Source organism: Seriola dumerili, unplaced genomic scaffold (genome assembly GCF_002260705.1).
Source record: "Seriola dumerili isolate Sdu_G_001 unplaced genomic scaffold, Sdu_1.0 BDQW01000149.1, whole genome shotgun sequence".
Taxonomy (NCBI): Eukaryota; Metazoa; Chordata; class Actinopteri; order Carangiformes; family Carangidae; genus Seriola; species Seriola dumerili.
Genome location: NW_019174404.1, coordinates 16,434,399 through 16,554,649, shown reverse-complemented (window position 1 = coordinate 16,554,649; position 120,251 = coordinate 16,434,399). Strand labels below are relative to the sequence as shown.

General features: G+C 40.7%; 7 protein-coding genes across 12 annotated transcripts; 2 read left to right on the top strand and 5 right to left on the bottom strand.

The window, feature by feature from the left end:
* Positions 1–29,492: 29,492 nt before the first annotated feature.
* ldlrap1 (low density lipoprotein receptor adaptor protein 1) lies at positions 29,493–67,876 on the bottom strand. 2 transcript variants are annotated; one of them, XM_022750571.1, is made up of 9 exons: positions 67,637–67,876; positions 47,681–47,823; positions 46,557–46,669; positions 42,663–42,777; positions 41,200–41,272; positions 36,609–36,704; positions 33,959–34,053; positions 33,537–33,571; positions 29,493–30,938 (listed from the first exon to the last, which is right to left on the bottom strand). In XM_022750571.1, exons 1-9 carry the CDS (start codon positions 67,719–67,721, stop codon positions 30,794–30,796), a joined length of 900 nt encoding a protein of 299 aa, XP_022606292.1. In that variant the 5' UTR covers positions 67,722–67,876; the 3' UTR covers positions 29,493–30,793. The 2 variants fall into 2 exon arrangements, with proteins under 2 accessions (XP_022606292.1, XP_022606290.1); XM_022750569.1 differs by having other exon boundaries at positions 30,412–30,938; positions 33,920–34,053.
* A 4,166-nt stretch (positions 67,877–72,042) lies between these two features.
* On the bottom strand, positions 72,043–84,585 carry tmem57 (transmembrane protein 57). 2 transcript variants are annotated; one of them, XM_022750970.1, is made up of 11 exons: positions 84,316–84,585; positions 82,763–82,904; positions 80,413–80,539; positions 79,008–79,131; positions 78,501–78,679; positions 77,532–78,093; positions 75,879–76,037; positions 75,341–75,523; positions 75,085–75,205; positions 74,115–74,289; positions 72,043–74,003 (listed from the first exon to the last, which is right to left on the bottom strand). In XM_022750970.1, the coding sequence occupies exons 1-11, from the start codon at positions 84,393–84,395 to the stop codon at positions 73,801–73,803; spliced, it is 2,055 nt and encodes a 684-aa protein (XP_022606691.1). In that variant the 5' UTR covers positions 84,396–84,585; the 3' UTR covers positions 72,043–73,800. The 2 variants fall into 2 exon arrangements, with proteins under 2 accessions (XP_022606691.1, XP_022606692.1); XM_022750971.1 differs by having other exon boundaries at positions 77,532–78,090.
* A 1,020-nt stretch (positions 84,586–85,605) lies between these two features.
* Positions 85,606–88,741, top strand: LOC111225398 (ammonium transporter Rh type A-like). Its single transcript, XM_022750234.1, has 10 exons — positions 85,606–85,801; positions 86,035–86,215; positions 86,431–86,581; positions 86,712–86,850; positions 86,993–87,165; positions 87,327–87,464; positions 87,546–87,673; positions 87,756–87,835; positions 88,084–88,157; positions 88,310–88,741. Exons 1-10 carry the CDS (start codon positions 85,651–85,653, stop codon positions 88,334–88,336), a joined length of 1,242 nt encoding a protein of 413 aa, XP_022605955.1. The 5' UTR covers positions 85,606–85,650; the 3' UTR covers positions 88,337–88,741.
* Positions 88,526–92,438, bottom strand: tmem50a (transmembrane protein 50A). The gene is made up of 7 exons (XM_022750235.1): positions 92,331–92,438; positions 91,700–91,803; positions 91,341–91,453; positions 90,615–90,682; positions 90,249–90,341; positions 89,961–90,021; positions 88,526–89,307 (listed from the first exon to the last, which is right to left on the bottom strand). Exons 1-7 carry the CDS (start codon positions 92,425–92,427, stop codon positions 89,262–89,264), a joined length of 582 nt encoding a protein of 193 aa, XP_022605956.1. The 5' UTR covers positions 92,428–92,438; the 3' UTR covers positions 88,526–89,261.
* Positions 92,439–92,950: 512 nt separating this feature from the next.
* Positions 92,951–94,793, bottom strand: LOC111225397 (microsomal glutathione S-transferase 3-like). The gene is made up of 4 exons (XM_022750232.1): positions 94,554–94,793; positions 94,213–94,335; positions 93,847–93,919; positions 92,951–93,602 (listed from the first exon to the last, which is right to left on the bottom strand). Exons 1-4 carry the CDS (start codon positions 94,677–94,679, stop codon positions 93,502–93,504), a joined length of 423 nt encoding a protein of 140 aa, XP_022605953.1. The 5' UTR covers positions 94,680–94,793; the 3' UTR covers positions 92,951–93,501.
* Positions 94,794–95,920: 1,127 nt separating this feature from the next.
* Positions 95,921–99,346, top strand: rsrp1 (arginine and serine rich protein 1). 3 transcript variants are annotated; one of them, XR_002665267.1, is made up of 5 exons: positions 95,921–96,128; positions 96,637–97,204; positions 97,323–97,468; positions 97,572–98,849; positions 98,988–99,009. XR_002665267.1 is itself a non-coding variant. In XM_022750223.1 (5 exons), the coding sequence occupies exons 2-5, from the start codon at positions 96,658–96,660 to the stop codon at positions 99,144–99,146; spliced, it is 930 nt and encodes a 309-aa protein (XP_022605944.1). In that variant the 5' UTR covers positions 95,921–96,128; positions 96,637–96,657; the 3' UTR covers positions 99,147–99,346. The 3 variants fall into 3 exon arrangements, 2 of the variants coding, with proteins under 2 accessions (XP_022605944.1, XP_022605943.1); XM_022750223.1 differs by having other exon boundaries at positions 98,772–98,849; positions 98,988–99,346; XM_022750222.1 differs by having other exon boundaries at positions 97,323–97,501; positions 98,772–98,849; positions 98,988–99,346.
* Positions 99,347–101,923: 2,577 nt separating this feature from the next.
* syf2 (SYF2 pre-mRNA splicing factor) lies at positions 101,924–107,756 on the bottom strand. 2 transcript variants are annotated; one of them, XM_022750220.1, is made up of 7 exons: positions 107,703–107,756; positions 107,284–107,382; positions 106,916–107,041; positions 106,564–106,681; positions 104,365–104,455; positions 103,687–103,785; positions 101,924–102,400 (listed from the first exon to the last, which is right to left on the bottom strand). In XM_022750220.1, the coding sequence occupies exons 1-7, from the start codon at positions 107,718–107,720 to the stop codon at positions 102,235–102,237; spliced, it is 717 nt and encodes a 238-aa protein (XP_022605941.1). In that variant the 5' UTR covers positions 107,721–107,756; the 3' UTR covers positions 101,924–102,234. The 2 variants fall into 2 exon arrangements, with proteins under 2 accessions (XP_022605941.1, XP_022605940.1); XM_022750219.1 differs by lacking the exon at positions 107,703–107,756 and having other exon boundaries at positions 107,284–107,403.
* Positions 107,757–120,251: the final 12,495 nt, after the last annotated feature.

Below are 120,251 nucleotides of genomic sequence, written 5' to 3'. Positions count from 1 at the left end.
ATGGAAGATATCTGGGTATCTGATTAGAGTGCATATTCCATTACTGCTGGCGTTTGCTCAGTCAGCCATACATGGCCTGCTCCTACTGCTAAAGAAACAAATTGATCGTTTGGATTCAAGTTGTTTATTGGTGTGAGGACATCCAGCCACAACGGATGCTTCTGTTCAGAACAGGTTACGTGTACACCTGCAAACCGCAGATGAAAACTCTTTCCTTTAATCACACTCGACTAATGGTGATGACTGTAAGAACTCAACATTCCACTTGAGCCCTGTGATGACAAACCACTCTAACACACAGAGGACTTACTTTCAGTGTCAGAGGCCCAAGGTGTTTTCTCAAGCTACTGTGTACCATACAAAGCCTGAAAAATATGCTTGGTAGCTGTAATTGACTATTTTGTGATGAGACACCCGGGCAGTAAAGAGACACAATTTTTCAAAACAACTTACACAATGTGTATTTTGTATTAGACTAGAAACATGCCCGGAAACTGAAACTCAGTGTTGTAATGGTAGAGAGACGTTGGACTATTTCGTTATGGACTTATTGAAATATAGGAATGAGACTGACAAAGAAGCATGGTTTAGAAAAATGAACTGCTTTATTAGTGCTATCATGTTTATATTCATTGTATGAAGTGTACAGCAGTCATTGCTTAATGAGGGCTAGCATGGTTTAACTATTATGCACAAGGTTACACAACTTCTATTATGAAGAATATGGTGTATGCTTACTTGTGTATGCTTAAATAAAATATTACATATTTTCCACAAAAGCGTTTGATCTTGATTTGGAACAACAGTACAAGTGGTGACATTCAAAACAAAATATGAGATTGTTTAAACCAAAAAGTCAAAGTAATACTTTTTTTTTTTTTTCTTATAGAAACAGGTTTACAAAATCCAGGCAGACAGGATTTTTCCTTGGTGAATAATACATATGAACCACAGGCTTCACCAGGCTTCACCTGTCAGACTTTTCTCCATCAAAAAAAAAGCAATATTTTTGCAGTTTTACTGTGGAGACATTGACATTTGCCCAAGAAAGACAATCATCCTGCAAAATTCACCCAACATGGTTTCAGGAAAATGCATTTACTGTTGTGTCAGCAACTTGTGTAAGAAAACAACTGAACTGGTAACAGCTTAGATATTAGATAATGTTTATATTTGTCTATGCATCAATGTAGGAGCAGTTTGTTAGACTGTTTAGCTGAGCAGGTGAAATGAGGCTCAGGGATTTTGTAACTGACACGCATGACTTCCATCTCTAGGAGTCTTTTGTTTGCAGTCTGTTTAGACAATACCCTACACAGCTGCAGAGGAACTGTGTGGCATGTCAGATAAACACTCAATTCTCCCTACTACTGAAATGGATCATGACTCTGCTGGGGAAAAGCATAGTTGGAAGGTGTAGAGAGTTGCTGTGGCTGCTCGGCTGCACACGTGCCTTGCAGTCTGCACAGCGTGTGTCACAAGGCCTTCACTGACACCCACACACCGCTGCCTTCTGGATGGCTGACCAGGGACAGGCTGCCCCACTAGCTGTACAGACAGGATTACTTTAACAACCTGAATTATTCAATGGATGGGACCGATGCTGATAAATTTCATGTTCCATTTTTTGCTCCCTGGGGTCCCCTCTGTCAGCCTGTACCTGTGTGCAACACTCAGATGCTGTGTAGTAGAATAAAGCTGACAAAGATGCAGCATTATTCTCCAACACAACTGTAGTGTACCCTGAACAAGTTGGTCTTTATTACGAGTACTTCATCAGCAGCACTGTCTCGCCCCCACACAAATACAGCCCTGCTCTGACTCTGGGGACCGAGTTCTCAACTCAGCGCCTATAACACTTAGACTTTCCTTATAAGGTTACAGGTTTAATGAGACCACAGTGCAGAGAATCCTCCAATCAGCTAAGGGCACACTGGTCACTGCTGCTCCACAATTCAAGGGTTAACACAAATCATTAAGAGCATTTTTGAATTTAACCTCTAGTGGTAGTGTTAAGGTTATTGGCAATGTTTTGAAATATCCAATGAGATTTCTGCTGACACCTCAAAAAACAAGGTAAAGAGGAATTCTGTTTGTGGTGCTTATTTTTTGTACTTACATACACTTTTAAAACGGGCATAGTTTCAAACCTAGTAAAATGGCTAGTAATGTAATATGCTTCAAACACTTAAGTGCTTGTTCAGTAGAAAAATTTTCAGAAAGTCAAACACTTAAAAACATGCATAGATTTTCACACAAAAGGACATGCATTATTGAGAGAAAAAAACAAACAGACACAACACTCAAAATGTCAACCCAAAAATACACACCACATATTAAAATAAAGAAAAGCAGTGCCATTTTTTGTACCTATTTTTTGTAGTAACATTATAACTCATATATATATATATATATATATATATATATATATAAGTATTAGGACTCAGTCAATCAGTTTAATTCTTTCAAGGTTAAATGCAAGTCCAAATTTAAGGAAATGGACTCCTCTCAAAAATCTTTGGGACCTGTGCAAATCGTTTATGGGCTGTACAATTCTTTGCCTGCCATTCATCCAGAGAGATTGTCGGAGTGATATTGCCCCATCGTCTCTGATAATTCCTGAAAATAAGCACAGATCCACATGTTTTACATTGCTTGAAACAGATATGTCCTCAGACTGTTTTAAATCCACACTTCTTCATAACTATAAAGAACCAAATGAGAGTGATGTACCTTTTCGTAAGGTCCGATGGATGCTGCCACTGTCTCTCTCTGAGGTTGGCGCTCTGGTCCGCAACATGGGTCATCAGGTTTAACAGCTCAGACATGACATCTTGAGAAAACATAAAATGTGTTCTTTTGAAAAAACAGATTTAAAAGATAAACATTTGTATTTACTCTGATGGACAACAAAATGTAGTGAAGGATGGAGGTACAAGTGAAATACCCTTCCAAAATCACAATAATGTTAGAAAACAAACAAAATGTCATTCACATTTCAAAGTGATAGACTTTAGACGACATCATCCAGCCCTACACTCATATTCTCAAATTAGTGACGAATCAAAGTACAGCATACTGCAAGCAATGCCATTAAAGGCTTTCTCAGTGTGATTCTCTAAGGTTGCTGGTAAAGATCAGGTTCATACCTTGGGCTGTTCCTGGCTTCTCAGTCACGTGTCTGGTGACAGCATGAACATAACTCCTTTTTCCATGTTCCCAGTCCACCTTTGTGTCAAACATCGTCGGCCTGAAAAAAAGACAAAAAAAAAAGACAATATCTTAACTGAGGTCAACCATACAAGACATGTTTCATGCTTTAGACAGCAATATATGAGTACAGGAAAGAAAAATCATGATCGATTAATATGATATGATATCAACCCTATAGCCACTTTGACACAAAAAGGCAGACTGGTAAAAATATGACTATTATCAAGGATGGACACAGTTGCCGTTACAACCACTAAACCAATGCCAAAACTCCCACATTGTGTCTTGGCATTCTTCTGTACTTACACTTGCTATTTGGGGTGCATAAGTGTGTTCACATCGACAATTATGGCAACATGCAGTGCACTGCAAGTACCAGGATGTTGTACTCAAAACAGACAAAAATGTCATGTAGAACACTGGACACTTCTCACCCTCAACGGTCACCGTGTAAATTTTATTAAAACTTAAAGATAGGCATAATTGAGGGATATCGCTTTGAGTGACAGGTGGGTGAGAGTATGCTTGCCACACCAGCATGCACCAAAGTCTCGGTTCTACACACACTTCACCTCTTTGCTAATTTTTGGATTGACCAGGAGTTAGGTTAGGTACTGCCAAGTAGGCATCAGCAGCGCAGCCCAATCTGAGCTTCAAACCTGCTTTTTGGAAACCTATGGGTGGCGTCAGAGGCTACGTCCATCTCTAAATACAGTCTATAGACAACACCACCCTGCCGAAATTCACACACTTCCATTCAGCACATAGTGTGCTACATGCAAGTGTTCTAAGGGAAGGATCCAAATGGAGACAGTGCACCACATTGTGTTTGATGTGGTCGTATTGCTCCCCCTAGTGGTGAAGCAACTGTATTACCTTTGACTTCTGCGGACACATTCGATACTCTGGGAAACTCTCTCATACGGTTTTAGCCTGGTAGGTTTAGCCTTCTGATGTGGCAGAGCGAATGCCCCTGGTTTACTGGTGGTGTGCTGGTTGGGAACCATCACAACTGATTTCACCTTGAAAAAGCAGAGAGCATGGGTGTGAACATACAGTACACACACTATATACTTTTGAAAATGAGCTTGGTAAATAAACATAACTACATGCAGGTAGGACCACATCATCAGTACCTGATGAGGCAGTACAGCTGAGACAACTTACCTGTACTTGGAGAGGTAAGGTGGTTTCATAACTGGTGTCTAAAGTGGCTTCCTCCCCACTGTGTGTGGCGTGACACACATCGATAGGCTCCATCACAGCTGCGCGCACCTCCTCTGTCACCTGTCTACTTTTCTCACTATCAGCATTTAACTTCACTGCGACGCTGTGGCACAACGATGATTCAAATATCGGGGATCCGATATTCCACATATCGTCAACATCACCATCTAAGGAATCTGAGTTCACAGACTCCAGTGGTCCACTAACAATTGGAGACAAATCACTTTCTGGGAACAAATTGTGCTGTTCACACAGCATAGCTTGTTCAGATGAACGTTCAGGATGGTATTCATCCTGTGGCCCCTCAACCTCACCTATCCTGTGCAGGGAGCTAGAGGCAGCTGTGGACAGCTGACGGGGGCTCTTTCCTATTTTAGGGTCCTTAATATAGGACATGGAGAAATAACCCTTGTCTGCTTCCTCATCTTTTGCATTTAGATGCATCTCTTTCCTCATCCCCGCTCGTTCTTCGTCCACTTGCCCATCTCGTTTTTCCAACTCTCGTCCATGTGCCACAGTGGAAATTAAGACTGGGTTATTATGAATTAGGCTGCTACTCTTGCAGCTCTTTACATTTTTAGAAAATCCTCCAGCAGAATGAGTGCCAACAGGATTGAGACACAACATGTCGTCAACATCACAGTCAAAAGCAGGTGCCAGATTTAAGACCACCTCCTCCTGCTTAAAACTGTGTGGCTTGGTCCCCTTATAACCCTTTTGCTCTGTTGAGGTCCCACAACCCACATGTTCAGAGCATAGTTTAGAGTTCACAGTTTCTTTTATTTCACTCCTAAGAGCATCTGTCTTCTCTATTGATGCAGAGATGCCTGAGTCCGGTCTTCCAGGGGGGCTGTAGTCATCCACGAAACACCCAAGGTCTGGGGACAAAGCCTTTGGATTAAAGGACCTTTTGGCTGGAGACTCATAACCATCATCGGGACTGGAATGTTCTAATTTCCTTTTTTTCACACAGTTGTTCACTACTTCAATTTTAAAGTTTATAAATGGATTTGAAAACTTTCTTGGCTCATCCAGACTGGCTTTTTGGTCACCTGTGATCATCTTTGAATACACAGAAAGAGGTTTCAAGTGTTCACATTCAGACGGATTGAGCCTTATGAAAATGGTGCTCTTTGAGCGTGCCTTTTCATCCATGTCTGTTGAAAAACAAAAACACACGTATCAGATCAGTTAAATACCCCCAGTAAGATCTTAATTGAGCAAAAATAAAATAAATAAGTAATCTAACTGATAAGAGCTGAATTAAAGTAAAATAAATACTCTGTATGCATAAATATTTTTACTTTATCAACAGCAAATACTCAAGTATTTCAAGAAAAGTAAAAATATTTGTGCTCATTAGATCCTCCATATGATACAAAACGTTTCAACACTAATAAATGAACCCAAGTTTTAAAGATGACTTTTGCTGCAACTCCCTTTGGACTGAATGGGCCATGTCCACCAATTCTTTCTCTACATTGAGTCATGGTCCATACTCATGGATCCACCAAAGAAAAAACGTCTGTAGTGTGGCAACACTTAGGCCGATCTTATTGGGAGAAATAAGGTTAACGGGCATAGTACGAGTCATCTTGAAAACAGTCTCAAAAAAATACAAAATGTCACAGCAGACACCACTGTGGAGGTGCAGAACTACCTCACAGAACTCAGTACTGGACGGCTTGAGGACCCGTTAAAATATTACGAAAGCCATAAAGTGATTTATCCCTGCCTTTACAAGCTGGCAATGGGGTATTTCTGTACCCCACCTATTGGCTATGTTTGCACAAAATTGCACTGATTCCTTAGAGAAGTAAACCTAACACCGAGCAAGTCAGAGATGACCTCATCACTCACTTGCTGGTTTAAATTCAATTCAAAGATAAACAGCACAAGTCATTTTCCGAATACACAAAATGTCGGGATGATTTAAATGAAACTAAATGGGGCAACTAAAAGGCGCAGTCCTCAAAACTACAATGTCTTGGGTTTAAAAACGTAAGTAATTGGTAGCATAGCCTATAAATGTCCCATGTGCATACAAAACATTAGCTAGGTTATATCACAACACAGTTAGGCTTTTCCCCGCTAAATTTTAAACGTCTCATCATAATTTATTAGAAGGAAGCTAAAAGTTTAAGATTAACCGACATGTCAGCAGTTAACTTATGGTTAGTATTTAATTAGTTCCTTCGCCCAAACATTTAATAGCTTGGTGATAAAAAAAAATAAATTAAAAAAAAAAAAAAGACTTGGAGGAGTTGGCAATTTGTCAACTTATCTTATCAATACATTAGCTACTGTTTAAACGTAAACATTACCAACATTCAGCTAAACAACCTTAATGAACTATGAAGGTGATTTTCAGCGGCAGAAAAACTCGGCGGACACTCGCGTTAGCAATGCAGACTTTAGCTAATGTTAGCTAGCTAACTCCATTAACGCTACCGATAATTTAAATTTAAGTCGCCTGTAAGCTTTAACTTGAGCTAAGGTCATGTCAGCCATCAGATTTAATATCAAGGCTCTGCCAGAATGTAACGGCACTGAATTAAACTCACCTCCTTTGGCTAGTCACCACAGTAAAAAAGAAAAGTTACTTGCTGGTCCTCACACTAGCTCCGGTCTGTCAGCCACGCGCACAGGTGTATGACACAACACTGTGCACAGGGAGGTTACGTGGGGCGGGGCCGATGTTCCATTTCTACCTTCTATTGTTGTCAATATTTCATTTATAATATCAGCTGTAATATGAAATCTGACAAATCTGACGTGACCAAGAGAGAGGGGATCTTTGAAAGCTCACCGAAAAAAATGTCTCACTGTAGAAGTTTGACAATTAATTTTTCTCTATTCTGTTATAAAGACAAAACCTAAACCAATACGATAAAACAAAAATGTAAAATTCACAGGTTTGTGTATATTATTTGCACATGGGGTTTACTGTAGCAACCTGAATTAGTTCCTGCTATACAAAAACCTTTTCAAAAAACATTTTACCTCATATTTTACAATGTCACTATAAGTAATATGGAACGACTGAAAAAATAACCTTAAAAGATCAAAACATTTGAAATATGAATATGATTTTGATAAGGGATCATATACCCAGCTCATTAAGGCAAACAGTAACAACACAACAACAGCAACACTTGGAATATTAAGTGTTAAACTATGATTTTATTTGATATTACAGACAAGGAAGAAGTACTTTTGTGGACACAATTCTACTTTAATTTCAGTGGTCTGATCTGTAATAACCAATATGTGTCAGCACTGCCCACTACAGTTCTTTGACACAATTGCAATGAGTAATTGATTGACCACTGCTGAGCTTCACATACATCATACATTAATTCTCCTTACTTTAAGAAAGACCCAGCTCTATCACTTTATGATCACCAGTATAAACAAAAGCCAAACATCTCATTTGATGAATGGCAAGCCAAAAGCTGTACAGGTTCCTTTCTTGTGTTGTCTCATTTCTGGTTATGAAGGGCATGTCATTATGTGTGAAATGTGTTATTCTTACAGCTCTCTACATTTTCAAAAAATCCTCCAGTGCCAACAGGATTGAGGCACAAGACGTCGTCATGTCACAGTCCAAAGCAGGTGCCTTATTACCCCCTGGCTCTGTTGAGGACTCATGATCCACATGCTCAGAGTGTAGCTGAGAGTTCTGTTTCTTTTATTTCACCTCTAAGAGCATCTGTCTTATCTAACGATGCCGAGCTGGCGAAAGGGGACGCCAAGTCCAGTTGTCCAGGGGGGCTGCAGTCGTCCATGAAACACCTGAGGTCTATGCCTTTGGATTAAAAGGACTTTTTTGATGGAGACCTGTAACTATGATTGGGACTGGAATGATCTAATTTCCTTTTTTATCCACAGTGGCTCTCTATCTCAATTTTAAAATCTATAAATTTCAAAGGTTTGCTCAGGTGATCCAGACTGACATTTTGCTCACAAATCATTGTGAATAAAACAAAAATCACTTTTGAATATACTGAAAGTGGTTTCAAGTGTTTACATTTGACTGGATAGAGCCTAAAAAAATGTGCAGTGCAGTGTCTGATTTTTCATCAATTACCTCTTGGACAAACAAAAACACACACATCAGAGCTGTGAAATACCCACATTAAGATGTCCCCCACTTCTTTGATGATTCTTGTCAAAGCATAAACGTTTTTGATTGTCATGTACTGTGAGCGTCCTGCTCATGTCATCCTTCTCTGGTCACATAGAAACATGAGAGAGACACAAGACTGAACCACTGAGAGGACTCGGCAGCAAGGAGAAGATGGGAAACCTTACTGATGTCACCCGTTTGTCACAATTGTTTCCAACGATGTTTGCTAAGAAGAGGAAAACTAGGAAAGATGAGAAGTTGGTCAGAGGTTTTACGTGGGCATCCTAAAGTGTCTTTTTGTGGGGTGAAGTCAGCGTGGCGCTCTTTGGTCTGAAAGAGCAGAAGATTTTTTTATCCATGACAAAATGTATAAATGATGTAAAATGTATGAGACATGATAAAAAATTGTCTAAAGAAGAATATCAACTAAACATTGTATGCAGGCATATTATAAGTAGGCTTTGGCAAACTGCAGGCATAAACATAAGTTATGAACACAACACTGTGACATTTCTACTTGTTAATAAAATACTTGTGATATAAATGAAGCCACAATCATAACATGTTGCAAAAAAACCTTGCCTTATGAAGCACAGGGATCAGTCAAACTATAGAATAAAAGGTGGAGTTTTTCCCTCTTATCAAGTCTAACAATGGTTAATGGTGTATCGCATTAAAAGTGAATGTTTGTAACCACACGTCTTAGACAGCAGACGGCAGTGCAGTTTCATACACCAGGGTCAGTTCACGCAAATCCCAAAAGAAAATGTCCCACTTACACATTGTGATATGCATCCATGCAGAGCTTTTATTTGCTGAGGCCTTAAGGTATCAGCCGCTGGTACTGTTCCGGAATTCCAGCAGACAGCAAACTGAAAACACTACTTGCCGTTATCTCCGGCTTCATCTCCAGGCCACGTGCGCAGGTAGGTGCTTGAAGGAGGAAGAGCATTCAGACGTTAGATGAGGTGGGGGTCTGTGTCCAAGGTACGACTTGAAGACATAACCTTTTCACTATCGTAAGTGGCAATCAACACACATTATAAAAACTAACCCGTTCTTGTGTCTCGTGTCTCTGCTCTGAAACGACTGTGTAAACAACTGTGGTCACATGAGTCATCATCGCAGTCATGGCAACCGCCGTGTTGGGCGTCTACTCATTCACTTACGGTACATGTGCTGGAAGTGGCCAAAATGGACGCGTAATGACTGAGTGGTGGAAACAGTTTGCATACCTTGTGAAACTTTTATTTTTTGAAACATCGTAATGAAATTTTGAATACACTGCAAACTAACTAACTAAGGAACTGGCATGAAATTTAAAGTCGTTTCGATAATTTCTGATAGATTCCTCTTCAGATTGACCATAAACTTATATGACCATATAATGACTCACACTGTGCAATATAATTCAAACGCAAATTAAAGGAAAAATCAAACCCCAAAATCAAAATGCATGCTAGGACTTGGACAATTTCCTCAAATTCAAACTCCCATAAAAACCTTTCCATTATAGGTTTGCAGACCTATGGTCATACAATGTGCAAATTGATTCAACATTAATCCTGCTGACAAATAAACATGAAAACATAACCTTCTTGGCAAGGTAATAGGAAAACATTTTATTGATCCACACATGAACACAACACAGAGAAGTAGTAACCCTTATAATTAGTATATATACATGTGTTTGTCTGCACCCTGTAGTGCAGACAAACATGTGTATAAAAAATCCTGAAACCTTTCTTTCTGCTTCTCACCCCCACTCATAATGGCTTGTATGAACAATAGATATACTTTTGCTTCAAAGGCTGCCTTTCCGGGTTATGGTAAAGTTCAGTGCCCTCAAGTCCTCAATGTCTGACTCACATGACCTATAGTAACCCTACAAGTAAAACTGAAATGACTTGGTGGGTGAGGAAGTTGTTTGTGTCTGTCTGATAATGAAATATTAAAAACTCATCTGAAATTGACAAATCTTCTAAGTTCAGTTTTAAAACTGTAGATTTTATTGAGAGATATCTTTTGTGGTTTGATATAAATTGGAAAGCAGGAGGAGATTATAGAGAGTCTGCGAGTCCAGGCTTGTTATACACATAGAAATTCTGGCCTTAAAGTAAAATATGTGTTAAGATACATATCATGTACCTGTGATGGCAAGGGCTCCATTCTTAAATTTTCTCAATAGCTCTTTTTAGAACTATATTGCACAAGCGTTTCCTGTAAGTAAGACTCCTCTCCCACCCACGCAAGTGCAGACTGGACTTCCCAGATGTCAGAACCCTTTGTGCTGGTAAATCCCAGCAACTAAATTTGGCACAACAGATTCCCCATAGGCTGCAGTGGGTTGATAATTTTGATCCTACAAAACCGTTCAATTCAAAATACTCACACACAAGATTATCATACTTCCACAGGTTTATGTAACTCTGAAATGAGCAAAAGTCATTTCACCTTCAATGTGTTAGGACACCTCAGTAAGAGAGTAACATAAGGGGTGAAGATAGACACAAAGAGTATTTGCCAAGAAATTAAAAGCAGGTTGTGTTGGGGACGGTTCAGTTCTTTAATATGACAACTGAAAACTGTGGAAGGACACTCATTTATATTTCCTCACTGCTGTATTTGTGGCTACGAGCTTGTAATCATCAGTGTTGTCTGGGCAACAACTGTGCAATATGCAAACAGTTTCAGATTGATTAAAGGAGGATTTCATGCTGTGGGGCTGAAATGGTAAGTAAGGCATGAAAATATCAAAAAACAACATAGTATAGTAAGGCATAAAAATGTTAAAAAATGACATGGTATAGTGAGGCATGGAAATATCAAAAAATGAAATAGTGTAGTAAGGCATGAAAATGTTAAAAAACGACATGGTATAGTGAGGCATGGAAATATCAAAAAATGAAATAGTGTAGTAAGGCATGAAAATGTCACAAAACAACATAGTATAGTAAGGCATGGAAATGATAAAAGATGACATAGTATAGTAAGGCATGAAAATGTAAAAAAAAAAACAACAATGTATAGTAAGGCATGAAAATGTTTAAAAATGCCATGTTATAGTAAGGCAAAAAAATGTTAAAAAACAACATAGTATAGTAAGGCATGATCATGTCACAAAACAACAATGTATAGTAAGGCATGAAAATGTTTAAAAATGCCATGTTATAGTAAGGCAAAAAAATGTTAAAAAAACATCATAGTATAGTAAGGCATAAAAATGTCAAAAAATAAAATAGTATAGTTAGGCATGAAAATATAAAAAAAAAAACAACATAGTATAGTAAGGCATAAAAATGTTAAAAAATAACAGAATATAGTAAGGCATAAAAATGTTAAAAAACAACATAGTATAGTAAGGCATGAAAATGTCAAAAAAACATCATAGTATAGTAAGGCATAAAAATGTTAAAAAAAATAAAATAGTATAGTAAGGCATGAAAATGTCAAAAAAAACATCATAGTATAGTAAGGCATAAAAATGTTAAAAAAAATAAAATAGTATAGTAAGCCATGAAAATGTAAAAAAAAACAACATAGTATAGTAAGGCATAAAAATGTTAAAAAACAACATAGTATAGTAAGGCATGGAAATATCACAGTATAGTAAGGCATGAAAATGTCAAATAACAACATAGTATAGTATGGCATAAAAATGTCAAAAAATAAAATAGTATAGTAAGGCATGAAAATGTCAAAAAAACATCATAGTATAGTAAGGCATAAAAATGTTAAAAAATAAAATAGTATAGTATGGCATAAAAATGTTAAAAAAACAACATAGTATAGTAAGGCATGAAAATGTCAAAAAACAACATAGTATAGTGAGGCATAACATGTCTAAAAATGCCATAGTATAGTAAGGCATGATAATGTCACAAAACAACATAGTACAGTAAGGCATGAAAAACGACATAGTATAGTAAGGCATAAAAATGTTAAAAAAACGACATAGTATAGTATGGCTTGAAAATGTCATAAGAACATAATATAGTAAGGCATGAAAATATCACAGTATAGTAAGGCATTAAAATGTCAAAAAACAACATAGTATAGTAAGGTATGAAAATGTCAAAAAAAACAACATAGTATAGAAAGGCATAAAAATGTTAAAAAAACAAGATAGTATATTAAGGCATGAAAATGTCAAATAACAACATAGTATAGTATGGCATGAAAATGTCAAAAATAAACAACATAGTATAGTAAGGCATGAAAATGTCAAATAACAACATAGTATAGTAAAGCATGAAAATATCAAAGTATAGTAAGGCATGAAAATATCACAGTATAGTAAGGCATTGAAATGTCAAAAAAACAACATAGTATAGTAAGGCATGAAAATGTTAAAAAACGACATAGTATAGAAAAGCATAAAATGTTAAAAAAGCTACATAGTATAGTAAAGCATGAAAATGTCAAATAACAACATAGTATAGTAAGGCATTAAAATGTCAAAAAACAACATAGTATAGTAATGCATGAAAATGTCAAATAACAAAATATTATAGTAAGGCATGAAAATATCAAAGTATAGTAAGGCATGAAAATGTCAAAAAATGAAATAGTATAGTATGGCATAAAAATATAAAAAAAAGAACATAGTATAGTAAGGCATAAAAATGTTAAAAAAAACAAGATAGTATATTAAGGCATGAAAATGTCAAAAAACAACATAGTATAGTAAGGCATAAAAATGTTAAAAAACGACATAGTATAGTGAGGCATGAAAATGTCAAAAAACAACATAGTATAGTGAGGCATAACATGTCTAAAAATGCCATAGTATAGTAAGGCATGATAATGTCACAAAACAACATAGTACAGTAAGGCATGAAAAATGACATAGTATAGTAAGGCATAAAAATGTTAAAAAAACGACATAGTATAGTATGGCTTGAAAATGTCATAACTAGAAAAGCATAAAATGTTAAAAAAGCTACATAGTATAGTAAAGCATGAAAATGTCAAATAACAACATAGTATAGTAAGGCATTAAAATGTCAAAAAACAACATAGTATAGTAATGCATGAAAATGTCAAATAACAAAATATTATAGTAAGGCATGAAAATATCAAAGTATAGTAAGGCATGAAAATATCACAGTATAGTAAGGCATTAAAATGTACATAGTATAGTAAGGCATAAAAATGTCAAAAAAATGTCATAGTATAGTAAGGCATAAACATGTAAAAAAACGACAGAGTATAGTAAGGCATAAAAATGTCAAAAAAATGTCATAGTATAGTAAGGCATAAACATGTAAAAAAACGACAGAGTATAGTAAGGCATAAAAATGTCAAAAAAATGTCATAGTATAGTAAGGCATAAACATGTAAAAAAACGACAGAGTATAGTAAGGCATAAAAATGTCAAAAAAATGTCATAGTATAGTAAGGCATAAACATGTAAAAAAACGACAGAGTATAGTAAGGCATAAAAATGTCAAAAAAATGTCATAGTATAGTAAGGCATAAACATGTAAAAAAACGACAGAGTATAGTAAGGCATAAAAATGTCAAAAAAATGTCATAGTATAGTAAGGCATAAACATGTAAAAAAACGACAGAGTATAGTAAGGCATAAAAATGTCAAAAAAATGTCATAGTATAGTAAGGCATAAACATGTAAAAAAACGACAGAGTATAGTAAGGCATAAAAATGTCAAAAAAATGTCATAGTATAGTAAGGCATAAACATGTAAAAAAACGACAGAGTATAGTAAGGCATAAAAATGTCAAAAAAATGTCATAGTATAGTAAGGCATAAACATGTAAAAAAACGACAGAGTATAGTAAGGCATAAAAATGCCAAAAAACGTCATAGTATAGTATGGCATAAAAATATCAAAAAAGAACATAGTATAGTATGGCATAAAAATGTTAAAAAAACGACATAGTATAGTAAGGCATAAAAATGTTAAAAAACAACATAGTATAGTAAGGCATAAACATGTAAAAAAACGACAGAGTATAGTAAGGCATAAAAATGTTAAATAACAACATAGTATAGTGAGGCATAAAAATGTCAAAAAACAATATAGTATATTATGTCATGAAAAATGACATAGTATAGTAAGGCATAAAAATGTTAAAAAACGACATAGCATAGTGAGGTATAAAAATGTCAAAAAATAAAATAGTATAGTAAGGCATGAAAATATCACAGTATAGTAAGGCATGCAAATGTCAAATAACAACATAATTTAGTATGACATAAAAATGTTAAAAAACGACATAGCATAGTATGGCATGAAAATGTCAAAACAACATAGTATAGTGAGGCGTGAAAATGTCAAAACAACATAGTATAGTAAGGCATAAAAATGTTAAAAAACGACATAGCATAGTGCGGTATAAAAATGTCAAAAAATAAAATAGTATAGTAAGGCTTAAAAATGTCAAAAAACAACATAGTATAGTTAGGCATAAAAATATCAAAAAACAACATAGTATAGTAAGGCATGAAAATATCACAGTATAGTAAGGCATGCAAATGTCAAATAACAACATAGTATAGTATGGCATGATAATGTCACAAAACAACACAGTACAGTAAGGCATGAAAAATGACATAGTATAGTAAGGCATAAAAATGTTAAAAAACGACATAGGTTAGTATGGCATGAAAATGTCAAAACAACATAGTATAGTGAGGCATAAAAATGTTAAATAACAACATAGTATAGTAAGGCATGAAAATGTAAAAAAAACAACATAGTATAGTAAGGCATAAAAATGTCAAAAAAACAACATAGTATAGTAAGGCATAAAAATGTCAAAAAATAAAATAGTATAGTAAGGCATGAAAATGTTAAAAAAAAAAAATAGTACAGTATGGCATGAAAATGTCAAAACAACATAGTATAGTGAGGCATGAAAATATCACAGTATAGTAAGGCATGAATATGTCAAAAAATAAAATAGTATAGTATGGCATGAAAAATGACATAGTATAGTAAGGCATAAAAATGTCAAATAACAACATAGTATAGTAAGGCATGAAAATGTTAAAAAAAAACGACATAGTATAGTATGGCATGAAAATGTCAAAACAACATAGTATAGTATGGCATGAAAAATGACATAGTATGGTAAGGCATAAAAATGTTAAAAAACGACATAGTATAGTGAGGCATGAAAATATCACAGTGTAGTAAGGCATGAATATGTCAAAAAATAAAATAGTATAGTATGGCATGAAAAATGACATAGTATAGTAAGGCATAAAAATGTTAAAAAACGACATAGTATAGTGAGGCATGAAAATATCACAGTGTAGTAAGGCATAAAAATGTCAAAAAACGACATAGTATAGTAAGGCATGAAAATATCACCGTATAGTAAGGCATGAATATGTCAAAAAATAAAATAGTATAGTATGGCATGAAAAATGACATAGTATAGTAAGGCATAAAAATGTTAAAAAACGACATAGTATAGTGAGGCATGAAAATATCACAGTGTAGTAAGGCATGAAAATGTCAAAAAATAAAATAGTATAGTATGGCATGAAAAATGACATAGTATAGTAAGGCATAAAAATGTCAAATAACAACATAGTATAGTAAGGCATGAAAATGTCAAAAAACAATATAGTATAGTAAGGCATGAAAATGTCAAAAAACAACATAGTATAGTGAGGCATGAAAATATCACAGTATAGTAAGGCATGAAAATGTCAAATAACAACATAGTATAGTATGGCATGAAAAATGACATAGTATGGTAAGGCATAAAAATGTTAAAAAACGACATAGTATAGTGAGGCATGAAAATATCACAGTGTAGTAAGGCATGAAAATGTCAAAAAATAAAATAGTATAGTATGGCATGAAAAATGACATAGTATAGTAAGGCATAAAAATGTTAAAAAACGACATAGTATAGTGAGGCATGAAAATATCACAGTGTAGTAAGGCATGAAAATGTCAAAAAATAAAATAGTATAGTATGGCATGAAAAATGACATAGTATAGTAAGGCATAAAAATGTTAAAAAACGACATAGTATAGTGAGGCATGAAAATATCACAGTGTAGTAAGGCATGAAAATGTCAAAAAATAAAATAGTATAGTATGGCATGAAAAATGACATAGTATAGTAAGGCATAAAAATGTCAAATAACAACATAGTATAGTAAGGCATGAAAATGTCAAAAAACAATATAGTATAGTAAGGCATGAAAATGTCAAAAAACAACATAGTATAGTGAGGCATGAAAATATCACAGTATAGTAAGGCATGAATATGTCAAAAAATAAAATAGTATAGTATGGCATGAAAAATGACATAGTATAGTAAGGCATAAAAATGTTAAAAAACGACATAGTATAGTGAGGCATAAAAATATCACAGTCTAGTAAGGCATGAAAATGTCAAAAAATAAAATAGTATAGTATGGCATGAAAAATGACATAGTATAGTAAGGCATAAAAATGTTAAAAAACGACATAGTATAGTGAGGCATAAAAATATCACAGTCTAGTAAGGCATGAAAATGTCAAAAAATAAAATAGTATAGTATGGCATGAAAAATGACATAGTATAGTAAGGCATAAAAATGTTAAAAAACGACATAGTATAGTGAGGCATAAAAATATCACAGTCTAGTAAGGCATGAAAATGTCAAAAAATAAAATAGTATAGTATGGCATGAAAAATGACATAGTATAGTAAGGCATAAAAATGTTAAAAAACGACATAGTATAGTGAGGCATAAAAATATCACAGTCTAGTAAGGCATGAAAATGTCAAAAAATAAAATAGTATAGTATGGCATGAAAAATGACATAGTATAGTAAGGCATAAAAATGTTAAAAAACGACATAGTATAGTGAGGCATAAAAATATCACAGTCTAGTAAGGCATGAAAATGTCAAAAAATAAAATAGTATAGTATGGCATGAAAAATGACATAGTATAGTAAGGCATAAAAATGTTAAAAAACGACATAGTATAGTGAGGCATAAAAATATCACAGTCTAGTAAGGCATGAAAATGTCAAAAAATAAAATAGTATAGTATGGCATGAAAAATGACATAGTATGGTAAGGCATAAAAATGTCAAAAAATGACATTGTATATTATGGCATAAAAATGTCAGGACAGCAGCTCACCACCACACTTGCAATTTATCACTCATCATCTGTAGTATTCGGTCATTCATCCATTCTTCACCAGATTGTTCCGCTCTTTACAGTTGTAGTTACTCTCTCGGCCACCCTGATTAGTTAGTGTGACTACAGGATTATCTTGTGATTCAATGATCTTCCCGGTGTTTTGTTTCTATTTACTCTTTGTTCTCCTGTGCTCCAGAAGACTTTCTCATTTGTTGGTTGCAGCTCCTGCCATTCTCCACTGTCCTACCCCACACCAACAACTTGCCTTTAATCTCCAGTCGTCCCTCGTGCTTCTAGAGTGTCTTTACTCACCTGCCTCTGGTCTCCAGTGTCTGCCATACTCCTACCTTGTGTTCTCACTTGCATTGTTATTGCTGGTGTGTTCTGTGTTTTGTCTCTGCTCTGGGGTCCAACATCAGTTCTGACAAAACGTAACACCTTACCATACAATGATGTTTTATTACCCTACTATACTATGTTTTTTATGCCTTATTATACTATGACTTATGACTTTTTTATCTGACATATATGTCCCTATATATATAAATATATACCTATATTTACATACTGTATGTGTTACCCATAAGAGGATATAGAAGAGACCCATGAGAGATATGGATATGAAATACTCAGAGGAATGCAACTTTATTAAAACAACATTCTTATTAAACTTATATATGTTTGTATATGATTTTCTCAATAATTTCTCATCAAATGTAAACATACGTATCTTTTGTATTTATATATATAATATGAACATAAACCGACAGGCTTTGGGATGGATATATATTTATGAAACAAATGTGTATAAAACAAACAGACATACTAAAATACATGTTTCTATTAGCTAGACATACATGTCAATATATGATCTTGTTCCAATTTCTATCAGGTTTCATATGTAATTTTTACGTTTATAGGCTATTATAGGCTATACATATATGATTTAACTTCATATATACATATGTTTCATATATGGAAATTCAACACATGTACATATATTACATTTGCCTATGGACTTTCCTTAATGTAATTCCCTATTCCTTATTAACATCTTATTTGTTCATAAACCGTTTGGTTGACAGCATTAAAAAGTCAATCTCTTTGGTTTGGAGGAGTGGCAGAGTTGGTGTGTCCCTACCAATGTTTAGACCAAACCTACAGCCTTGTGTGAATGAAACATCACTACATTTGGATATCTAGCTATAACACAATCTTCACAGTGAGTAACATTAGATTGCTGCCTGCTTACTTCCTGTTGTTTTTTCATTGGTGGAGGTGATCACACCATTCGAATCACCTCATGTGCTATATATATACACAGACACCTTCTGATAATTACATCACTATAAACTTGTCACAAGACTTGCCTTATAAACTTGAGGTCAGACTCAGTACAGTGTTTCTTAATTTAGTATGTTTAGGTTAGACTGAACAACGGGGGGACAGTGACAAAGTACATTCACTTGAGTACTGTACTTAAGTATATTTTTCATTAACTGTACTTTCTATTTTTTGGAAATTTATGACTTTTGCTCTACTACATTTAACATACAAATATTGTACTTTTGACTCCATTAAATTTCTATTAAGTAATAGTTACTTTGAAGTAGAGCTTTTAGCGTGTAGAATGAATTTTATTTTTATTTTGAACATCAGTCATTAGTTTCTATAGCTCCACTGTGGAACAATACAACAATGCATTGGTCATGACATACTCCAGTACTTTAAATCAAGTACAAATTTGACTGAACAACTCATTATACCCTGCATCTATACTTTGACTCAAGTGAGTTGTGTCCTTTATCCACCTCTGCTAGACAAGGCTATGCTCTTGCTGCCAGGAACAAATGTATTGCAGATTATTTCCCAAAATTTCAATAACCTCTTTACACATCTCACCATCCTTTATTATTTATGTGTTCACTACTTTTACAAATGACTTAACACTTTAATATTATCTAGACACAGAGAGTAAGTAGTAGCAGGTTGTCGAGGATTTATTTTTAGCATTTAAAAAATTCCTCATCTTCACTTCCTGTTACCACTTTGCTCAGACCACAAGTGTGCTCCACCTCACACCTTCACTGGCTCAGACAAATCACCAGATAATAAAAACACACCCCTTTTGCTATAGAAACCTACATGTACATTTCACTACAATAACAACATAAACAATTCTCATTCTCAATTTTGATTTTTTTTTTCAAGAAAAGCAAGACAGTGTCACATGATTTGATTAATGATGTAAAATACAAATTTCATAAGGAAGACAGAGTTAACAGAAGGACTCATGATGAATAGATTGAGATTAAAAGACATAATGACTGCACATAAATATCTCACAGCATTATATAATCAAATACAACAACAGTACATCTTCACTATATTTCCCTCTACAAAAAAACTGCATTGGATACAGTAACATATATTATTGCATCCAAACCCTATAGTGTAATTATATATATATATATAGTTCATAATATATAAATAATCAAAATATCTTTCAGAATATAAATATAATACATTTTATAAGTTACACCTGGATATAAATATTAGGTATAATATAATATTTTATGAAATTACAATATATTAATATGAATACAAGATATACAATAGATATATTTTAATACCATACTATACTTAGATACTATTATATTTAAAGCCATCTGCGTGTCTCTGTGCGGAGGGAAGTAAATGCTTCAGATACACATTAAGAAGGGTCGCTGTAATACTACAGAACACTCAAAGGGCACTCCCTGGTGCTGCATTACGAGTCTCCTAGCTTCCACAGCTTTGGTTCAAGTTAACACCACTATATATGGCTCTGACTTTATCTGGGGAGGTTACTGCATTGCTACTGGGCTTTGGTCCTCAAAGTGCACTCGCTGGTGCAGCAAAGAGTCTGTCGGCTTCCACAGCCTCAAGAACTATTCAACTGTGCACCGACACATCAAAACTGACTACTGGCTGTGCAGTTTTGACTGTTAAAATACTGTTTTTGTTGTGTTTGCAACACAACAACATAAGACATAGCTTAACTGTGGTTTTGAGGGGAATCTGCTGTATCACCTCCTACAGTAAGGCACATCACAATGATTTTGGCCAAATGTAAATAATAGTACATCAGTAATAAAGAACACACTGCAACTACAAGATTGTGTTGGGAAACATTAAAGAACTGCAGTTTTCAGCAGTAGATATAGATTTAAGGTTGTTATAGTGAATTATCTGAGAAACTAAATGGCAGTCTACATTTACATACTCTAGGACACTACATTAAAAATGGAAGGCACATTCTCAGGCCCAGAAAATGTATCACATCATGACACCACTGTAAGGGATCAAATGGAAAGATGAATCAGATAAAAAGTCATTACATCTCCTGTTAAAAGAAGCGGGTCTCTCTAATTTTTCTCCATCTCCACATCAGGGTCAGTTTTCACGTAACGGCTTTCGGTATTTGTAGATCAGGAAAACAGCCAACAGCAGGACAGCAGCAACGACAGCAGGAATGATAACTGCAATGTGGGAGCGGTAAGTCGCTGTTAGGAGACAATAGAGTTTGACAGTTAATCTACCAACAAAACAGTATTTTATTTCAACTCAAAATTTCAGTAGTTCGATTATCAAAAAGTACAAAAATCTTCTTTCATCTTCCGACAATTTTTACATATTTTGAATGTAAATCTACACAACAGGGAGCCATGTAGTTATCGTTGTCTTATACCTTTTTCCACCAAAATTAGCAGGTATGAGCAGGTTTTATTTTTTTCTTTTTAAACGCAGGTAAATATGCTAATAAAAGCCAATTGACCCCTTTTCCACTGCCAGTCAAGTTTGCCTTTCTGTTCAGACCTTACACACACAACTGCAAGGAGTGATGTCATCACATGCACTTACAGAGCACACACACACAGACGTAGTGGAGAAAGAGTGAGCTGGTAACCACCGTGCAAACTGGTAAAACAGATGTGTCACATCTCGTCTGCAGGTTGGTGCACCTGTAAAAGTGTCAAAGCCTCTGTGTGAGACGCTTCGATCTCTGATTGTGCGTTTTAAAACTTATTTAGAAGCTGGTTTCACTCTTTCATCCCCAAGCGGAGTGTAGCAGCGGCGTTTCTGGTGTAACAGCACCGTGCTGTACAGGTGACAGGCGCATCTACAGTGTCTGTGCTCTGAAAGACGTTACAGCAGGAAAAGGGCAAAAATTAGTGTGTTCACCTGGTTGTTGTGTTTACGTTAATGCCGATCGGAGCCAGAGAGTGTCTACTGAAGAGTCAATTGACCCGGTAGTGAATGACGATTGGACCCTTTTCCATTGCGGACAAAAGCCCAATGTTGGCTGGTCATAGCGGTTTTTTTGACCAGTGGAGAAGTTGCTTTACACTCCTCCATCAAGCACTTCAGTAATATTAAATGTTTGGGAGGAAACATGGGGTTGGCTACTTTTGTAAAAATGCAGTTGCTCCATATTGATTAAGAAATCTGCAGCTGTATATTCATATATGAGTTGGTCAGACAGGGTGTCCTGGTTGCGTGCCAAGTTTGATCCCCATACCATCCGAGTGTTCCCTCTGCTGTGGGGTGGTGGGTACCTCTACCTGCTCTACCTTATCTGGTGATAATAATGATGGATAAAATGTGTACAGGTAAGAGAAACCATGCTACCTGAAGAAACCAATGTAGCTTCTTTAATAACAGCCAACTGCTGTCTGTTACTTATGAATGGAAAATGCTTGAGGGCAAAAGTCTGTGGTGTCACACAGGAAGTACAGATGAAACAACCTTACATTATCAATGTCACACCCTTAGACTGCAAAACATAAAGAGTGAGAGATTGACCTTACACACCTGAAATCATTTCTAATGACTGATTTGTTTTTTTTTTGTTAACTGTTCCTGTCTTTTCTAGCATGTGACACATATTTGGTACAAATGTAACTGTGCTGTAATTTAAGTTTTAGTTCATCCCTACCAATGTTTCTCAGCGATGACACCTTTGCCTTGCAGATGGCTGTAAAAACAAGACATTTTTACATCAGAACATTGGATGAATAGTAATATTTCACTTTAAAATGAATGAAAGAAAAAAACAGGTTATGATCACAGGTAAGTGATAGAACCAAATCTTTACAATGACAATGGAATTAAGCACAGTAGCATTTAAAAAGCCCCTCACATACAAAGTAACAATATAATACAATACTTACTGGTGCAGTTTGCCATGTAAGATGCAACCTATGGAGAAGAAACAAAGGGACAATACACTGAGATTATTGTTGTCTGGAGGTCTGCAGAATAATGGTTCTTATTCTTATTACTTCTGAAGTCTAAATTATCACAGCTTATCTGTGGTGTCATTATCTGATTCTCAAGGAAAACAAAACTGAACTCTTCACTCTCCTAAGCACACAATATTATTTGGCCTAAAGCAGTTTACTCAAATAAATCAAAGAATCTTGCTCCTCACTGTACTTTTTTTTACATTTCTAATATTTCTGCATAAATAAAACTTAATTAATTTCATGAGTTAGTCAGTGTGCAGTAACATTTATTCACATTCAAAGTGTAATACCTCTGAGATGCAGTTTCGTTTGTAGACAATCCAGTCAAAGCATCTTGAGGTGATGAGAGTGCTGATGTTGTTACTCCGAACCAGTTCATCATTTCTCCCCTTGTGATGTGCAAGCACAGTGTGCTAAAGTCAACATAAAACAGGGAAAAAATAATCAAATCAGTCCATCACACAAACCATTTAACAAAAACCTTTCGGCTCACGTGGATACAAAGAAATGCTCAAACTAAGCTCAGCTATCATTCAGCAATATACTTGCAAGCCATATAACTACAAATGGACATAAGAGTGATATTTCACTAATCAGCTAATCTGCATTTTCAATGCAGATAATTTGACATATCATAGCACGGCACTTAACATCAATAAGCACATTATCCTAATTTAATATTATTATGTGATAATAATAATGATAATAATGCAGTTACAATTGTGTTTTTCTTGCTGTGACAAATTAAGACATCTGTGATGAGAAGCTTGAACCCATGCTGCATGTCAGATAAGTGACATGAACACTGAGCTAAGCTATTTGATCAACTTACAATTGTGCCAGTTGTGTTGGCCCAGGAATGCTGGCATTGAGATGCGTCCACATGTGGAATGCTGTAAATAGTTTGGTCATTCTCCTGAGTGACTTTGCAGGTCTGTGCACTGGCCTGTTGCAGAAAAACAACTGAGGACGAAAAGACATATACATCACAAGAAGACAGATTTGGTTATGAAATGCTCATAGGTCTATGCTAGTCCAGACAGACTTATACAGACTTCATTTCTGTTCCTAGCAGAGCAGACACTGTAAACAAGTCATTCACTTGCCCAGCTCGGTGCTGTTAAACCAGTGACACCGCGGCGGCACCTTGCTCGCGCTAACAGCTCGCTGTTTGTGTTAGTGTGTGTTCTCTGAAACTACACGTGGTGACACCACTCCTACGCGTCCGTAGTGGACGGTCACGTCACTAGCCATGAGCTAACGTGAGTTGGGTTTTCAAACAACTCTCGAGTCATGACGAAACCTCACATGAACATAACAAAACCTGACATGAACATATGTATATATTCTAGGGGCTAATGCTAAAATAATATCGCTATGATCAGCAGCTTCCCTCGAAAAAACTTTGACATCGTTCATTGTTTACACTTAGACAAAATAAGCTGAGCAGTCTCCTCGTAACTGAGTATGACTGAATGGAGTTTTAAAACATGAATCACGGTGCTGATGCAACCGAGTCATTATTTCTGAGTTAGCAGACAAACTTTCGGTTTTTACACTAAAGTATTTTTGCTCTTTGTTGTGCAGTTTACAGGCTTTGATTTCAATCAGTCATTTAAAGGAGACATTACTCACATGCAAATGACAGCAGTACAACGATAAGCCCCCAAGAGGTATTCATGTTTCGCTCTTGGCCGGCGACTAAGGAAGTGAACTTCATCTTGCCTTCAGCGCTTTTATACCCTCTTTTTTTTTCTTTTTTTCTTTTTTTTTTTCTGTAACCTTTATTTCATTCTAAACCATTCAAATATACAGTACATAAAATAAAAAACATGTGCTACAAGACTAATGATAGTAAAAATAATAATAATAAAAAATAATAATGGAAATAAAAGGATATAAAGAAAAAAATATAAACGGCAAATTGAAAAAAAACAACTACAGTAGAATAAAACTGGGGGATAAAAAAAATAGATACCATATTATTCATCTTTAAAGAGTTCATTGTAAAGTTTGACAGTCTTATTAACAAGGTCAAGAGTCTTAATATACTCTAAAAATTCTTTAAAAAATCCAATAAAATTGGGGGTGACCTTTGTTACTCTACATTTATGTATATGGAATTTACCATAAAGGATCATCAAATTAACAATGAATGCAATGTCATAATTAATATGTTCAGAATATGTAATGATGTTTTTATATTCAATATTGAAATTATTTTTACTTTTACAGATTATGTAATTATTTAATCGAGCCCAAAAGGTAACTGAGTGTGTACATTGATTCGGGTTCAATATTACAAAAATTGCATTTATTTTCGATGTCTTAATATTTGGAGAAATATAAATTTGTTGGATATATTTTGTGTAAAATTTTCCTTTAGGAAAACATAACATGAGGTATAACAGAGTCTACTGTTGCTTACACAGTGTCCTTGATTGTCTCTGCTGTTACTCTTTTTCCATCAATGATAGCCTCAGGGCCACGCCATAGAGTTTTCTTCCCCTCTTTGCATGTTTTGTCAAGTGGCCAGAGCTTTTGCCGACATTGTCTCTCCCAATATGTCAAATCCTCCGTGAGTTGAGGCTTCTCCTTCATCACTGTGGTGTTCCCTGAAGCACTCCAAATTTTTTGTCAGAAGATGTGCATGGTGAACTCTATTATCACTGGACATGAGCTCCCATCTTTCCTGTGACGTCTGGTCTGTTGTACAGTATTGATGAGAAAACCGAACTTGTTTTTTTCATCAGGGGCAATTTGACCATGGATTTCGAAGACTTGCTGTCTTGTTTCCTCTGCTGAATCATTGACAGCTTCAGGGACTTTGAACAGCTTTAGATTCCAGTGCCGACTGTAACATTCAGCTTCTTCAATCTTCATCTCTTGATCCAACAACTCACAGCATGTGCCTTTTCATTCGTTGTCTTCATTTAGTGATCTATCCCTTCGACATCTTCTCTGTTAGCCACGATATCTGTGTTTTATATTTTTTGTTTGAGTGTAGTAAATCTGCTTGTCGACTCCTGGATGGCTTTTAGTATGTCAGCATTGGACACTTATTCAGCATTGGACACTTATTCCTCCTGGTTGCTTGGACAGAGTTTTTTTCGGATTTGGACTCGACACTGGATTTTCAGGTAAAGGTGAGCAGAAAGGGAGCATGTTTTCATTTTCAATGTTGTTGTAGGTTGGTTAGCTAAACTTGGCTATGATTATCTAGTTTTGTATTTCTTCCAAAAAATCCTTGTATTGGTCTAATGTCTTAATCAAACTTTTCTATCAAACACCAGTCCTTTAGGTTGACATCTCATATTTTTTTATATCCAATTAAAGCAACAGGACTCAGAACTAAAGAGACCTCAAAATAATACACACGCACCGGCCGCCATCTTGCCCAGCCCCAGCTTTTTATGCTCACTACCAAGTGCCAACCCTCCATGACATCACCCATTGGTTTGTGAACTGCCGTTTTATATACAGTCTATACTCACTACTATGCAATCTACTCACACAGAGTTGTTTAGGAAGTCGCACACTTCAACCTTCAAAATAAAATCCAATAGGGGAGGGTTACTTTATAAGAAGTTGACACCTGCAAGTGTGTCACTCTCCTGCCAACTGATATCAAATAACACACTGATGCCAGCTCTAACATTAATCTGGTGTGTTTTAAGTACTGCACTGGCCTTCAGGAGACAGCTTTGCCTGTTGTGGAGGGACAAACATATTTTAATAGTACCCTTATTGTCTTACTGCATCTTCACCAGAAATATCCAAGTAGTACTCATGTTATAAAAATGTTTTCTTCCACTCCTGTCCAGCTGTGGTAAATATGATCAGGTGTCTCCATCTCCTCACCAGACATCAAACCTTAGACATCCAAAAGATAAACAAACTCCAGATATTTGTTTTAGGCAAAACTGTGGACAAAACTGTCTCCTTATGTCCTTTGGTAATTATTTCATGTTAGGGGTAGATTCCCATATAAGCTTTAGAGTCTTTCTGCCCACCCCTGCATATATGGCAGGCATACATGTTTGGTTTGACTTGTCATTTTAAATTTGCATGTGCAAAATTGAAACATGTCTGATGCTGATTAACAGTGAAGTCAGCTAAAATACTTCAGAAACTGACACCACCATCCAGTGATAGCAAGAGAAATGCACAGAGTTAAGCTAGTATTTAAAATTAAAAAACAGTCAGTTTGATCCTGAACCTTGTAGATATTTACACTAATTTCATGAACTGGAATTTTCTATTTTCTTCATCACCTAAAGGTAGCTAACAAGCTAATGAACCTAGGTAAAAAGCTAATTAAGTTAGCTAACAAGCTAATTACTCAGACAACAGAGGAGGTAACTATTTTTAAAAAGTTTGAAAGACATTTAAGGATTAATATTCTTACCTTTTCCATGTTTGTGTAGCCACTAGCTAGCAGGTTGTCCAACAACTGTGGGTGCTGTGTAAGCCCGTGGATGTGTCGTGCTAGCATGTGTTGCTCTGTGAGTGCAGGAGTGAAATGATGATGAATATTAGGTCATACAAAAGAAGGCACTGGCACAGAAGTGGGGCGATGCACTGCTGGGGACGGGCCCATTCACAAAAACGTGTTTTAGCCACTTTACACCCCTTATATATCAGGGCTCGTTAGCGACCTTCCGTTTACATAAGGCAGATTCAACCATATGTTGAAATCAAATTGTTTCTTCTGTTCTTGACAAAGAATAATGACCATTAATAAACAAGGAAAGGGTATATTTTTGTCGTTTATGACATCATCATCTTACACATGGGCCGCTGTCACAGTCACTGCTCATGCACAAATGTTTATCTGCAGAGCTGTTGTCATCAAAAACCTGTGTATTATAGAAAATGACAGCCACATGCTGGTCATTATGTTACTGTTGTATTTGCTCATAGACAACAGCGCCATCATGAGGTAAAACTGGAAAGAAACAGCATTAACTGCTGTCACTTGTATCCAGGCGCCCTTGAGAAAAAAAAGGTTAGACTCCTAAATACCCCCACACATTTTTTTTTAAAGAGAAAAACATTAGAAAAACAATTACGTCTCACGCTGGACACTTGAACACACTTTTCCAACATAAACTGTCAAGGTTAGGGTTTTTTCCGTGTGAGCCCCCAAGTAACTATAGGAGTTGACTTGTTGAATGGTATGTCGATGGATTTTAAGTTGCATTAGCTGGATGTCTGAAGACCTGCTGGGGTGAACACATCCACTGTCTTGAAATCAGATGATTCTGATATGATACAGAAATAAGAGAACCAGTTAAATCTGCTTAAAACTACTTAGCACTGTATGAGAGTTAATGCTGTTTTAAAGATTAAAAATGAACTAAAATTAAGTTATATTATTATGTTATATCATTGAATGAAGCATATATCCTCAGACACAATTCTGTGTATTTTGCACATGGGATTTTAATTTGAAACTTTCTGACCTGAATTCTGCTTGCTATAAAAATTAACTTACATCATCACAACCAGCAGTACAGTGCCTGCGGGTGCTCACATGCACCTTCACATCTTTTGGTCACAAATGCAATGAATTACAGATTGTGACGAAGGCTCTGAAACACCCGTTTGTCTCCATGGATGACCTGGCGAATGAGATGGACACCAGCTTGTAGTGAGTGACTGGGTTTTGGTATCCTGTGTGACACCATGATCATCTGATTCAATATTCAGTAATAACACACAGATACTAAAACACTAGTTATGAAAAGAAACAGACCAGCCAGTGATCTTCCAAACACAAAACATTGACCTATAGGCTATATGGAACTATTTACCTTTATTATTGATTAATCTGTCCATTCTCCTTTATTACTAGACTGTTTGGTCCATAAAATGTCAAACAATAAATCCATCATCATAGACTAATAGTTTCAGGTCTAATCTCACCCATGGTTTTAATTTACTCTGTTTTCAGACAGTTACTGCCACAACACAATACTTTGATGTTTTGATAATTCTACAATAAAGTACCTGTGTTAGATGTGTTTTGAAGGGATAAGATACCTGAGAGATTGCAACGTTAGCCTGTCGCTCAGCTTGCGTCTTTGGTCAAAATATCTCAGGCTTTTTTCTGTGTGATAATTGCTCATGTTAATTGGATTTATGCTATTTTAAAAAAATATTTTTTTTTACAATGCAGTACACCTCCAGCGCCATGCTAGGATGCTCTGCTTTTGGACTGATTGTCCATGTATGAGCTTAACATGTTTCCAAACTGTTGCTGTGAGCTTCCAGACATCTCAGCAAATAAGAGTTGTCTGCCTGACTAGAAATAGTTCAGAACAAACATTCACTGCTAGAATATTTCTTCCAAGCTTATGCACTGGTCACCAAAACTAAAAATGCAAGAATATAAAAAGAGGAAACAATGATATAATTAAGCTTTTGGGACAAGACGTACATTAGAGTTTACAAAAAAATCCAAAAATCTGATTTTGGAATAAACATCACACACGTACATATTTTGCTTTTATTGAAATTTATGTAAATTAATGAATTAAATTATATTCATAATCAAAATGTCAAAAATAACACAGGGAACCATACCCAGAAAAAATAGTAAACTAACAAATGCAACATTATAATTTAACAAACAGGGGTAGATTGCCAATAATTAACAAACTCAACCCCTTGGACTTCATATTTTGCTTGTTCAACTATTAATCACACTTGATTAATGAGGCCTGTTGACATGATCAAAGAAAAGACTAATGTTAAAGTCAAACAAAACAACTTCCAATCCAAGTCTTGTCCATGATTCTTAAACATTTCAGTCAAACCAGCATCATGAATTCACTGTGATTCAAAGTTAAAAACAATAAAACCTGAAAAACTCCAAGGAGAAGAGCGAATAGAGGCACTGCATATAAGCCTAAATAATGAGTTTGATGCATTCTGACATTAAATTCCCTTACATGAAATGTGTGCTTTTAAAGATGGATGAATGCTGAGTGCAAAAATAGATTTTGCATTAGAAAAAAAAAAGAAAAAACGATTGTCACCTTGTTCTCATCCATTTTCCACACAAACACTCTTGAACAACACATACACACATTTTTTAAAGCTTTTGCCGCCAAACAAAAGGCTGATGCTTTTAAGCACATAGGTAGTAACTTAATAGTTTTGCAGAATATTAAAACTGGTGCATCAGTGGCCTTCACCAGCGAGTTTTAGTCTTTAATCCAGTTACATTTCTCCAACTCTAAGTGAATAAGATATGTGACAGCACCCTTGTTGACCTTTAACTCAATTAAAATGTTCCACACTCGGCTCCTCATGATTCTGATATATCAGTTTGTACATTTATATACTGTATATCTCCACACACACACACACACACACACACACACACACACACACACACACACACACACACACACACACACACACACACACACACACACACACAATGTATACAAGCACATACCACACATTACAAACAGTGAATAGATAAACAGACACAAAAAGGAAGTAATACACTGACTGTAACAAAAATTAAATAACTGCATGGTTTTCCATAGAAAAGGGAGTAATTGGTTTGTATTGCTTTGGCCTGTTCTGTGAGCAGCCTGCTCATGTTATCCTCCTCTGGTCGTGTTGATGCAGAAGCATCAGAGAGCCACTAGACTGCACCACTGAGAGGACTTGGCAGCAGCGAGAAGGTGGGAAACCTTACTGATGTCACAAATGTCTGTTTTGTTACTTTTCTTCTTTTACCACCTTTTCTCCTCATCTTTCCCTGTTTTTCCCTTCTTGGCGGAGGCTTCACATTAGCACCCAAAAGTGTCTTTTTGTGCAGTGAAGTCTGTGTCCTCTTGGTCCCATTTGCCTGGGGACAGGCACTCTTCAGTGTTGAAGTCCTGAGGGTTTACCCCAATGTCCAGGACCTGGGGGTTAGTGCGAGACTCAGCGAGTCTGGAGGAGCAGACAAAGAGAGACGATTCATTAGTAACCTCTTTGATGAAACCTGGGTAGTGATTAAAATGACTGTTATTATAAATAACAATGCATTACATTTAAAAAGCTTGTGAACAATGACATGTACAGAGGTACACAAGGTATGGACATAAACGTGGATTCTAAGCATTCCTGTTTGTAATGAAGAACAAAGAATCATGATTTAAAAAAAAAAAAGAAGCAAAGCCATATGTGGCCAGATGTGGCAATGAAATGATTCCCTTTGTGAACTGATAATAGCAAGCCAACATCATACAACATGCCTATTTAAATACATGTTAGACCTGCAGTACACACAGAACACACACCATATTCATTCATCAAGACATCTCTTGTTCAGTGTCATGGCACTAACAGAGTGCTAAGCTGATGAGTGTGAGGCAGAGGCACAGAAAACATTTGTGATGAAGACATGGACACACTGGAGGACTAATCAGGTTCTGTGGCAGAGAGCCTCGACTTATGAAGCTCAGGGATGGATCAAACTGTGGAATGACAGTGGGAGGGGGTTTCCCCCCTTTCAGTGAGTCAAACAAAGGTTCTGAACTATGTTAATGGTATACCACCTTCAGTGAAAATGTGCAACTACATGTGTCTTGAATATTCTGAAATCCAGGCAGATGAGCAGGCTTGAATGTTGGGTTGACTAGGGGAGAATGAGGTGAAGTGACTACATCCATTTATGATTCTGTTACCTGAGTAGGATTCAAAGCTATCCAGACTGTGGCTGGGGGTGCAAAGGAAACATCACAAGTCAGGCAACATTTAAACTCCGAACTCTTATAATAAAGTGAATGGACAGTTTGACTTTAAGTCCAAATGCTGGTGGATATAAGGCCAAAATTAGAAAACAGGCCCATTTTCTCTTTGCATGACAGAAAACACATGTAGACAATATTGACTTTTTCCTCTTTTTGATCAACAGGCACTTCAGAGGCGTTTACATCTACAGCCAGCAGATGGCAGTGCAGTCTCTCAAATAGCAACAAAAATGATCTGAACATGAATTTATCTGCAGTTCACATCAAAAAAGTACAATTACAGATTGCTCCTGTAAGGGAGTGAAATGTCACTCATCAAAAAAATAAAATTTAGGAACAAACACTTGGAATCCAAGAATAAAACTTTCATGTTGTGGGAGCAGATGTTTTTATAATTTCCACAACTTGCTGCCTGTTACATGATCTCCAAGGTGTTTACACAGTGAGCTTTGATCAAATTTAGGACGGTATAATCTATGATTCAAAAGCAATGTGGGATAAGAAAAAAAATCTTTCCTAGTCTCAGAGTATCTGTGTCTGATGTATCTGTTTCTCAAGCTTAATATAAGTTACACCCTATGACCAATAATTTCTCATGTTTATAGTCTTCTTATCTGAAATATTATTACGTGGGAGTTCGCTCAGAAAGGCACATTTATGTAACTCAGCTATAAACAATCCATTAATCTGGAATTAATTTCAATCCCTATGCTAAAGAGTATGTGCCACACACCAACCATCAGGTGCAGTGAAGATAATACAGACACTGTCATTCTGTAATATTCTCATTCACAGACTCATGAATTGTCTCTGCTGCTTCAGCTTCTCCTCGTGGACAAAGACATCAACCTGTCCCTCAGCTCCCTAAACTTCAAGTCCAGAAATCTACATGTGGATGCATCCCTGTTTATGTAGGCAGCATCCTCATTAATCACAGAGCGGCAGCTTAACGGCATTAGGGTGTAATTACAGTGTGTGCAGACAAATAATCATCTGATAACAGGGCTAAAATGGCCTCCTAATGCTTGATTAAAGAGACTGTGGAGCCCATTCTCCCCTTCACTAAATGGAAGTGAGAGAAAAAGACGACCGCTGACGAATTAGCAGAGGGAATGAAAAGCAGAGCCAAAGGAAATAAATGCACTAATATAAGGTTGAATGAGTCTTTATGGCAGTCTGGAACAAATAGCTGTAAACAGTTGCACCGTGCAACCTGACAGCAGACCACCACAGCTTATCTGAGTGCTGCCGATGCACACTAAATTGAAACATTATTCACACTGGATTCCAGCTCCATTCTGATTGGTTTGTTGACGACGTAGACAGAGTTTAAGGAGTTACAAACAGCTCAGACAATGGACTTTCCTGTCAACCTTGAACCAGAAAATTATGAGACCGGATCTTTTCCTTCGTTTTTTTCCTAATGCTGCAAAATAAGTTACTTTCCTATGGTTTTGTGATATAAATACCAAGCAATGTGTCCCTCAGCAGCACCCATTGGTAATCACAGGCTACCCAAGCTCATATGAAATCAGTGTGGAGGCCTGAGATGATGGCAAACTGAGCCTACAAAAGCAGTGTGACTCAGGGAGGGTGTCGGCCGTGCCAGGGCCTGTAAACTGAGCCTGTCTCCTGTCTGTGGGAGTGCACAAGGGTGAGCCGAGTGGAGTGAGAGGCAGTGTTTATTACAAGAGCAGCCCAAACCACATGCGGCTATTTCCAGAACAGCAGCTTGTGTGGCTGTTCAGTAGACACTGGACTTTGGTGGAAAACCTAAATCCACACTGGTTCTCACCTTGAGAAAGCCTCGTCCAGACCGTCCTCCAACTCCTGCCACAGAGAACATACACATATTTGTTAAAGTTAGTGTCTTGAGTGATGATAACAGTTCTTACTGATGAGATGTTAATACACTCACATATGAACAAAGTCACCTTTAGCCACTTTTCCTCTAACCTACAATGGTCTTGGGAGGTTAATGTGGGCTACTTGCAGCCCCACACCCTCTCCAGCTATGTGACCATTTCATGAGGCCAGTTCTGTTCAATAGGCTATTGTCTAACTCAGCGTCGCAGCAGTGCAGCTGCAGAATCCACTCCCCTGCACGTTATCCCTCTCTTCCTATCTTATCTAACCTAAACAGCTGAATCTCACTGACCAGCCTGACTCTTGTCTTACCCATACAGTATTGTTGTTCTCTGTTGCCTGATTATGCACCATAAAGGGATCCGATTCAGCCTGCTTTGTTCCTGAGTGGACCTGTGCCACGTTAGCTCCCTCGGCCAAGTCTAGAAGTTTCCCCGTGGCTACCTCTGCAACATGAAACAAACAAGCAAGATTTGAGAAGATTTACATATAAATGCATTAAAAAAATCACATGCAACCTTTCAAATCACCCACTACATTCAATTCCTATATAGTTTAAAGAATTCACTGTGTAGTGGAGTCATAACAATGAAGATACATTTTCTCCACATAATCGGCTCCTGCGATTATCATAGCCTCATGCAACAGTAAACAGCAGGATGCATACACCAAGTATAATGCCATGCTATTCATTAAGGTCCCCTTTTCCTCTAATGTATCTCATTAATCCAGCCGTCTGTGGATTGTCACTTTGTGATAAGTGAGCATGGAGTAACCTCCTGACTTGCACGTCTAACCCCTGTGATACGGCTGATCTGTAACGGGATTGGTTTGTAATGGCCCTGCCTCATGATAAATGTGTGTCAATAATATGTGTCGACTCTAATTTCTGTCGAGTCTTTAGGCTAATGTGTTCCGCTGAGGACAGTAAAACTTCAATGACTCTTCTGATGCTAGCACAACCTCACTCTGCTATGCACACACCTCACTGCTGAAACCTGGCTATCCTTAACTGACCTTTTCCTCAACATCTATGTTCCTCAAAACACTGGCTCATAAACAACTGAGTCAGCATGCAAAAGCAATTCCCTCCAACCTGCCCCTTCTGTCAAGACCGGCTCAAAGGCGTTTAGAGTACTGTGCTGTTATGAAGAAGGCAATATTGTGGGGCTGGGACTGTCATTCATGTGGAAAAGGAGGGAGGCTCAAGGCTCGCCTGACGGTAATGCCCTGAAGTTAACAGTTTAGGTGTTTGCTAAGGTGGAAGTGAGGCTCTGGGAGCAAACAACCGGCTGGCACATTTAACTAGAGCTGCTGCGATTAGTCAATTGATCAGTTAGTTGATTGAAAGAAAATCAATCGACAACTATTTTGATAACTGTTTGTTTGTTATTTTTCAAGCAAAATTCTCAAATGTGAGAATATCTTGCTTTTCTTACTCATTTATGACAGTAAATGAATGTCTTTAATAAATTATGTGACAATGACACTTAACATTACTTTTTTTAAACTAGTGATTGATATTTTAGTTATAATCATAAGCCCTACATTTAACCCTGTGAAGAGGGGCAGGAAAAACCTGAGAACAAACAAACACGGGAAGAAGTGGCATTTATATTTCGTATCCACTGTAAGACGCCTGGCGCCAGGAGAGAACTGAGAGTATCATGTCTCCTGAATAAAGCTGAATCACGGCTGACAACACCACTGAAGCTAACAGTCCCTCTGACTCAGTGGCATGCCATTTGATCAGCTACAGTGAAGGGTACATAAATGTAACCTTGTGATAGCTCTAAAACTCTGCTGTCCCCAATCACTGCTTTAGGGCTGGCAGTGAAAACCTCTGTCAGGAGAGAAATGCTCAGCCTGTTTCAAAAGGCACTCAGATGCTTCTGCAGTACTGTGTATTACTCTGCTGTACAATTACGCCAATTTGCTTTACAGAAATCCAGTCCACTGGCAGCTCAATGACCCACAGGATGGTGAGTGGGATAATGTTAGTCCAAAAACACACCCCAAGCCTCTATGTTACCAGAATCTGTTTCTATGTCCGACTTTGTTGAGTCTTCTCATTGGGGATCATCCTTAAAACCTGTGTCAGTCATAAAATGCTACACATCCAGGGCCACAGCCACAGATAAAGTATCAGAACAGATTTAGAGAGATCCCTCTCTGGCTGGAGGCCACCGCGCCAGGCAGAGAAGGAAGCTCAGTGCAAAGCTGATGTTTTCAGATGCAAAAAAAATACTGCCTCTGTCTCAAACAGAAACCTCCAGTACCAAAAGGATCAGAGGAAACTCTAAGAGTGGCCGCTGGCGTTTTAAGTGTGACAGGAAAAGGGCATGCACAGACAAACAAACAAAGAAGAAAGCATTGTGAGGCATGAGTGTACAGACATTTAGCCACAGGCAATAGGATGCTCGTCATCTCATTTCATCTTAGGCTGTGGACAATATGTGGAGCTAATCATGCCTTAAGGTCATCTGGCTCAGTGGATGTCAACAACATGTTTCGAAGGTATGAACTGTGTCTTAAGTTGAGGAATCTTGGGAAATCTGATGGAACACTGGGGTCACAGAAAATGTGGGCCACTTTCATGCTTTTTACACAAACAGAGTGGGACAGAGTATGACTGTGTGTCCATGAAAAGTTCTCCATTATCATAAAATGTCAAGGGGATCGCTGAACCAAGATTTGTTTTTAATGGATCCTCAATGCAGCAAGGGGGGGTTTAATATTTTCAAATTAAACAGAGCATCATCATTACCATTATCATCATACATAATCACCTAAAAATGTCATTTGCTGTTCATTGTAATGATGTTAGTGAGAAGGAATAACAAAGAGAATGCAAATTGTTGTCAGCTGACCTGCAGCCTTAATATAGGCCAACCTTTGACAAGTGGCTGAATACTCTTCCTTCCCCTGAGGCTACGACTGCAGTGACGGAGAGGGTGAGGGAGAGAGAGAGAGCGATGTGATGATGGGTGACATGACTCACCTCCTCCCTTCAGGCTGCCCAGGCTGGCCGAGCTCTCTGACTGAGAGTTGCTGGCTCCTTCCCCGTCTGAACCTGACTTCACTCGTTTCTCTTTCTCTGTGCAGGGGGAACGGCGATGGGTAGAGGAAGACAAAAAGAAAAAAAGAAGCATGGGTATAATTCAGGAACTTGTAGCCACACAGTGAATGCCCTCACGGTGCAACCACTGAGGGAACTGTTTACTTTTATAGCAGTTGAAAATGTGCGTATTAAAATGTTTCACTAAGCAAGCATATAATGTGTGTAAACAAATTGGCAGCAGCAAATTGGCACATAAGGTTAAGGCCATTAATCAAGCCATCTGTCAGCTGAAACTTAAAAGGCCTGCCTGGGCTTCAAAGATGGGAACACACTTCATATTTTACGCAGCGGTAAGTACAGCAGCATTCAAACAGAGTAGGCATGGCATCTGGGTCAGACGGATAATAGGCTTTGCTCGCTCTAAACATTCTCACCTGCTAAGAAAGTGGTTTAAAACACAGTGCAGGTTACTAAGTGCAACTGAAAACAGCTTTCATTGTGTTTCCTGTACAACACCGCTCTGTTGCACTCTGGACTAGTAGAGTAGTTTGAAGGATGGTATTTGTCAGCAGAGTTACTTGTAGGAATTGTGCTCACAGTTAGGACTAAAAACACTTCTACTTCAGGACGGGACCAGAGGCTAGTTTATGGATTGTCCAACGCTTATTTTAACCATGAAGCAGGACTACTGCTTGGACAGAGATGCAACACTCAGAGTGCAACAGTACTTCATGATACTTCCTACTAGATCTCACAGTTGTGGTTTGAAATATTAGTTGTAAAAATTGATGATTAATTATAAGATGATATTTATAAATGTGCCATATAGTAGACTGTAAAAAATAAACATGGCCTAGTAAGTACATTAAAACAGGAGGCCATTAGTCTCAGCTGCATGAAATCTGCCCCATTGAACCACATACTTTCACAGTTCCCGTAATAGTGCAACTTGCACATTTTGCACAGGAACATGTTGCAAACCCTCTGAGTGTTGTGGCACAGTGCTCCATGAAGAACTACACCCTTTCAACTACACCCCTTGTTAACTTGCCCTACATGTGGGGAATATTAATTTCTGTAAGCTCACATATTGTTAAAGTGAAATGCACTGTAACAATATGAACATACAGTATATTGCTATGGTGCATCTATGGTGTCTTCTTTCAAATATCATAGCTCAGGCACATACCACATAACTGTAACATCCATGGTTCAATTATGGCTGTGGATATTTTTTTTGCTGTTGTTATACCCTACATTCTCTCCCCTTGTTTCCTGTCTGCATGATCACAGTTTTATTTATTACTTCCGAAACTGTTTCTTTTGAGAAAATCATCACTGCTGCATGCTGCTAAGCTGCATTTTGTGTAGCAAATGTGATGTTGTGAGGACATCAGCTCCTGCAGGCTCAGCATGTGTTTTCTTGTGGATCCAACTCAAGGTCAGTCTCAAATATTATTCCATTTCTGTCAAAACAATCTTTCTATAAGCTTATTATTATTATCATCATCATCATCAAGCATTCCAAAAATATCTCTCCTCTCTCTGAATATCTCTGTGTGAACACCATCTCTTGGCAGCTTTAAACAGACCTCCTCTGGAGCTCTTTCAAATATCAGCAGAGACAGAAGTGATTTCCTAACAGGAGTGTATCGATTCTCCGAATCCACGGTTCGGTTCAGACCTTAGTTTTTGAATCATAGTTTGGTTCATACCCCGGTTTTGCTGTCCGGCACTGCGAAACAGGTTCATGGAAAATTGTATTATGCTTTTGGTCTTTGTTTCAGAATCATTATCTCCCTATTTCCTAAAAATGTTCACAACTAAGCTTCTACTCCTTGTCCTAAAAGTAGAATAAAAAATGTATCAGAGGTTTCGAGCAGTTGGGAGCATTTTCCTACTCTGCAATGCTTGATAAATACAATACATTTGTTTTGAATGACTAATGACTCTGAGTTTACTCATAAATGCAAACACCCATCACTGTCCTAACTAAAATATCACTCCTCCCCATGAAGTCATGGTTAGGGCTGATGCTTAAACGACTCCAGAAGCAGGAAAACGCGAGACCTTCTGCACCAGTGTGATAACTCCCTGAGGGGCCAAGATGCTGACCCACTCTAACTACATGGCTGGAGATTAAACGTCCATTTCCGTCTATCCTAAAGAGACCTGTTTACTGCAAGGAGGTGTTTTTATTTCATCACTATCCTTGGTCTGAAAAAAAAAAAAAGAAAAAAAAAGACATCTCATTTCCCATGAGCCCAGGTAGCTTAGTGATGGCAGTGTTTCAAAAGATTTCCCCCAGCACCTGTTCTCTGCTCATGGCCTTTCCCGTGTGTAGTTTTCACTGTGACTGGAGCTCCAACTCCTGCTAAACATGGAACCAACTTAAAGATATGCAAGTTCAAAGCTAGCTGCAGTGTTTACAGGGAATATTCTATCAACACGGATTTATGAACAGAGATGGGAGGTGTAATATACGGAGGAATGTGGGTCAGGAATGTGTGGTGGTCTGTGGAGAACCACTGTGGGTGGTGCAGGGGAGTTTGTAAAAGAAAAAAATACAGATATTGCAAACTAGAGAGACATAGGGTAGATACCCTTTCTTCCTGCCCTGATCCTCAGGGGTCTTCTAACTTTAATGAAAGAGACTCAAAAGGATTTTTTTTCCTCTCCTGATCTCACTTTCTTCTTCTGTGCCACAAGAGAACGCCACTACTTCTTTTTGAAAAAACAGATTCCTCCTTTCCCCTCCATAACCTCCCACCAGCTAGGCATCAGTTCTCATTCATCAGCGAGACCGTACTGAACTGTAAGAAAGCAGCTCTGCAAATTAAAAGAAATACTAAACCCACCTAGAAAATGAAGATGTTGAGAGGTGAAGAACAGTGAGAAAAGGGGGAAAAAGATGCAGTGGTAAAGTGTGAGATAAATAGAGTAAGGTTAAAGAGTGAGGAGGCAGTATGCACTAATTTGCTGATTTTATATTCAGCTCAAAAATACAAACAGCCAAATGAAGAGGCGTGAGGCGGGGGCCTCTGGCCTTGATCTTGGAAAAAATAATCCACCCCCAAAATGGAAATATGCACACATTAAAACATTCTTAAACACCACAGTAGAACAAGAAGACGGGGTAGAAATGTGGAGTGAATGAAAGAGGCGGTTGGAATTTTCATACAGTGAGAGTGTGCGTCTCTAAAGGACTGAATAAATAAGCTCGCCTTCGCACGAGACAGAATCAATGGCACCGACATTGAATCTGTCAGGGGGTTGAGCTCCCACTGACACACGCATACAATCATTTTCCTTTCTCTCTTACACACTTGCCATCCCAACACCCCTCTCTGCCCCGCCTTTCATCCTCTCTTGCCCTCTCTCCTTATCCCCATCCCCCCTTTCCTTTGCTCTCCTCCTCTTCACTCCTCATAATAAACAGAAGCGAGTGCTGGAATGGGGGGAGGAGAGGGAGAATGAAATAACTCGACTGGTGTGGGGTGAGGGGGATTAAGGTGCCAGGTGCACAACAAGACGGACAGCAACAATGGATAATCACAAAATTCAAAGAGCACCAACACAGCAACATACATGTAAAAGATGAGGAAGATGGGAGTGGGGGGTGGTGGTGATGAGGAAACCAATATTATGTGGCAAAAACTGCTCATTTACACCGGAGTCACACATGCAGTAAATTACATGCATGTTCTGCTGAGCTGTACAAAAGAATGTGTGTGACACGTCCTTACACAGCACTTTGATTGCGTGTTGTGCTCACTGTGGTGCCTGATTATCTCCGTACTGTGCACTGCTATTGAGGGTGCTCACAAATTCAAAGAGGGTGAATGCTGCTTAAAAGTTTGACATAAAACAGAAAAATATAAATACGGTGTTTTATGAGGAGAAAAAAGATCATAGATAAAATATATAGAGGGAAAATCCCAGTGCTCACACATCTAAGTCCTGTTCTCACTGTAAAGGGAACAGAGAAGATCTACTTCAGTCAGCCCACCTCTGCCCCAGGCTAACCTTAATTCCTCTCCACCCCTCCCCATGTCGATACCTAGATGAGTCTTTAACCATGACTGAGCTCCCTGTAATAAAGAGGCGTCACTGAACTAAAACAGGTCTCAGTGCTCTCTGGGCGATGATTTAACCACTGTGTGAAGAGCTGGTCCAATCAATGGGGACATTCCTCTACTTTATGCGAGTGAGTGAGTGAGTGAGTGTGAGTGTGTGTGTGTGTGTGTGTGTGTGTGTGAGAGAGGGATATCAGTGATGGGCAGGAGCAGCCCAACAGTTCTCCAGTAGTTCACATGACCCCTCTAGAGGGTGTCAAGGTCAAGACCAGGAAGACAGAGGAAATTTTATGTTTCCACGTTTTCCAGGAAACCTCAGGATAAAAGAGAGGGTCACTGTATACTCGACATGTACAGTAAGAGTAGAGGTTAACAACAGTGGGGAGTGGAGAGAAGAAGAGAGGAACGTTTTCACTCATCCGTCACACTCTGGTCGTCAGGGCGACCATGCGTACCTTCCTTGGCAGCCTGCCAGAATTCAAACGCCACTCTGAATGCCTGAGCCACCGTGAGGGTTACTGCCTGGGCCTGTTGGTGGGAAGCAGAGAGCCAGACAAGAGATGAGACAGATACAGAGAAAACAAAAAAGGAAGATGAACAATACTCATATGCATCTTATCCACTGGAGGGAAAACTCCAGGAAGTCAAGGAACTATGACCATGATAAAAACAGGAACTGACCACTAATACAAGGAGGAGTTTCTTCACAGCTACTTGAGGAGGAGGAAGAGAAACCTGTGGACTCCATGACGAGTTGTTTGTGTAACTGGGAGGATACGTGGCCTTTTGGCCAGAACTAAATTAGTAAGGGGAAGGAAGAGGAGGGAGTGGTTCACTCTTTCTACAAACCTCCAGGGATGGAGAGAATGCCAAGAGAGGGATGACAGCCTCCCCGCCCTTCATGTTCTCACTCCTTGTCTTTCTCCTGACTTAATACTTGGACATTTGCAAGTAAAGTGCGACTCAAAGTGGCAGTGCAGTTGTTCCCTCTGCAACATATCTGCATAAAGTTCTTTTCACACACTGCCAGGAGCAAAAGCTGAGTGCAATACCTGCATGCGAAATTCACAGCATGAAGAATCTTTAGTCTACATTTGTAGCTTCAGCCATTAGCTGTATTCCACTATATATTTATCTACTGTATATGTAACCAACAGCACTGATGGAGAGAGTGTGACATTTTGGAAATGTGCTCATTTCATTCTTGCAGAGAGTTAGATGAGAAGATCAATACCACTCTGAAGTCTATATGCTAAATATAAAGCCACAGCCAGTAGCCAAATAGTTTAGGATTAGGACTACAAACAGGTGGAAACAGCTAGAATGGCTCTGTCCAAATCTAACAACATCCACCTACCAGAACTTCTGAAGCTCAATACTCAACACGTTTATTCAGTTCAAAAACTTAAGTGTAAAAACAGCAGGGTGTGGTTTCACAGGAGGGGTCCTATAAGGGACTATTTCTTGGCTGGGAGACGGCTAGTTGCCTGGCAACCTCACCATGATGACAAGACTTCAGAAAGTTGCTGTGCCTGACCAAGAAAGAGTTGGATATAACGTGTTGATTAGTGAGCTTTAGAGGTGCTCGTGCTAACCCTAACCCTAGCTTCATATTCAACACCCACGTCGTATCAATCTTTGCGTCCAACTCGGCAAGAAATTGAATAAGCGCATTTTCCAAAATGTTGAACTATTCGTTTAATTTGAAAAAAATTTAAATGAAATGAACAGTAAACATTTTTATCTAATATTTAGATTCAGGTGGTTTCAGACTCTGTGTTTCCCCTCACAGAAGGTGAGGATGTTCAACTCTGCCTTTCCCGTGAACGGGTTATTGGACTATGTTGGATAAACAGCCTTCTTCTGTACACAGTGGACACACTCAGACACACTTAACCGCACAAACTCATTTACTCACCATTTTTCTCTTGGTGCAGAGGAAGGCATGACATTCGAGAGTCTCATTGTGTTGGCTCTGGACAATGTAGGCAAACACTTTGTCATGCATCTTGTCCGCCGTGCAATATGATATTCTGAAAGAAAAACACACAAACACAAATAGATGCACATACTTATTATAATAAAAACACTAAGACCTTACAGAGTCTTCACAGATCAAGTGGGACCATCATGCAACTTCATCTGCACTAAGCCCTTAAGCTAGCACAGCAATCCGATTTAAACTGTTCAATCTAGCATTTCTCGAAAAACTATTACAAAAAAAAATCCTAAAGCCAGCTGCACTCACAATCTCACTGCTCTACACGTGTTCAAATACACACCCCAGCTGTGTGTGTGTGCAGGTACAGGGCTGAGCAATGTCATGAAATTGAACTGAATCATGCACAGTGGACATCTGTGTTGTTCCGCCAAAGGCATGCCATTCCTTTCTGCTTTTTAAAGCAGTTACTTCATCCCACTCCCACTGTGCACACCTGTTAAACAACCTCCACACAGAGTTTTAAATTATGGCTTTTAGATTAGGTCTGGCCCCTGTAAGGTACATAAAACAGACACAGACAGAGGTGATTGTGCTTGTCTTGTTGTGGTGTAGAAGGTCATCTGCTGATGTGAGATTCCTCTATGTCACATGTTTGTGAGGTATCAGTTTCGCTTGTCAGACTCAGGTGCAGAGCAGGGTTTAAATTAAACTGTAATGCTTCACAAATAGCTTTTCTCCACTATTTGATCATCATGTCATTACCCTAATACCAAAGTGATGGGCACATGGGCCTGGAGGGGAGGGAGACCCAAAATGAAGGAGGAAGGCTGTAATGAATGTCTGCCATCTGTCCTTCCTTTCTCCTTTGAGCATCAGCGCTGTGCTCCAACTTCACTGTAGTATAGTCGCACACTTGGTTAACTAATGACTGGGAAATATATATGGTTTGTAATAAATAAATAAATAAATAAATAAATGAATGAATGAATGAATGAATGAATGGATGAATGAATGAATAAATCATTAAATAGATAAAAGCGAGGGAGGAAAAGTTTGGAGAGGTTTGAGAATCACAGCTGTGCTCTGCACACCACAACCAAGATTTACAGGCAAGCGTTTGGGCGGGAGGGCGTCAGGGAAATTGGGTGTCTAGGCAAATCCATTTCTTTTATTGGTCATCCATCTTCTCAGCAGATGTCTGGGGAGGAGCACTCCAATGGGGTGCAACATACAACCAGCTGCTTTATGTCTTCACACCATCCTGAGGTTACAGCTGGACTCACCTCACCCAGTCAGCCTTTTAATTACTGTACTATTTACGTACTTTATATTTTTCAAATGACAGAATCTATTATCAGTGCAAGGCGGACTGCATGAACACAAACACTGTATGACAAATTTGTAATGAAGACAGCATCTGTAGAGTTGAAAAGATAAATCTAGAAGTTTTCAGACATGAGGCAAAGTGAGTCAAAAGAGACAGGTGCATGTCGGTCCTCTAAAAACAATAGGAAGTTAGTTATCGTAGTTTGGCCTGCTGATTTTGCCCACTCATCCACTTAGTCAACAGTTGGAGCAGTAGCAGCTGTGACAGAGCTCACATAAAGCTCACTCGTGCCTCCACACACAGCTCATGGAGGTAATTAATGTACCGAGGCTACTTCTTCAGAGAGACATATTTCTGGTTAAATCAGAATCCACAGATATTATGAAAAAATCCTTAGATTCACTGTGAAAGTTTCCAAGAATATCTCTTTTCACACCAATAGTTTGTTTGCTTGGGTCTGAATCAGTTGATGAGTTTGTAAATTTGGAGAATTTTCCTCTTGGTTCTGTCTCTTTTCACACAGAGAAAAATCCAAGCGAACCAAAATGCATCACTATAAACCGTGTGAGAATGTTCACTCTGCTTATGGGTCAGACGTGTGTGCTGCAGGAGCAAGAAAGTAAATACAGAAAGAAGGTCCTGCGCTCTGGACTAGTGCATATTTCTCAGAGAAACACTGCTATGCAATTTAACAAGGAGCAACTAGTAGCAACTATGCAAGCTGCTACAGTTCATCCCAGAATGCAGAGCAAACCTGGCTACAGGAGCTGTTTAGCTCAAACTTGTGGAGTACATCTGGTAGCTGGGTTGGAGCATGGATTACATTCCCACCACAAATGAACCACTCCAGAGATTGTTTGGGAGTGGACCAAGACCAGTTCCTTTAGAGGGTCCGTACCCGAGTGAAATTACTATTTCATGCCTGCCCAAACAAATTACACCAAGGGGGTAAACCAACCAGAGTCTGATTTAACCTGACTAAAAAGTAAAGATGTGAAAACACCCTTAGAATCATTCATTTCAAAGTACATTGCAAACAGGAACTGCTTATAGTTAAATTCAGGAAATACAGGACAAAAAAAGTGGCTTAAGGTGTAGCCCACAGCTACATGACAACCCCCCCCAAAAAAAGCCATAAGGAAACTGTAGTTCTAAAACTTGGTGTGGGAGGGGTGGTGGGGTCTATAGTATCAGACTTTGAAAAATCCTTTGTTGTTTCTGGATTTGTTGATAAATCAGATGGCTAGAAATTAATCAGCAATTTTTATAATCCACTCATCATTTAAGCCATTGAAAATGCAAAACATTCTCTGGTTCCTGCTTCGACTGTTGGTCAATTTTCTGATATTTAATATACAAAAACATTAATCAAGACAGTTAATATTAGATTAATTTAGGATGAAAATGATCATCGGCTTTAGCCCTAATTGTCAGTGAATTAAAACTGCACAGGAAATATTACAACAGTGATGACCAAGTCTGTTCAGTTTGACCTCTGTGCATTTTGATGCACTTACAGCAATATACACATCTTATCGACATAATTTTGGCTTAGCCTAAGACAGCAATATCTGTCATCCTGCCTTTCCCTAGCTTTGATGGACCTTAGGTTGTTCAAGTTCAATTTGAAAAAAAAAAACCATCCCAGTGATGTACAGACTAGATTTTTAATATAGATAAATGCTGTGAGTCTGACAAATTGACTCCATCTTGCACAGCCAGAAAATGGTTATTCCATGACAAGTGATGCAAGATTGAACAGGTGGGAAGACTTCTCTCTAAAATAGGCTAAACATCCCCAGGTGGCACAGCAGAGTTGGAAACATGGTCAGTGAAGACAACTTGTCAATTAAACTGCTCTGAAATAACTTAAGAAAACTGTCAACACTTGAGATTTTCTCCTCAATCTGCCAGCTTTTAGAAGACATTCTTCAACGTAAGCCTAGTCATGCTTTGAAAAACGATGGAAAGTCCCATCTTGACTTGATATGTGGACTCATAAATGTGGAATTTTAGAAAAGTGATTCAAGCTTTGCTCATAAGCTTGAGGCCAATGGAGGTCGGGCAGCTTTAAGCGCGCAGGCTGTGGCAGGCAAGTGAGCTCTGTAGACATTTACTAGAGAGGAGGACTGTGTGTGTGGTGTCTGTGTGTGTGTGTGTGTGTGTGTGTGTGTGTGTGTGTGTGTGTGTGTGTCAGTAAGTCACACCTGAGGTGAAAGCTCAGGCATACAGCTGTTGTAGTGCTCCCATGAGAGTTGAGATTGATGAGACATGCTGCTGATGGACTGCCTACTCTTCTCTCTGTCTCACACATATACAGAAACACTTTACGCTGCCTTGGAGTACCACACCTCCTTACACACTCACACTCACCCAGTGATGGATGAGAACAAGAGAGGAATAACAACTTTTGTTTTATTGCAAGTGATAGGGACAAATTCAGGGTGGAAGCATTTCCTAAATTGGAGCCGCCCAACTGAAACCAGGACACGAAATGTGTGAGAAACATTAGCAATCTCCTGATGAGCTGGAGGAGAACTGACCTGTATATGGAGATGTTTTCTATCAGCTGGTTGGAGGCACTGTCGTAAAGGATGATTCCTCGTGGGGAGACTGTTAACGTGACTTTCTGGAGTTTTTTTCCACTTGCTTTGGCCTAGAAGATAGGAAAGGGAAGATGGGTGGAGGAAGAGGAAACATGGTATGTGAGATAGAGACAAGAAAAGGAAAAATCAATCTAGCTAAGTGCCAATTACAACTCAAACTGCTCATTTCTAAATCAGGCCAGCCAATCAAAATACACAGTGCCAGGGATACCAGTATACAAAATCAATCAAGTTACAAAGCAAATATCCTGTCATCAAGCTTTCAAAAGAAGCCATCAAAAACTCAGCTAAATACTTGGAGATCTGACAGAGTGTCTGGCTTGATTAACAGTATAATTATACGTATCTGACATATAAGCCATTTTAACAAACACATAAATAAAGAGATTAAACAAGTTTAACAACAACCAAAGCGACATTCAGTCCAGAGTAAATGAAAGCTTTTCAAACTATGCTATGACAAAATATTACTTTACACCAAGTCCACCTGTTCTACAAAATGACAAGTAAAGAAAAATCAAAATCTCCCATTCAGCAGCCTGACATCCTTTTCAGAGGGACACCAAGGGCAGCCAACAGATTATGCCCAATCAGAGCCTCTGCCTCCCTCTCCATACATCACCGTGTCCCAAGTCCCACCATTTTGCTGCCGCTAACTTCATTATCCACTGAGCTGCCAGATCCAATAACATTAAGCCTTTTCTACCATGATAAAGCTGGCTGAGCCACACAATGAGCAACAGTGTCCAAACTAATTGCATCCTCCTCTAAATGTCAGCTTTGGCCTCAGGGGGGAGGAGGTGGGGGTGTCTGCAACCAACCAGTCACTTTTCACAGAGGTGTCAGAGAGGTCATGAACAGGAGAAAACTACTGGATAACCAGGAGTTTCAAATAGCTGAGGTGATGATGGGGAGAAAAAATTAGAGAAAGTCCCTGTTGGAAATGTTTCCTGAATAGAAGGGTGTTGACAAAAGACTTTGGGCGGCCTGTGTTAAAACTATTTCAGTTATGTGTGTGTGTCTTCGCTGCCGAAGGTGTGCAAGTGTGAGGTGTCTCTCACCGTGGCCACTATCCTCTTGACAGCAGCTGCAGAAAGCTCCTCTCCTTTGGGCTGCTCAACCATCGTGACCCCCAGGTACTTGAGCTGGAACACCATGCCCTCCAGTAGGGTCTCCCTCGTGTCCGTCCAGTTCTCTGGAAGCTCTGCGAGATGAGAGACACACACCATTGATACTACTGCTCACCAACAACACTGCTGCTTTTTCTGTAAGGCAGGCTGAGACGTGTCAGTGAAGCATTCTCTTGTCCACTTGTAGGATGATAGACTCAGCTAGATTAGATACGGCAGCAGCCAAACCATGTCCTCATTATGGCTGTGTGTAATGAGCACATGCTTTTGATATTTCTTCAAGCAGCACAGCTAAATCAAGTGCTCTCATGGGCTAAATTGTGCCTATTTTCACAGAAATATATAAGTAAACCTACTGCTAGTTGTGATGGAAAGTAAGAAACAAGCCACTGAGTTTTCTTTCAAATCTAAATAAAAAGGTGAATCATCTTTTTTGGCTGTCCAAGCTGTAATCCTGCCAAATGTGGCATGGTAAAGGGAGTGTAAAGTAGCAGTTTTCTTAAAAAGATTATAATAAAATATAAAATCCGGCAATCACTGAAATACCCAGAAGGTTGGAAGAGTTTTTGAGGATTCAAAGACTCTTACAACCATGAAAATGAAAAAGATTTTTAACTCAAATTCCAAATTGCCACCATATTTCACCTCCAGGTCACAAAAAAATGATATATCTCTTTGCTCGTTTTGTACAAACCTAGAAAAATATGAACTCATTATTATGTATGAAAATATAAGATAACAGAAAATAGAATCAATGTAGACAAACATAACTGATAATAAATCATTTTGGGCTCACAATGTAAAAACTGAGTGAGGGCATATTCTGTTGTTTCCAGATGACATTAAAATGGAGGACATGGACATGTAAATAGAGGTGAGTACCTTCTATTTTAGTTTTTTCATACTTGATTTTTACTTAAAAAATATTTTCAGGTTTTTTTAAAGTTACTTATCAATGCATCTGTTCTGTACTTCTGCTGCTGCGACACTTCAATTTCACTGTGTGGGGGGAATAAAGTTTATCTTATCACATATCATATAATTAAGCTGGCCCTGTCTGCACTCCACTGTAAACCCTTAATTTTCTCTCATCCATCACTCCATGCAGAATACGGACTGATCAAGCATTAATGCCATAAAAACAAAACGAAAATAAAATGTGAAACATCACTGGTGGTATATGGAGTAACTATGTTTTCAACAATGTGTGAAATACAGGTTCAAGAGATGAAATTGGTCCACTTGACCGTTTGGCAGAATTCATTTACAATCCTGCCGACTGCAGGCAGCAAAGTCATTAATAAAAGATCATCTCCTCCAGCTTATGAGACAATGACACTTATCCACAACTCAATATCATACATTTTGTCGAGACTGTGATTTTGGTTCATTTCATCAGAGGAAACCTTGGTGAGCTGCTCAAGGCAATGTGAGTGCAGTGATAAAAAAAAAAAAAGGAACAACTTGTGTGACCTGACCAGCCGTCCACATAAAACCAAATCACTGAGACCCATGTTCAATTTATGCTGACAGTCCACACTAAATCTCCAACATTCAGCAGCTTTCAAACTGACCAGAGTTGATGAAAAGAACCAGCTGCACAAACCGTGGGAACAATATCTCACACTGGAAGTTCACGCAAGAAGACAACAAACTGCCTCTTCAGTATTCAGCCATTTGCTACAGCAATAAACATGCTAACTTCTCCTTGAAGCTAATAAAAAGTTTATGGACTTGCCACTCTGCAGTGATAGTGAGTGGAGGCCAATTGTCTCTTGAACAACATCACCCCTCCGTCCTGGGTGGTCTTCATGTCACCCAGTATCTTCAGTATCTCCTAGGATACATGCAGCCAGCTAAATAAATGCTTTTAACACCATCGCATATTTTATACTGAAATAGTTGGTCAATTTAATGATCGGTCTTTCAACAAAAACTTGATTGGCCACAATTCAGACATAACAAGACATTTAAATGTGTTAACTTGACCTCTGAGAAATTTTGATGTACTTTTCCACCTAATCAATCAAGAAAATAAGAGTTGATTAATTGAGAAAATAAGCAGCTGATTAATTGAAATAAAAATTGACTTATCTGATGATGCTCAAATAAGTCTTTGATTCATTTTCCCCATTACAGCTCAAGTGCTTTAATCTTCTTTAGCAGCACATGATTGTTGTGCAGTTTTGAACGAACAGGCTCATTCTCAGCACCCGTAAAAACTGTTGCTTGCTTCCACGTGTCAGCTGTTTCAGTTTTCAGTTTAAATCCATTTTCTATTTTTAAGCTTTTGTGGTAAATCACTGACAGTTATTATTACTGATGAGCAAATGATGAAATTAATGGCATAAAACTATTGTTTCAAGTATTTTAACTACACAAGTATTTCCAAAGCTTTGTGAATGCATTTATACTTTGTGAACACCATCACTTGGCTGAGGAAACCATATCGCTGAGGGAACATAGACCATTTGAAAAAAGCAGCAGGGGTTAAACCAGGGGTCCCCAAACTACGGCCCGCGGGCCACATCCGGCCCGCCAAAGCAATTGGAGTGGCCCACTTAACGATCCCAGACAATCCCTCTAAACATCAACCAATTTTTATTAAATTGCATTTTCCTATCATAACATCATAACATATCCATACTTAAAGGTTGGCATTCTAATTAAAATTGACCATAGTTATGAGCTATTTATAGTTAATAGTGGCTCATCTTCACCTCCTCACACAATGGTATATTCTGACGTGACTTTGATCGTGACCGAGCCAGCGTCAAGCTGCAAAGTTCTGAGGTGGGAATCTGTCATGAAGGTGGTTGTGTCCTGCACAAACTTCATCAGAGCAAACGGACTTAAACACAGGAAGTTCCACGCCTTTCTCTCCGAGCTAGAATCAGCCCACGGAGACGTGCTTTACCACACTGAAGTCCGCTGGTTAAGCCGGGGAAGAGTTTTGAAGCGTTTTTACGACCTGCTACCCGAAATCAATGCCTTTCTCCTGAAAAAGGTAAAAACTGTCCCAGAGCTGATCGACACAGAATGGAAATGGGACCTCGCCTTTATTAACAGATGTGTCAGAAATTTTAAACGGCCTCAACTTGCAGCTCCAAGGCAAGGGAAAACTAATCTGACATGTATTCCCACATCAAAGTATTTGAGCTTAAACTAGCGCTGCTTATTGGACAGGTGCAAAAACAAGACTTCACCCATCTCCCTGCTACTCGAAGCCTCTCAGCTGAGAAACCGGCGGTCCCGTTCCCAACCGAGAAGTGCAAGGACGCACTGGAAACACTGAGGGCGGAGTTCGGTGTGCGGTTCCGTGAGCTTCATGTCCACGTTAAAGAAATCCGCACATTCCAGAACCCTTTTGCTGCCGACATTAACGACACCCTGCCTTCTCTTCAATTTGAGCTGGCTGAGTTGCAGACCTGTGATGTGCTGAAAGACGTATTCAGCCCCAACAGTCTGATCAAGTACTATGCTGCCCTCCCAAATGAGACCTACCCCAACATAAGAAAGCACGCAACAAAGATGGTCCCTAGCAGTTTTTGGGAGCACATATATTGTGAGCAAACTTTTTTCACACATGAAGCTGATAAAAAAATCCGACGAGATCAAAGTCTCACATGATCAACACCTGGCATCAGTCTCTGAGTACTGGCTGTAACTGGGAATGGAAACCTGACGATCGATCTCCTCACCAGTCAGAAGCAAGCCCACAGCTCACACATCGGATATGGTAAGCCTACTGAATTTCAATAGCAATAGATATTAAAAAATGTCATTATAGTGTAATGCTCTTTTTATAAGGCAACATGTTTCTACCTGATTCTGACCACTATGTCTGTTATTATTATTTCACTACCTGTAAAGGACAGAACACTTTACCGTTTGTTAACTCTAACTGTTACCTTTTACAAAATCACATCACCTCATTCGTTACTTGAACATTACCATCAGTTTGTGTTTGTTATTTTTCTCTATAAAATAAATGGAGTATCTATGTGGTACTTCAAATAACACATGTGTTTTTTATTACTTTTTTTTTGCAAATCCAACAGGTGGTGCCAAAGCCAAAGCAAGAAGGGCAGCTACAACAAATTATCATTGTAAGCAGGCATTGCGGCCAGCAAGCAGAGCTATCGCTGCCCGGCGGCCCGCAGCGCCCTCCCCCCCTGCCCCCTGGCTAACAAGCCATTGCGCCCAGCAAGATGAGCTAGCCGCCTGGCAGCGCCCCCCCCCCGGCACAAGCATTGCGCCCAGCAAGATGAGCTAGCCGCCTGGCAGCGCCCCCCCCCCCGGGACAAGCATTGGGGCCAGCCAGATGAGCTAGCCGCCTGGCAGCGCCCCCCCCCCCGGGACAAGCATTGGGGCCAGCCAGATGAGCTAGCCGCCTGGCAGCGCCCCCCCCCCCGGGACAAGCATTGGGGCCAGCCAGATGAGCTAGCCGCCTGGCAGCGCCCCCCCCCCCGGGACAAGCATTGGGGCCAGCCAGATGAGCTAGCCGCCTGGCAGCGCCCCCCCCCCCGGGACAAGCATTGGGGCCAGCCAGATGAGCTAGCCGCCTGGCAGCGCCCCCCCCCCCGGGACAAGCATTGGGGCCAGCCAGATGAGCTAGCCGCCTGGCAGCGCCCCCCCCCCCGGGACAAGCATTGGGGCCAGCCAGATGAGCTAGCCGCCTGGCAGCGCCCCCCCCCCCGGGACAAGCATTGGGGCCAGCCAGATGAGCTAGCCGCCTGGCAGCGCCCCCCCCCCCGGGACAAGCATTGGGGCCAGCCAGATGAGCTAGCCGCCTGGCAGCGCCCCCCCCCCCGGGACAAGCATTGGGGCCAGCCAGATGAGCTAGCCGCCTGGCAGCGCCCCCCCCCCCGGGACAAGCATTGGGGCCAGCCAGATGAGCTAGCCGCCTGGCAGCGCCCCCCCCCCCGGGACAAGCATTGGGGCCAGCCAGATGAGCTAGCCGCCTGGCAGCGCCCCCCCCCCCGGGACAAGCATTGGGGCCAGCCAGATGAGCTAGCCGCCTGGCAGCGCCCCCCCCCCCGGGACAAGCATTGGGGCCAGCCAGATGAGCTAGCCGCCTGGCAGCGCCCCCCCCCCCGGGACAAGCATTGGGGCCAGCCAGATGAGCTAGCCGCCTGGCAGCGCCCCCCCCCCCGGGACAAGCATTGGGGCCAGCCAGATGAGCTAGCCGCCTGGCAGCGCCCCCCCCCCCGGGACAAGCATTGGGGCCAGCCAGATGAGCTAGCCGCCTGGCAGCGCCCCCCCCCCCGGGACAAGCATTGGGGCCAGCCAGATGAGCTAGCCGCCTGGCAGCGCCCCCCCCCCCGGGACAAGCATTGGGGCCAGCCAGATGAGCTAGCCGCCTGGCAGCGCCCCCCCCCCCGGGACAAGCATTGGGGCCAGCCAGATGAGCTAGCCGCCTGGCAGCGCCCCCCCCCCCGGGACAAGCATTGGGGCCAGCCAGATGAGCTAGCCGCCTGGCAGCGCCCCCCCCCCCGGGACAAGCATTGGGGCCAGCCAGATGAGCTAGCCGCCTGGCAGCGCCCCCCCCCCCGGGACAAGCATTGGGGCCAGCCAGATGAGCTAGCCGCCTGGCAGCGCCCCCCCCCCCGGGACAAGCATTGGGGCCAGCCAGATGAGCTAGCCGCCTGGCAGCGCCCCCCCCCCCGGGACAAGCATTGGGGCCAGCCAGATGAGCTAGCCGCCTGGCAGCGCCCCCCCCCCCGGGACAAGCATTGGGGCCAGCCAGATGAGCTAGCCGCCTGGCAGCGCCCCCCCCCCCGGGACAAGCATTGGGGCCAGCCAGATGAGCTAGCCGCCTGGCAGCGCCCCCCCCCCCGGGACAAGCATTGGGGCCAGCCAGATGAGCTAGCCGCCTGGCAGCGCCCCCCCCCCCGGGACAAGCATTGGGGCCAGCCAGATGAGCTAGCCGCCTGGCAGCGCCCCCCCCCCCGGGACAAGCATTGGGGCCAGCCAGATGAGCTAGCCGCCTGGCAGCGCCCCCCCCCCCGGGACAAGCATTGGGGCCAGCCAGATGAGCTAGCCGCCTGGCAGCGCCCCCCCCCCCGGGACAAGCATTGGGGCCAGCCAGATGAGCTAGCCGCCTGGCAGCGCCCCCCCCCCCGGGACAAGCATTGGGGCCAGCCAGATGAGCTAGCCGCCTGGCAGCGCCCCCCCCCCCGGGACAAGCATTGGGGCCAGCCAGATGAGCTAGCCGCCTGGCAGCGCCCCCCCCCCCGGGACAAGCATTGGGGCCAGCCAGATGAGCTAGCCGCCTGGCAGCGCCCCCCCCCCCGGGACAAGCATTGGGGCCAGCCAGATGAGCTAGCCGCCTGGCAGCGCCCCCCCCCCCGGGACAAGCATTGGGGCCAGCCAGATGAGCTAGCCGCCTGGCAGCGCCCCCCCCCCCGGGACAAGCATTGGGGCCAGCCAGATGAGCTAGCCGCCTGGCAGCGCCCCCCCCCCCGGGACAAGCATTGGGGCCAGCCAGATGAGCTAGCCGCCTGGCAGCGCCCCCCCCCCCGGGACAAGCATTGGGGCCAGCCAGATGAGCTAGCCGCCTGGCAGCGCCCCCCCCCCCGGGACAAGCATTGGGGCCAGCCAGATGAGCTAGCCGCCTGGCAGCGCCCCCCCCCCCGGGACAAGCATTGGGGCCAGCCAGATGAGCTAGCCGCCTGGCAGCGCCCCCCCCCCCGGGACAAGCATTGGGGCCAGCCAGATGAGCTAGCCGCCTGGCAGCGCCCCCCCCCCCGGGACAAGCATTGGGGCCAGCCAGATGAGCTAGCCGCCTGGCAGCGCCCCCCCCCCCGGGACAAGCATTGGGGCCAGCCAGATGAGCTAGCCGCCTGGCAGCGCCCCCCCCCCCGGGACAAGCATTGGGGCCAGCCAGATGAGCTAGCCGCCTGGCAGCGCCCCCCCCCCCGGGACAAGCATTGGGGCCAGCCAGATGAGCTAGCCGCCTGGCAGCGCCCCCCCCCCCGGGACAAGCATTGGGGCCAGCCAGATGAGCTAGCCGCCTGGCAGCGCCCCCCCCCCCGGGACAAGCATTGGGGCCAGCCAGATGAGCTAGCCGCCTGGCAGCGCCCCCCCCCCCGGGACAAGCATTGGGGCCAGCCAGATGAGCTAGCCGCCTGGCAGCGCCCCCCCCCCCGGGACAAGCATTGGGGCCAGCCAGATGAGCTAGCCGCCTGGCAGCGCCCCCCCCCCCGGGACAAGCATTGGGGCCAGCCAGATGAGCTAGCCGCCTGGCAGCGCCCCCCCCCCCGGGACAAGCATTGGGGCCAGCCAGATGAGCTAGCCGCCTGGCAGCGCCCCCCCCCCCGGGACAAGCATTGGGGCCAGCCAGATGAGCTAGCCGCCTGGCAGCGCCCCCCCCCCCGGGACAAGCATTGGGGCCAGCCAGATGAGCTAGCCGCCTGGCAGCGCCCCCCCCCCCGGGACAAGCATTGGGGCCAGCCAGATGAGCTAGCCGCCTGGCAGCGCCCCCCCCCCCGGGACAAGCATTGGGGCCAGCCAGATGAGCTAGCCGCCTGGCAGCGCCCCCCCCCCCGGGACAAGCATTGGGGCCAGCCAGATGAGCTAGCCGCCTGGCAGCGCCCCCCCCCCCGGGACAAGCATTGGGGCCAGCCAGATGAGCTAGCCGCCTGGCAGCGCCCCCCCCCCCGGGACAAGCATTGGGGCCAGCCAGATGAGCTAGCCGCCTGGCAGCGCCCCCCCCCCCGGGACAAGCATTGGGGCCAGCCAGATGAGCTAGCCGCCTGGCAGCGCCCCCCCCCCCGGGACAAGCATTGGGGCCAGCCAGATGAGCTAGCCGCCTGGCAGCGCCCCCCCCCCCGGGACAAGCATTGGGGCCAGCCAGATGAGCTAGCCGCCTGGCAGCGCCCCCCCCCCCGGGACAAGCATTGGGGCCAGCCAGATGAGCTAGCCGCCTGGCAGCGCCCCCCCCCCCGGGACAAGCATTGGGGCCAGCCAGATGAGCTAGCCGCCTGGCAGCGCCCCCCCCCCCGGGACAAGCATTGGGGCCAGCCAGATGAGCTAGCCGCCTGGCAGCGCCCCCCCCCCCGGGACAAGCATTGGGGCCAGCCAGATGAGCTAGCCGCCTGGCAGCGCCCCCCCCCGGCACAAGCATTGCGCCCAGCAAGCAGAGCTAGCTGCCCGGCGGCCCGCCAGCGCGCCCCCCCCCCCAGCATTACCCTCAGTTTGTGCTGTTATTTCCTATAAAATAAATGGAGTATCTGTGGTACTTCAAATATACACATGTGAAGACTTTTTATTACTTTTTTTTGCAAATCAACAGGTGGTGCCAAAGCCACACGAAGGGCAGCTACAACAAATTATCATTGTAATCTCCACAATAATACTGGTTGTCACCCTGGCCCATATCATTTCCTGTTATAGACTAACCTCGGCCCCCCATCTCAGAAAGGAAAGTTGATGTGGCCCCCACTGAAAAAAGTTTGGGGACCGCTGGGTTAAACTATAACATTCCTCTCCTCTGCAGCCAAACCAGACCAACTGTGAATGGTTATGGAGAATGGTTTTTAATGGTCTAAATGCAGCTCTAACCAAACCCATACTTAATGGGTGAGTCTTAACAGTGAACACCCACTCTAAGGTCAAGGTCTCTGCGCTCTTAAGTGTGGTGAACAGATCAGGCGGTCTCCCTCTGCTATTACATTAGTGTCTGGGTAAGTAGCACCCTTACTGTAATATAATCAGTGGCAAGGAATCACTAGCAGTTACACATGACCTAAATCAAGTTACTGAGTGGTCCAAGTGGACTATAAATGTCCATTACGGGGTGTAGCCACTTAAGGCATTTGCAAAGTTACACAAATATGATGAGGATAATGCAAGCTTAACCTCAGCTGCCATGACATTTCTAACCTTTGGTGCTTGCTCGTGTTTGTAAAAGCAGCCATGAACCTTCGGTCCAGAGACTTCCTGTGTGTACAAAAGGAAACGTTGCTGACTGATCTGCCATGCTGAATTGCAACAATCTGTCAGACGTGCTTTGAAAATGCTCTGACTTATTCAAGGCTTAGGAGAGATGTCATTCACATAATACACACAAGTGCAGTAGCAGGCTTGTGCTGGTCCAGCAGCGATATCAGACACAAGCCTCTCTACTTCAACTGCCCATACTAATGCTTGTAGAAGGCAGGTCTCCAGGGATTACCAGCCTGTTCAGCCTGACCGCAGAGTCTTAGGAATACCCCATCCCAAGAGACAGAGAGGAGGCTACTGTAAGATTAGACTACACAGATGATGGGATGTCTTTAGTCTGGCCTGCCAAAAATATTCAGCAAAAAAAACAAAAAACAGATGAAACCTCTGCAACCTCACTGTAGCAGCTTTAGTGAGCAATGAAACAACAGCTTTCTTTAAAAACTGACACAATGGCAGTTCAAATGAGCAACTCATGAACCACAGCTATTTTTAGACTGGTGCATATACCCAGAATGCTGCTTTGTATGGAATAATAATCCATTTTCATATTGGTTACATTTGCATTCACACAACCAACCCCCCACCCACCACCAGCACCAGCCCCAGCCCCCTCCACAGCAGCTCTCTGCAGCTGCCGTGCTGATTAGAGCAAACTTCAAAGGCTTCTTGGCTACGCTGGAGCTCTGGCTGGTCAGCGAGTGCTGCTCGCCTGGGTGACACCGCCTGTAAATAGGCCAGAGAGACCAGGCGACTGAGCACTGATGTTTGCTGAGTGGAAGGGGATAGGATTTGCAGGGACAGGTAGAGGGCTACAGCTGCTGCCAACATCAGCGAGCATGGGAAGTGTGAGGGTTTGATTAGCCAATCATCTTCAAAGAATGGTGTGGATAATAAATCAGTGTGGTTCATTCAGTCTTGTTCTGGCTCCTGCTCTGCAAGTCTTTACAGGGCCAGGAGCCTGCACCCTGAACCTCTGGAAAACAGCTTAACGCATGCACGCACGCACGCACGCACGCACGCACGCACACAATTACATAAATATTAACCACACTTCAACAGAGATGCTCATGCCAGATGACGGAAATATGTATTATGGAAGAAGGGTCTGTGAATAGAAACAAAACAAATATCTACTGGACTACCAGCAAATGATGGAGGGATTGAGAAATAAGAATTTACTTCTCACAGTAACTGTAAAAAAAATTTTTTTAAAAAGTGTCAAAATCTAGAACTGATCTCACTGTACAGAAAGAGAAGCCTGAAACTGTTAGGAAGTGTCCAAAAGTTGTTGGGTTTTTTTTTTTTATTATTATTACTTATTATTACATCTGGTAACTTTTGACTAATTAGTTTTAACTGTAAATGATAATACATTTCATGTGTAGTTTGTGATGTGATAACAGTACAAGTAGCAGTAGGCCATACTCATAACCTTGAAAAAAAAAAAAAAAAAACCTTGCCAGCCCACTCACTGAAGCGTAATCAGCCTGAAATCACAGTGTGTGTCAGCATAAAGTCTACTCTGCCAGTCAGATGGAGAGTTTCTCCCATCCGCGCCGTCTTCTCCTGCTTCATACAAGTCTCAACACCACACTGGTAAGACTCAGCCAGGAGAAGAGGCAGAAGAACAAAGAACATACATGCAGTTACTTCCTCACCCTACAGTTCACCTCGTCTGCCAAGCAGTGTAAGCCTATGAACATTCAAAAGCTCTACATCACACTGTCAACAGAGCAGACTGTGAGCAACAAACATGGGTCTTATTGTACAGTAACATCAGACTTCTCAAATGTTCCTGTAAGTGGATGTGATAACAGGTCATTAAAGCAATAAGCTTTCTGCACAAAGAATCTGTCTGATGGCATTGTGCACAGCGTGAGATTGTCATAATGTGTTTAAGACACATTTCAATTTCCTAAAATCTGTGGTATTTCACTGTATTTTAAATTTATGATTATTTCCAGGAGAGGAGTCTACACGTCAATTAAAAGAAAAAGAAATTAAGACTGGTGTCATCATACCATCTTTTCCATCACCTCTACTTTGCCTGACTTTTCTCTGATATGGAGAGGGATAGCAGTATTAACAGTTATTGCAGGCTATACTGTGTTCTACCAACAGTATCCAGTATTTGCAGAATTCAAGCAAGTTATTGGAGCTGTGAGGTTCAGTGAAGGGTTAGGGTTACAGCAGTCTTTCTGTTGTCAGAGAGCTCTGAGTGTCAGGCCAAGCTGCAGTCATCTGACCACTCTGGTGGTTACATGGCTGTTGTAGAGGAAAGAGTACTGAAGAGGTCTTAACCCCTAGTTTAAGATCCAATCGTTTGAGCCTATGCATAAGCTGGGTCTTTACATGGAGTTTTAATGAAGCTACTACAGAGGCAGTTAGACCCTTTTGATGCAACAAGAGATCTAGAGAGGCAAGACAGCACAGGGGTCTAAGGGAATTATAATCAAAGGGATTTGAGGGCTGAGCCTGTGCAGCAGGAGAGCATTACAAAGGTGGTGGATGTGGTGGGTGTTTGGTCAAAGCCATGAAATGAAGAAATGAGGCAGGGAGTTTGGACATGGGAGGGTCAGAGAGGATCACTATCGCTATTCTTGTCAACAGCCAGCGACAGTGATAGTAATGAGGATCTGCTCTTCCTGGCCTTGTTTCTGTCTTAAGAGGGGGAATGATGACAGACGACAGACAGACAGAGGGGTAGAGACAGGGAGAAGAGAGAGACAGAGAGGCAGCCAGAAATTCATAAATGAAGTACAAGCTGATAAAAGAGAAAAGGGAAGTGAGGTAATCATGAAATAGAGTCGAATATCAAGAAAAATATGCAAATGATGGCAGTGAGTCAAAATTCTCACCATAAATTCACACACATAAACCCTTCGCACAACAAATGTAATGGACAATTACAGAAATGCAACAGTTTAATCACCGTGGAAACAGGAGGAGCACTCTGCTATGCTGTGAGTGCAGGCTAAATAATGTAGTTAGTACTCTGGGGCTGGCAGAGGGGGTGATATGCATGCAGTGATACAGGGATAAAAACGCAAATCACCACAGTGCCATCCTGACAACTTAGTTTCTTTATTACTGTGATCTAGAGCTTGCTTCCAGCCAACATTATTAGTGTTTCTCTGCTTGAAAATGGATGAAAATGCATCTCTAAATACAAGATATGACTGTCCAATGGTTTAGGACAGACAGAGATGAATAAAAGATGAAAATGCCCACTCCTCCTCACAGTCAGTGACACATTTCTCAACCGAAAACAAGTTGAAAAGGTGACTTGAGTGTGTGACCTAACATTGGTGTGACTGAGTCAGTCAGCTGTACTTTACACCATGATTAACTATCACATGAAATTGTGGAAGTTAATGTTCTAGCACTCTCTGGGAAAATCTTTTTACATCCTTGTTGTTGACATCAGTCTACAAGTGATACCGGATTATTTCAGTCAAGCCAAGTACATGAGTGAGCCACTGCAGTTAGATATTCCACAGAAACTGTCACGAATGATTATTTTGGGGATTCTCTGGAAGGGGAGGGGGTCTAGCAGCAAAGTGGCCCAGCTTGGTTTAACATACAAACACAAATAAAGACTTTCAGGTCAACAGTCAAAGCCCCGCCGCCACTCCACAGCTCCAGCAGGCTCCACGAGTCGAGCCTGCTGCATCAACAGTTTCCCCTTTGTTTTGATTGAAAGGAGCTTCTGAGCACTGAGAGCTCTCCGCGTGGTGTCGCATCGGCTTCAGTGAATGAGCGAAAGGAGGGAGTCCCGGTGCATTCATCTAAGCCCTGTGGATCTCTAACTGTGAATGACTCATTGTTTTTTGGTCTGGCTAGACACAGACCTGCCCACCTGCATACCATCTACTGAAAAAAAATGGGAAATGAATATAATCTCCACTGGGCCTTCTGCTGTTCTAAAACACATTTGTGACCTCGCAGTGAAACAAGCGCTGATGCCTGGGAAATAACAGGGTCTCACTTCTTGCTTTGGTTGGAGAAGTGCGTCACCTTGGGATATTGGGAAAAGCTGTGTTGTGTGGCTGCCTGTCACGTGGTGCTCTCAGAGGATCAGTGTTTAACTATGGACAGAGGTTACACTATCTGCTCTACAGCCAGAGACACTCTGTGTGACCATCTGCAGGTCATAGTCAGTTCTCAATCTAAACAAATTACTATAGGAGGGAATACGTTGCCTAATTATTTGTTTCTTATTGTTAACAAATTCAATAAAAAGACCAAAACCAACAATGTGCTATTCTGTCTTTCAATATTATCTCTTTTCTCTCCTCTATGGCACTCCATTTTCATCAAACATTTCATTTTGCAAACAGTGTATTTGCTGGATTGATACACATTTGGTGCACTGGTGAGTATTTACAACAGCAGGATGGTGCATCTGGAATCTACTCAAAATAAACTACATTGTCCATGTTCATCATAATGAAGGAACATGTCATCCAGTGCAAAGATGTGTCTGACTGATGTGCTTTTAATAGCTTTTGTGCAGCAGTGGAGATCTATTGAACAGTGGATGCAGTAGTAGGGGTAGTATCAATTCGTTATTGGGTTTTGTCTTTTCAGGAAATTTGCTGACAGTGAGAGAATATAGAGCAACACCAAGACAAATCACAAACAACCTTTGAGGACAAGGTGAGTTTCTGAAAGATCAATAGTTTCCTGTTTCTATGATATAGGCCAGCTGCAACCAATAAGCAAAGCAAAATTTGCTTGTGTATCTTCAGCTATTTAAGACCTCAGGTGACCTGCGCCTGTGGTGAGATGACCTCTTCTTATCTCACAATGACAAGACATGTGCAAAAAAAACCAAAAAAACAACCTATTCCAGCATTATTAGATTCCAATCAGGACACTTTGGGCTAATTTAGAAACGGCTGACTCAGAAGAGAGAAGATGCCTGGAGGGGCACACAGACACACTGCACTAGGCTTTTTAAGAGAGAGCCCTGGACAACCTGTAACTATGCCACAAAAAAAGTTAAGCCCTACATTTCTATTGCAGACTATTGACTGTGGTCTCATGTAACCATGTTCTGTACTGTATGCTCTGTGACTGTAAGCTTGTATGCTCTGTTCAGGCTGTGCAGGGCAGGACAGAGACGAGCACCATCATCACTAATTCCTAACAACACACACAGGCATTATGGGGAAAAAGGGTGAGATAGAGAATTGTTAAGAAGAGAAAGACTGAGTGTTAGTCAAAGGGAAAAAGTGTGTTAGTACACATGGGGTGATTGTCACTGTCTGTCCCTGCCTGGTGCAGACTGATCCAGGGCTATTGTTCCCCCTCTTAACTTCAGCTTCTGCGGAAAGGACACAGGAAATGTTTTACATATTATCTGTAACCCAGGTCAAAGTCTCTGTGTGACATACACAAATAACACCATTAGTCAAAAATGACCAGAGACATAAACTACAGGCCAGTTCACTAAAGGAGTAATCGATACAAAGTAAGTAAGATGAACAGTCAGTGAGGATCCTTTATGCCCAGCAGTCTGTGACCCCTTTTGTCTTTGTCCTTGGGCACCAGGATGCTTCTCTAGTTTCGTCTTCTACAAAAGGTTTATGATATTCTTAAATATCTGTGTTGGAGCATTTTCAGAGATACAGAGGAAGCAATGAGTGCACAGCTATCAGTATTTAATTTGATGACCATTCAAAACAATTCCAGTCGGGTGAAGGAAAAGGATTTGCAGAGGATAAGAGTCTTATAGTCATGGTTAAAGTCCTAACATTGTGACACGTGTCTTTCAGTATTGGCTAAATCCACTCAAAGACAGAAAGTGAGGAGAGGGAGAGAGAGAGTTGGAATGAGTGGTCATGCCAGTCAGGGATTACAGCTGATGACCAGCTGAGGCCAGAATGTACTCTCAACAAGAATCAGGGTTATGAAACTGATCCCTAAAGCACCCTGTGCACAGCAACACTGAGCAGGAGCTGGATTCTATTGCAACTCAAATAATACTGACAAATAAGGATGCCATATCTTCAAGTTGATGAGCATAAGCATACTTACGTTATGAGATGTATAATAGAGCAGCAATGATTAGGTGATTAATCCTTCAGTTGATTGTCAGAAAAATAATCGCCAAAAAAAATTCTGATAATCAATTAATGTACATACACCTCGTGCACAGACTTGTGAAAAATCTAAGTTAAAACTTAGCGACACAACGATGCCACCAGCATTATGTGCCACTAATTTATGAGCAGCTGTGATGGAAAAATATAGAGCTAAAATGATTGGTTGAATGAGTTGAAAATAATCTTCAACTGTTTTGATAGTCGATTAATAATTTCAGTAATTTTTTGAGCAGAAATGCCAAACATCATCTGACTCCAGCTTCTAAAATGTTAAGAATTTGCTGTTTTTCTTTGTCAAGTTTGTAAGTAAACTGAATATTTTGGGGGGGTTTACACTGTTGGTCGGTCAACTGTGATAATTATGACACACGACCTGATAGTGAGTCCATTTGAATCTAGTCGGGTAATAGACATTCTGACACACAGACCCAAGACCAAGACCTGCAGCAATAGAACTGGACCCTACCTGGACCTTGTTAAACTGAATATACTTTGGACCAAGCCCAACTCAGGCCCTTGCCAGGTCTCAGTTACTTGGAACAAAAACAGCATACAGCAAAAACAGCATAAAATGAAGAATAAACCCTTTGTTTGCTTAGACTATCTGAATCTTTGCTTTAGTCACATATTGCCCCAGGGTTTCTCTTGTACAACCAGTCACTGTTTGACACACAAGACCACAGATTTGCGCAATGTGTCCCTCTAATTTTGGAGGTGTACCTCAGCTGCAAGTCTCTTCTCTGCATCCTTACTCCAATACGCTTTTGTTTTTATCCTCAGAGACATGTTTCAGGTTGTACTCTTGGCAATCATTGCAGACACACAGGTAGTTGAGAAAAAGAGAGTGAGAGGTGAAGGAATCTTCCATTAATGAAAATAATCCCCCTTGCATTCCAGGGGACTTCATAGAAAAGATGAGTTTATGGGAAAGGGTGTGCCATGTGAGGTTTCATAAGATTTTATTAATATTGGCAGGAGACAACGGGGATTTTCTCCAAGCTGTAGCTCTGGGTATATTGGGAACTTAAAATAAAAAGACACAAGTTTTGGAACAAGCATTTGTTTTAGAGCAGGTCTTTAAAACTAGCAAGTCTTACCTGAATTACATTCTCAGCAGAATGAGGGGAGGGAAAGGAGTTTCATTCCAGGCTACTGGTCAAATACCCAAAAGACATCAGACCTACAACCCTCAAAGCTTGACTGACAAGTCAGAGAAAATGGGGCTATTCCTATTGTAGGTGCCCAATAATATCTTACTCAGGCTTTAGGAGCTGTAGACCAATGCTCTCATCAAGCCTGTACTAACATTTAGTAACACTGACTCACTTGCTCAGAGCAGATTAAAAAGGGAAGGAGTTATAACTGATGGGAACACAGAATAAGCAACAACGTAACTGCTTCCAGGCTGAGATAGCTGTCTAAATATACTTAATTGGGATTTGTAGGCTTTAGTTTTGCTATTCAAGTCTCAAATAGCATATATTTAGTCACCAGGATCTCCTACTGACAATGAAGCTAAAGAACTGTGAACTACCACACTGACCATATGTCTAGACATATGGCTCAAGGGGATTACATCAATTATTTCTTACCAGGAAGGAAGGTGAACTGGTTAACTACTGTGCTTCATGTTCACACTTCTTTACTGGTTTCACAGTATGGCATAGTCTTTCAAATGAGTTTCTACCATGAAAAAAAGTGGGGCAAATTAAAAAATACTCTATTTCGTTGAATAAGGAATGAAACAAAGGAATCTTATGCAGTTTACACAGAAAGGAAAACAGTGTTCACCCAGAGATAACAACACATGGGAATAGATGTACATTTTCTAATCACAGATAACCAAATAGACCAAAGTAGAATGAATAACAGATGCAAATACATCTGCTCTTGCTTCAAAAATTTATCAAACTGCAATTCAGCGCTCAATTTAGCCTGTGCCAGTTACTGGTTTAAAAACAACAATTATGATGTTTTAAGTGTCATATTTTTCCTGCTGTGTCAGCTGAAACAAGAGAAAGTCAAACATCTATTTTGCCTCAGGATTAAAAATTGTGCTCATGGAGAAACGGTGACAAAGCATGATTGTGCAGCCCTATCCACACACACTCACACGTGACTCCATACACTGAGAAGCAGCTTACAGATACAGAAGATCTAATAGGACTGTAAATCAGTGAGGACTTTACAACTCCATAAAGGAATCCTGCAGAAAGCAATCTCCATTACAGCATGGTAACCTCCTTTGGATGACTTTGTGCAGGGGGCTAAACACTGACTGGCCAAAGGAGGGCCAGAAGTTCAAGTGGGACTGGCCACTGCATACCACACAGTGCATGTTGTAGAAATGAAAGGTACTCGTAACATTAAGACCCATTATGTAGGTCTTGTAGCATTATGACATGTAAATTAACGCCACAGGTGTAAACTTCTGTCACTGCAGTGATGATATCTGAATAATGTACAAAATCCAAATTAGTCAACAGTTACATTAACTACCATCTCCAGTGGCTGCAACCACAACATTGGTTCACACATCGACAGTGTCAAATATGATGCAGTCCAAGTGGTTTGAGATCATACGCACCGCCCATTAGCCATCTGTATGGGTCAACTGACATCCTGATATGTAGCTGTTTCAATATTGACAAGCCCACAGAAGACAGCTCCTTGACCAGGAATGTGGGTGGGAACGTCTCTCTTCAGTGCAGACAGGGATTTTCTACCACCCACACTTTCCAGATTGGCAAAGAAAAAAAACTGGGCTTTCATGACCTAAAAAGATGGTTAATGTTACATACCATTTTCCCCCTCTGCAAAATGGCAACTATTTGGATGTAATGAGAGGGCAGAGAAACACTATGTCAGCTCAGCACACTGCCAAAAAGCAACTGAGCTGTTCAAAACCATGCAGGAAATGACAGAGCTGACACATTCTTGCCCGTGCAGAGGAACAAGACTGCAAAAGCAGGGCAAACAGCGCAAAGCAGGCGCTAATGTCAGCTGCTTTTTAAATGTTGATGTGCAGTGATCATTACAGAGATACGGGCAGTTTTATGAAAACAATACTGGAACCTGTTACAATACATCAGTGACAGTGGGAGAAAAGGAATGCAGTGTTGATAGATGCCAAAGAAGTGAATAAGCTGCTTTGACAAACCAAGCCCAACACAAAATCTTACTGTAGACAACTTTGCCTCAAATTATGGACCATCTACATTCTTATAAATAACAACCCATGTTGGAGGACATACTATCAAAAGAGCACAAACAATTTTCATTATGTGGTCTAAATTACAATATCTGCATGCATCAAATGGAAAAAAACTGAGTCCACCTTGGAGCAGAATCATACTGACACAACAAGATGAGACAAGTTGCTGTTTATTCTTGACACAGCAGTTCACTGGTGCCCCACAGTGATTGCATCATAATTATATCAACCAATTGACAATGAGAGAAAGACAAATGTTTACTTAATCATAGTAACCTCCAAATGACAAAATAATGTAGGTGAAGAAATGATATGACAGATAAAATAACTGACAAGATCAGCATGCCTCTGCTAGCTGTGGTAGGAGAAGAGAGGATGTCACTTTTGCCACAGACTGAATGTGGAGTTATAGCAAAGTTCAACATCAGTGATTGATTGCTCTTTAGTCCTCTGTGGCCACTGCCTGGTCAGATGCGGAGGGACCATGCTTATTGTGCATCACTCTCCCCCAGAGAGCAGTGGACCGAAACAAAGCATCGTTTGCACTATCTGGCACGTGTGACATCTTGCTGCCAACTGCTCCATTGTCTATGCAATAAAAAACGGGGAGAGGCATGGGAGCAGGGGACATTCCCCCTTTGTGTAAGGAAACATAAAAGGGTCTATGCAGCTCAGCTTGATGTGAAAGCCTCGCTAGCATAGTCAGTGTGATCGTACTCAGCCGCCTGGGTGATGGTTGTACACACTGGAGAGACGAAGTCGAGCATCATGTGGAAATCCCAAGTAAAACCCGAGCTAGTGATAATTAAACCCTTGATTTGCGCTAGGCACCAGGCTGAACTGGAGACCTCTATAAAAAGGTTTAAAGACTCCGCAACCACTCCTTGCACAGCCTCTCATTTTTGTTTCACATAGTGTATCGCCTAGCAACAGTGCGTTGCTAGGATTGTACAGCCTTGCCAGGAAGACGACCACTCATCTCTTCATGCCTTTTCACGTCTGTATCTCCCCTAATTTCTGTCTACAGGCGCTCCCAGGTCCAGATCGCAGTATTTCAGCTGCCCGCTGAGCCCCTCTGTTGTACATTTCAAAGCCGTGTCCGTCAGTCGGCTGAGTGACGTGGCAGACAATAACAGGATTTCACGGGACTCTCAAACTTTTGTCGTGACATGCGTCCACTTTTGGCCTCAGGTAGCAAATACGAAGGACTCATTCGACTTGTTGGATATGTGGAGAATCACTACGGGAGCTGAACTCACAGTTCTATGGGCAAATGCCTCAACAGGAGTCAGTTTACGAGCTGCGGGCGCTGCTGTCAGTTTGAGCGTCAAGTTCGATTGCAAAACAATACATTTCCGACTTTAAATACCCGCTCGTATCCTCAGCTTCATGCCAAGCTTATTGTTTTTCGAGTTTCTGGGTCTATCAAACATCCTTCCCTCTGACAGCTGTTTTGTCCACAGCAGCTGTAGCTGGCGTCCACAGACGAGTTGTAAAGTGACGCTAAGTAAACGCCGGTTGTAATGTTAGCTACTTGTCGAGGCTAGCTTGATTTAGCCCAAATTAGCAACAGCTAACGCCTTCGCGTGATGTACTGAATAACTGAATACTTACTTTTATGTCTGCCCGCACCCCAAGACTGTTTTGCGATGCTGGGGCTCCGTATAATTGCCCTTCCAGCGGATTTCAAAGCGTCCATATCGTAATCCAAAAGTGGGGCAAAGAGCCCGACGAGCGCCTGTTCGTCTCTGTCGAAACACTTCGGATGGTTTAAAACAGCCCTCTCCCGTCCAAACTTTGTTTCAGCGTTTTTTTCCTCCCCTGCGTAAGGTTAGCTTTCAGGCGATGGTAGATTATCATGTTCGTCCCCCTGGGCGGTGTCATGTATGTAAATTAACCGGATAACGCGCGTGACGCCCGTTTGTGGAATCACGCGAGTGAGGTTGTTGCAGCAGCAGCGCTCACATCCCGGGCGGGCGGTGCTGTAACGTTGTTCCTGTTACCACAAGGCACAGTTTCACTCACACCCAGTGTCTTTTGTGACACATAATTTGGTAGTCATTTCACGGGCAGTGGTCAGACCTTACATGATTAATTTAGCCACCAGGCGTCTTCTTTTCTGAGCTGCATTTCAGCGGAAATGTCAGTAATATCATGTCCAAATAGGTTGGAGGGCGGAACTACTTTAATTCAGTTCTCTCACCTTTCCAGCCTGATACAAAGCAATATAAAGCAGCTAGATTTACATTATGCATCATTGTAAGAGGTAAGAAATTCTTAGAAATAAATGTTTTTTGTTTATAAATGTGAACATTTTCCTCATGGTAACAGGTTGAAAGTCCTACTTTACTCATATATTTAGTGCCTCAATAATGTCCATTAAATGCCTTGTTCAAATTGAATGATCTCGCTGATACACTACATACACTGAATATAATACTATTATTTTCTGAACAAGTGCATCCTGTGCTGTATGAAACCCAAGCCACCATATTCTGATGGCCAGCATCATTCAAGTGAACAGCTCTGTGTGTGTGTGTGTGTGTGTGTCTGTGTCTGTGTGTGTGTGTGTGTGTGTATCTGTGTGTGTGTGTGTGTGTGTATCTGTGTGTGTGTGTGTGTGTGTATCTGTGTGTGTGTGTGTGTGTGTATCTGTGTGTGTGTGTGTGTGTGTATCTGTGTGTGTGTGTGTGTGTGTATCTGTGTGTGTGTGTGTGTGTGTATCTGTGTGTGTGTGTGTGTGTGTGGGTGTGTGTGTGTGTGTGTGTGTGAGAGAGAGTGTGTGAGAGAGAGAGAGAGAGAGAGAGAGATTCTGTTATGGACCACTTTTGGGGACAAAAGAAAATTAATGCAAGGCTGTGTAATGTCCCCAAAAGTGACCTATCATGGGGGGGGTGTCAAGAGTTCTTTCTCGGAAAAGATGCACTGTATCAGTCATTGTTCAAAATTGAAAGCCACAGAGTCCCTGCTGGACATCTGGAGGAGAGGGGTCTCCTGATGAAAAAAAAAAATGAAGTTAGGGAGATCCAGAGATCCAGACAAAGATGTCTCATTTCACAATCCCATAGAAGAAACTCTACTGACCAGCCAAGATAAATTCATATCATATTGGCCTCTGTTGTGCATGATTAAAAACATGTTTCATTTCACTTTCTCCAAGGCCTTAAGGCTTTTTAGATGATGCAAATAGATCAATATCATAACTATAAATAATATTTTTTCTATCTATGCTTGGGTCAAAGCTCTATACCTTATAAATGCCAACCTAAGTCTGCCCATAGCACATAGTATGTTTAGTCTGATTTAGCCATTCTTTGATAACATCCTTGTTTGTATAATAATGATGCTGATTGTAGATTGTTTTTAGGAAGTTGAAGTTCTTCTTTTGTTGCTTTTAATATCCCACTAAATGAACTACTCATGTGAATGGCTTTCAAAAAATCTTGCACTACCAGATTTCATAGGAGATGACAGACTCGGAGATAAAAGTGCAAAAGGCTCACACGTCCCTAAGGACATATTAGGCAACACCACCACTATCTTCAATGTGAATCTCACGCAGCAGTGCTTAAAGTACTGGTTGTCTTCTGCACAAAAAACAGATCCAACAGAGAATTATCATCACATCAGTGTAGTGCTGTAAACTAAACGATCCCTCTGTTCTCAGAGGTGCATTCCTTTTAAATCACTGTTACTTTGTTGGCAGCTACAACCATGCCTCACTGAAAGGCTTGAGACAAAAGAGTGCACTCTCTGCTTGTAAATCTGCCAGTTACTGAAGCATACAAGACATATCTAGACTTTTAAAGCAGCAACATGGGAAATAGAGTAGGTGTGTTGGGGAAGAAAAATCAATGAGTTTCTGCAGGTGGGGAGAGTGGAGGGGTCCACCTGCCCATAAAGAGGGGCACGTGAGAAGGTTGCCCAACATTAAATAGATGATTCTACACTCTGAAGGAGAGTAAAATACTAATGATTAATTTATATATGACGACAAACACAGGTAAGCAGCCTTAGCCATGGGAGTATACTGTATCTGTACACACTGTGTTGCAAATTTACTATATCTTTAGTGATCATCTGAGAAAACCAATTCAGTTTTAATCTGTTTTCAATGTGTTTCTCTTTCAGAGGGACAGATACAGAGGCAGGGGGATGGAAAGTGAAATTCCACCAAGAAAATTGCTCATGGACTTTATGTTAATTGAGCAGGTCAAGAGAAGCAGGGGAGCTCTACCTGGAATTTCTCATTTATGGCTTTTTCTCTTCAGACAGCTGGATTTACTGTAGATTTGTGAGGTCTAATGGCATTGCGAGTACAGTTGGGCCAAATGTCGACTGCTAGAAAAGACCTATTATAATCTGTTAATTCCACATGCTTTACTCTGCCAAACAGTGTGGTGCCATGCTGGAAATGTGAGAGCAATAAAATACTGAGGGTTGACTGTAAAACAAATTTATGCCCGACCTAGGCACCGGTTAATGTGGAGAAAATGAGTGAGGAGCTTTATCCACATTTGTCTCGCTGTACAGGTTAATCATGTGTATTTGGGGAAGTCTGGCATGTGACAGAACACTGAGCAGAGGGTTTCTTTCATGCTTTGAAATTCTGTGTCCTTGGCAGAGGGATCCTTTATCTTCCTCCCAAATTCCCCAAGTGCATTAAGAGAATTATCACTAAAATCAAAATGTGTGGCAGCCCATAATTTGCTCCCTTTTATGGACCAATCACTGAAATCTCAGGCCCAGAGGTCAGCAGAGCACAGAAACCCCCTGGTGGGTGATTATGTCTGAATTTGAAATGCAGACAAAGGGAGAGCGTAGAAAAATGCTTTAAATGGTGCACACTTCCAACTTCATCCTATCAACCCAGTGCTGCTAGATAGCATTATGGAAGCACCACTGGTTACTGTGTTTTGACTAGCTGGCTGAAATGAAAAAAAAAAATTCTTCAATTCCTTTTGTCCGAGCTGAATGGGATTTTTATAGTCTTGAAAATAGGGAATTAGTGGTTCTTGACAGTTAATAACCAGAGTCTCTGTGGACAGAGATTATCTCTTTTAACCTCCACAATGAAGATGGACAGTGCCTCCTAGTGGCAATGAGATGATAGGGCATGTAGTGAATCTCCAATACCAGGACCAAGCAAAATTAACAATCTTATGAAGTGTTTTCTTTTGGTTAACATCAGATCATGTTATAATATAAGCTATATTTAATATAAAAGTCTCTCATTAGTGCAGTCACTCAATAAAAAGCAACAATGAGATCCTTTTTCCTTCAAAGATGACATTAGAATAAAATTAAACTAATGGACTGACATGAATTCCTGCACAGCTGCATTTTTGTATTGCACGCCCCCATAAAGTTTAGGGACTTACAAGAGGCAGTTTAAAAAAACACAATGGTCAAAACTGAAACGACAGAAGCTGAGATATCCTGGCTTTTAGTCTTTAGTATGAGTTAAGCTACAATAATACTGGATTCTACATTTCCAATAATGCCATTCAATAGTATCTTCTATGAGATCCCCTGATGGCAAAGTTTACAAAGTGAGTAAACTTGATGTGTAAAATCGGTGGAGTGCACCTTTAACAAAACAAACTCTTAGAGCTGACAAGTTGTTTTGAAATATCCCGACTTATCTGAGTCACAGCAACAAGCAGAGACAAGTCAATTTGCAAGAAAAAAAAAAAGTTTATTCCTTGCAAACCTCACAGAGCGAGAGCGCAGCCAAGGTCAGACCTGGGGAGAAACAGAGCAGTGACTGTGGGCATAGAAAACAAAAAACAAACAAAAACACTTCTCTAGACTTTCAACAATCAGTTGACCAAACAACTGACAACTGTAATTTTCACAACTTTTTTTCCCCCAGGAGCCAATGTCAGCAATCTGAGCAAAAAAAGCTTCTCCATATACAGTAGGTGAAAACCACACGCACAATGATCATTTCAGATGATGGTGAAACCACATCAAGCGATTTTTTCCCTGCAGGAAAATAACAAGACCAGAAACAGGAATAAGGAAACTGCTTTAAAACAGCCACTTGCCCAACAGTTGCAAATACTGTAACATTCACAAAAAGAAATTTGACTCTCTAGTCCCTTACTTTTTAACTACAGTCTACTACAAGCAGGTGACCACTTTCTCTACCTGCTTAACAGAAACTTCCATTAAGCAATATTCAATTGGACTATTTGACGAAAATGTCAGCCAATGTATTTGCAGTACATTCTTGAACACATTACTAGAGAAACAAGCATTCCAGTCTTGGCACATGAACTGAAGTGGAAGATTGATTAAATAAAATTATTTAACTGCTATATTCAAGATGGTATTTCCAAAGCTTCATGTACATTGCTGTCCATCTTTACAGTTTTCCCTTTCAAACAGCGTATGTGTTTTCCACAGTGCAACTTTCAATTGGAACTCAAAAAAGAAAAGAGGGGGCAATAGATAAGCCGAGGGGTTTGGGGTGTAACAGTAGTGTAGATGACCTTTTCTGTACGGATGCGTTGAGTCAGAGACCTGTGTGCAGGAGACCCTGTGGTGGCTAACATCGTGTCAACATACCGACCATAGACAAATAGGCGTACAATGAAGTATTGGAAAAATGGGACTTGTATAATGAGGGACAAAGCTGCCCTTGAGTGCACACGATGGATCAGCTTCCCCACCAGTCTGGAAATCAGTAGGGAGCCTGAAAAACCAAATCAGTGCCCGAAAGCAACTTTGTCCCACTGGACTGGACTCTTATCCATTCCAGCTTAGCCAGATGCTTCACAACTAAAATCAGAGGCCCTGAACCATTTCTCATTATCACACTCACTCTATGTCCACAACTCAAGGCACTGTGATGACAACTGTTGAGAGACTCTGCAGAGTACTGAGAAGCTGTACAGTCTTCTCTTACTGCACTTCCTTCAACTCAAAAACTCAAAGCGAGGGAAACCAAACTGCTGTTTTCACTTGATGCTGAACATATGGAGCTGCTTGGGTCAATTTCGTTTCGAGGTGTACGTTTCTGTTTACAACACACAATTTTCCAGCTTGTTGAAATCAACACTTGAATCTTAAAAGAGTGAACAAACAGAACCACACAATACACTTTAAAAACTATTTACCACCAAACCCCAAAGCAGCTGAGGGAGGGTTAATTTTCAGTGTCTGATTGTGGATTAAAAGAATAAATTAAATGTAACAGGGGCGAGTCTGTGCCAACTTTGCACTACATTCCTCTGGTTGTACAGATGTTCCCAGACTACCTTGGGAGAAAAACAATCTGTCAAAATAAATTGGGATACAAGTCAGGCTGTGTGATGAAGGAGAACTGTTTTCCAATTTTAGGAGGGAAAAATCAACCTAAAAAAAATAAATAAAAATAAAGCAGCTAGTCCCCAGGGCCAAAGAGCAGGTAACTGGTTGCAGGTGGTTGCAGTGGTGGTGGGGAAGGGAGAGCAACACCCTTGAGATGAAGACACATACCCGATTCTGTGAGGTTTCACTAGACACTTAAGAGAAAAAAAAAAAACTGGGACGTCCTAGTTGACATGTGATGTCCGTTTTAAGTTTTTTTTGTCTTTTGTTTTAACTACAACAAATACAGTCACACAATACAACATCCTTCTGACCTGGCAAGGAGAGAACAAAAAAACCCCAAGAAAAAACAACGTTCTCAGCTGCAGACATGCCGAGCAGATTGGGAGGTGGTGGGCCTGCAGGTAAAATAAAAATGAGAGGAGTATGGATGGAGGAGAGGGAGGGGCGGGACGAAGCGTTCACTTTTTGAGTGGCTGGTAAACAGAGGCGTTGGGGTCTAGGCCGGAGGGATTGGTGTCCATGAACTTGGAGGAGTAATGGGGGGCCACGGGGGTCATGCTGCTGGTGTCGGCTGTGTAGGAGATGCTGGGCATGACAGCCATCACTTCGGCTATCTTCTGCTTCAGGTCTTTGATCTCCTGGTCCTTCTGCAGGATTTGACCTGAAAGCAGAGTCAGTCCAACAACAAGAACTTTGAGATTCTGATTCAAACCCATAAATGATTTGTACATGTTCTCACACTCCAAATATTCTGTTTGTGGATCAGGCTGACCTTGTGCAATCTCCAGTTGTCTCTTGGCGTCTCCCAGTGCAGAGAAGAGGTCCAGTTTGATCCTGGTCTCTGCACTCAGGCTGTTCTCCAGGTGCTGGGTCTTGTCTTGCATGGCTGACAGCGCTGACATCAGCACCTCTGTGTCTTTTTCATTCTCTTTATATTTATGAAGCTCCTGAAAGATGGAGAAGAGATACAGTCAGGGTCAAAGTCAGGAAGTTAGCATCTGCGACTGGCTGCTTTAGCACACTGGTGACTGAATGTTCTGTATTTGGCTGGGTAAGCCGACATGTAGGTAACATTGTGTGACTGCTGTCTGACATAAATAAAGGCTGATAATAACTGCCTGACTTAGAAAAAGTATATGGTATATACAGTGCAACAGCCTGTAGCTGACTGCTTGTTTAACTTCATCTTTACTGCCTTGTGTTTGAGCACTGTTGTTATGCGAGACAAAAAAGTAAAATAGGTGAAGAAATTATATTCTTGATGTCACCACAAAAACATGAACATTCACCACTTTCACACTGTGTCCATTTGACTTGTACACCCAGGCATTAGCTAGTTTTGGGAAACTGACTAGGACAGAGTTACAAGAAATGCTCTGTCATGTTGTATTTGGCTGTGTTACTTCTGTCTTTTCAGAAGCTGAGTTAAACTGTGCTCCAGGTTTTTGTAAAAGCTATTTGCATGCAAAACTGGCTATATGAGCAGCACATCAAGAGATCCACGTTTCAGGAATTGAAACTTTCCTGGATCAATAATCTTCTTCTTAAAGAAGCCTCTTAATAAATCGCAAATTTGAAAGTCAAGACTAACAAGCACCTTTAGCTCACCTATTGCACCTCGACATTACACACAACCAAAATATATTAATACACAAAAGTGTTCAAGACATTTAAAAAAAAAAAAAAAAAATCAGCTTGGTGATAACAATTCTTATTAATACTTTAATTAAAAATAGGCTCACCTGCACTTTCAATTCAAGCTCTCGGATCTGGTCCTCCTTTAGCTTGATATCCATTGTTAGTTTCTTACACTCTGTTTCTAATTCAGTGATCCGCCGCCGCAATGTGTCTGTGCACTCCCCTCTAAAAAAAAAGTATGACAAAAGTATTGAATTATATCAAACATAATAACAAATGATACCTTGACAGAAACAAGCAACAAGTCAGGAGTAAAATGGTTGATGAAAACTAGATTGGTAACATCAGATGTGCACCTACCTGGATGCTGCTGCTAGTGCTACTGCTCTGGCTGCTGTGGCCTCCTCTAACTTCTTTCGCTTCTTTTCGTCTGCAAGCTGTTTCTCGGCGGTGGCTCGAGCCTCCTGCTCTGCTTTGAGCCTCTTCTCCAGTTGGCCCACTGCCTGTTTGTCCTTTTGCTTTGCCTGCACAGCATTATGGAGCCTACAAGTGCACAGGCACACACATAACAGAACAGCACTTTAACAAATAGGAAATACGGGGGAGGCAGAATCAGTATTTCTTACCTGAGCTGTATGTATTCATCATCGTTTTATGTGTTGTAGCATTAGTTTTAACAAGCCAACCTAAATGGCTGGTATCAGAAACTAACTTGTGAATGTAAAGCTGTTCAGCAGCAAGTGTTGATGTGATGATGAAACTGCTGTTTTCCTAGAGTGTTTATTTAAACCAATGCATGACAATGAACACCCTGAATTATCCAGATAGTAACAATTCTTAACCAAAACAATAACTTGCCTAACCATGTTCAGACCTGTTGGAAAGTAGCACCACTCACTTGTTCTGCAGCAGCTCGTTCTCCTGGCGCAGTTGGCCAAGCTCGGTGCGTATGGAGCGCTCAGCACTGCCCAGCGAGCCGATCTGGCTGCGCAGGTCCTGCTCCACCTGCCGGCTGGCCTGCAGGTCTGCCTTCAACTTTTTAACGTCCTGCTCCAATCTGTCCAAGGTGGGAGAGTGAGCAGAGAAGATGCATTGATGTGACATTAAATATGATTTTTAGAAAATGCACAACGCCATTGCTCTAAGCACAGATGAAGTTGCATTCCAAGTAATGTTACACCTTAGTATAAATCACAGTAGAAAACATCTGCCACAGCAAAACATTGCTTGAGTTATTACTGCTGCCAAAGCCAGTTCATTCAATCTATACAGACTTAGAAATGAAATCTCATTTAAAAGATTCTTTTAAATGAGTCAAACACACAGCATAACTGAGAAAACTACACATTAATGCTTCTGTGTGTTGTCATTCATTCTTACAGGACCTAAGAGTGGGTGAAGGAAGCTTCATAACCATTTTTATGTCCTACTCTCAGGAAAGAAGATCATCAATCCTAGTCAAACTTTGAGCATGAGCGTCTAAGATTTATGACAAAAACAAGGTGAAACCTTAAAGCAGAATCTGATGCTACAGATATTGTTATAAATTCATGTTCTATCTGCTGTCATCTCAGACAGCCACCAAGCAAAACCTGCAACAAAAATCCACATTGCACAAAGTAAACCAATGACAAAATGAAATAGAAACCAGACAGGGAGGCACTAAAACAATGACAGACACTGCACATCATGTCCAATACCTTTGACATTTTAAACTGTCCGTCACCATCAACCCTACACTAAACTTGCTTAAAAAACACAACATTAAAAGTTTTTAAATTAACTATGTTGCACACTAAAGATTGCAAACAAGAGTGAGATTACATTTTTCAACACCCTCAGTCCAATTAAGTCACACCAGGGATAGGCGGTCTTAATGACCATCTGTTTGCTTTGTGCAGTTTCTGTTATATCGTCAATGGCCTAAGCTTGGGAGGTCAGCTGAACAGGGACAGATTCGGGTGTTCTAAAATGGATTTGTTTTTGCTATATATATAGCACGATCAATTTCTGATCCCTGTTTGCTTGCTCCAGGTACACCAGCTGTCAAAATGTAATTGGTGCACTCCATAAAAGCACTGGAACCACTTTTGGGTGAAGCATAAAATAAACAAACCAGAAAATAAACAGCATCCAGCCATCACATAGTATAGCCAGGCTTTACCTTCCTAATGCAGAGTTATTTAGCCATCCAACATTTTACTACTTTACTAAATTTAATGGAGTATATGTACTTTTGGCTTAGTGTGCAGTGTGAATTAGAATTGATACCATCATCAGGATCAATGTGAACTGGACATCCCTAGCCTCAACACATACTTCACAGTGGAAGACAAGCTTACATTTCACACAATATTTGATGTGGCAAAGCCTAAGTTCTCTCAAATAGTTTGTTGCAGTATAGCAGTGTTTTACAATATAACATGTATAGTATGGTCTTAATGAGTATGTGTCTTGATGAATTTGTCAAAGTCTAGCCTGACTCAGATGTAGGCCCTGCCACTGGGTGCTTACTGGGAGACTAGTCATTGTCTGACCATGTGCTTCTTACCTAACAAGTGCTTCTGGCTTGCTCAGCTGGTTGTTGGGGATACAGTTGTCTGTGGGATCCCTGTGGGAGCCACCTGATGTCCCCTTCCCCACTGCAAACTTGTGCTTCTTCTCGTTCTTCCCCGTGGAAGAGGATGATGGTGCAGAGGAGGGCACGCTGCCGTTGGTAGCACTATGGCCGCGGGGTGAGGAGTTGAGTGTTGTGGCATTGCTGCTAGCATTTTTGTAGTTTTTAGAGGAGGAGGAGGATGAGGAGGAGCAGGAGGAATTGTTGTCCTCTTTAAGCAAGAGATTCTCTGTACTGCCCAGCTCTGTGGTCAGTCTCTTGTTGTTCATATGGTTCTCCATATACTCCATCTCCTGGAGTTTAGAGTCCACTGATGATGGCAGGATGCTGTTGCTGTTGTGCTGCTTTTTAGCCTCCCCACCGCCCCTTCCCTCTTTCCCTTTTTCCCTATACTCTAGTTCCGGCAGTGGTGCCGATGTCTTTTTATTGGCTAGGGCGCCATTCTGTGACACTGGAGGTGTGTCCACTTCAGATATTCCTTTAGCTGCTGCTGCTGCTGTAGGGAAGTAAAGGGGACATTTATGAAATATATATATATATATATATATATATATATGACAACTGTCATGAAACTTCCTCTCAAAGAGTCTGGTACGTACCTGCTATATCCATCAAAAGCCTTCACTGACTGACAGGCAGATCTTTCAACTACCCATGGATGTATCATCACTGACTCAAGGCAACAAGCTAGCCAACCAGACACAGGCTACAAGATAACACTACACACCTACTTGTATTTGCCTACTCTATTTTCAGATTTTTTTTTAGGTGTCTAATTAATCAAATCAATCAAATTTTATCATTTAGATCTAGTAGACACTGTATGTGAACCTCAGATTTCCTGAACCTGGTGCCTCATGTGTGCTTACAGTATATAGGCATGTACATGGATTTGAACCATACCTTCTTCTGCTTCTCGCTCTTGCCTCTGAAGCATCTGTTGCTCTGGAGGCAGAGCCTGCTGCAGGAGCTGCATGTAAAATTCATTCTCCTTTTGCACCTCCTTTTGCTTCCGGAGGCGCATCTTATAGCTCACGTAGCTCTTGAAGCCGAAGCCCAGTGTGACCACTGGGTAGCCAATGCTACAGAGATGGAGATAAACAAGTGCACTCACAAGTCAACTCTTGGCTTATAAATCAAAAATTACAAAGTGCTGATTTAGTCAAGGAAACACTGCTGCAAAAATTGACTAATAATTCTTCTTCTTTATGTAGTGTTAACTAGTGAATGAGGTTGTGTGAAAATTTATATTCATATATTAATTTAATCCTGTCTTTACTTCACATCATTCCTCTGCACCATGGTGACACATTCACAGTCAACACTAAACGCAGATAAGTCTTTCGATCAAAACATGCCTGTCAAGGACAGTGTTCCGCTGCCCCTAGTAAAAACACAACAGTGGCTCACCAGTGTGCAGCAAAAGGACGACACAGGTCCACATGGAAGTTCTTCAGGTCTTTGAATCTGATGGCTGCCTCTATGTACACAAAAAGTATCCATAGAGACACTGTGGGCAGACAGACACCTCTCTCTGGAAAAAAGAAAACAAAATAGCAAGACACAGATGTTAGAAGAGGGCATCAAACCTAACTGTGTCTATAGCAAAGATAATCAAAATCTGCCAGAGCTGTCACCGAATGCTTGGTCATTGTTTACTTCTTGTTCCATTCGATATTACCCGAGTTTATCATATTTTTCTAATGCAAACGTTCTCATGTCTTTCAGTGTTAAAACAAGGCATCTGAACCTTTTTCTCTCAATGACAGAAAAACAGTTTGGTGCAAAATGTGTAAACTATGTTATTCTTTTAGTATCCATACCAAAACTCAGGTATGATACTGCTTTGTCTAAAAGCAAGTCTGGGTACCCACTTAATTCTACCAAACACTCCTGACTTAGGCCTAGTGCCCAGCAGATGATGTGGCAAGCAACCACTTTGACTGTCCCAAATTAATTTTTTTAGAATATGGATAATGACGGGGTCATTAGACTCAATTAACATAGTTCTGCCTTTCTCTCCCTCTCCTGCACACAGTGCATGGCCAGAACAGGTTTAACAAGCTGGTAAACTTCTGCAGTGATTTCCCCATTGCCGCATTACCAGTGAACCAGGTGCCTTATGACAGAGTGGTCAGGATACAGACATGACCCATTGTCACCTTGGCTGTTATACACTCAGACACCTTTAACCACCAGGCTGTGGAGTGGCAAGGGATATTAATACTTGTGTGACATCCTATGGTTGTGAATGTCACTGGTGAGTTAAGTTGGAAGGCTCAGAAAGCATCTGGGGACCACTCTGTTTCTCCCTCCCCCAACTGGCACTTGGATTTCAATCTGACACCTGGCCTTTGGTCAACACAGGGGGATACCACTAAATCAGAGTGACAACTAATCCGCAGATTGCAGCTCACTTACACACACCGTGCAAAGTTCTAAGAAGCAAGCCAGCTATTTGCAAATATGATAACACAATGTACATGGGTATTGCTTTTCACACCTGCTTTTCATAGAAGCACTAAGTGGAAGTTCTGAGAAAAAGTGTGATCCGTGACTCCAAAGGAGGATTTATCTTAATTATCAACTGAGTAAATAAACTGAAAGCCTTTTCCTTCCTTTCTTTTTTATTTGCACTGTTAAACAGAACTTCTATAGACACAAAGGTCGTAGCCACAGGGTAGCTTTTGTTCCTCATCTATGTATGAGACGCTCGCAAACCATTCGTCAACTTAATCACCGGCATTTGCCAATTTCCCATATGCAGTATTTTAACTACCAAATATGAAGACATCTTAACAGAGGAGGGCCATACCTGTGTGCCAAACATACTGCACCCACACATATGTACTGGCAGCGAAAAATAGCCATTGCACCGGGATGAAGAGGAGGCAAATGATGTCCGAGGTAAACGCCACACACACAAAGAATACTGAGAAGGCCTGTTGGTGAGAGGAGAGGTGGTTATGATAAAGAAGCAACATATGCAGTAAAGAGAGATGTAGGTTGTTTGTCTCCGTTAGTATTTCATGCTTAACTCTGACAAGTGAAAGTATCAAAGCTTAAACCATTCCCTTAAAAAAGAAAATCAAAATGGTTTCCAGGCCTCAGTTGTTGGACGCCAGGTCATGGAAGGCAGGTTGCCATACCTTAATCAGTTATAATGGAAGTCACCTAGTCCTGGGTGATTAAACTCCATATTTCATTGATGAAAAATTCTACCATGAATGGTTACACAAGCACTGCATTTTTGGATCTCTCTTTCTACATCTCTGTGAGACACAGACACACCAACACACACACCTACACAATGCAATCAATAAGAACAAGGTGTCCAGCATCAATACTAGACCCAAGGCCAAATAAAACTGACATATTAACATCATCATAGAAAACTTAGATAACACAGAGACTAAAGAAGCAGATGTGTAGTTTGTATGTCATGTCATGTCAGGTGAGAGGTCTGATCCAAGGAAACAGCAAACAAGATTACGGTGAAAACAGCTTTTTGTTTTTGTGGGTGTAGTAGAACTCAACTGAACCAATGGCAAACTGACTGAAAGTTCAGATTTCTTTAGGAGGGTACTACGTTCATACTCCGAAATGTGATGTTCATTGTACACCTACTGCAGCACTCTCTTGTACACCCAGCTGTCTTCCAGGTTCCTTCTCTAATTTTGTTTGTGTTGCACTGTCTCTGAATCAATGTTATATGGGTTATTTTGTGATCCTGAAGGGATCTCTGACTCTCGACTCCTCACTATCACCTTGTCTCTTGTTATTTAAGTGATCATTGATCATGTTCACATGCCCGTAAGAAATCAGATTATTGGGATAACTCAGGTAAGACATGAAATCACTTCTTTCCGAGTCAAAGCTCCCATATTTAAAGCTTATTACGAATAAATAATGCTACAGTAAGTTGTTCATTTTTTCAGGTTCTGTGGTGTGAGGACACTTTTATCTTACTGTGTACTTGTGTCTGTACTTTAGTCTGATTTTGGATTTAATTACTATGGACACAAAGACCCACCGCTATGTGTTCTTATCTTTCATTCCAATGCACCACACTTCTGTCAAGGCAATACCTTCCCTGTTCTGGTTCTTCTTATTCATGCACACCTCTTGCAGAAGCTCAGTTAAGCATTTGCATAAATTACCAACAAGTCATATTTCACCAACAGAAATGTATCTTGGCTTATCCATCCTTCTTATTTACATGACATTTAAAAAATCAAGTTACTGCAGAAAGGAAACAACAACCTGTGGTGCTGAGGACTTTCAAACTAAACATTTCGATGGTAAAGTCAGAACAGGAAAATAATCCCTGTCTATAATTATGGCAAGTCTCTGTAATTGCTCATGAAGCAGAACTTTAAGCTTGTGCATTCAACGTGTAAAAGTCGAGTGTTGAACAGAGAAAAAAAAAGTCTGGTATTATGTTTCTCTGAGATGCAAATAGGCGAATGTGCATGGGGGTTCCTCATACACGTGCTGTTTCTTTTATACTTGTATATTTATGTTTGTTCTGCATCTCAGTTTCAAACCTGCTTCCCAACCGAATACACCATCATCTTGTTTGACACCAGAGTTGTCACAATATCAGATTTTCAATACGTGATTATTGTGGCCAAAACAATTCACAATATTGATATTATATCTAGAGAAAATAAAATAATAATAATACTGCTATCGGCAAAATTATTATTTAACTTCATTTATTATGTGTTAAGTCTCTTTTTTGGCAAATGAATTAAACTCAAATACGAGTGTAGGGAGGTGGAGAGAGATCCCGTGACCCTAACTGTACAAAAACAATTACACTTAATGGATACTACAAAAGCAACCTGAACTGATAAACAAAAGATCCACAAGGCCTAACATCTGCCATCATGATATTATCATATGAGTAATATTAACAGGATATCAATATTTCATTTTTTAAATATCACGGTTATGGTCAATACTTGTTTACTGCAACACCCCTACTTGACACACAGGTCCACAAAGCACATAGTTGAGATTTGAAAGGTGTGTGCACCGTTTACTCTGTGACCTACAGTTAGCCATAACAGCTTTCTTTGCATAGTTTTTTGAAAATACAATACATGTTTCTTTGGAAAATCACAATAACAGCAGAAGACAGTTAGGTCATAGCTACTCACCAGCCCCTGGTATCTAAAGGAGTCGTACACACTCCGGATGAAGAGCCAGAACGGCCAAAGGTACTCGAACCTGAACTCCAGCACAAAGTCTGCCAGTAGTACCAGTGCCCACACCACCAGGAACTTCAAGTACAGGAAGGTACTAATGAGAAGAAAAAACAGATTTCATGAGATGAATGCAAATACTCTACGACCTTCAAGAATGTGTTTTTTTAATAAAGATTTTGTGATTTGTGTGAACAAGAATAGTACTTATCTTAACCCTCAAGAATCAATATATAGCAAGCCATCATTAAGTAAATACACTGAAAAGATTCAGCTTGATTGTGAGTGTGTGTGTGTGTCTGTGTGTGTGTGAGGGGGTGAACCAAGTGCAAGATGTATGTCTGGAGCTGCAGTTTGATAGATTATGTGCCTATGTGCACTGCAGTTGGTCTAAGCAGCTTATGTTATAAGATGCAACTGGGTGTATATATAGTATATCGAAATTTAAGAGATTTGTGAGGGCATTCTGAAAGAGGTCTACATCTGCACATAGTTGTATTCTTATGTCGTGCTGATTTGAACATTTTAACACATTGACAAGATACAGTTAATGGATGTCTTTAGGGTTGTGGCAGTAACACATGCACAGGGAATGCTGTTGTGCTGGTTCTTTCTCATAGTCACAATTCGTGTCGATTTAATAAGATAGAAACATTTGATGTCAGTTGACATTTTTGTTGATAGAACACTGGTGGGGGTGTTCTTTGATCTCCAAAGCATGACTGTTGTGTGATGGGGGCATCTGTTCAATAATTCAAGGGCCGCCCCACAGCTCTAGGTCTAGATGCCACGTGTGTAACTAGTGCCCTTTAACGTTTGGTTTATCAGGTCACATAGAAGTAGGACCTGTCAGGTGTTGCTGGAAGGACAACCAAGCAACTTAAAGTTGTCCAAACTAAATAGTACTACACAAGCGCTTAAGTAGTTAGGCTAACTGACTGTAGTCTTATCAGCTCATGTTTACAATTAATGTTAACATGGGTTAGGATATTACTGGATAAGTGAGCTGTATGTGGTGAAGTTGGCAATGAGAAGACAAAGCTGCTGTGGTGCTAGCTAACAGAAGTTACATTAGCTAACAGGGAAACAGCTCATTTTGACGCGGCTAGCAGATGACAACTGTCGTTGGAAGACGACAGATAGTCGGCGTTGTTTAATCAGTATCCAAAAACCCACTACAAATTAATTCAGACAGGAACGTTGCTATGAAAGAAACCTTGTGACATGGTTCAGAATAGGCTGTGCTGCGGCCTAGCGCTACAACTAGCTTAACGGCTAACGTTACCTTCTAACTAATGTACAACGAAAACATACCGCTAGCATACACTACGTTGTCACTGGCAGCTAGCTAGGTTAATAAGAGTTCTAGCGGTGGCAGTTCATTAACACATCAGTGGCAACGTTGGTAAGTTTCATGTTCTGCAGCTATCAAGCAGCAAGCATCTCCATTCAGTGGCCCCCATTATTGTCGTGAGGAGGACCCCATCGTCAGGCTCCACATAAGTTACCTGCCGTATATACCCTCGGTGATTCGGTTCCGTTTCAACGGCCGTCGGAGTTTGCTGCAGTCCGCATTGCGCCGCTTCATCCTCCTCCGCTTGGCTTTGGCCTTCGAGTAACCACTGTAATCTTATCCAGTTTTCTTGTGTATACGGACAAAAATAAAAAATGAAGTGCCTGTGGTGTATGTCGCTGTTACTATTTTTCTCCACTGGAAACAAAGAAATAAATAAAGGACTCTATTCGGGAACCTCCTCTTTTCTGTGAGCGCAGGCTCAATAAGCCCAAACCGCGCTGTATTTTACGTACGTCCAGTTGTCAGACGGCTGGTATATCCAATCAATCTATCCGCCGAGGCCTCTCACTTTGACGGATACAGACATGAGCCACTTACGTTGCACCGTTGCCGCTCACTCACTTCTCCTCCGCCAAAGGCAACAAGACAGACCGAGGAGGCGAGGGCCGCTGTGTGCGAAGCGTCTCGCCGTTAAACCAATCAGATTTTTGAGGACAAATCGGGAACCGCTGATTGACCAATCAACTGATCACGGAGGCGGGCTTTATGTCAGAAATCTCTGCCTTTGGTTTATTATGGGCAGAAAATATGCAGTCTTTGGGACAAAATTCCCTTTGTGTCAGACATGAAAACATCCACTCCAACACACTGGGTTATTTATATCAGTGCCTTTATGAGCAGTTCATTGACAGACTTGCCCCATGGCCTTGTTTGCCATCTATGTTTTGTAACCAGGTCAAAATGTGTACATTGTATATGAGCGTGTGCGTGTGTTTGACTAAAAAGTGTGTTGCTGTTATCGTTGCTTACAATTATGATTTACTTTACCCATGTTTACCGTTATACCATTGTCTGTAGGCCCAGAGCAAAGTAACATGATAAAAATAAAACTAGTGAACTGACCTCGATAGCATTCTTTAAAGAATACAAAAATAATTTATAATTGCTGTCTGTAAATTAAATATCCTGTGAATGTTTTATGCATTTTATGTCGTTCCTCCTTTGGTTGACAACTCATAATCAAGCATATAAAAATGTTGCCAAGCTATAAGCACCTCACTTAAATATGCAATTCAACACTTATATATGAGTATACTACCTATATTTTATCTTTTATAAAATTGTATTAAAGAGAGGATTGGTGCTCTTAGTTGAAATAAAATGTGTGTTTCAATGAACATTAACATCAAACTTCACTCATGTGTTCCTTCTGCTGGCACAGCAGCTGATAAAAACGTAAATGTTGTTGTTGAGGTTGCGCCAATTTTCATAGCGCCAGGGCTTCACATGCGTCAGTTGGAAGAGAAGTCGCCAGACAACATCTCTGATGGCTCCTCGGTACACACCAAGTATGCGCTCCCGTCTGGCACCTATGCTGCTTTTCTTGCAGCTAGGGTTCATTGTGATATTTGCCTTTTACACTGAGATCCAAAGCAGAGGAAACGATTATGGAAAAACTTTCAGCAACATTTACCCCGGTGAGTAGTGACATTTTAAAATTCAGCAGTGTGGGGAGGTGCTGCAGTTAACCCTGCTGGGCATTGATAAGCTCCTACAGTTGCTGATTCTTTTAGAGCAGATGAACTGTGGTGTCCCCTGAGAACTGAGCTATCAACTGAAATACACCAGAAGTGACTGTATTGTCTGGGACTGTACTGTGATTCAGATATGTGACACTTTTTAAAAGCTCCCTACTTCTCTTCTCTTGCAGAGTTCCAGGATGTGAATGTGATTGTGATACTAGGTTTTGGCTTCTTGTGCACTTTCCTGGTGCGGTACAGTTTCAGTGCCTCTGCCTTCAACCTCCTTGTGGCAGTCATGGCAACCCAATTGGCAATCATACTCAATGGTATTGAGTATAACAGAGGAAAGATCAGGCTAGATTTGAGAAGGTAGGATATCACACTTCAGAGTTGCTTTCATGAGTGATCTCTTTTGGTTCTGTTGGTCCATATATGTCTATTATACTGCATATGGCTTGTATAAAATAAATTGTCACTCCATTGATCAGAGGTGTATTGAACAGAATAAAAAAATAGGTACATGATGTTATAGGATATTTTACAGTTCTAGCTTTGAAGTCACTGCTTGTAATGTTTTTATATAGCTTGGTAGAAGCTGAAATGTGCACAGCTTCTGTCCTCATTTCCATTGGAGCTGTTCTGGGGAAGACCAACCCTGTTCAGCTTATCCTCATCGCCCTGCTGGAGGTGTCGGGGTTTATCTTGAATAAATGGGTCCTCCAGACTCTGCTGAGGGTAAGCGACATTTAATTGAGCATTTCACCCTTTCATCAGATCTTCAAGCCAAGCATATTCACATCATACAGTATACAGTGCGTGATATGTATGTAGGGTTTGTCCTGATGATAATGTTTCCTGACGATAGGTCTGGCTGCTGAACAGCATCATGGTGCTTCACATCTTCGGGGCTTTCTTTGGACTCATGCTGACCTGGATCCTGCATCGGAAAGGGCCATTTGAAAAAGAGAAATTTGACCACAAAACAGGATTATTCTCCATGTTGGGTGAGAAACTTTCTCTGTTTTTCCTGATGTTATAGTATTTGTATGATTGTACAGTAACTGGGATGGTTACCCTTCAATTGAGGATCAACCCCTGCGTAAGCAAGCACAATAGAAATCCTGTTTGATGTTCTCTGTTCTCCAGGGACTGTGTTTCTGTGGATGTTTTGGCCCAGTTTCAACTCAGTCCTTGTGGACGATGGTACTCCTGGGAGGAAGTTAGGGGCCGTGTGCAGCACCTACCTGGCCCTGGCTGTTAGTGCTGTAACAGCAGCTGCTGTGTCTATGCTTTCCAGTCCCAAGGGAAAACTCAACCTGGTATGATCTGACACTTGAGATCTTCACACATAATTATGCCACTATAGGCTGGACTGAAAGGGCTGGTGCCTAGAGATCCACCCAAAAACCTAACCAATCAGTCAATATGCTTGATACCAGCGTGGTCTGACTGAGGGCGTATATCTTCACTCTTCTGTCAGATCCATATGCAGTCATGCATCCTTGCTGGTGGTATTGCTGTTGGGGTCTCCATGTCAGTGGTTCATCAGCCATGGGAAGCTATGACAATTGGATTCACAGCTGCTGTTGTATCAAGCATTGGATACCGTTACCTCAAGGTTATGATCACCACATGGACATTTTAGCCTTTGATTAATTAATGTATACATCAGAATCGCTGATTACCTCTTATTTTCCAGATCCACATGCTATTTGCATTTGACTGCCATGACACCTGTGCAGTCCTCAGTACACACGGACTCCCTGGTCTACTGGGATGGGTAGCACATCTCCTCCTGAAGATTAAAGACTGTGATGATCACACAATGTAAGAATGCAACAGTCATATGACAGGCATCGACACACACATACACTCAAAAGGTGTGACACACTGTGTCCTTCATTTGCAGGGCAATCCGGTTTGCTGTATTTCACATTTGTAGTCTCCTCATCACCATCACCTTAAGTCTGTCCATGGGAATCATTACAGGTAAGTTTCCACATTCATCACCCCCGCACAATTGTAAAACATGACAGAAGAAATGAATTTTAATTTTGCACTATCTTGTAGTTACACAAATACGTTATCAAATAAGTTTTTAGTATTTTAGTGAAATTCACTTGAAGTTGCATCTTTTACAGCATCCAACAACACACTGTACTGTATATCAATACTGGTTTATATTTGTCATTTGTAAGCTTGTTTTCCTAATGACCTTTACATGTAATTATTAAAAGGACTTCTACTCAAGTGGAATTTGTGGAGACCAACCCAAGACAAGAAATGTTTTGATGATCAGGCTTTCTGGGAGGTATGCAATCTATTATATTCCTGTCTGCATTGAAAAAAAATGGTCAGTGATACTGAACAGTATTGTACTTGGCCTTATTTTGTGTTATGCTACACCTTACAGAGCCAAAATCATGACTACCCTCTGAAATAAAATGTTTTCATATTTTGCAGTTCCCCTATCTTGCAGTGCGCAAGTAAGGCAGTGGAGACAAGTCTGGAATCCTGGAAGTAGAAACTATTTTCTGCATAAATTCATGTCAATGTAAATAATTGATACAATTATTTTTAATGCAAAGTAGTTAATAGAAACTTTGTGTGTCCAAGGCTGTTGACAAAAAAAATGAAAAAAAAAAAGGTTTAAGTGGAAAAGCATGAAGAGAAGACTCATTTATTGTTCAGTATGTTTATGTTTAATGCTGCCATGGCTGTCGGAAAATGACCTCATGGTCTGGATATTACGTAAGCAAAATGGATAAGTGTAGCAGTCAAATACAAATCTCCAATACACAAACTGCATCCTACAGTTGTGAAACCTTTGTTGACTTCAGGTCAGCAGTGTGAGCTAATTAACCCTCAACAATAAATCTGGATGATTACAACGTTTCAGAGCTGACAGAGAGTTATTTCAGGAGAAATACAAACAACCCAATATGGTTACATTCAGTATATGTGTATGTGCACAGTATTTTGTGACGTTGTTCTCAATATATTTTGTACCATAATAATTTATGTACTTTCCAGTCAAACAGTTCAAATTAAATGATGTCATAGAAGTCAGTATACCCGAAGAAACGTGGACAGCTCAGGGAAGTACATCTCCCAAAATACACATTTTGTTATACACAATTTGTAAACCATTCTAAGTACATGGCTACACAGTCTGAGTGCAAACCGACACATTTAAAGATGTGCCACATTTGAAAATATTCAAACTTTCAGGAACTCTATTAAAATTTGTGCTTAGTTATGATTTAGCCATTATAAAGCAAATGACATAAATTAAACATGTTAAATTGAATGCTAAAAAAAGTTATTATACATAAAGTGAATAACCACTAAAGCATATTGTCTCATACAATATAGAAAGCAAGCTTTATAATGGTGAACATAAAGACACAGTCCATTACTGCCACAGATCCTCTGTGCGTCCAAACTTGAAGACCAAACCCCTGCACCAAAAGACAGGAAGACAGTGTGAGGATGTGAAGGGTAAATATGAACTGAAAGTAAGGCTAAGTCCACACTCCTACATTTTTGTTTTAAAACACATTTCTTTTCCTACATTACCTCCTGCCGTCCACACTACTCCAGAGTTTTTGAGCCCTGACAACAGAGAGTTTTTAGAAACATTTCTGGCCCCATTTTAGTTTGAAAACTCTGGGGTTGTGTTGTAGTCTGGATGGGCAAAACGAAGACTGTTGGAAGCGATGATGTAGACACCTACTGTCGCTCCCTGAGTGGGTCTTATCAGCCTCGATTACCAGTGGTGAAAGCAACATGAATAAGGAATTACAAGCGTTACTGGCCTTGTTGTTTTGGCTAGCAGCTGTTGTGCAGTTAAATTCTGCTGTTCCTCGTTTGTAGTATATTGTGTGACTTATCAACTGCAGAGTAGACAGTCTGCTTCTTGTTTACATCAGCTCGAGCATGCTAAGTGAATGGTCATGTATGTTTGCATTTTCAGATGTGTCTGGACGGAGATCGTTTCTGATATGGAGCTAAAATGGTCGCCTAGAGTGTTTTTGTTTTAAAACGCCATTTAAAAATGAAAGCGTAGTAGTGTGGACATAGCCTAAGATGCCGCCGTGGACTACTGACTTACCCGAAGAAAATGAATGCGTTTTGGAAGAAAATGGCAATACCGGGGTACACAACAGGCTTCTCTGTAAAAGACACAACAGGTTTACAGAGGTTATAAAATGATGCAACATGTATCGTTTTGCACATGTATCTACATTCAGTAACTGCATCATACTGCCTTCTATTTTCTCTTTTCAAAACAAACTTCTGAGTTGCTTAATACTGTAAAATGACTCAATGTCACACCCCAAACTGATTCCTAAATAGTTAGTGCAAGTTGTGCTGTGCCAAGTAGACAAACAGGACTTACGAGGCACTACGAATCCTCCAAACAGAATCCACATGGAAGCAATGAGAGAACCAAAAGCCAGCATGAAGCCAATGAAGAGCCACACTCGTGCGCCTGCAAACAGAGATAAGAAAAGGTGGATTACTGGGTGAGTCAACACTGCGCTTCTTTATGGGTTTGTGTTTTACTGCATGTATGTTGTAAGAGTAATACAAGGAAACAGTTTGAAAATAGGGCAAACATACTGTAGAAACCACATTTAACAGTATTAGAATACTTGGCTGACTAGAGAAGAAACCATCATCACAAATGGGAAAAATGAAGTGTGCATGGGGAAATATGCTCATAATATAGAGTAGTTCATCAGGTATTTTCTGTCACACACACCTGTCTGTCCCATGCAGCCTTCACTGTAGCTGTCTCCTCTCACTTGGCCATTTGAAACAGCATTTATCCTAAATGGGTCAAATGAGAGAAAAAACAATTACAAACATATCAGAAGCTACTTAGTAAGTTATTTTTTACCAGATTGCTTATGTTGAACGGAACCCCTTAGATTGTAAAAAAAAAAAAAGAAGGTAATAAGAAACCATCAACACCAAAACTGAAGAATCTAATGACCTGAGGAAGAGCAATATAACAAAAAAAAATCCTCATCCAACGGTCCACTAACTTAGTATTTCTGAAGTTTTTCAGCCACGTCTTGTGGCCTTCCTTGGTTGATGTAGTTGTTCAATTGTCATGGAGATGGTTTAGTTGCTATCATGTGGCCTAAGTATGGAATTTCAGTCACGTGATAGCAGCTGTATGTGGAAAACAGATCAAAAACCACTGACTGACTGGAAAAGGGCTAAAGCCAGCAACCAGGACTCAGTGGACGGCCCGTGAAAGATTAAGGCGGTCACCCACAACAGAGACCATCTTTGAACAGGGACAGGGGTAACAATCTCTCCCCATATACGACCACCTGTTATCTTGTGACCGGAACATCATATTTAATTCATGTTATAACAAGTAAACCATCTTAGTGACAACTTTTCAAATTCATACACAGTGGAAACTGAAGGAGCTAATACTTCCTGTGACAGAAACAGTATGCAAAGCCTGTCTTACATGAGAAAGGCCACTGTAGCGATGACTCCACAAGTGTGATAGGCATGATGAAACTGTCCCTGATCAGGATATTTCACTGCTGCATCGATGATGATCCACCAACCAGTGAAGAACTACAACGACAAGATCCATAGTTAGCCTGAGGAGTTCATTGACTATTTTCTGACATGTGAAGCTTTAATGAGAATGTGTAACAAATCTTTTTGTTGACTATTTACAAACGGGAATCCACAATTCTGAATATGTTATCATTAAAAGCTAGAGGTAAATACAGATCATTAACATGACTCTCAAAATAGCCCACATTACCCTACAGTAGCTACAGTCTGTATGGCCTAATAGGAAATCAGTGAAAATACCAGCACTCCAGCAGCGATAGATGCAATGGTGTTTCTTCTCTCTCCCCAGTCCACATTGCACTCGCAGTCTCCGCACCGGATTCCGTCCAGAAAGCCTGACATGACTGTGGGAGAGGGCGTTAGGTCCAACAAGGTGTAAAAATGAAAACAACTACAGAAACACCTTGTCAGCTTGACAACATAAGTCTTTGTGATATACAATCGCTTGTATATAATAGCTAAAGTCAACTCCCCCCCAAAGTGATATCTGAAACCTGAAAAACAATTTTGTGCGCAGTAGCTGTACTGTAAATATGATTAACCCCACACCAAGCAGCAACAAATCTGTAACTCCACGCTTACACACTAAATGTGCAGCTTTCTAACACCTATTCGACAACAAAGCTGTCGACGTATCAAACTTAAAGGCTGCAGAAACAGACGTTGTCTTCATACATCAGATAAAAACACGTCCGTGTCGATTCTTTTGTCCATCGCTTTGGCACTAGCAAACATTTCCTTGAAGTGTTCTTCTTGCTACAAAGTCGCTGAAAATAATGTCATAACTCAAACGACAGCGGTTGTACCAAGTAAAAACATACAGAGACACGGCATTATTTGACAGTAATGACATTCTCAAAGGATTTCTTACCTTTTATTTTCGGTTTTTGATGTGAACCTCTTGGATAAAGCCGACTTTGCTTCCGAAAGAGCTCGGTCATGCACATGCGCAGTTCATCCACACCCATTTGATGAGGGAACCTCTGAGACGCTGATGATGATGGTGCCTTCAGGTGCTATTGGACTAAACGGCATTTTTAAAAAGATAACATTATAAGGACATTATCGATTATTAATCGACTTAGATATAATAAACATATGACGTAAGCTATAAGCAAGCCCATGGAAGTGAGTAGTTCCAACTTGCATACAGTTCATACTAAAATTGATTAAATATAAAACACGCATTTACTGCACGCACCAAACTATACAGGGTAGGCTTTGATAAATGCTGTCTTAAAGACCATATATCTTTGACATTTGCTTATTAAGCTATTGCGTATTGAAAAGAAGTACATTTTCCACTAAACCATCAAAGCAAGTATCAACAACAAACACTTAAATATGATTGAAATGATATTTAACCAAAGAAAAGATACATAATTGTGAGAGAAAAAATGTTGTGTATTTTCTTCTCTTGTATGTAGGCCTGTTTACATCGGAGTGCTTAATCCGTGGTTCAGTGGTGTGGGTGCAGAGCAGCTAAACACGTTTAAAAACAAAAATGTTTATTGAAACAAATGGATTGGCTGATTTTACACCTTAGTTATCTCAGAGGAAACAGCTTTCTACACACAGTCAACAGAACATAATCATAGATTTAGTATTGTTTAAGATGACGTGTAGATGGCTTTGAAGCAATTTACTGTATGCTCCATCTAATGGGAGATTTGTGCTTAGCTGGTGCATCATGTGTGAGTCACATTGGGTCTTGATGTCTGCTACTAAACCTTTTATTAGTCACATGGCAGCAGTGCTTTCAACTGTGGACTATAAAGAACACATTTGAGGAAGTAGCATCAGTTTTTATGTACTTTGTTGTCAATGATTACACAGAGTGAACATTCACAACAAATACTGGAATAAAAAATATCAATATCAAGTTAGTGGTCCATAAAAATATGATTTGCATCATAATTTGAAATAAGCATTTAAAGAATTGTACAGATACTTTATTGTTGATACATTTGAAAATGTCATGCAAGCCAGTGTAAATGAGCAAACGTGTAAGTCAGATGGGCAACTAGAAGATGGCATTCATCTTAAAAGACACCAATCAATTGCAAGGCTACAGATATGGACAGAATAATGACTCCAAAGTATCCAATGTAGCCATAGGCACCATTCTTCCTCTTGGCTGGATCTGGAATAAAACATAAAATAAGACAATATAATGTACACCAATGCAGACTTATATGAAACATATAATTACTATTTAGTAGGAACAAGGAATACGACATTTGCTAGTGGGGGAATTCATTTTTTGGTCTGATTTTGCAATCTGGACTTCTAATCTTTTGCAGATAACACATTAAATGAGTGCATTAGTTAACCACTTAACTTAAACAATTACCACAAGCATTACATTAGCATAATGTCAGTCTTACCTCCTGTGTAGTACCCCCAGGCATAGGAGAACCTGCTGGTCACCCAAATAGCTCCCAGCACAGATGCTGTTAACTGAGATTACAAAAAGAGAATCAAAACAATGGGGATACACAAGGGTTTTTTAGTTTGAGGGAAATGTGCTTAATCATCATGACACTGTCTTGTGGGCTTGACTGTTATCTGGAGAATTCATGCCAAAGATCATTTGGATTGCTTAAGGTGCTCCTTTCACACATCTGACATAACATGTGCAATCAGTTTTAGTATCCACCCCAATGTTCAGACAGTGCTGGTTGTGACATGTTTTATATTGAAAAACACAAGCGCTGTTACCAGTATTATGGTAAAGTAAAAATGATACATACCGGATAAACAAGAGCTGCAATGGTCTGGAAAACAAGCCACTGAGGATACACCTCAAGAGTGTTCTGGTGTGCTCTCTGGATACAGTTGAACACTTGCTCCTTATCACTGTACATAGTGGGATACTACAAAGATAAACATTGTGATTTAGCAAAAACCAAACGGAAAATGCTTCCAAAATAGTCTACAATTATAAATACTCTACATATTTTAGTCCTGTTTCAAAAATTATATATTCAGCGAAAATAAATACATTTCAAAAGAAGGAGACGAAGGATTAAATCAAAACAGAAAAAAATTCACAGAACAGATTTCCATCGTCTTTAAGTCAAACTTTAACTACCTGAACATCGTACTTCTTCCTGGCAGCTGAAACCTTGACTCCTAAATACCCCAGCATCGTCCAACTGTAGAGGTAAATAAATATGACATATCCGAAGCTGGACGGCAGCACAGTGAGAATATCCATCTCTGCTCGATGTCTGGGCTGTTTTTCAGGTCTCAGATTACCAGAACACGGCAGTATACCAACGAACCGATAGGCAATTTAACAGCCAAGTGAACGGTTGGAAACCACCAAGTAAACAGGGCAGACGTAACATAAAATATCGCGAGATTTCCTGTCAAGGTAATTTTTAAAGGACAACACCACCAATTTTTGAACCTGAACATTTAGGTTGCATAATCAAGTTTGTAATCTTAATAATAATCATCATCACCATCATTATCATTATTATTATTGTTATTATTATTATTATCTTGAACATATTTGAACTGTATGTTTTACTATACAAGCAACAGAGAAATACCAGAAAATACCAAATACCAAAAAACCATTAAATCATATTTATATTTGATTTATCATCAATTTCATTTTATTTTGCAACAGTCACATGCATGCTCAGGTACTTCTATCGAAAGACTGTTTTAAGAGCTCGAAATGCAGCTCAGTTTAAAGCTGGTTTGTTTGGTCATAATGTGATTGAATTGATCTTTCTTATTTTTGACATTGTAATACTGCATTTTTCAAACACAGACGAAGAATATATGAGTTAACAAGCCTGGCTGAATGCTGCATTTTTTTTACACATAGGAAAGTCGGAAATTACAAACTCCGACTCTGAAAAAATTATTTGAACGCATGAACAGATCGGATTTTTGACTCAGAAACTCGAGCCAACCATGCCGCAGCACCACCATTTATCTCTCGTGGGTTTGAATCTTGTTGTGTCTCTATGTTTGAATATAAGTTATGTATGTCATTTATTGACTAACTTTAAACCCCCACCCTAGAAAAATGGCGTGTTCATGTTCTTGTTGTGTGCATATACTCAGCCTCTTTAGAATATGTGTTCAAAGACATGTATTTCTATAAGCGGGTCTGTCAGTCGTAATAAATAATTTGATTCTTTCAAAATTTCGAGTCGAACGAGCCGACACTGAATCGGCTTCTACTAATCCCCAATCCAGGTTCACACATTGTTATATAGGTGTGTATGACAATGTGACTTTTGGAGATTACATATTATAGACTTAAAAAATAACTAATTTCACCCAGAAGGCATGGACTAGTTATGTTTGTACCAAAGCAGGTCATGAAAACAGTGAATAGTTCAAATGAGTCCGATCGTCCGGAAAAAGGGAGGAACACATGACTGGAATTTTCCACTGACTACTTAAAGCCCGTTGCTCCGCCCGCTTCGCTTTCATTTGAGTGACGACGACAGAAGCTTCAACTTCGACAAAGAGACAACTCTTGCGCTTTCAAAAACATTTGGCTACAAACCAATAATTTGTAAGAGCACTTTTTAGTTCTTTTCATAAACTATCATCCCGTGATTTTTGAAGGCGACTCTCTTGACATATCTCCTTTATATCGACGTTACCAGAACAAAGGTTTCAAGTTGCGGTCGAACTGGTAAGTAATACAGTGTCAGCTAACGTTAGCATAACTTTCTTTTGCCAGTCTAGAGTTACATGTAAACTGTTTTAGTCGGCTGTTGTGAACATTAATGTGTTCATGTAATTGTAATAATAATTTCAGAATCATTTTACCCATAAGATAAGGAAACGGATATATGAAGTACGTTGTAGTAATAATAGATGTTAGCTCATGCTAGTTAAGCTATTCTTAGCTTGCGTCATACTGGAAATTTCCAGTACTCTGGTCAGCCATTGTAGCCACGCAACGTAAGTTTGCTCACTAGGGGCAGCAATGAGGTAACAACTGTTATGCAATAACAGCCATAGACTTAAGCATACACTGTGGCTGGTGTCATCAAGGCACTTAAATAAAACAAAAATAACGCACGTTCATTGTTGTTGTGACTATAAGGGCAAATGTGTCACTCCATTCAAGGTTAATGATTGTTGTAAAAAGATAATTTTGATTAATACTCATACAGATTTTTTTTTCTCTCCACCAGCCCTTGGAACAAAATAAAATAATGACCAAGGGAGAAGACTCAAACTCTGAAATGGCCCATGCTCGTCAGAGTGATGGCATCAATGTAATCTTTGACCAAAACAGCCCTGCTTCATCTCGCTCCCAGTCCCAAAGCAGCAGTGGCAGCAGACAATCCTCTGGCTCTGCCTGCTACAGGGGGCGAGGTAGCCACAGGGGGCGTTCTTCATCTTCTTCGTCATCTACATCCAGAAGTAGGTCCTCCTCTCGCCCCAGGTCTCGCTCTCACCCTCGGTGCCACAGACGTTCCTCCCGCTGTGGCTGTGACAACCATCGCAGATATGGCCATGGGCGCCACCGCCGCTCCCCACCACGCCATTTAAGAGCCCACTCTCGCTCCTACAGCCGCTCGCCCTTGCCAGACAGATCCACAGGTCGCACACGCTATAGGTCCCGCTCCAGGTCTCCCAGCCGTTGGAGCAGGCACAGGAGGACCGTGAGCCAATTTAGAAGCAGGTTTTCCAAATCCCCAGCCAGAGGATACAGGAGCCGCTCGAGGTCCACATCTTCAGGACATTTGAGTTTGGATGGTGAGTTGATTGGATCAAATGGTGAAATTGTCATGCCCAGAGAGGCAGGCTTTAAAGGTGGAAAAATGATAACTTTGCAACTGATTAAATCTTCTTCCAAATCTAATCTGTTCCCCAGATAAAAGAGAACCCCTTGAAGCTGCAAAGGCCAATGCTTTGAATATCCTAGGTGTGGAGAAGCTGGAACTTCCTGAGAGTGTGAAACCAATCCCGTCAGAGAAGTCAACGGAATCCAGATGGGTGTCACCAGAACCGGAGACAAGGGTGAGACAAGACCTCGAAAAGACTCTGTTACAGGTGGGTGTCTGAAAGTGAATGTCAGCTCATACTGAACACATCACGCACTAAAGATGCTGCTTTATCACAGATTCCAATTGAAGGCCTAGAAGTATTTTTCCCATCTTGGACTAGATGTAAATACAAGGTAAGGGGTGTTGAGAACTTTAGGGACAGCTAATAGTTTTTCACACCACTTGTGCATAACTGCACTAACCATCAATTAACTTTTGACCTAGTGGTCAATGGACTCCTAGGTCTTTGGCTGTGCATGAAGATTTTTTTCTTTCTCCTAGCTGTCAAACCTTTGTATATCAAAGCGGCAACAAAAACAGATTATATCAAGCAGAGTTTAATGTCTACAGATGTCTGTTGATAAGCTTGAGGTCTATGTTGTGTTGAATTTCCTGTCTTGTGTTAACCTTTGGACCCCTGAGGGAACACACATACTCTCTGTATTTATTCCTGTCTTCATAGATAACATGACAGTGGTCTCCTTCACTCATCGGCACCTGGGATTAAAAGGCTGTCATGTGACTTGGGTGACGACAATATGTGTTTGCGTGAAAGGTTAATTAATAAGTCTTGTAATGTTTGCAATTAAACCAACACATATGTAGATTTAGCATTTAGACATAATGCACACAGTCCATTCAAATGCTAATCACACACATAGATAACTGGATCATTGACAACCAATTCAGATATTGTATTACACTGACTACACTTCATATAACAAGGCAATAGAATTTTGACATTACAAATGTATTCATGCTTGCAGTTGAAATGGGTCATTGTTATTTAGCAGAATCCTCCACTCGCTGATGGAGCGCAGGCGTGTGGACTGCGTTATAGTGACTATTCCTGTCAAGAGAACTAAAAACAGACGAAGAACTCCTCTCCGTATGCCAAAGATAAGTTGGTACACGAGGCGTGTGCTGAGGGTCTGGGAAACCTGCATCTCCATCATTCTGCCACTCTAGACAGAGAAGACATCCTTTTTACTATTTTGTTTGCATTTTTTTGTTTTTACTGTTTCAAGGTCTGTACTTGAAGCACTCATTTAATGGTTGAGCCTAGTCTTTGTGTGGGGGGTGGGAAGTGTGCATGAGAGCTACAGTTTGTTGAAGCTAATTCTGAAATGTATCTATGCAATAGAAGTGCTTTACAATATTAGTAATAAATCCTATAATCCATCTATCTGAACTTCACAAACTGTAAAAGCTCACTCTACTATTAGTTCTACACTCAATTCTAACTAGGTCTGTCTTTCTTGTCTTTTTTGAAACAGAGCAACGAGACAGAGCCTGATGACGTGTCCAACCTAAAGATGTCCCCGAAAAGGAAAATAATCTCTTTCAGCATTAATGTAAGTGGCTTAAATTGTTCCTGTTTTTACTAAACTCTTATGGTTAATAGCCAGACCAAACACTGCTTTACAGCACCCTGCATGCTGAATAATGTGTTTTAATGGCTTTGTTTCTCTTGTAATCTTGTCCCTTTTTAGAATTCTGTGGCCAAACCGACAACAGTAGCACCATCCTGTGCTAAGGTAACTCCCAGAGTGGACAGCTATGAAAGCAGGAAGCCCTACGGCCACTGGGTTCCAGTCAAATCAGGGCGATCCTCCAGCGCACGCAAACACACACTCACCAAGGCACACTAGTGTGGCCGAGTACATGGACACTGTAAATACTGTGAATATTTTGTACACATGTTCATTTCACGGTCGGCGTTTTCTTTCAGATGTTTAAAGAATTAAGTGGGAAGACGTGAAGAATTCGTTTCAGGTGGGATATTTTTTTTCCCCTTCGTTGTGTATTGTGCTGTAAATAGATTAAATAAAAATGTTTATTTGATTTATTAAAAAAAAAAAAAAACTGCTTGTTTCTGTCACTTTTTTACCACCCATAAATCCCAGGTCTGCATTAAGCCTGTAAAAACTAGGTAAGTGTTGAGGGGAAAGGTTTTAGTTTGAAGTGGCTCATCAGAAGAGGGGGATTCCGAATTTCCAAACTGGTGGTAATTATATTTTAATTTGGCGAACAATATGGAACTAAGCATTTACAAGTATCAAGTTATGGTGTATTCAGATATTCCAGTAGGGTATATGGGGTACACTGATAAGGGTTCATGAATACACAATTATGTGCGACTGAATCTATACAAATCAAGGGCAACTCCATACTTGTAAGTACTGTATTAACATAATTTGCGTGATGCCAAAACAGAAGTCATAACAGAAAAACAAGTAACTACAATAGTGTGTGAGCACATGTACAAACATGTTGGCAGACAGTTGAGAAAAACGACTAGGTCGAACAAGTGCCTCACTTCACAAAGACAAAGGGCTTGTTGTCTCTGTGCTGCCAGTTGCATGTTTGCAAAGGTTTGCTTCATCAGTCCAACCAAAGTGTGTGTAAGGATACACATTCCATGATTTGCTGTAGTCTAACCAAGCAAACGGACAAATAAGTCAACATGATAAATGGATACAAGTTAACTGCAATTTCTATAATGACCACATGGTGTCAGTATTATATTTTTTCATCTGTGTATCACATGGTTATAAGGGGTGGGTGTTATTTTTTATTGCAAGAGTGAGTTTCCACACATCTGAATAATTCCAACAATATATCCATACAATGCTGTATTACAGTACAAATGTATTCTCAAAAAACTACTGATGCCTCTGAATCATTCCAGAGGCGAGCGACGAGGTTCCTCATGATTGGTAATTGACTGCTTTTTATCGGTTTATCACAAGCCTTTTTAACAGAGACATTTTGACACACCACATGTGTAAATGACATTAATGATGATACTGTCACGTGACAGTTGAACAGAGTCATTGTTAATGTCATTAGTAACAGCTTTTCCTACTATGACAAGTCAAAATGTCTTGTGGAGAAGACCTGTACTAATTTATCAGTCACTGTCCTGGAATCACAGCCACACTCACAATGGGACGATCACAGACAACTGCGTGCTAATGCAGGATTTGAACATGTTCCTTCTAGGGCAACTTGATATAATCTGCTGTTGTGGCTACTGTGCTACTTACCCTAAAGCTTGAGTGTATTTAGCTTGACAAGTTCCTGGCAAATGTTAAAATAAAAGTGAAATTACTATAAAGAAGGTAACTTCTCTATTGGGTAAGATAACTATCTATTTAGTAATTGATAAATTCTAATCCCTCCAAGATTTTTCACACTGGTATTGGGATTCGTGTCAAAATCTGTTGTGATAAAAGGGTAAAGTCACACTGCTTTGAATGTGTCTTAATGCCAGACTGTGTGTCTCCTGCTGTAAACTGACCTATTCACTCTGATTAATTGCTTCGATATGAGAGAAAGCATGCAAAACGTAACACAGTGAGTCTTATTGGAATTGGAGCAGACGATACTAGAACACAAGTAAGCCCTGTTTATCAATATACTTCATTGGCCTTCATATTCACAAACACAAGAGTTGACCTTTGTAGTTTTACCAGACAAAGTGGACTAGACAGGTTTGTCTTATTGTATGACTCATAGTTTCATCGTGAATATCAATGTTTTGTTTTTTTTTACAGACAGAAGTAAGAATTGATGACTCAAAATCACCTGCAGACTTTTGTGTCTATGGAAAAACTCACCTGTTAACCCTGTGGTTTATTCAGTGATTTTCTTTTTCTTATATTTACAGGGAACACTTTAACTGGCAGTTGGCTTTAAAAGACTCAAAGGTGTCATTACTTGTGAGACACAACATTGGATTTATGCACTGCTGTTCCTTACGAAATCCCCAGCCAATATCCTCAGGTGAATCAGATAAGACTACAAAATATCACAATCATAAACCTGAACACTTATTCCACTCCCCAATTGATATCAGTCAGATATCAAAAGACCTCTCCTACCTTTCATCAGTTTAATACAAACAACGTGTGGCATGGCATCTTTGCACACCATCTTTTGGGGAAATCCCATAAATCCAGTGCCTGATCACAGGGAAATACGACAATATAATAACTATAGATACAATTCAATGTCGGCATGACTGTGCCTACACAAACCAATCAGTCTTTGCCCTGTAGAGGGTGCAATGCCACTACATTCAGACGGACAGGATTTCAGAAATAGGACACTTGCATGGGAACCTGTTTTCCTGTCTTTTATCTCCTCTCCAGTCACAAGGCTTTCCTGCTCATGTCACAGCTCGGGGCAAGTTGGTTAAACTAAGATGTGGACGATAATGAATAAATTCAATTGCTCAATTGTTGGTCCTTATCTCTCTGTGCACCTACACTAAAACATTCTTTTGGCTGGCATCTTCTGCAGCTAAACTTGCCCTGAGGTTTGATGGTAGTTAATGGTAGTTCATTCTCACGCTCAAAACGTCTCTGTCATGAGACCACACGCAGTAAAACCCACAGAAAAACCAACAAGTGTGCAAGATAACTGGATAATTGGAAGTGGTTTATTTAAAAATAAGGATAAGAACACTCATAAAAAAGTGTTGTTTTAACTTCTAATACTGTACAAAGAAACACCACACATTACATATCTTACAGATAATTGAATTTTCTTTGAGCACAAAATAACCCCAGCATGATATAAGATGTCTGAGGAACTGCCTTACAATACACTGGCTATTTTAGCATTTTGTGAACATGTACTCCTGCTATGTAGAAAGTATAGAGAAGAAAAAGCTTCACCCAAGACTCTGGAAAACTGAAGCAGTGAACATGTCCACTGAGGTGACTGGACTGACTAGACAGCCGTGCCTCTCTCCAAGTTTTGTTTGATCTCCGCTGTGTATTTGCCGTAGAAACGCTCCGCCTTCTTGTTGAACTTGGCATTCCTCTCGTTGATGTAGTCGATGTCTGCGTCGTCGTTGTAGGCCCTGCGTCGGCTGTACTTGGCCCGCTTCTCGATCCTGACAATTGCAAATAAAAGCAGTTTAGGGAGGATTTTCATAAACCAGTACGGCCACTATCCATGCCATATCCATTAAAAGTAATTGGCTACAGGCAATAATTTGGCAGTGTGCATTTAAATTTGGCAAGGAGAGTGGCAATGGAAAACCTAACGCACACATACATACATACTCAGAGGAAAATACTGTCAATTTGTGAGCTCCCAGTCTTGATTCACTGTGTCTTCAAAGCATTGTTGTGCGTCATACCCTGGCAACTGAATCCTTGTCTAATGCCCCACAGTCACATCTCTAACACAAGCCTTAGACTGTCTCAAATATAGAACAGCTCAGGGAAAGACCAGGGTAATCTAACGTGAAAGGGACTTCTGTAGCAAAGACAAAAACAAAGAAGCAGTGGAAGAACAAAACTGTTTGAGGTAACAGTCAGTTAAATGTGAGGGACACCAAAGGTACTGTTTGATCTCTATGTGTTGTGACTCTTATGTGGTTTTCATAAAGGTTTGAGAACCATCTACCCACATCCACTTACCAAAATACTTATTATTGTTACTTGTGGTAACCATAGGGCCGTTTGTTTGACATACGGTTATTTACATAATCTGCTATGGTTTGACCAGGAGTCTGTTTAAGATGCTCCATGACCCTGTTCAGATAATAATAAGGTGCCTCCTATCAGCTGCTTGCATCAGGATTTCCACTCTGGGGCTGATTTATTTAGCTCAGATAGTCCCTGGTTCACACAAAACAACCCCCTCATCCAAATTGGCAAAGACATTACAAACTCACTCTTTCCACACATAATTTATCACAACTGAGATAGTATCATATTTCCAGACCTATCTCCACACTACATTTGTGGTGCGCCAGTTCCAGAAAAAAAAAGGTCTGACTAAACCCACTGTCATTCAGAGATGCATGAAAGAAAACATTTTGGTTTGTTTGAATTGCTTGAGCCAATCATAATAAGCAAGGTTGGCCTAAACAGTGCTGAGCTCACCCATGCTTTTCTTAAATAAAGTCATGGAAGGATGAAATTCTATTGAGGAGGGTTTTACAAACAACTAATGGCCTGCCTTATGTACAGTTCATTATTTTGTCAAAGTTTCCCATCATTAGCGTTGAGTTTGTTTGTCTGGTACGGAGCCTCTTGTTATTTCTCACTGGCAACATCCAGAGAGCAGAAATTAAAGAGTTACTTTGTGCTGTATAAAGATTTATCTTAGCGGTCTGCCCAGTGAGTCAGGCTAATGCTTAATGCGTAGACTGAGATAAAATTGACCTACTGTTTCTCAACATCTTCCACCATGCGGTCAATTCCTTCCTTTGTGGGGACGTGTGTCCCGTGGATCAGGCTGTTGGACGTAGGGTAAAAGTCCTCACCACTGTGGAGCACCAACAAATGGAATTAGAAATACATAACCACAGATAATTGCCATTTTAACATACTTAAACTGACTTTTCTATTCCATCATTGTGATTATGGTCATCCTAATGAGAAGATGCAGTGGCTTTAGGGCAAAATGTGTTGGTGTATCATTCACGGATCTACACGTGGCAGCCTTTAAGGGTGAAAAACCTGCAGGCACTGAACTTATCGTTTATGCCTTTCGTGAACACTTTCCCATCTTTAAATTATTTCGGGAGTGTGCAGATATGTCAACACTTACCCCAGGGCAAATAAGGGGGCACACTAGTTGACATATAGAAAATGCTTTGTGCACATGTGATGTGTGAATGCTAAGATGATTACGTCAAGCGCATTTCACAGTTATGGTTGTAATAGCAGAGATGTCCTCATGAATTATTTTATGGCCCTGCTAGTGGGACAGCACAAAGATCTTTTAATGCCAGAGCACATTTCTTCCCATGTTGAGTTGTCTGTCTTTCTGGGTAATGTATTAAAAGACACAAATACAGTACCATCACAGCAGAAGAACAAGGGGACAAGAGGCTTAACTCACCATTCCTCCCGCTGTCTCTCATAGCCCTCTAAGTCTGGTCTGATCTGCTTTGTAAGCCTCTGGTACTGTCGGAATTGGGCCTCAGCATAACCTGCAGTCCATTTTGTGAGACAGAGAGAAAAAAATTTGACTGAGTTATAATTACCGGAACAAACAGCAAGCAGGCATGAGGCTAAGCAACACAACCTGCGGCTGGTTAAGGAGGGACGAAGAGGGAATTCTCCTCCTGCCTTCCTCTGTTGAAGACCCTCTGGTGATAATTTTCTCCCCAGAGGTTTTAATTCAGAGGAGGTTTTGATGCAACAGATGGCAGCCATATTTAGGAGACACAGTCATTTTTTTCAGTAGATTAAATAGGGAGCAATTTGAGAAGATTAATATCCCAAGGGGTTCTTACATGCGACTGGTAATGCTCTATGCACTGCTATGTAGGACTTAGATTTTTATTAAAATCCTAAATTTAAACAGGTAGTCTAATTGAGATAGGGATCTCATTTTCAAGAGACCAGTGCACAAAAAAAAACAAAAAAAACATAGACAGACACACAGATAATTCCCAGACATACATTATACATTTTCACATTTAAGAAAAGCATGTGCAAGAGTGATTGAATACATAAGTACAACCTTTTAAGATGTTCCAGAGAAATAACAGAATGTAACTTAATATTTTTTGGAGATCCTTCCATTTGCAGCAAAGTTTTTGAACCAAGTTTTTCCAAGTTCAGTATGAACAAACAGCTAATGTTCAAATGTCCTGTGACTTGACACTGTATTGTACTGTATTTAAATGTAACCAGAGAGCAGAGGTAACCAGGCAGTTTTTGCAGTAGAGCTTTATAAATAAACAACATACAATACTGCTCCCTTCTGTTTGTTAAGGAGGACTATCCCATCTTTTTGTATGAGATGCGATGGTGAGTGAGAGAAGTGTCACCTGTGATGAAGCAGAGTGCACAGATGGTACCATCTTTAGAAGCAACACGTCACTGTGTGATAAAACTGTGAAAAACTTCTTGAACGATCACATGCTACAGAACCATAAAACAAAACAGAAGACTAGAATCACGGTGCACCACTTTTTTTCCACAGTAAATTGTATTAAATTACTATTTACTAAATGAAGAGACTGAGGTTCCATGGCGTGACAGGAGGGTTACCCACGCCTTAAATAAAGCAGTTTGATCTAATCACCATTTGCCCTCAATGTTACTTCCTGATGTGACTAAAAATGCTTGCAAAGGGATTCCAAACCTAATATAGTCATTAAGTGACAATCACTGCAGTGTGTTTAACAATGACTGCAAATCATATTAGGTGTGAAAGGGACAGAAACATATTTTTTCTCTGATCAATAAAGCAACATGTAATCAGTTTAGATTTCTTCTAAAATTTAAAGATAAATAAAGACTCCAATCATTTGTCTGTACTTTGATTTTAACTGATTCACACAGTTAGTTAAGTGAACACGAGGCCGGTGACAGTATGTGTCAGGTAATCTAAAAGTGGCACACGTTGGTTGAAATGTCCATGTGCATACTGATCTGTGAGACTGAAGTGCAGGAGGCGGTCGTTGTGCTCCAAGCTCTTTTTGTATCTTATATTGATTAAAGCAATGTGACAAATTTAATAATTTCATTGAATTAAGAAGTTCTGGTTAAGTACCATGTCTTCTGTCCTCTCATGATGACAGAGAGAATTCATTCCATTCATTCAAACCAATTTAACAAAGTATCAACAGACTAAAAGGCGAACTTCAGTTTACAAATCATACACTGAGCTGCAGGTACACAGCAGCTAAGAAATTATAAGAAGGTGGCCTTTCATCTCTCCCACATCTGAGATGCTACCAGATGGATAAATTATTGTTATTTTGAAGAAAAGGACCATAGCCAACACGATTGAGGTAAACTAACACATACTTAATCTGTCAGTATACCGGATGCGACTGGCAGAAAAAACAAGCAGGTTGACAGGCTTAGTCCCACTCATTTGAAAACAATACACCTGTGATTTCCTATTTTGAAGAAACTGAGGGGGACCCAAGCAGACCAGGATGACAAACTCAGAGTTACTGTACCAACGAATGAATTTGTTCCCACTTCATGACATGTTTCATACCATTTAAACCAAGTGTACTCAAAGAGCACACTGCAATAAAAGTTGATGTATGTGTTCATTGGAGACGCTGCCACCGACCTGCAAATCCTGTGTCTGGGTTCTTCTTCTTTTTCTTCCTCTCCCACCGCTCTGCATCATCAGCAGTAATCTCCAGCAATTTCACTCTGTCATAGTCCTCCCCTCTGTCAGCACATTCCTGACGGCCAAATATTGTTTTAATAAACACAAAGCATGACTAAATGTATACAAAATGAAAAAGCATGCTGTTTGGGGAGACTGAGATTCAATAAACTTCTAAATATAAAGACGCGTGAGAAACGTGATAAGACGACAACTGAGTTTACAACCTTGCTAGTTGTTAACATTGTTATTCCAGTTGATCATCATAAAAATCTTGGCAGGCTGGTCAACACCACTTAGACTAAAATACCTTTTTCTTTTGATCTTCAGTAAGCTCCCACTCCAGTCGAGCTTTCTTAGCCTCCCAGTTGGAAGGGAGTTTCAGTCTCTTGTCCTCCTCCACAACCTCCTGGTGATTAAGCTTACGTGCTTCATTCTGTAGTGGAAATTAAAACATGATGATTGGTTGTACAAGTAGCAGTGTACATATGGATATATCAGAAATACACACCTAAGCAGCTTGAGTCAATACAATTATTTCTCGAACTGACACTTAAACATTATTAGTGCGGCTCGTGTTTGATGTGTTGTTCACAATTGCGAATCAGTCCACAGCTTAACGAGATCATAAAATTTTGTCTTCACCGTGTTTTTACCAGATACAGTTACACAACTCACCCGTTTGAAATGTAACTCTCGAAATTGTCGTAGTCTTGCTTCTCTCTTCTGGGACGCAGGAGTATCAGTCGTTTCCTCTTCAGTGACTGTAGCAGATACCTGAAAAACGACTGTTGCCATTAGATACGAAAAATATAACTAACAATGATACGTTTTAATGGCGATGTGTAACCTACGATAGACAAGACAGTCGAAAACATCAGACAGAGTCACAGGCGAGCTAACGTTAGCTATCTAGCACTCGCTAACATCGGTTAGCTTAACGCAACAACATGTGATTGTAAACAAGTGTGGAACAGAAACACAATCTCCGCGAGAGAAATGCAACATCGACATCAAAGAAATTATATTAATCAACTATAATCTACCACTACATCAAAATATACGAGTAATTTGAAATAAAAAAAGAATCTACTAACCTCACTGCGGGACGCCATTGTTATGCTACACGAAGGAAGAAGACAGGAAGTGTGACGTTTCTACCGGATATTGAAAAGACAGTAAACGTAAACGGTTTTATTTGATTATTTTGTAAGAAAATATTTCGATAAATGTATGTTTGGTCGAAGACTTCCATCTCTTCCAATAACCACGACTGAATAGATTTATTCAACGTAATTTGCTGCTAAGTGGATTGAAATGACGCAATAACAAAACACACAAAACACTATAATTTTTCTGTCCAGTCTAATTTAAATATTTTTCCTTTCTTTTAATTTCAAAAATATATCGCCCTTCATTATTCTGTCAGTGAAAAATAATTTCAACATCATTCAAATTATGTAAACTGTATTTCTTTACCGTGAAATAAATGTTATTATTTTCAACCACTATATTGAATTCAAAATATTTATTTTTATTCATCATAAATACCATCAAGTCCAACTTCTGACCTTCTGTAAACCTCGTGCATAGTTCAGGGCTGTTTTTTATGTTTTATACTAAGTAAGAAAGTACAGGAGCAGACAGATTTAGTGTCCTGTGAGAGATAGGGAAAAAACTACATACAATGGGTGCTGTAGTTATTGCTAATAATGAAACTGTGTAAGGATATAAGACAATTTCTTAAGATCAGATAAACACCTATGTTACAAAAACATTCAATGATGTTTCCATTTTGTAAAATGAGATACTGTCATACACACTGAACCCTCTCACCCCTCTTTTTTTCAAATTATTTATATGTCAGTGAAACAGTGGAACACTTCATCCTCTACCAGCCTCCTGTCATGAAAATAAATGTAGTGTAATGTAAATGACATGCATATTTAATTTGTAAAAGAGCTGAGGGATTTTTCTTGTTGAAATGCTGTTTGAAATGTTATTTTGCATCTGCTCCTGTTCTTTTTTATTGTCACGAACTGGCTCAAAGTCAAACTAGACTTACCGCCTTGCGGTTGTTTGCCTCCGCCAACCAGTCAAGTTGGAAATATGGTCACAATCGCCCCTTCTGTTCCTGAGTTAGAGTGTTGAATAATGCCCAGAACTGTTTTTGCAGAACATTATGATGTCACAGTGAAATTGACCTTTGACCGTTTGTATGTAAAATGTCATCACTTCATTATTTTGTCCTATTAAAAGTTTGTGTTAAATTGTATCATAATTAGTGTGTAAATTCTAGAGCTATGGCCAGAAACGTGTTTCATGAGGATGCATTGACCTTGACCTTTAACCACCAAATTCAAATCAGTTCACAAGAGTGGGATGGACAAACAACCTGAAAACAAATTGCCCCCGGCCACAGCTGTTGTCAGCGTAGAGGCATAAATAGGGAATCACACATGAATAAAGGTTAAACAAAATTAAAAGTATTCTAAACTTAAGATAAAATAAAAATAATTATGTTCATTAGGAACTCACAGCAAGAAGGTTCCTGGTTCTAACCTGCTGGCCTGCTGGGTCCTTTCTGTGTGGAGTTTGCATGTTCTCCCCATGTCTGTGTGGGTTCTCTCCGGGCGCTCTGGCTTCCACCCACAGTCCAAAGACATGCAGGTTTGGTTCAATGGTGACTCTAAAAATTGCCCGTATAGGTGTGAATGTGAGTGTGAATGGTTGTTTGTCTTTATATGACAGCCTCGTGATAGACTGGCGACCTGTCTAGGGTGCACCCTGTCTCATGTCAGCTGGGATTGCCCCCCCCCCCGGGACCCTATATGGATAAGCAGTGTGGATAATGGATGGATGGATGTATAGGTACTTTCAGTAATGGATGCAGAACGATGAGGACTGTAGTGTGTGGTGGGTGCAAACGAAACACAAAACCTCAACCAAACTGGCTGGTGGATGCCTGGAAAGAAGAGAAGAGAGAGAGAGGTTAGACATGAAGCCACTTAAATGGATGCAGGTCCAATTTACTCAGGTGTATGCTGTTTCCTGATGTCCCTCCTTACTCTGCCCATTGGCTCCTGAGCCAGGAAGCTAAACCAACTTTACAAGCAGCAGGCAGAGTGGATGGGACTTGTAGTTACTGTACACCAATACAAATGCATAAATACAATTAAGAGTTTGATATGTATCAGTAAAGTGGTAAGAATAACACTCTTTTAAACATTTGGGATTTGGCAGAGAATAGAGACACTTCGGTATGAGCACTAGATGTTCATGTCCTGACCCAAAATACAGTTGAAATGTTGAGCACAAAATTTGTCCTAGTGTGTCCAACCAAGAGGTCTGCAGCAGGACAAAGCAAAAATGCTCAAAATACTTTGCCTTTAGAAAATTCCAGCTATCAAAATATCATAAAAACTGGATTTAAAGATGCTGAACCAAAGTAGCAAAACAAGTTCCTCTAACCAAAAGCATAAAAGCTTACTAGCCACAAAAATGTCACAAGACACATGTGCTAGCACCACGATGACTTTACATCAACAAAGCTAAAACCCAAAAACTCGAAAACACGTGCTTCTACCAAAGCTGCTAGACTTCAACCTGAACTCAACATTCAAAGGTAACTAAATCAGTGTTATATAAATTCCAGTCCCCCACTTCCAAAAACAGTTGTACGCCTGATCATCCTGAGGTGTGCCTGACTCGATTTAACCCCAAACCATGTTCAGTAATAGCCCAGCTCCTTGCATCTACTGCTCCTTCAAAAAAATGTGCAAAATGTATCATGGCCCCCTCATTGAACATGGAGAGCAGGCAAGAACTACTGGAAAAAAAATCAAGAATCTGGATGGGCAATAGGCAAACAAGAATTAATAGAACTAGAAACCATTTAGAAACCATTTTTAAAAACAAGACAACAAGACTAGAAATACTAATTCCCCAAGCAGCACACAGAGAGGGAGGGACATCACGATCTTATTTCAAAAGAGACTCTTAAGCAGCTGACGATGAACATGAACTGGTGTTTTGTCTGGAGTTATTTTCTCTGACAACTTTCTGTCCAGTTATTAGATATAAAAACAATGGCAGACCAGTTATATCACCACTAAGGACACCTAATTACTTGCTGTAATGTTGCATTGGTTGTGTGAAAGTTTTTATCATAGCACCGTGGCACAAGTAATTGCCAGGCATCTTGTATTTTACAGTAGGGTCTTTGTGTATAATTTTAAACCAGGCCATCGTGCTTCCTTTTGAAGTTTAAATTAATCGAAAAACACTGCTAGACTAATGGAAACTGGCATGACGCACAGAGACAGCAATTATGAATATGACTGGAGGTTATACAGTGAGAGGCATGAAAGGTCAAGCATAAAGTCATTAGTGTGCCACACAGAGAGTCTGTTTAGACTCCCCTAAACTCAATTGTTATGGTCATTTTCACTGTAGAGAAATGGAATCTCGTATGTATTACCAGTGCCTCTTATTTTTACCCACAAAAAACAAGTATCAATCAGGGCTTTGGAACATAACTTTGGATCTCCAAATATGATGCTATGATCTGATCAGAAGACGAAAGTAAACACTTTCAAGAGCCATTTGAACATGTTTGACTTGCAAAAATGGATGTCCTCCCTGTTTGATTGCATTATACTAATAGAGCTCTTTTGGAGGATGTAATTAAGTGGAGTTTATAGTCTTAGATTAAAGCATCCTCTAGATCACAGGCAATGTTAATGGAGTGATGCATTTTCACTTGAAACCAGATGGGAGCACATCACAACAGAACAAAACATCATTGGCTGCAGTAATGGGCAGGGCTCCACTATTACCATGCAAAAGAGAAAACATCTTCATAATAAATGACTCTCAAATGAGTAAGAGAGAGAAACAGCAAAGCAACAAGAAAAAAAAAATTTCCTCTGCATTTAATTTAAATGAAAATGTCAGTGTGCAGAACAGTTGCAAAGGAGGAATAGAAGACTGTGAATATAAGTTTTAAATTTGCACTAATCAATAGAGAACAAGCTTATGGGTGTGTTTGTTTGCTTCAATAGCTGTTACTGTCATCTCTTTCTTAATGTTGCTCACACGTCTTTTGCAGTTCTCAAGTATTCTCACATGTTAACCAAACTCCCCTCTGGGTGCATTCACTCACTGCTGTGGGGGCTCTGACATGTTTTGCTTGGGAATGAACAGAAATGCTGGTTAGCCAGAACTTATGTAGTGATAACTGTAACTTCATATTTAGTGTTCATGCCATTGAAAGAAACCCAGTTGCAGTTAGCTTCCATTTTTAGCAACAGTTAAAGGAGATTCGAGTAATTAAACATTAGACCTGAAATCAGTCAAGAGAATGTAACATTTGCGCAATACGAACATGAGCATTTACAGTGTGTGTGAGCAGTATTGAAAGATTACTCTGGGTACATACTGTAACAGTATCCTAGCTACAATTTGGTGAAGGCAAAGGAAAAGAAATCTTTCTGCTCATTCCTGTGCCAGTGCTTGTCGTGGGCCTGACAACAGCTTCATAAGTTTCAGCAGAGATCGGTTTGATCTAAATTTGAAATACAAATTGGCTTTGTGACAGGTAATGTGATCTCAGTAACGCTGTCATTGCCATTTAAAGGATACTGAACTTTAGCGCAGTACGACGTGTATCTCACATGTGTTGGGGCCACCCAAAAATGCTGAACAGCCACTCCTCAATATTAACTTTTCCAGTCAGGCAAATCAGGCCTGAAATAGAGTAACATTATATCTGCAAATAAATTGCACTTTAGGGGCACATTTATAAATACAGACCAGACCTCATGGTACTTCATAACTGTCTCCCATTAATCAAACTGGGCAAGATATAAGTTCAGTTTGTGACATGCTGTGAATGAGATACTATATGTTTTTTTTTTTACATACAGAAATACATTTGAACAGGGCTGTTATCTTGCTCTTAATAAGAGTTCCTCTAGATAGCACATGGGGGGGCAGGGCCTCTTGCTGTGCAGGCAGCTGCTTCACATCTGGAACTTAATATAAACATCATGGCCAATAAAATCATTCCATTTCCTTAATTACTATTCCTGTCATTTCCGCACTAAATGAAAAGTTATTAATTCAGGGCCAACACAAACATGCTTCTCCAATACAAGGAGCTGCTCCTGAAGCGTCGCCACCCTGACTACAGGCCGCTGTCACTGGACTGGAACCACAAGCTCCTGCCTTGCTCTGCCAGTGTGTGTTTTGTGTGGATCTGGATATGTGAGTGTGTATGTATGTATGAGGAACAGAGGCCAAGGCGCTGCAGACCTGAATGGAACACAAGATGGCGTCTTGTTTTCCATCTCATCCAAATGTTCCCACTGGTGCCAGTATAATCATGACAGGCACAACCCGTCCTGTTTCATCTCTTTCCGTCTCCTTTCCTTCCCCCTCCCCTCCACACTCCTCCTCTTGTTCTTTTTGCTGTTTCTCAGTGTGTTCAACACATGCTCTGCCACCCTTTCTCCACCCCATTTATACTCTTCCCTTACATCCACTCTCTCCCTCAGGTTTCTCTGACATGCCTCCCATGTTGGATAGCAGGCTTGTTAACATGATATATAGGGTGATGATAGGACTTTGGAGATGTTCGGAGAGGATCTGTCTGTAATGTTGCCAAAATAAGTACAAATACTCACTGCAGCTATACATGTTCTAAGGGAGAAATTGCAATCTTGCACAGGGTCATATGTCATCAAGCAAATTTTCAGCTGAAACGTTCCTCAGAGCGCATCATTATCATCGATGCCTGGCAGTCAGAATGCTTCCCATTGATTTCAAAGCTGCTGCTGCTGTTAGACATATCCAAAGGGCATGCATGAATGGAGTGAATATAGAGCCATTTGGATGGGACTCTTTGTAAAACACCACATGCCAAATGCATCTTTGTGTCAGCACAAATGCCAGTGTATGTGTGTCCTTGTTGAGCTTGACTCACAAATTACCATCTTCCCCTGTAGGCAAAATAATGCTAATATCATGTAGATCATGACGTATGTGATTTGACACGGCGCTAGCTACTCTGATTCCAGCCGAACCCATTCACACACCATGAGAGGAAGAGGATTTGGTGCGCGACACATATACTTACACAAAAGACGCATGTATGCACTCAGATACCACCAGTTTTGTAGTCAATGCTTTTGCTCCACCACACACAATTAAAGTCCCAATTAAAGGCCATTATGGGTTTTCCACTAGCAGCAACCACAAGGAGAGCAGCTCCACAGCTCGCACATTGCGGGCACACAGATGTCTCCTGTGTTGTCATCCAAAGGAACTCAGACTCATCCACAAACTTTATGATCATAATTACTGATCAAAATTTAAGTGCAACAACAATATAAAGTCAGAGGATGGCAATAAAAAAAGTTGGAGTGATTCTGGTAAGTGGGGCCAAGTGGGACTATCAGAGGGAAGTGTTTGTGAGATGTTCATCCTGAGGAGAAAAGTGTGATGACAAGCAGTGACTGAAGCCATTTTCTCCTACAGCCTATTCATCTCCCATGAACCACAAGAGGGAGGCATTTCCCTGATATTTTACCAAAAGTGACAGTTCTATTAAATCTGATTGAGAATATTAAATAAAAAGGCCACATTTTCATGCTTATCCTTTCTTACGCAATTGTTTCTCTGTTTCCCACAGCCACATTCACCAATAGATTTCAGTTCTCACCACAGATGAAAGCACTGGGCTCCATATCTGCTGTGAAGCATCCATTCACCACCATACCCACACACAAGTTCAACACGAGTGTCTCCCCTTGAGCGGGGCCCAAAATTGTCATGGGTTTCCGCTTCTGAGTTCCCATCCTCTTACCCAGTGACCTTAATGAGAGAGTTAAGTTCTCACTTGGCTAAACAATACGCTGTTGTAGAGGGCTGTGATAAGAAGTGGCCAGTCAACAGCCTCTGGACATGCAGCTGTGTAGGCGAACAGACTTCCCTATCTGTCCCCGGCATGACACGCAAAATCAGTTGCTAGATCAAATAACTTCACACACACAGGCACACGTGTCAAAATGCATGTGGCTGCGCACAGTTACACACACACAGACACACACACACACACACACACACACACACACACACACACACACACAAAAGTGAATCCCATTCCCACCCAATATTGTGCTCTGAGAACCAGCAATCTGTTTAGTACAAAAACTGCAGAGGCTCCTTTCATCTCGAGTTCAAGGCACAGATGATCTAATTCCAAATCTGATGATGAACAAACCAGTGCCAAGTAGCTAAAACAAGTGTCAACAACAACACCACTGTGAACTGCTGAGTGATAAATGAGCTCTTTCTTCGTGGTCAGTATGGTTTATTCTCTGAACTATTTAGGGCTTAAAAAGATCTTTTATATTCATGAACAAATTTATTTTGTGAGCAGAAAATATTAATTTAGTCATTTTCAAGGTGGAGAGTATTTTCCCCTGGGAATATCAAAAGTAGAATTTGTGGTGTGAGAAAATGCAACAAGATATTGGTATGTTTTAAACGTTCTAATTTTTTTTTTCATTCATTCATTTTACTAATTGACCATGTAAACAGCAAAGGCTCCAGAACACCCCCTAAATGGAACATTTTTATACATACACTACAACACTGGTTCACAGATCTGGTCAAAAGGCAGTCTTTCAAACTGCAACAAAAATTAGAGCAGGTCAATAAGACCAGCGGACCACGGTCTCAGTCACATCAGCATCAGCTGAGTTTGAACCAACAGCATTTGTTCTAATGGATTAGCATTGAAGAATTAGCACAGAGACAACAAATATTCGTGCTGTGCTTTCATATATAGATGTAATTTGAAAAAATGGGGAAAAGCTTAAGAATAAATCAGGTCTTTTCTCCATTTCTATACCTTTTTGGATTGGTCGCACAAACCTCCATCAGTCCCAGCTTTGTTATATATGAGAGAGGTCTCTCCTACCACTGGGTATATCCAAAGAAGAATCTTAACTTGCATTGGCATTTATTTCAGTATTAAAGGTGAACTGCCCTCTGCCCTCAGCTCAATATAAGAGGGTGAAGAAGTAGGGCTGGCCAGAGGCCGTTTTCTAAGCTCTTGTCAATCATGTTTAAGTTATCGAACAGTAAATGCAACAATGGCTGAAACGCTTGTCAAGCGACCATTAGCAACCCCACCACCCACTCCCAGCAAGAAACCACATTCAGTGGCAAAGAAAAGCAGTGATAGAAATAGAAGCATTGCAATATTAAACAATATTAACATTGGACTTTCCACTGCTGGAGACAACTATTGGCATGTAAATGAATGAAACTTGATGAACTCACAATGTTATTTTTAGACTTGTAAGTAAACAGCTGTTAATGCAAACATTGGCTATGTAGTGATAGAAAATATTTACATATAGCACCTTTAATGACTGATTAGCCAGCACTGGAAGAGTCAGACAAAGCCAGATTTTGCAAAATGGTTGAAATTAATGGTGGACATTGTCTCTTTTAAATCTCTGAACTTTCTATGAAGTTTGGTCTCATTTTTAAATTGTATATAAAGAGAATTAAATATTTCTTTTATTACTATTTTTATTCTGAAACCGTGCCATCCCATTTGGTTGTATTTATGTATTTGATTTGTAGTTTATATGTGTATTTATCTTGTATGTGCATTAGCTAATCAGTTTCACCGTGCTACTCTTTGGTATGACCAAGCACTATAGGCAGTAGTCATCAGAGCAGGTACAGGGAGGCAGTATCTAGCACATGGGATACAACACTGAGGTAACATAGACATCCTGGCAAATACTGGCTGAGAGTTGCCCTGTAAAAACATTGTAAAGGCTTTTTTAATAATGAACAGTATAACGGGCAGGTGACTGAGCTGTGGCTAGAAACTCAATAGTGACGACTGTTGTGCAGGTGAGGAATGGCAGGCCTGAGGTGACAAGAAGGGCCACTACTGTTTGCACACAAAAGGGATAAATCAGAGGCAGAGGACAGAGCCATGGCATGCAACCAAACCATGACAACTGAACACAATTAATGACAAAAGCAATTGCTGGTGTTAGAACAGACTGAAAAAAAAAAAAATGCTTTTTTAAAGTGTAAAAATTTCCAGTGTGGTATTGGCACTATTTGGCCCGTCAAGTTATAATGGGTCTGCGGGTGACTTGTAGTCATTAAAACCAGACGCACACGTGGGAGCGCTGAACAGGACAGGGAAAACAATGACGGATATTCCAGAGTCAATGAACTGTCTCAGTCAGACAATCTGCAGCGATGTAGGGTTATGTGTGTGAGTGAATGAGGTGTTTCCCCTAATGTGGGCTATAATCTGACCCTCTTGGGAGGAGCAGGCGGAGTGCTGTGGAAAATATTCAGCTCAAATTCAAACTGGAGGTCCATTTTTAAATCTTGTACATGCAGGGGAAAAGAGAATTGCTATCGAACCAGGAAGAAACAAAACAAAAAAAAAAAACAGGAATGTAGAGAAAGACTAAAAAAGAATATTTGCAGAAATGGAGGGATAAAAAAGGAAAGAAAAGGGGAGCATTAAGCAGTACAAGCTTGAGCCATGTGTAAACAGAGTATATAGAAACCAGATAGGGGCCAATCCTAAAGGTAATATACAGAGAGAATGTGTTTAGCAGAGTCCATTAAAGCCAAAAGCCTCTGAGGGAACGTTTCTAGCCAGACATGGGACTCTGATGGAGGTAGCCAAGACACTCTAACTCCAGGTTAGCCTCTCACTCTGAGTAATGGACCAGGGTGTTTTCAGACTCCCATGGCCCCTCGTGAGCCCCTCCGAGCCCCTATGATGAAGTTAGAGAGCCAGCAGGAGCGTCACGGCAGAGAGAATGAGCTGTGCCCGTCTCCTGTTGCTGTTGAATGTAATTTCGGATCGTATTGCAGCGGAAGCACAACTGACAGAGGAGGAATATATCGAATTCAGCTCAGACATCACAATAATATTGAGTCTTGTTTATAAACACACTTTCAGGATGCTGCGGGAGTATCATTCGTTTGAAAGCCCCGGTGCTGAGCAGAGAGCTTCAGCGTCCTGACAGCAAAGCCTGAAAGAGGTGTGATATTATGCCATTTGATAAGGCTGCTGTGAATTTGTTCTGGGCTAACAAAACATAACTGATCTAGAATTTAGGTATTTGGATAGACATTTCTTTTTCAGCATCTCAATACAGTTTTAACAGTCAACTGCTTATTTCACTGCTAAAATATTTCATATATACTTCAGGGAAGGAATTCTATTTGTTACTAATGGATAATACACAATAATTCTAGTTCTGCCACATGTAATAACTTTGTATATGTGAACAACAGTAGAGTCCACAACCATGCTAATGGTGCTATGGGAATGTATTTAGACACAGTGGTCCTTTGAGCTCAATACTAATGTCAGATTGCTAACATGCTTATGATGACAATGCTAATTTGGTAAATTGTTTACTCTGTTCACCATTTTTGCTTAGTATGCTACTATGTTAACAGTTGCTAATTAGTACTGAACATAATTCAGCTGAGGCTAATGGGAATGTCAGTGTTTTATGATGAAATACTTCAGGGATCACCAGAGTTATGAAAAATCATCCTGAGAGGAAACGTCTGCACTAAATTTGTAGACAATCCATCTACTAGTTGTTGAGACATTTCACACCCCAAACCATAATTATTAATCTCATGGTGGCATCAGGCGAGAAGTCAGGGGATCAGCAAAGTCATTAAAATTCATCCTCTGGGTGTCATGGATATCTGTACCAATTTCCATGGCAATCCATGTACTAATTATTCAGATAAATCAGTCTGGATCAAAGTGATGTACTGACTGACTGACCAAAATTGGCATCCATAAAGCCACGCTGGTTAGCAAGGCTAAAAACAAGATCAATTAACCTTCACCTGACAAACAAGATAAATCCTCCCTCTCCTTTCTTGTCATTCACTGCACCCCCATGCCTTTTCCTCAGTGGTTAACCAATTCTTGGCTCGTTCCTCCAGTACGACGCCATCGCTATTATAATGCCATCATCCCTGCCTGCCAAGCCATAGAAAATGATGTCACTTCCACCCTTGGTCATGGTGGTTTGGGTTTGGCCACTGGTGCATGTGACAATTTGTGCCCTACTAGGAAGCCCTGAAGCTTCCAACTTGGCAACCGGCCAAGATATCCACACCCTCTCCCAGCCTCACAGCAAGGCACCCATTGATGCAGCTGAATGTTTTAATTCAGCAGACAGCTTCTGACTATGCCCTTATTTTTGCATACGTTCTTTTTAATACTTCCATGTTAAATCCCCCCCCCCCCCCCCCTTCTTTCCCCGTCATGCTGCGCATCGTCTCCACTCCTGTCATTTAGCCCGTGGCTTTGTAGTCGTGTTGCGAGGCGGAAAGGAGCTGGGCAGGGCGAGGCGCAGACCCAGCGGTGGCTGATCTATGACTTCTGGAGAGGAAACACAGCACAGGCGATGAGAGAATGTGGAAATGTACGCATGGCACAATGCCCGCTGGGCCCAGCCCACTCTGCACTGTGTTTAGAGGCAGCCTTTCTTCTCGTGCCAGGTGGGTGGGGGATGAAAGAGGGCACTGGGGGGCTGGTGGGTGGACACAGGCCTGGGATCAAACACCAGAGAGGCAGTGGAGGGTGGTGGTGGTGGTTGTGGGGGGTTTGGTGGTTGTGGGATGAGTGTGAGGAGTGGTCAATTGGCTAGGCGGCTTTAATTTATATGATTAATTGTTGCACAAATCGTCCATGCATTTCCTTTGGCTTTTTTTCTCCCCTCTGTTAGTGTTTATGAGGCTTCTCCATTTCTGGTTTTGGAATATCTCTGAGGCCATTAATGCCCCATTCATTCATTAAAATGTTACATACTGTGTTTCATTTCCTTTTCTGATACCACTCAAAATGACACACAGCATTCAACTGAAAATACATCCTGTGCTGTTTATCCTATAAAAGGCTCCACAAAAAGAGGTGAGGTATTTTTAGTTTCAGTTATGTTTTAAATTGCTACTTCATGTGTACTAGCAAGCATATTCAATAGACTATACCACTTTTTCACCATGACGATGTCTGTAATTTGCCACCCTGCAGCATCACTGTCCAAACTCTGATTCTGCATACTGTATTTGAGGTTGGGAATTTCACATACATACTTGCAATGTGACTAAGAGCAGGGGCAGATGCCTTTGTTGTCCCCATAGTATCTCATTATCCCGGCCCTTGCAGCACAGGCGTGTGGGTTCTCAGCGGGGAACCCCATCCCAGAGTGTGGTGGCGAGGATGGAACAAACCAACCACCACTCACAGGCTACGGCCGGATGGAGAGGGAGGAAGACGACACTCATCATTTGGAGGTTTGGGTCTGATTGCTTCCCCTTGTGAGGGACTTAACTGTCCCCACTGGGAATGCGGTCCTTTTTACACCCACGCCTACAGACACGGAGGGGGAGAAAGAGGTGTAAGAATACAAAAATAAGTAAGATATACAGCCATGAGGAGTGAAGCTGACAGTGCAAAACAAGCTCACTGAGTTGAGTCTCAAAAAACACATGAATAAAATATGCATGAATTCAGTCTATAAAAAGATATATATATCATATTGTGGGAATAA

What these genes read in the sequence shown, in the direction of transcription:
- ldlrap1 (XM_022750569.1), bottom strand. Translation starts at nt 67,721, where the DNA reads ATGGACGCTTTGAAATCCGCTGGAAGGGCAATTATACGGAGCCCCAGC. An exon ending in TCAAGAGGATAGTGGCCACG is followed by an intron (nt 46,670 to 47,680) that starts GTGAGAGACACC and finishes CCTATCTTCTAG; the next exon opens with GCCAAAGCAAGTGGAAAAAA. An exon ending in GGGCAGCCTGAAGGGAGGAG is followed by an intron (nt 34,054 to 36,608) that starts GTGAGTCATGTC and finishes TTCATGTTGCAG; the next exon opens with AGGTAGCCACGGGGAAACTT.
- tmem57 (XM_022750970.1), bottom strand. Translation starts at nt 84,395, where the DNA reads ATGAAGCGGCGCAATGCGGACTGCAGCAAACTCCGACGGCCGTTGAAA. An exon ending in AAGCCAGAAGCACTTGTTAG is followed by an intron (nt 76,038 to 77,531) that starts GTAAGAAGCACA and finishes CACCTTGGACAG; the next exon opens with ATTGGAGCAGGACGTTAAAA. An exon ending in ACAACTGGAGATTGCACAAG is followed by an intron (nt 74,004 to 74,114) that starts GTCAGCCTGATC and finishes CTCTGCTTTCAG; the next exon opens with GTCAAATCCTGCAGAAGGAC.
- LOC111225398 (XM_022750234.1), top strand. Translation starts at nt 85,651, where the DNA reads ATGGCTCCTCGGTACACACCAAGTATGCGCTCCCGTCTGGCACCTATG. An exon ending in CCAAGGGAAAACTCAACCTG is followed by an intron (nt 87,166 to 87,326) that starts GTATGATCTGAC and finishes CTCTTCTGTCAG; the next exon opens with ATCCATATGCAGTCATGCAT. An exon ending in TTGGATACCGTTACCTCAAG is followed by an intron (nt 87,465 to 87,545) that starts GTTATGATCACC and finishes CTTATTTTCCAG; the next exon opens with ATCCACATGCTATTTGCATT.
- tmem50a (XM_022750235.1), bottom strand. Translation starts at nt 92,427, where the DNA reads ATGGGTGTGGATGAACTGCGCATGTGCATGACCGAGCTCTTTCGGAAG. An exon ending in GCTACAGTGGCCTTTCTCAT is followed by an intron (nt 90,683 to 91,340) that starts GTAAGACAGGCT and finishes TGACCCATTTAG; the next exon opens with GATAAATGCTGTTTCAAATG. An exon ending in AACGCATTCATTTTCTTCGG is followed by an intron (nt 89,308 to 89,960) that starts GTAAGTCAGTAG and finishes CTTTTGGTGCAG; the next exon opens with GGGTTTGGTCTTCAAGTTTG.
- LOC111225397 (XM_022750232.1), bottom strand. Translation starts at nt 94,679, where the DNA reads ATGGATATTCTCACTGTGCTGCCGTCCAGCTTCGGATATGTCATATTT. An exon ending in GGAAGAAGTACGATGTTCAG is followed by an intron (nt 94,336 to 94,553) that starts GTAGTTAAAGTT and finishes TTATCTTTGTAG; the next exon opens with TATCCCACTATGTACAGTGA. An exon ending in CTGGGGGTACTACACAGGAG is followed by an intron (nt 93,603 to 93,846) that starts GTAAGACTGACA and finishes GTTTTATTCCAG; the next exon opens with ATCCAGCCAAGAGGAAGAAT.
- rsrp1 (XM_022750222.1), top strand. Translation starts at nt 96,658, where the DNA reads ATGACCAAGGGAGAAGACTCAAACTCTGAAATGGCCCATGCTCGTCAG. An exon ending in TCGAAAAGACTCTGTTACAG is followed by an intron (nt 97,502 to 98,771) that starts GTGGGTGTCTGA and finishes TTTTTGAAACAG; the next exon opens with AGCAACGAGACAGAGCCTGA. An exon ending in TAATCTCTTTCAGCATTAAT is followed by an intron (nt 98,850 to 98,987) that starts GTAAGTGGCTTA and finishes GTCCCTTTTTAG; the next exon opens with AATTCTGTGGCCAAACCGAC.
- syf2 (XM_022750219.1), bottom strand. Translation starts at nt 107,403, where the DNA reads ATGGCAACAGTCGTTTTTCAGGTATCTGCTACAGTCACTGAAGAGGAA. An exon ending in GAGAGTTACATTTCAAACGG is followed by an intron (nt 107,042 to 107,283) that starts GTGAGTTGTGTA and finishes TTTCCACTACAG; the next exon opens with AATGAAGCACGTAAGCTTAA. An exon ending in CTGAAGATCAAAAGAAAAAG is followed by an intron (nt 106,682 to 106,915) that starts GTATTTTAGTCT and finishes TTTGGCCGTCAG; the next exon opens with GAATGTGCTGACAGAGGGGA.